The sequence below is a fragment of the Pinus tabuliformis genome, chromosome 1_2, assembly GCF_031772625.1.
Source record: "Pinus tabuliformis cultivar Carrire ecotype Pingquan chromosome 1_2, CPIR1, whole genome shotgun sequence".
In the NCBI taxonomy this organism is placed as follows: Eukaryota; Viridiplantae; Streptophyta; class Pinopsida; order Pinales; family Pinaceae; genus Pinus; species Pinus tabuliformis.
In genome coordinates this window covers 60,348,713-60,492,891 of record NC_142298.1, presented here as the reverse complement: position 1 = coordinate 60,492,891, position 144,179 = coordinate 60,348,713, and positions in this window count along the sequence as shown.

Genomic DNA, 144,179 nt, shown 5'->3' with positions numbered 1-144,179 from the left:
TTTAGGATTTTAGTTTTTTTATTTAGATTTAAAATTTTATTATATATATATATATATATATATATATATATATATATATATATATATATATATATATATATATAATTGAAAAAATTAACTAAAAATTGAAAATATTTTTGGTGTCTTTCGTGCTATCTATGTTCCACTTTTCTATAGTTAAATGTGATTAAAATTCTTATTGTCCAGAGATTAACTATTTGAAATCTAGTCCGCATTTAAATTTCGTGGTTGCTTAAAGCATTTAACCTTTTAAATTTTAATTGCTGGAACATGGTTAAAGCATTGTGCATTTATTGATTATCTCGCATTTGGAAAAATTAATATTTGCTTGGGTTATTTGATGATAAATGATTGTTTTACATGGTTTATACTTTTGCAACATTTAATAAATAATCATTTAATCATTAACTCCATAAGGCACTAGTACATTAATTTCTAAATCAATCAAGTGCTAAATTTCCTTGCTATGTCTCCCAACCCAACTGGTCCATATTTGGTCTTCTTTTATCCCATAGGGTCTACCCCCCTTAGCCTCAGGAAATGGCTTAAATGGAGGAATCAGGGATCAGGTGACAGCGCCCAATCTGAGCATTGTCGTGCTGCCCAGACAATCTGTGCGACAACATTTTTTGGCGTCATTGCTGGGGATAAAGTTTTTTTGTCCTTGGCATTTCAATGACATTTCATCTTCATTTTTCTCTCTCATCTAGAATCTAGAATCTTTTCATTTGAGCTGGCAAGGTCAACATTTTTTGGCATCATCTCATCTTTTCCGCCATTCATTAGCCTGTCAAACGGCCAACATTTTTTGGCATCATTTGGATATTTTCATCACCTTATCTTTCATCATATCAACAATTACTCTTTAGTTCATTTCTTGTTTGGGTGGCGACTCCATTTCTTTTATTTTTTCCCAGACAAGAAGCCTCCCTCGTATCTGCTTGTTGGTTGCTTTTTGGATCCTATAATTAGATTCATTGTTCAAGTGGCAACTCCACTTTTTTCATCTCTTGATATTCTTGAGCAGAGATCTCTTTCTATCATCCATTTGGTCCATCGTTATTCATCATGGATTATTTGTTTAAACCATGTCATTTTACTGATGTTCACCGTGATGTTTCGAAAGTGGCCATTTCTAAATTACTTGTGTTCTCGGGCGGTGATTCAGTCGTTGTTAAAAAGCATCTAGGCAGGTTTACTTGTATAATGACCATGTATTGTAGATCTCCTCAGTATAATCATGAAGATGTCAAAATGCATCTATTTGTCCTTTCTTTAGAGGATGATGCTTTGAACTGGTTTAATAGTTGTCTTGAATATTCTTTCACTTCTTTACAAGACATTGTCAATGTTTTAAAGATAGATATGGTGATCCAGATAGCTCGCCTTGTGCCCCTAGAATTGTGCAATAGAATGAAAGTAATCTTATAAAAGGTCCAGCTGTCGATGAAAGATTTCAAGACAATTCTTCATATCAGAATGTGCCATCCACTTGTACCATTGCAGATCAAATCCATGATAGTAGAAAAGCAGGGACAAATTATAAAATAAGTCTCGATAATGAAAAGGAAGATTAGAAGCAAATTATGCAAGAACTAATGCAACTGGTAAAAAATATGGAGATCAATCAAACTAATTACGCCAATGATGTGAGAACTTTATGCACCCACTTGGAAAAATGTAATAAGGAGATGGAGATCAATCAAAATCAGCATGCTAAGGAAATTGAGGCCATGAAAACTAATCATGACATAGAAATTAGTTTTATGAAAAGCAAGTTATTAGGTTTAGAAAAAAATATGGCGACCATGAAAGCTAATCATGATAGGGAAATTAATTTCATGCAAAATAAGTTATTAACTGTGGAAGAAGACCATGCCAGGGAAATTAGTGCTATAAAGGTTGAAAACTCTAGCCAGATAGATGCCATTAATATACAGGTTTAGAAATTTCAACAGCTATCAGAGGATGAAAGAAACCAGGGAACGTTAATAGATCAAGAGCCTTCTTATATGTTGCAACAAGCTCCATCTTATTATGAGGTCCTTTGTCCCATTGAAAAGTGGATAATTGAAGGTGACCTGGATAAAAGGGAAATTAATAATAAGGTTGATGCTCACACGGTTAATCCAACAGTCATAGAAGATCAAGTTATAACTCATGGCACCTGTGAGATTGATCCATAATCCTTGGCAGGGCAGATGCAGAATGAAGAAAGACATGTCATGCATATCTTACATACTTCATTTGAGAGCTTTGAAGCAGAAAGTTCCGCGTCATCAGTGATATACCCTGCCACGAAGAAAAAGCGCAAGAAAAAGAAAACGAGAAGAATATTTGATGCATCAGACGGCCATGAGCAACTTGATTTTCAGATATGAAAAAGTCCTACCATATTGCAGAATTGGACATGGCACATCTGACAAGCAACCGATAGATTTGCCTGAAAGCAGGAAAATGCTCAGTATACATTATATTGAACACATCTGATGCCTTGGGGCATCCTCTGTATTTCTAACCCTACTCCTTTTTTTCAGCGTTTTCATTTTTTTTTGGATTAGATTTACTTTTCATGTTGTTAGACTAGTTAATAAATGAAGAGCTTATATCTTTCCTGTGCTTAATGTTATATGATGATTTTTGAATGGACATTACTTATGTTTTGTTGTGTGTTGCATGGATGCAAATTCTGGATTCACACATTCCTATAGTGCAGCAACAAGTCCCCAAGTAGGCTAGATGTTGACCACTACGTGTCAACTACCCATAGCAGTACGCCCCCTTTTTTACAAAAAGGGACAACACTAGATCGACGTGTCCATGCCATTCGACTATCATCATCATCCCAATCATGTTATGTTGTAAACCCAGTCTGCATGTGTAAATTGTAAATAATCTTAGCAGATCCGAGTCATGTATGTAAACTGCCTAGGCAAACCTAATTTTCTAGTGATGATCTATGTTCCGGACAGTTTTTTGTCTCACTGATCTATGATCGGAAGAGTTTTCCTTCAGCCTAACCCCAAAGCCTGAATGATTTTGTCATTCGAATTTTAGGGGATTCCTAGTGTACTTAGTCGAGTCTATGTAAAAGTAATTTACTATTTGGTCAGGTTATTACAAATTGCTTGATCTGCTAGATTATAGTTATGTCACAGAACTGGGTGGTCTATGAGGGTCTATGTCAAATGGGTTTTCCCCCTTGAGATGTAAAATTGTAAAAGTCATGATGTAAAGTGTCTTGAGGGTTAGAAAATGTTTTATCCCCTCATAAGTCCTTAGTCCTAGGTCCTAGGTGATTTTTCCAAAGGCTAAGTTCGAGGATCCAAAAAATAAAATAAATAAATAAATAAATAATAAAAGATATAAATAAATAAAATAAAATAAAATAAAAAAATTATAAAAATTAAAAAATTAAAAAATTAAAAATTAAAATAAATAAATGAATTAAAAAATTGAAAAATAAAATAGAATAATAAAATAATAATAAGTCAAAGTTTTAAGAAAATAAATGCAAAGTTTTAAATTTTTAATATTTTAAAATGCACTTAAAATTTCGACGAATGAGATTAAAAGGGATTTTTATCCTCATTGATGGTCGAGATTAGTTTGATACGGATCACTCGAACTAGCCATTGGGAAATTTTCCTTTAAATAGTGTGTTAGGTGTCATTTGAGATCAGATTGGATCGACGAGTGTGGTGCTAAAGAAAGCTCTCTTGTAGTCATTTTTTGTGCAATAAAGAAAGACTTTGGGGTTAAAAATCGTGTTGGTGTTACTCTTCTCGAAGTGTTGTAAGATGATTTATTTTTCTGCACAATTTTATTTTCAGCCATTGATAATAGCTTGATGAAGATTGATTTAGGCATAGGTATCTTGTCTAATCTTTGGGGTTTGAATGATAGTTTAGATTCTGAAATATAATGGCAGGTATCTCCATTTGATTTGGATTTCACTATTGTTTTCTCCCTCTATGTTAATGGTTGATTTTATGTTGTGCAGGAAATCTCTTTTTTTAGATTATTAGGTGTTTGGGGAAATTCTTGGCTAAACTAGCCAACTCCCGGATTGTATTTTCTGAAAGATTCTAGCCAGTTTTAATCGTGGGCTTATCATTTATTTTTTTTATTTTTTTATGAATGCATGAAGGGTTTTCTCAAGCATCTCACATTAAATTTAAATTCTGAAAATATTACTGTGGATTATTGCTAAATCTGGCTACTTAAGAGTCAAAAATCTATAAATATTGTAAATTTTTAGCTGGTTTTAGGGTTTTCAGTTTTGTTTCTGGCACATTTTACTTCTGGGTTTTCAGTTTTTGCAATTTGCAGGTACAAATCTTGAAAACTTTTCAGGGTTTTCATTAGACAAACCTAAAGCAGGGTGATTTAAAATTTACTAGAGAATTTGGAGGGTTTTCTAGTCCCTCTTTCTGCTGCTACCTGGGGTTTTCATTTTCACTGAAATTTTTTGAATTTTTTTTAAGGTTCATGCTATCCAAACCTCCAGATTGGCGTCCTTCTTGCTACCATACTTCCTTGCAGCGACATTTTTTTCAATTGCTTCAAACCGCAAACATTCTTCCCCTGTTGTTGCATCCATCTCCTCATTATCCCGCGTAGTCTTCAACCTACATTTGAAATCTGAATTTTTCTTCCCCATCCATGCTTCATACATTTCCCTTGGCTATCAATTTCTGCGGCCTTCCCAACTGATCCTTCACGCAGTGTTCTGACGTCCATTTTACGCAAAAAAAAAAAATTATCCATTATCGAGTTACGCTGCCATCCTTCACGCAGCCATCACCACGCCGTGCATGTGTTGTCCTCCAGTGCGTTGCCAAATCTCATCACAGCTATCTACAGTAATCAATTCCGCAGTCTATATCTCGCCATCCTAGTTTCCCCCACCACTCCCCATGCAATTCCCTTGTACCTTCACTCATTGCTGCACCTGCATGCTGGTCTTCTTTCTTTCGCAGCTCAATCTTCTTTCTCCACGCCGCTGCCTCAGTTCAACGCATATCTGCACACAACCTTCAACAGTTATCTAAATCTGTGCAGCCATATTTTCATCCTTGCCTATCCGTCTATCTGCGTGATGCTATACTTCTACCAATTTTTAACCTGCAACAATTCTCCCTCCTTATCCCTACGCAACACCTTTTCATTCTGCTCTCTACCACCATCAAATTTCTCATGCATACCTGTAGAAAAAATACACCAGAACAGAAATTTCGGTTTTCTTTTAAGTTTTTATGTATGCGTTAGGGTAAGCTCTTGTGTTTTCATTTAATTTTTAATTAGAATTGATTTCATTTTTTTTTTTGTTTTTTTAAGTTTAGGATTTTATAAAAGTTCTGTTTCATTTCAATCAAAATTAGATTAGACTTTGTTTTTTTTTAAGTTAGATCTTAGTTTTAGATTTAGATTTTATTTTATATAGTCTAGAATAAATTTTAGCTTTATTCTGATTTTTAAATTTTAGAATTTAAAAAATATAAAAAGTCCCTTCATAGTTTTAGATTAGATTTTATTTAGATTTTAGTTTTGTTTCATTTTGAATTTAAATTTTAAAATCATAAAAAATATAAAATATAAAAAATCAAAAAATTCATAAAAGGCTTTAATAAAAAAAATTTCCTTTTTATTTATTTTTTTAGGATCTTAAGTTCTAGAATTAGATTATTTTAGTTTTTAGATTTTAAAGTTAATTAGATTCCATTTTACTTTTGCTATAGTTTAGAATTTAATTATTTTTTAATTTCAGTTCATTTGTATATATTTAGTGCATCCCTTTTAAAATTTCATTGTCAATTACCTTAGATTTAATTTTGTTAATTTTGACTTTAAAAATAATTTAAAAAATATAAAAATAATAAAAGTATAAAAAAGCATCTAAAAGTTTTTTTTTAGATTTTAGATTAGACTTTAGTTTAGATTAGATTTTATTTTTGTTTAGGATTTTAGTTTTGTTTTATTTTGATTTAAAATTTTGTATTATATATATATATATATATATATATATATATATATATATATATATATATATATATATATATATATATATATATATATAAATTTATTAAAAAAAAAATGAAAAAATTAACTAAAAGTGAAAATATTTTTGGTGTCTTTCGTGCTATCTATGTTCCACTTTTCTATAGTTAAATGTGCTTAAAATGTTTATTATCTGGAGATTAACTATTTGAAATCTGGTTAGCATTTAAATTTCTTGGTTGCTTAAAGCAATTAACCTTTTAACTTTTAATTGTTGGAACATGGTTAAAGCATTGTGCATTTATTGATTATCTCACATTTGACAAAATTAATCTTTTCTTGGGTTATTTGATGATAAATGATTTTTTTACATGGTTTATACTTTTGCAACATTTAATAAATAATCATTTAATCATTAACTCCATAAGGCACTGGTACATTAATTTCTAAATCAATCAAGTGCTAAATTGCCTTGTTGTGTCTCCCAACCCAACTGGTCCATAGTTCATCTTCTTTTATCCCATAGGGTCTACCCCCCCTAGCCTCGGGAGACGGCTTAAACGGAGGGATCGGGGATCAGATGACAACCCCCAGTCTGAGCATTGTTGCGTTGCCCATCCTCATTATGTCAATCCTGAACAACCTTTGAGTGGTGTGCATTCCTTCAACTGCATCTACAACATTTGAAACCTCCAAAATTTCAGGTAGAAATATAGGCAACATTGAAAACCTTCATATATCAAACCCGAGAGAGCATAGATCAAATTTTCTTTTGATCTTTCCTCCTCTTAGACAGAATTTTGATGATCCAATGGTCTAATTGCCGCAAAGGATGTAACGCATCAATAGAGTATGGGAGGAGGCAAGGAGTGTGAATCTGAGCAGAGAAATCAATATTTGATGATGAACCTAGGCACATTATGGTAGGGTAGGAGTTACAAATATATGAGTACTGCGTATGAGCAGTGATAAATGAAGTCAAGGGAGGCTGAGCATTGTGCGTATAGGAGAGAGCAGTGTATGGACCATTTCAAGAACTAGAACAGGCTATATATTAGTGCTGCGTATGGAGTGTTTCAAGAACTGGAATTTTAGCAATGTATGGGAGAGAGAAACATTTTATATGCAGGTGGAGCAGCTATAGGAATAGCGTAGCAGAAGGAACATGCCAGTGGAATAATAGTGAGTCGCAGGGGAATAATGATGCTTTCAAGTCAGTGGAAGCGTTAGAGCTACCATTATTTTCTATTTGGGTTAGTGTCCACAAAGAATGTAGCTAAAATATGGCTGATAGGATTTCAAAATAGAGAATTTAAGTTGCAGAGGGCCAAGACTACTCACAGCAGAGGAATGGCAGCGCTGATAGAGGTAACAACCTCTATTCTAAGAAATGCTCAGAAAAGTATAATCAGGAGGAGAGCATTGGTTTACAAAGGCCACATAAACAGGTGGCTCACATTTGAGCAGGGCAGGAGATTGCTCGCTCTGGTACCATGTTAAACACACACATGGTCAGCAACAGAATATGAAAGATAAAACATGAGAGTATTTTTTTATTAACAAAACATATACATTTATAGTACATGGTTTGACTGTTGGGTTTCACATCCCAAGGTCTCGTGCACTTCCTTAGTCTATTTAGCTTCCACACTAACCCATAGAGGATTAGGTGTCCAAGAAAAACAAAGCAGGTCAACATTGGAACGGAGGTGGAACCAAAGTACGCAACACTTGGGGACTATTGGGATGACGCCATGGTGGATAAGGTTGTTGAGTTACTCCGCGAATACCTAGATTTGTTCCCGACCAAAATCATGAACTTGAAAGGGATCATTGGTGAATTAGGAATGATGAAGATCACCCTGAAACCAGACGTGAAGCTGGTTAGGCAGCATCCTTACCGCTTGAATCCAAAATATAAGGAAATGTCTCTGAAGAATTAGACAAAATGCTTGTCGTAGGAGTTATTGAGCCAGTGGAAGAATCCGACTGGGTGAGTCCTATGGTGGTACAGGAGAGAAAGAAGAAGGGCAAAATAAGAATACGCATCAACCTTAGAAAATTGAACGACACCTGTGTACAGGATCCATTCCCGGCACCGTTCATAGATGAAGTACTACAGAATGTTGGTGGCTAGGAAGCATACTCATTCATGGACGGGTTTTCAAGGTACCATCAGATCAAGATCGCGCTAGAAGACAGGAGTAAAATGACCTTCATGACAGAAAGGGGTTGCTTTCAATACACTATTATGCTGTTTGGACTAAAGAATGTGCCAGCCATCTTTTCGCTCATCGTTGTGGCTGCGTTCAAAGAATACATCCAAAAGTTCTTGGAGGTCTATCTGGATGATTGGACTGTATTTGGATTAGTTAAGCACCATGTAGTAAGCTTACACTTAATGCTAGACACTTGATGCCGACACCTGATTGCGCTGAACCTTAAGAAGTGCACCTTCCTCGTCCCCTTTGGAAACCTGCTAGGACATGTGGTCTGCAAACAAGGATTGATTGTGGACCCTAGGAATATTTCTATTATTCTAAATTTGGAAGCATTGTGTAGTGTTAAACAGCTGCACGCTACCTTGGGGCATAGAGGGTACTATAGAAAACTCATCAAAAGTTATGCCCAAATAACAACGCCGATGGAAAAACTATTGAAAAAGGATGTTACATGTTCTTAGAATGATGATTGCATGAAGATTTTGGATGTCCTGAAGGGGAAACTAGCCTCCACTCCAATCCTAGTCTTCCCAAAATGGGATGTGGAGTCTCATGTACATGTTGATGCATCGTGTATTGCGCTGGGAGAAGTACTCACACAGGAGGGTGCGGAGGGCGTGGATCACCCAATCGTATTTTCAAGTGGGAGATTGCCCAAAGCTGAAAAGAAGTATTCCACCACTGAGCGAGAGGGGTTAGCGATGGTGTATGCGATCCAAAAATACCGACACTATTTCCTTGTAGGACATTTTAAGATGTATACTGACCATTCCATGTTAAAATACCTAGTCAATAAGCATGTGTTCATGGGGCGCACATGCTGATGGCTCTTACTATTCCAAGAATATGATTTTGAGGTCATAGTCAAGCCAGGATGCTTGAACGCAAGACAAGATCACTTGTCATGAATTGAGACGGGTGAGGAACCCACTAATTTGGAGGAGGAACTACCTGATGAGCAGCACTTTGTGATACGTGTCGCAGATGAACACTTCGAAGATATAATCCATTTTTTGACAAGGATGGCACCGAAGGAATATTCCATCAAACAAAAGAAAGAATTCGTGGTGTGCGCAGTGGATTTTTCTGTCATCGCGGGGCACCTATACAAAATGGGGAATGATGAGATATTGCAAAGATACGTACCTGAATTTGAATGAAGCCAGATCCTCACAGAAGCGCATGGGGTCATTGTAGGAGGACACTATGTTGGACACGCGGCCGCACAAAAGATTCTTCGCGTAGGGTTATGGTGGCCAACCTTGCACCAGGATTCGAAAGCACACTATAAGGCCTGCGATATATGCCAAAGGATAGGAAAATCATCATGGAGGGACAAGATGTTGTTACATCCACAAATGACACTACATCCATTTGAGAAATGGGCAATCGACTTTGTGGGACCAATCAAACCTCAAGGAAAGACGGGCACCTGCTACATCATCACTGCAACCGAGTACCTGACACGATGGGCAGAAGCACAGCCGGTCAAAGACTACATAGCTGCCACAACTGCGAAGTTTTTGTTCGAAAACGTGTTGACCCGATTTGGTTATCTAAAAATCTTAATGAGTGATTGTGGAACACATTTCTTGAATGAAACCATCAGCATGCTCACAGACGAATTCCAGGTGTATAATAAGAAAATTACATCGTACCATCCACAAGCTAATGGGACAGTAGAGGCATTTAAAAAAATACTGGAGACTGCGCTGACCAAAGTATGAAATGCATAGAAAAATGATTGGGACCTATGCATACCTATTGTGCTATGGGATTATAGAACAACATGCAAGAAACTGACAGGACAGACACCTTTCTGGTTAGTTTATGTCATGGAAGCTGTCATGCTGACAGAATACATTGTACCTAGTCTACGAATAACAGCACTTACAGGCATGACAGACCGCAAATCTCTAGAAGAAAGGATCGCATAACTAGAAGAACTCAAGGAACAATGGTTTTTGGCTAGATTTCATCAGTAGGTATAAAAGCAATGTGAAAAAGCCTGGCACGACCGCCATGTCAAGTTGGGCACCTTCAAGGTAAATGACTTAGTGTTGCTGTATGACAGTAAGTTTGAAAAAATTCTGGGAAAATTCAAAATGCACTGGCTGGGACCATACGTGGTTAAGGAGGTCACAGACGGAGGCACGGTCCAGTTAGTCAAACTAAATGGAGAACCGTTTCCAGGCAATGTAAATAACAGCCACTTCAAGCCCTACATGAGAGGGCCAGCTATTTGACTAAGTGATCGAAGTACAGCCTTCACGACCCAAGGAACCAGACACAAGCATGGGACTCTAAACATACATAATGGATGCCGGTATAGATGTAAGGACACAATTCATACATGGAGGAATGAAGGCAGTAAGTTCAGCAGAGAGCAACCCAGTGTGATGCCAACATTTAGACCATTCGGGACCAGCTGGAGGGACTCTGCACCAAGATCTCTGCGCCAACAAAGTGACTCGAGAACGAGTCACAATGTTTGTGTTGCAGGACTGTTGGGCATGGAATCCCCCCATGGCATGTTTTGGGGATCAAAGCCCAAGTTTTGAGTACTATTATTGTAAAGACTCCGCAAATTATGAGCACGGAGCGCAATTGTATAATAGAGTCATAGGGTTGTCCACCCTAAGTTTTGAAGGTAGTGTTAGCCTACCCATGGTTCACGAACCATGGGATTGTACAAATAGAGTGAGGCTCTTAGTTGTAAAATAGCAAAGAAGCAAGTAGTCAAGGAATGGAGTCTAGAAGATAGCGAGCATAGAGTAAAGTTCTAAGTGCTTTTGAGTCACAGTAGTAGGAAGAGGCAGAGCAGCTGAGTGTGAAGAAGTCTAGTAGAGTCCACAGCTGAGTGCGCGAACCCCTATAGCTGAGTGCGTAGGGCAGAGTCGAGTCTTTAACCAAGGAAGAATAATAATAAAGAGAATTTTGATTCCAAATATTGTGTATCTATTCTTGTGCTATTTACTGTTTAATTATATTGTCTTCTTTATTGCGTGCACTTATATGAATGTTGAACATTGTTAAATATAAATAGACACATACAGATAAGCTAAGTGATCAACTAATTGCGGGTTAATAGTAAGGAATTGAGTAATAACACGGATTTGGCCTCGAGTAGGGCTACGCGAAGGAAACATCGCAGGCGACAAGGTAATGATAGATGCACGTAGTGATGTGCGTGCAGGGTAAAACCGCGGACCACCAAAAATCATTAGACATCTCTAAGGTGTAGAAACCTGGTTCTAGCACCCTCCCATACTACTTCGGGTGAGACCTTAGTCCACGCTACGCAAACTTTCCGAAAGGGCCAGTAGTACTAGGATTTGTTTGGCTAAATCAGCTCTGAACCTGGGTTAGGCCCCCACAAGCCAACAAGTTGACATAAGACTTGTGTTGCAAGTAATTGCTAATATTCTAGGGAAAGAAGACTCCAAGCAGGTCGATAAAGTTGTGCTAGGATTTTTCTCCTTAATGATGAAGCTTGATATAGTACTAGACTTCCCAGCATTCTGGATAGATGCTATCAATACTCAACTTATGACTTTGCCTCTCACTGGTTCTTTTAAATTTCCTTCAGTCATTACTTATTTATTTTTGTACCAGAATGCTGAACATTTCTCTGGTTTGGTGTTAAATTTTGTTGATATCAATAAAAAGAAGAAATCAGTGGTATTCTAAATAGACCTAATAAGGGGTGATCCAGGAGATAGTGGTTTATTTGATTTTATTTCCTTATTTCTTCCAGTGGCTTATAAAATTATAAATGGAAGCCTACCCCCAACTTTATTTCCTAAATCTCAAAAGTGTCGTCAATTGAGTAAGGATGTGATATGTGGGGATTAGTTCATATTTGAAGAGCATGCAAAGATTCGGCTTTATAGAGCCTCTGTTAAGCCTTATAGGTTACCTAAGTTTGTTCGAATGAGGCTTTTTTCCTTTGAATTTATAAGGCATAGCTTAAGTGTTGATCAAATTCATTTTGTTCCTATGAAGAAAGGCTTCTTCTTCAAGCTTCCTAAAGTAGTGGGACCTTCACTGTAAACACCAAATAACTTGCCTAGGAAGTTAAAAGATTGTTGAATGATATGTGTCTTTTATAGGAGGTTGAGTGGGCTTATGACCCTCACCAAATTATTTCAAAGAGAAGATTGGAGAATGGATATTCAGCCTTTATACATGAAAGTAGACCTGAGATAGAAAAATTGGAAAATGGAGGCTTGCAAAACACTCAGGGGACAGAGATTGAAACACCTAGCATTACAGTAAAAGGGGTCAAGAGGGTTAGAGAGGAATTTATTCATCTAGATGAGGAAGAATCTGAAGCAACAAAAAGGATCAAACTTCAAGATGCAATGTCTTTGGCACAACCTAGTTTGATTATTTAGTTAGGAGAGACAGAAGGTGCCTCTGGTTTCCCATCCTCTAGAGAACCTGTTCATGATTAGGTTCCTTTAATTCAAATTATGTTTGCTTTAGGAGAGACAGAAGGTGCCTCTGGTTTCCCATCCTCTAGAGAACCTGTTCATGATTAGGTTCCTTTAATTCAAAGTATGTTTTCTCAAATAGTTGAGAGAAATCAGAAGATGAAGTTAAATATGGAAGCTCAGGTTGAGTCTTAGGTAACTCCTAAACAAACAAGATTGCTATCTACCATGGATTTGGAGAAGAGTCAACTCAAAATTGCTTTTTCTCATCCTATAGAAATATCAGTGGGATCTTCTAGCAATTTCAAGACTATGAATTTAACTGTTGACACTCACAAGCTTCCAATGCTTGACAAGGTCAATCTACATATGCAAATTGGGTAGTTGATTGTAAATGATCTATATAAGATAAATGTAATAGCTTCCAAGGCAAAGAAAATGCTAAATAAAGTGATTCAGTAGCTGAAGTTGGAGAAAGCTAACTCGAGAGCTTTGAATGCTCAGGTTGACGAGCTAAAGAAGATTATCATTAAAATAGGGATCAATCTTGACGACCAACCTGCTGTTCAAAAGTTGTTGCAATTTGCTAAATCAGAGATTAGAGCTTTGAGAAAGAAGTTGAATCTACCTATAGGTGAGCATCCCTTAGCTACAGGGATGGCTGAACTGGAAAATGAAAAGGAAAAGCTCCTACAAGATGTGTTGCAGAAGAATGAGGATGTTTCTTTAATTAAAGAAGCTTTGGACAAGCTACAAAGACAGGTAGACATTCATATTTGTATTATATTAATGCCAGCCAACACAGATGATCGAGTAGCACAGGTTCTACAATTGGGGACATAGATTAAAATGGTTGAGCATGATGTGAAGAAAGCTCAAAGAGAGTTGGAAACAACTTGTAAACTACTGAATTTAAGTGAAGAAGAAGCAATAAGGGAGAGAGATAATGCCAAGAAATACAGGGAAGATCTCCTGAGGGCTAAAGATGAAATCAAAAGGCTAAAGGAGAAAATGAAGGGCAACATGCCCTTAATTCAATCCAGAGAAAGTCTATGGGATGAATTTATTGAGGTTATCAAGGGTATTTGGGAGTTTCCGATGATTATATCTGAAGAAAAAACACTAATTCGAGATATGGAGGAGGTGGTCATTAAAAATAAGCAAAAATATCTAGATAGATCAAAGTTTGCAAAGAGGATGATAGACTTCATTAACTCTAAGTCTACTGCAGAGTTGAAGGAGCATGACATGCCAGACAAAATAACATGTGCAACTGATTTCAATAGAATGATTGTCAGAAACATCTACAAGATTACTACTGAGAAGAAGATAAAGGAGATAAAGGAAGAAATTTCAAAGTTTAACATCTTGTTTGACAAAAGGGTTAGGGCTAGACTTCCTTCTCACTGGGATCTGTTGGCATTATGATTCAAGTGTTGTCCTTGATGGAAACTCACTCAGAGGTTGGTACAGGTGCTCAGAGGTTGGTACAGGTGATGGCAACTTAATCAGAGGACAGATCTTAGTACAGCATGCCAAGAAAGTTCATACACGCAGGTTTGTTAAGCCCAAGTCGCGTATACAATCAGGTTCACTATATACCAAGTCGCGTATACGCAGGTTCGCTATATACCAAGTCGCGTGTACATGCTGGTTGGCTTCAGTAAAAGCGCGTGTATGTGGAAAACTTATCTTTGGTCCACGACGGTTATTCCTTGGAAGTTGTGCCTATGGTTTTGGACCTTGGTGTCTCGACGGACGTGTTGATCCCTAGTTTTGAAGATGATGGTATTGGATTTCTATGGTTTTGGCTCTTGGTATTGAACAAGGCCTAAGGCTATATAAGGAGAAGATCATTAGGCAAGTGAGAGCAAGCATTGTGTGTCTGATGAAGTGAGAAGATCTGGTATTACTGTTTATCTGTTCGGGACGCTTGGCAAGGGTCGGATCTGACAGCGAAGGCATAAGAAACTATTTCTAGATCTGCACGCGGGTTGCCTTTGGTGAAAGCGCGTATACACGCGGTTTTGGTACAGTGAAGTAGCGTATGCATAATAAGATTTGATATTTCAGGTTGCTACTGATTCTGGTGGTTGTTGTAGAGTTCTGGGCTCTGGTTTGGGTTCTGTGTTCTTGATGGCAGGGTTTCAGTGATTCAGTATTGGGTTGTTTAATGAATTATGATGCAAGTATAAGTTGATGATTGTATTGTGGTAATGTTTGTTTTGTACTCTTGGATCCAGTCTGAAAATTAATGAAACGTGGTCCCTGAAGGAAAGCAGGTTGTAGGGTCAGCACCTACGTACTAGTAAATGGATCGGCTAGTACAAGAGCTGAGGGGGTTGTAGCTCCCTTCCAAAAGTAGTTGGAAAACGAGAGAGGGTTGTAGCCCTCTGCAGGTTGTAGCCTGCGTACTGGTAAAGGACTGCACCAGTACATTGTAAAAGAAGTTCTTATTAAAGAAGAAAGAGACAAATTGCAGCAGGTGGTTTTCACCCACATTGGGTTTCCACCTTATATCATGGTGTTCATGTGTGTGGCTCTTGTGTGATGTTCTGTTCTGTTATTCTGCACCTGTTTACTGTTAATATGCTTAATAATGTCCTGATGCATTTACTGAAGATTAAGCTAACTGAATTATAATATCTTTGGATATACGCGAGTTTCATTAGACACAGTAGCGTGTACACGCGGGTTCACTTAATTGAAGTAGCGTATATGTTTCTGAGTATGAAATTGGAAATTTTTTACTGATCTGATAATATTGATTCACCCCCCCCCCCCCCCCTCTCAGTATTATTTCCAACAATTGGTATCAGAGCAGGTCCTTCAGAGGAAGCTTGATCGCTTGAAGGAAAAGATCCATCAGAATGGCTAATCCAGAAAGAGAGGCACACATCAGGCCACCAGTCTTTGACGGGAACAATTTTACCCATTGGAAGATAAGAACCACTGCATATCTACAATCACTTGGAGCAGAAGTTTGGGGAATCGTAGAAGGAGGATACAAATTCCCATCAGCAACTCCTACAGATCCAACAGAGAAAAAGCAATATGAGCTCAATGCCAAAGCTGTTATTGTCCTATTGAGTAGTTTGACTCAATCAGAATTTATGAAGATCATGCATTTCAAATCAGCTAAGGAAATATGGGACAAAATCGTTACAAGCTACGAAGGAGATGATCAGGTAAAAAGAGCAAAGCTTCAAACTCTCAGAATCCGGTATGAAACTCTTAAGATGCGTAGTAATGAAAGCATAGCTAATTATTTCCTGCGTATGGATGAGATTGTGAATTGTATGAGGGATCTGGGTGAAGAATTTGAGGAAGTTGTCTTAGTTGAAAAGGTTTTGAGATCTCTGTCTACTAAATTTGATTCTAAAGTATCTGCCATAGAAGAAAAGGAGAATGTGCAGAAAATCACCATGTCACAGCTTCACGGGATCTTAACTGCTTTTGAAATGTGACAAGAGGTACCACCAGAGGCTGCATTCGAAGTGTCAGAGGAAGAAGATGAGGTAAATTTTGTCAAGAATCTTGAACGGGGAACTGGACGGTTCAAAGGTAAGCTACCTTTCAAATGTTTTCTATGTGGTAGAGTTGGTCACTATGCTACTAGATGTCCTCATAACAAAGGAAAGATATCTGAAGAAGATGGTAGAAGCTATTATACCCATATTAAAAGTTCATTCAATGATAGTGAAGATATTAGAAGTCTCATGGCACATAAGAAGAAGAATGCTTCATCCAATAATAGCGAAGATATTAAAAGTCTCATGGCACATGAAGAGAAGAATGCAGAAACTGAAGAAGTTGCCAAATTAAAAGAACAATTGGAGACAGAAATCAGGGTAAGGGAGCAATTGCAGGATATAGTAAAGGATCAGAGTACAGCTATTCAGAGACTTGAATCAAAGATCCTCTCTCTAAAAGAAGATCTTAAAAAATCAAGAGAACAGAACAGAGAAGATCTTGAAGATAAAGAACATGAAGTGACCAAACTAAAGCGACAAGTGGAAGAAGGAAGAAAAGTTGAAGAAGACCTAAGGAATCAATATCTGAAAAAGGAAGAACAACATCAAGTTGAGGTAAATATCTTGAAAGGTAAAATAGAAGAAAAGGATAAGCTTTTACGATTTCAAGATAGTACTAAAGTCTTGGATGATATTCTTAATAGTCAAAGGTCTCCTGCTATCAAGACTAGTCTTGGTTTTCATGAATATGTTGAAGGTGAATCTAGTTCACAAGGTGAGGTAAGAAACTCTAATGAGAAATCTGAAATGCTCAACAAGGAACAACCAAGGAAAGAAATTCCTCAAGGAAGATCCTTTACTCCTAACTATGGACGTGATAGACGATTATTTCCTCCACTGAATAATGTTGAATGTTATGTATGTCATAATCTTGGACATGTTGCAGCCGGATGTAGAAGTAGAATGGTTCAAGAAAGATCATCGCATCCCAGGTATTTCAGAGGATATTGCTTTACCTGCAATGCATATGGACACAAAGCAATTGATTGTGATAGAAGGAACATGAAAAATGTAAGGTGTTATACATGCAACAACTATGGGCATAAAGCAAGGGAATGCAGGAGCAGATTTCAAAATTCAAGACAAGAGGACCATACATCATCACAGTTGCAGGAATTGAAGAAGACAGAGACAGAAAGGTGTGGCATAATTCAGACAGCTGACATAACAGACACAGGGGAATCTGAAAGTGATGAAATTCAGTATTCCATCCTGCATACGCTGATATAATGAAGACAAGTCGCGTATATACGCGAGTTACAGGCTGCAAAGTCACGTATATGAAGAGAGGGCAGCAGAAAAGACCCAGGTTCAGTCATGGTTGGCTCAGGCTCAGGGGGAGCAGAACAGACTCAGGAAATGGTTCAGTCATGGTTGGCTCACACTCAGGGGGAGCATATACTTCAAATAATTCATTGTTGGCATTATGGTTAGAAGTTGCTGATGAAACTAAATGATACATCTTGTTGTTTGATCAAAGGAATAGTATTGCAGGCTGATGCTATTGGTACAGATCTGAATGGCTGGTCTTAGAACCTGCATCTGCTCAGGGGGAGCATGGATGGATTGATACAACTTGGCATATACAAAGGGGGAGCCAAATCAGAAACTTCAGCATGTACTCAGCGGGAGTATGAACAGCAGTATGGACAGTAAAAGGTATACCAAAGAAGAGAATATCTTGGTCCGCCCTTTGCCCTTGATGTCAAAGGGGGAGAGTGACTTGGTGTGGTGGTTGCCATCAAGTCCAAAGGGGGAGATTGTTGGCATTATGATTCAAGTGTTGTCCTTGATGGCAACTCACTCAGAGGTTGGTACAGGTGCTCAGAGGTTGGTACAGGTGATGGCAACTTAATCAGAGGACAGATCTTAGTACAACATGCCAAGAAAGTTCATACACACAAGTTCGTTAAGCCCAAGTCGCGTATACAATCAGGTTCACTATATACCAAGTCGTGTATACGCAGGTTCGCTATATACCAAGTCGCGTGTACATGCTGGTTGGCTTCAGTAAAAGCGCGTGTATGTGGAAAACTTATCTTTGGTCCATGACGGTTATTCCTTGGAAGTTGTGCCTATGGTTTTGGACCTTGGTGTCTCGATGGACGTGTTGATCCCTAGTTTTGAAGATGATGGTATTGGATTTCTATGGTTTTGGCTCTTGGTATTGAACAAGGCCTAAGGCTATATAAGGAGAAGATCATTAGGCAAGTGAGAGCAAGCATTGTGTGTTTGACGAAGTGAGAAGATCTGGTATTACTGTTTATCTGTTCGGGACGCTTGGCAAGGGTCGGATCTGACAGCGAAGGCATAAGAAACTATTTCTAGATCTGCACGTGAGTTGCCTTTGGTGAAAGCGCGTATACACGCGGTTTTGGTACAGTGAAGTAGTGTATGCATAATAAGATTTGATATTTCAGGTTGCTGCTGATTCTGGTGGTTGTTGCAGAGTTCTGGGCTCTGGTTTGGGTTCTGTGTTCTTGATGGCAGGGTTTCAGTGATTCAGTATTGGGTTGTTTAATGAATTATGATGCAAGTATAAGTTGATGATTGTATTGTGGTAATGTTTGTTTTGTACTCTTGGATCCAGTCTGAAAATTAATGAAACGTGGTCCCTGAAGGAAAGCAGGTTGTAGGGTCGGCACCTACGTACTAGTAAATGGATCGGCTAGTACAAGAGCTGAGGGGGTTGTAGCTCCCTTCCAAAAGTAGTTGGAAAACGAGAGAGGGTTGTAGCCCTCTGCAGGTTGTAGCCTGCGTACTGGTAAAGGACTGCACCAGTACATTGTAAAAGAAGTTCTTATTAAAGAAGAAAGAGACAAATTGCAGCAGGTGGTTTTCACCCACATTGGGTTTCCACCTTATATCATGGTGTTCATGTGTGTGGCTCTTGTGTGATGTTCTGTTCTGTTATTCTGCACCTGTTTACTGTTAATATGCTTAATAATGTCTTGATGCATTTACTGAAGATTAAGCTAACTGAATTATAAGATCTCTGGATATACGCGAGTTTCATTAGACACAGTAGCGTGTACACGCGGGTTCACTTAATTGAAGTAGCGTATATGTTTCTGAGTATGAAATTGGAAAGTTTTTACTGATCTGATAATACTGATTCACCCCCCCCCCCCCCTCTCAGTATTATTTCCAACAGGATCTTCAGGGAAGCTTGCTGCCATGGAAACATATGAGGCTTTTCTGGTTGAGTCAAAAAGCAAAGTTGATAACACTCGTGAAAGGAAAAAAGTATTAAAAGGAGCCAACATTGTGAATTTCTTGAACAAAGATTTTAAACTTCTCTAGATGGTGAAGACTCTATTTTCTAACAAACCTACTTATGGTAGGACTACAACTTGCAGAATATCACTCAACAAGTTAGAGGAAGCACCAAAGTCAAATGTACCACTATGGAGAAAGTGTAAGGAATGGATGATAGATCAGAACAAAGATGCATCAGCAGGACCACATACTTAAGCCACAGATCTGAACAATGAGCAACAATCACCAATCATTCTCTAATTTCTGTCACTTCTTATTTTCTTGTTTTCTTAAGAAGAATGAGGTGTCTTTTACCCTCCATGTAATATTCTGTAATGACCCTTTACCTTAGACAGTTAGGAAGATAGTTAAACAATTTGATAGTTTTGGTGGTTACCAATTGTTCCATGATGTATAAAAAGAGGCAAAATTATAGAAAATGGGTCAAATTTTGAAGGACTTGGACAAGATACTATTGTATTTTTGATATAAATTGATGATTAATGAAAGAATCAGGAGTTTTCCACACATTGTTGGGTATGATTTTTTAATTTCTCTGCTATGTGTCATCATGTGTCTTCTTTTCTTTAAATATGGTAATGAAGCTACAGGTCTTTGTTTACTTATGTGAATGAAGTTAAAATCCCTTAAAAGAGTGCTCCTATATTTAAAGTTCCTACTTCTACATTTCCTCTAAGTTATAGATAATAGTTTCTATGAAAAGCAACATATTGTCTCTAACTTCTCAAAGCATTCTTCACTCAGCATTTATATTCAGCAATCAAATGGCATTCTGAGACTTTCATGTCACCTAAGTATTGAGGGTTAAAAATCAAGTCTTTTAGGTCCTTCATTTGAGACTATAACATACAATTAAGTGACCACTAATTTCCATAATAAATAAACATTGATGTCTTAAGCACAATTTCTACACAGCCAAGAAATTGGTTTCTTAAGGGACAACATTACTTGGAGTCGTTGTCAGGGAGAGAAGACAAGAACACTTTTCCCTGGGTTTTCAATATTTTCCTCTAGTTGTTCAGTGAGGAGGAAATATTTGGCTGTAGTGAATCAAAATTAATAACTCTGGCTCCAAAAAGGCCTCATACAAGGTCAAACACCTCACAACAGAAAGTTCAAGCCCTTTTAGACCCTGAGAGACTAGTGTCTAAGAGGGTTGGAAGGCCAAAAACTCCACTTACACCAAGTCCTACACTATCTACACCCAGTAGCAGTTCAACTCGTTTTTCATTCAAACGTTCATCTTCTATTGACCAAGAGTCACCTTTTACATTCAATTCATTTCAAGAACCCAACTATCAAGAACAGTATCTAGAGTAAGTTTCTTTTTTAGTACCTGCTATAATTATTCAACCTAAACCTATAACTACATTACCACCTTCTCATAATCCATTTACCCCTCAGCCAGGTTCCACATCTACTGGCAATCAGGGTTCAGTAAGTTCAGGAGCAAATATGGCAACACCTGCATTCTTGATCAATAGGTATGAACCTATTCGATTGCCACAACAGTTGAATCAAATGCCACAAGAATACTTGAAGATTCTTCCTCGTTTCATAGGGGAGGATGAACAAACAACAAAGAATCATTTAGTAGTCTTTTGTAATTTTGTAGAAAACCAAAATGTTGAACATTTGGATGTTGTTCTAAGACTTTTTTTGCAATCCTTGGATAGTGAAGAAAGAAAATGGTTTAAAGGACTTCCTAATAACTCTATTCCTACATGGGAAGAGATGAAGCACTTGTTCATTCAGAGATGGGGGGAGAAAAGAAACCATGGATATTCACTCACAGAGTTAAATGCTATTAAAAAGAAGCCTAATGAAAGTGTTGTAGAATTCATCAAAAGGTTTAATAAATTGTACAATAGTCTTCCAGTGGAGATTAAGCCCCCTCCTGCTGGTGGAAAAATAACTTTTGCAGGGGCTTTTGAGTCATATTTTGGATTTACATTGAGGGAGAGAAGATCCCCAACCCTTGATCAAATCCAAACTGATTCCTTAGAGATATAAACAAATATGGTGGTTTTAGGTAAAATACCAGAGACAGCCTATCCAAGATAACGGAAAGTCTAAAGTGGAATCCTCCCAAAGTCAAATATTAGAGGGTATGACTAAAGTGATTAAAACTTTGTCAAATAAATTGATTAAATTAGAGTTGGAAAGTAAGAATTCTGAGGGGCAAGCACAATAAAATAGGAAATTTAATCCTTAGTATAGAAGGCAACCTCTGCAAATCCTGCAGAAGGAGAGAAAAGATCAAGATCATATTCAAGCACCACTGTACATAGAGGCAGATCTGGATGAAGTACCACAGCATTCCATGGACCATGATGATCAGATTTCCACATTTTATGTAGTAGATGAAGATGAACTAGGTGTTTAGGGAGAAGAATATGAATATGTTGAAACAAATGTAATTTATGATGAGAATGAAATTGATGAGTATTGGAAACAATTCTCTAATTTTATGAAGACAAAATTACATAAGAAATAGGACTTGAGATCAAGGAAAATATCTAGAAGTCAAGAAGATGAAGGTGAGAAGCAAGTTCTAGCTCCCTTACCAAAGGCGACTCCACAAGAACCCCAACCTCCAAAACAAGTAAATAAAGGAAAGAAACAAGAAAATACAAATAGCAAGACTCAAATACTTCAAGTTGAGTCCTCTCAAGACAAAAGTGAAAAACATCCTTTAGAAAAACTTGTTTCCATTCCACAAGAGATTTCAGTCATAAAGAGAAGTGAAGATGAAAACAAAAAGAATACTAAACAGGGTCATGTGTTTAGTCTTACCAAGAATTCGAAAAAATCAAAATTTAAGTTCCCCTCACAGAGTTGGTCAAAGCACCAGTTTATCAAAGAGATATTGTTGAGTTTATCAATCTAAAAGAGAATGTAAATGTAAATGACACTGTGAATTTGTAGGATCCACATGTGGAGGAGGTAGATTCTTCAACACCTCATTTCCATATTTCCTTATTGATCCATGATTGCCTCTTGCATAATTGTATGTTTGATTCAGGAGCTTCACATAACCTTATGATATTGTCAGTGATGAAAAAACTAAACCTACAAGTTACTAAACCCTATAGAGACCTATACTCTTTTGATTCAAATAAAGTCAAGAGTATGGGGGTCATTAAAGATATGGTGGTTTCACTAGCCCAGATCCCAGCTAGGAGCTTGGTAATGGATGTAGTGGTAGCAGATATCCCTGCTAGGTTTGGAATGTTACTATCTAGGTCATGGGGGGATAAATTGGGTGGTGTTTTGAAGCTAGATTTTACATATGCTATCATACCATCTTCTGGTGGAGAAGAAAGGAGGTTGTACAGAGAGACTAGATTTGTAAAAACAATTACAAAAAATGAAGCAATAAATTCACTTGTATATAGCCACGAGAAAGATGACTTTTCTTGCTTCATGTTTCATGATAATGCAGAGTTGGTTGAAGATAACTAGAAGCAGCTTACTTCAGCCAGTGTAAATATAGAGCTGCAAACAGAAGGGATGTGGAAGTGCTTCTTTGATGGAGCCTATTCTAGGGAAGGAACAAGTGTTGGTTTCCTTCTAATTTCACCTAGAGGTAATGTGTTCCCTTTTTCTTTTAAATTGGAGTTCGAAGCAACACAAAATGTGGTAGAATATGAATCCTTGATCATTGCTCTGTAAACAACTAAACAAATGGGAGTCAAGTCAATTTCTATTTTTGGAGATTCAAATCTGATTATAAAACAAATAAAAAACCACTGCGAGACAGAACACCCTAGGCTTAGGGCATACAGAAATGAAGTTTGGGATTTGGTTGAAAACTTCTTTGAAGCTTTCAACATTCAGTTCATTCCAAGGGATGGAAACAGATTAGCAGACTCATTGGCTATGGCTGCTAGTACTTTTAGGCCTCCTATTAATCCAAAGCTAAGATATGAGGTTGAAATGAGGCATATGTCTTTTGTCCTTGATAATATAAAGCATTGGAAGATACTTGAAGATGATTAGCAGATTAAGGAATATTTGGCTATAATTGAAGATTTTCAGGGTACTGAGATTGATCAAGATGAAGATGAAGTAACAGAAGGTGCAAAAGTAAGTGGTTTGAAAAATTCTATTGTTAATCAAAAAGTTTTTTAATTGAAAGATAATATTCTGCCAAGGGGACTTGTCCCTCTTGAAAGACATTTTAATTCCAATGATGTAGCTTTCAGTTTAGAAAAAATTCCATACGATGAGAACATTCAATATTATAATATTGGAACTTAGGAGGAGCCCAAGTTAATCAAATTATTTAATGGAGTTCCACTTAATTATAACGAAAGATATCTTAAACTTTTCAAGGACTATATTGATGTTTTTTCTTGGTCCTATGAGGATCTCAAAACATATGATATAAGTATTATTCAACACAAGATTCCCTTGAAAGAGGGGATAAAACCATTTAAGCAGAAACTTAGATAGATAAACCCACTGCTTTTACCATCAATTGAGAAAGAGGTCAAAAAGTTGCTTGATGCCAAAATAATAGTTCCACTTAGGAACTCTAACTGGGTGGCCAATTTAGTGCATGTAAGGAAGAAAAATGGAGAGATAAAGCTATGTGTGGACTTTAGAAATCTCAATAGGGCTTACTTAAAAGATAACTACATGTTACCTAAAATGGATCATGTATTACAAAAGGTAACAGGATCATTCAGGATGTCAATGCTAGATGGGTTCTTTGGGTATAACTAGGTGGTTGTGGATAAAGAAGATCAGGAAAAAAAAAACTGCATTCACAACTATGCTCAAATGCCTTTTGGGCTGATGAATGCAGGTGCTACATTTTAGAGGGCTATGGACATTGCTTTTGTGGGTGACAAGTTTGTAGTGATATATTTCAATGACATTACTATTTTCTCTAAGCCTCATGAGGAGCATCTGAACCATCTTAAAAAGACTTTTGAGAAATGTAGAAGGTTTGGGCTTTCCTTGAATCCTAAGAGGACTATTTTTTCTCTCGAAGATGGAGAACTGTTGGGGCACATTGTTTCTAGGGATGGAGTGAAGATAGATCCAACAAGAGTGCAAGCTGTGCAAAAATGATCCAAAATGGATCTAAAACACCCTCTAAGTCTTCAAACATTCAAGACTATAGCAAAAGAAGAACCTGTTAAAAAGTCGGATTACACTATCAAGAGGCAAAAACATCAAGAAAACATTGAAAAACAGAGTATTGGCGGTTTAAAACTATTTTGCATAAGAGCCGTCGGATTTGGTCGATCAACAGTCCAGATCCGATCAACATATCGCAATCAGCGAAGGTAGGTATAGCTTATCGGAGGTGGCTATATGGGAAGCGCGATAGCAATCACCGCGACTAAACGAGAGTCGTTGATCTATGCGCACAGATCAATGGTCCAGATTTAATTGTGTTATCGCATCGGCCACATGCGATTGCAATATTGCAATATCACATCAGAGCAATGAAATGGATCAAGGCCGATAACAAATGTGACTACGATGAATCAGACCCGATAAAATTATAAACGATATTTGATATATTTTCAAGTTCGGAAAAAGGGATTTTTCAATGTAAATCGCATTTTCATTAAATAAACGAAAAATAAAAGAAAATCCGCCGATGCAATGAAACTAGACCCGAAAGGGTTTGTTAATGCAAATATATATTATTTCAAGTCCGATATGAGCGGGATTTTCATGTTTTAATGTATTTTTAAATACAAAGGGAAATCATGATACAAGTGGGATTGCGGGAGGACCGAAGGCGGTAAGTGGTTTTGGCTGGGCTTCGCCTGAGCCCATACATTGGCTACCATATGTCCAAGCCCTAGAGAGAGAAAACCACCCTTTTCGGGCGATTAACCCCTGTACAAATGAGCCATCTGAAATGAACCTCAACTATTGGATCCAGATCTCCCAGATCAAAGGTGGAGGTGTGATAAGCGACAGAAAGGCAGACTCGATAGGAGTTATAAAGTGGAATCTATAGTATTTCAAATCCGATAAATGACATTTTGGCGAATTTACTGTGTTTTTAGTGTGTTTCTCTGTGTAAATAGAGAATGCTGTTGTTGGGGATTTCGAAGGCCAGATGACCCATTCCATTATAGAACAGATGGCCACCATCCCTAAAGGCATTTAGCAATGGTTGCTAACGCTCAGAGGGGGATATGAGCAAATAGAGGCCGGGGAGCCAGAGAGCTTGAGAAGGTGAAATGAACAGATAGCGTTGATTGGATTTAAAGCCACAGATTGACAAAAAATAAAGCAAGTAGTGCCGAGACAGTGAACAAATAGAGACAGAGAGTTCAGTGAGGAGAGTTTGTGTACTTAGAAAGACTTGGGGGATCCAAGTAAAGCCTTATTGTTTTGTATCTATTGTGTGAGACTCAAATTGAGCTCACTTTTGTAAAAACTCTGCTTCTGAAGACATAATAGAGAGGTCACCATTGAAGGCTGGACCAAGAGACGTAGCCTAGGAGTGTTGGGTGAACTCCTTATTAAACTTGTTCTGTTTATGTGTGTTTGTCTATTATGTTCTTTAACTGCTTCATTGTATATGTATTTCACAATCTTATAGATCCATTGCACAAGGTAACGTAGGAAAATCCATGCACATGAGTCTGTAATACCTTAATAATTGTCTAAGATCTCATTATCTGATAAAGTTGTATCAAAGCTATAGGTTGCTAAGGTTAGACAATCTTGCGTTGGATTATTGAATGGTAACTAGGTCAAAGCTCAAATTAGGAGAAGGAGAACTGGTTGAGGCTAACCCAGAAATTGGAAGAGTCTATCCTAGGAGGGAAATGGCAGAACAAGTCTCATCTGAATCAGAGTCTCAATTCATGGATAGTTTCATGACCATGAGAGCCATGGTGGAAGAGATGTATCGAGAATTTAAGAAAGGTCAAGGTGAAAGTACTTCAACCTCCAAATAGGACAAAGGAATAGAGGAACCTCTTCTAGATGGCCATTCAGAAGGTAAAGGGAAAAGGGAAGAGCCTCCTCTATCAACACATCCTTCTAGCCCTAAAATAAAAAGAAGAAAACATCTTTGATTAAATTAGATGTAAAACTTGATTTTCCAATACATGATGGAGAATTAAATGCAGAAAAGCAAGATAACTGGATTAGACAGATTGATGTATATTGCAGGGTGTAGAACATCAATTCAAAAAGGAGAAAGATTTAGCTAGCCAGCCTTCGCCTTGGAGGAACTGCCCTAGTGTGGTGGGAAGGTAGGACACAAGCTGATTTGAAGAAGCATGGTAAAATTATTTCCACCTGGAGTGAATTTGTTTCTGCCATTAAAAAGCAATTCTATCCACTAGCTTATATGCAACAAGTAATGATGAGTTGGTAAACTCTTCACCAATTATAGGGGCAAAGTGTACAAAGCTATACCTAGGAATTTAGAAAAAGATCTTTAATTCTAGGCATTTCTTTAGACTCACCTGAAACTTTGTTGAAGTATATAGGTGGTCTGCATAGCTATTTGAGGCACACTATTCTCATGTTTACCCTACTAGCATAGATGAGGTATTAGTTCAGGCTACACATCTGTAGGCTAGAGGCAAGAATGTGAACCCAAAGATTGGGGGATCATCAAAACCCACTATAAACAAGAACAAGGAAAAGAAGAAGCCAAAATGGAAGAAGAGGAAGATAGACATTGTATAGAAAGACAAACCTTCATGCACTCACTACAAGAAGGATGGACATGATGATTCACATTGCTGGTCTTTGCATCCAGAGCTGAAACCCAAGAAGTTCGATGGCAAGAAGAAGAATATTGTTGCTACTATTCAAAAAGATTTGGGGTCAGACTCAAGTGATGAAACAACAATCACAACCACAGGTATAAAAGGTAAAAATTCTGAAGCATCTACTAGAAATTCTACACAATCTATTGATAATGAAGGAAATGAGAGGAAAAGACATGAGACTTTTCATATTAGAGTTATTTCCAAGAATCAAAAGATTGATACTTTATTTGATAGTGGTTCACAAGTAAACTTTATTTCTGAAACAATTGTAAAGAAGTTGGGCTTACTAACAACACCTCACAAGAAGCCATATCCATTAGGTTGTGTGTGGGATAAATCAAAGCTACAAGTGACTAGACAATGTAAACTTAGGTTTGCTATTAGGTCAACTTTTGTAGACGAGGTTGAGTTAGATATAGTTCCATTGGATATATGTGGTATTGTTTTAGGAAGTTCTTACTTGTATGATAGAAAAGCAATTTTCTATAGAACTGAAAATAAGTATCAACTCAAAAAAGATGGAATAGAATATGTTATAAGATCTCATCAGCTCAAAAATAACTACACTCTCATAAACTCAAGGCAGATGAAAAGAATTGTAAATTCATCCAAGCAATTTTTACTAATGGTTGTAAAGGAAAAGACCCCTGATAAAACCAATGGAAGCCTATGATGCTAAACAGAAAGCTGATTTAGAAAAAGGTGTTTCAGAATATGATATCCTATTTCAAGAACCTAAAGATCCACCACCCAAAAGGGAAATAGCACATGATATTCATTTGTAGCAAGATGCTCCATTTCCTAACATCGAAATGTACAGGTTATCCGATTTAGAGAATGAAGAGATAAATAAGCAGGTACAGGAGCTGCTCGATAAAGGGTTTATAAGACCAAGCACATCACCATGTGGATCTCTGATCATGTTGGTGAGAAATAAAGATGGTTCGTGGAGGATGTGCATTGATTACAGAGCACTAAATAAAATATCGATCAAGCGTCATTATCCTCTTCCTCGCATAGATGATCTATTAGATCAGTTGAAAGAAGTTGTTTACTTTTCCAAGTTGGACTTGCGTAGAGGCTATCATCAGGTCAGAGTAGCAGAACAAGATGCATGGAAGACTACTTTCAAAACAAAGCAAGGGTTGTATGAATGGCTAGTTATGCCTTTTGGCTTAACTAATGTTCCTGGCACTTTCATGAGAGTTATGAATGATGTACTCAGACCTTTTGTTGATGATTTTGTAATTGTATATTTAGATGACATTCTTGTTTTCAATAAAACATGGGAAGAACATTTGAATCTTATAAAGCAGACTCTAGATGTTTTGAAAAGAGAAAATATCTATGTGAAATTATCAAAATGTGAATTTGGAAAAACATCTTTGAATTATTTGGGTCATATTATAGGGGGTGGTGAATTGAAGATAGATCTCTCTAAGGTTGAAGTCATTGTGAACTAGCCTAAACCCAAATCTGCTACAGAAATTAGGAGCTTCCTAGGAGCAAAACAATATTGGAGAAAGTTTATTGCTAACTTTTCCATGATTGCAGCTCCCTTGCATGCTTTAACAGGATTGAACAAGGTGTTTCACTGGGGAGGCAAACAACAAAAAGCCTTCGACACCTTGAAAGAAAAGATTAGTACAACACCAATACTAGCATTGCTAGATCTCAAAGACCATTTTACATTGAAACAGATGCCAGTGACTATGCCATGGGAGTAGTGTTGATGCAACATGTAAACCCATATGTTATCATCCTGAGACATTTAATTCTGCAGTAGTTAATTATCCCACATATGATAAAGAATTGTTTGCATTAGTACAGAGTGTGAAAAAGTAGAAACATTACCTAATGGGCAAAGAAACAGTTATACATACTGATCATTAACCACTTCAGTATTTACACTCACAAACTAAATTGCAGCAATCAAGACACTATAGGTTGATGGGTTTTCTACAATAGTTTCATCTTGTCATCAGATATAAGAAAGGCATACACAATAAGGTTGTAGATATGTTATCTAGACCAATCATAAATGCATCTACTATACTTAAGCATAATTCAGTATTGCATGAAAGCTACATTGAACAATATGCTCAAGATGTAGATTTTAAAGATGTATATGCAACTTTAAGTCATGGAAAACAAGTAGAAGAATTGGATTATCATGGGGAAAGTTATGCATTCCTGAAACTGAAAGAGTTAACATAATCCGAGAAGCACATAATTCTCTAATATCAGGTCATTTTGGTGTAAGTAAAACAGTTGCACAGCTGCAAAGATTCAGTTATTGGCCAAGAATGCATGAAACTGTTTCTAGATATATTAAAGGGTGTACCATGTGTGCTAAAAGCAAGCCCAGCAATAGAAAACTAGGCTTGTACACTCCACTTCCAGTTCCTTCTCATCCTTGGTAAAGTGTTTCCATGGATTTTGTTGGGGATTGCCAAAATCTAGAAAGGGTCATGATTATTTATATGTTATTGTGGACAGGTTCAGTAAAATGTGTATTTTAATACCTTGTAACAAGCATATTACAGCTTAAAAAACAACAACGTTATTCTTTCAGCATATATGGGTTCATTTTGGATTACCCACTTCTATTGTATCTGATCGAGATTCCCGATTTGTTGGGAAGTTTTGGTCTAGTCTATGGGAGTTGATGGACACTAGATTGAAAAAGAGCACAACATTTCATCCACAAACATATGGCCAAACAGAGGTAGTCAACAGGACAATGATCTAGTTGCTCAGAGGCTATTGCAGCAAGTATCCCATGCTTTGGGATGAACATTTGTGTTATGTGCAACATGCTTACAACTGTGATAAACATTCTTCTACACAGAGATCTCCTTTTCAGACTTGTTTTGGTTTTACACCAAGGTCTCCCTTGGATTTTGTCTTTAGTAAAGACATAGCAGTTGATGGACATAGTGATGTGGACAAAGGAACCAAGTTCATTGAACAAATCCAATAAATTCACCAGGCAGTGTAGGAACAGCTGGAAAGAAGCCAGGCCAAGTACAAGGCAAGGCATGATAAGCATCGAATTGAGCATAGCTGCCAAGTTGGTGATCAAGTCTAGTTGTACATTAGCAAAGACAAAATGCAAGGTGAAGGTAAGAAGTTGAAACCAATAAGGTATGGGCCTTTCAAGATACTTGAGAAAATTGGTGAGAATGAATTTCTCCTTGATTTACCAGCTTACATGCACATCTATTCAGTAGTTAATGCAGAGAACTTGAGACTATTTGAACCTTCATTGATTGAAGATCCCGAAGAGCAAAGTCAGTTGCCTTCTATTGATGATCTATTGCATGAATATCTCAATGAGTTGCAGGAAGATACAGTTCTAGACAGGAAGGTGAGAACCACATGCAAAGGGGATGTTGAGTACCTCAGAATTGGAATCAAAGGTTCAAAACGAAGCAGTGCAAGATGGATAGATATTGGACAAGTGAGGAAGTTGTATCCTCACTTGATTGATGCTTGAAAACCAAATTTTAGTGATCCAAAAGCTTTTTCAGAGGGAAGGCATGATCCAAAATGAATCTAAAACATCCTCTAAGTCTTCAAACATTCAAGACTATCGCAAAAGAAGAACTTGTTAAAAAGTCATATTACACTATCGAGAGGAAAAGACATAGAGAAAACATTGAAAAACAGAGTATTGGTGGTTTAAACATGTTTTGCATGAGAGCCAACAGATCTGGTGGATCAACGGTCTAGATCCGATCGGGATATCACAATCGGCGAAGGCAGGCAAAGCTTATAGGAGGTGGCTATATGGGAAGCGCGATAGCGATCAGTGTGACTAAACAGGAGTCGTTGATCTATGCGCGCAAATCAACATTCTAGATTTAATCGAGTTATTGCATCGTTGATATATATATATATATATATATATATATATATATATATATATATATATATATATATATATATATATATATATATATATATATATATATATAGAGAGAGAGAGAGAGAGAGAGAGAGAGAGAGAGAGAGAGAGATATGGACTTAACCACGGCCTGGAGGATCGTCCACATGCGATTGTGATATCACAATATCGCATTGGAGCAATGCAAGGGAGCAGGGCCAATAACAAATGTGACTGCGATGAATCGGACCCGATAAAATTATAAACGATATTTGATATATTTTAAAGTCCAGAAAAAGGGCTTTTTCAATGTAAATCGCATTTTCGTTAAATAAACGAAAAACAAAAGTAAATGCGTTGATGCGATGAAACTAGACCTGAAAGGGTTTGTTAATGCAAATATATATTATTTCAAGTCTGATATGAGCAGGATTTTCATGTTTTAATGTACTTTTAAATACAAAGGGAAATCATGATACAAGCAGGATTTCGGGAGGGCCGAAGGTGGTAAGTGGTGTAGGCCGGGATCTGCCCCAGCCCATACATTGGCTGCCACATGTCCAGGGCCTAGAGAGAGAAAACCACCCTTTTTGGGTGGTTAACCCCCATACGAATGAGCCATCCGAAATTAAACTCAGACGTTGGATCCAAATCTCCCAGATCAATAGTGGAGAGGCGATAGGCAACATAAAGGCAAACCCGATAGGAGTTATAAGGCAGAATCTATAGTATTTCAAATCCGATAAATAGTAGTTTGGTGAATTTCCTGTGTTTTTAGTGTGTTTCTTTGTGTAAATAGAGAATGGTGTTGCTAGGGATTTCAAAGGCCTGATGACCCATTCTGTTACAGAACAGGTGGCCACCATCCCTTAAGGTGTTTAGAAATGATTGCTAATGCTCAGAGGGGGATCTGAGCAAACAAAGGCTGAGGAGCGAGAGAGCCCGAGAAGGTGAAACGAACATATAGCGCCGATTCACTTTAAAGCCACAAACAAACAGAAAACAAAGCAAGCAGTGTCGAGAAAGAGAGCAAACAGAGATAGAGAGTTCAGTGAGGAGAGTTTGTGTACTTAGAAAGACTTGGGGGATTCAAGTAAAGCCTTATTGTTTTGTATCTATTGTGTGAGACTCAAATTGAGCTCACTTTTGTAAAAACTCCACTTCTAAAGACATACTAGAGAGGTCACCACTGAAGGCTGGACCAGGAAACATAGCCCAAGATTGTTGGGTGAACTCCTTATTAAACTTGTTATGTTTATGTGTGTTTTTCATTATGTTCTTTAACTACTTCATTGTCTATGTATTTCGCAGCCTTATCGATCCATTGCATAAAGTAACATAGGCAAATCCGTGCACATGAGTCTGTAATACCTTAATAATTTTCTAAGATCTCATTATCAGATCAAGAAAATACCCCTGCCCAAGAGTAAGAAAGACATTCAAAGATTTATGGGAAAAATAAACTTTTTAAGGAGGTTCATGTCCAATTATGCAAAAATTGTAAACGAAATTACAAATATGTTGAAGAAGGAGAATGAAGTACATTGGACCAAGGGAGCTAGAGAGTCATTCTCTAGGACTAAAGAAGCATTACAAGTAGCTCCAATCCTAATTAGCCCTGATTATCAAAATCCTTTCCAATTTTTTTCATTTTCATCATCTAATTCAATAGTTTTTGTCTTGTTGTAGAAAAATGATGAAGAAAAGGGGCAAACAGTTACTTTCTTTAGTAAGATTCTTAGGGATGCTGAACTAATATTCTTGAAAAATAGGTATATGATTTGGTAAAATCCCTAAAGGCCTTCAGGACCTATGTGCTACAGTCACAGATCATTGCTTATGTGCCAAATGCTACAGTAAAGGATGTATTGGTCCGGAGTGATGTAGAAGGCAAAAGAGGAAAATGGATAGCCAAGATCCAAGAGTATGACTTGGACATAAAGCCCACAAAGCTGGTGAAAGGGCAAGGATTGGCAAATATCTTGACAGAGTCGAACTTTCAGGCATTTGGAATCAGCTTGCTGACACCTGTGAATGAAGGAACGATTGAAGAAGGTGAAGAAAAACCAGATCCAGGTATGAAGATCATGTATATATTTTTATGTTCAGAATGGTACAAGCATATAGTCCATTATTTCTGTTTTCTCTCTTGTCCTCAATCTTTGGATAGAACAAAGTATAGAGCATTAAAGATCAAAGCACAACCATATGTGATTGTTGAGGGCAGATTGTATTGGAAGGATCCTATAGGAATTTTGGTGTTATGTTTAACAGAGGATGAATTTACAGATACCATCAAAGATTATCATGAGAAGTTATGTGGAGGACATTATAGTTGGAATGCTATTGCACATAAAATCCTCCAGGCAGGGTTTTATTGGCCCACTCTATTTGGTGATACATATAAGTTTGTTAGAAGTTGTCAAAAAGTGTCATCTTTTTGCTTAGAAGAAGAGGCTAGCTCCCTTGCCTTTGATCCCAGCCTTCATAGAAGAACCATTCAGACAATGGGGATTAGATTTTGTTGGAGAGTGTTAACTCTACTATATAACAATGATTTTCTAGGGTCAGAGATGAGCTTTATCTGCTTGGTTCTGCTCCAAAGGAAGCTCATATTGGTCATTTTTCCCCTTTTCCCCTACTCTGCTTCTTCTCCTTTACATCTATTCCCTCTGTTTTTCCTCTAAACCCAATATAAACCCCTTTTACTTTAAACCCCGAGCGCAAAGGCCTAAAAACCACCATATAACCTCATCCTTACAACCGTGTGTGCTCATAAACCCTTCTCTTAATCTCAGCCTTTGATTTCCTCCCACTGATCCAACGACTCCCATCGCGCCCGATAAAGAAACTCGCACGTTCATTTCCCAACCGTTTGATCACTTCCGAAGAGATCTAATGGCCTTAGCACTTATCGTACCCATGATGTAATCAAATGTTAGCGCATGATGACAGCAATTTTTCTCTATCATCCGCCACTACGTGTCAAGTTCTGAGTGGAATCGCTCGGTCTTGTCCTTTTACCACTTTGTGCCCGAAGGCAGTGTGATCAGTACCATTTACCGCCTAACCTATCCTCGCACTCGTTAAACTCCCGCACAAATCCACCACACGATCACCATCTGATCTATCCACCTAAGATCTAATGGACCACATTCATCCCGCTCCTACCTCATCCGATACCCTCTGCCGATCATCTCTGCTGTCTATTCTCCCAATTCGACGGTCATCCTCCCCTATCATCTCGACTGTCCATTCGCCCATGCACTCCATGTCCTTTGACCACTCCATCGCCTTAAGGAGGAAGGTGACTAGCCTGTTAGTACCAGTCGCAGTAAAGCCTCAACAACCATGTTTAAAAAGATAGTATGGCCAAAGGGAAAAAGGACAAAGTGACCCTGTAGCTTCATTTATCAGTTATGGAACTCCATTGGTATGAGTACTCCAACTACCTAAGAGGACAACATAGCACCTGAGCAGATTGGATTTATCCACTGCAGCAAACAATCACAGTCAGAGACTCCATTAGGAAGTTAAATGCAGTTGGTGGTCAATTATGACCTCTCCATACCTAAATGGCTAAAAGCCCCTGTAATGTAAAATATATAAATACCCATAAGAAGGATGTAATCAAGGTTGATAGGTTGGCATTTGATGTAAGGTTCAACTTCTGGATACTTTAGATATTTTGACACTTGCAGCGTCTCATCTTCATTTTCAGCTAATACAAGCTTCTTTTGTTGTTAACTGCTCACTTTCCATTTTCCTCTATTCTAAGCTGTGCCTGATACACTGTGTTCTTGAGCTCTTGATGTTTAGAATTAGAATAATTGTCATCCTATCTCTGTGTTAAAATCTTGAATGTATCATTGAATAGGGTATTCAGGTTTCTTTATATCTAGTGACAGAGAGTTGTCATCCTGTCTGTGCATTAGTAAAATAGATTTACAGACTTCTTTACTGGTTGTAGCGTGCCATCACATGGTCTTGTGCATCTGCTGGTGTGGTTAGTATTCTCCATATTCACCTAATCTCTGAACTGTGATTAGTTGTTGGTCTAAAGCCTTATAGTCTAGGGTTGTTCATGCATGTTTGGAGTTAAACAAAGTAGAAGTGGTTATCTGGCTTGGACAAGCATCATTCCTTCCATTCATCCATTGCAACAATAGTTGAATTTATATGTTACTAGGCATCTCCGAGCTACAACCTAGGAGAGTTTCTTAGAATCCTAACATAATTGGTGCCATTGTCGCGGACCAAAGTTTGAAGCTCAGCTTCCCTAGGAGAATGACACAGATCCAGCTTTGATGATAGACAAAGCCTGGACACATTTCTGGTTGTAATCATCTATCTGGCAACTCTACTAGAGTACCAACCTTTGGCAACTCCACATAACAGTTCTCGCTCAACTTTGTGAGGCATACCCAGAGAAATCCTTAGAAATCACAAGCTGACCCAGTGCTTGACCCTAAGAAGATTGTTAAGCAGAAAAAGATCATTCAGAAAGGAGCATCAGGATCAGGTAAGCCTAAACAATCTTATGTATCTCTACAAGAGAGACTTGTAACTGAGCATGATCATTTTGAAGATATAGTGCCTAGCATTGTCAGTGAAGAAATACCCTCGGAGATTCATAAAGCTCCTTGTTCAATAAGTTCCCCTTTAGATTTTAGTCCAAAGAAAACCTCCCCTATAGTCCATCATATTCCCTTATCCTTGTTAGTTATTTCACAACTCCCTGCCTTTCAAACTGCCAGTATCCTTCCCTCTACCTCAGTCATGGCGGGCCCACAAGCTCCTACTAAGATGGAAAGAATCATAGCTGCTAGGTATGGACCCCCAGTTCTACCTATTCCTTTGAACGCAATGCCTGCAGGAGAATACCAGAAATACATGCCTAAATTCACTAGTACAGAGGGAGTAATAGTTGAAGAGCACCTTGAGTCTTTTTATAGTTATGCTGATAACCTTGATATCAGTGAAGATGATGTGTGGATGAGAGTGTTTGTCCAAAGCCTTGATGGAGAGGCTAGAAAGTGGTTCAAAGAGCTGACCCTAGGTCCATAGTGTTATGTAATCGTGAAGCATCGTTACGTGTTTCGATTCGTTATGAAAATCAGACATTGAAGCATTGGATGATGTGTTTTTAAAGCATTGGGGAGATAAGAAATACTTGATATACTACCATACGAAGTTTGGAAACCTCAAAAGAGAAAATGGGGAATCATTGCCTGATTTTAATAAGGGATTCAACCGTATGTATAGCAAGATACCAGCGGAAGTAAAGCCTACCCCCACCTCTACAAAACTCACCTATGCCAATGCATTTGACTCTGACTTTTGCCTATTGTTAAGAGAAAGAAGATGTGCCACTCTGGTAGAAATGAAAGATGCAACCTTAGAGGTGGAATCCAATATCATGGCTACAGAAAAACTCAAAAGTCATGCTGACAAAAGGAGGCAGAGAGGTGAAGCTTCCTCCTCTTCTTCATCTTCTGAGCCTAAATTAGATAAAATGACCAAGATGATAGAGTCATTGGCTGCTGAGATATCCAAGCTGAAGGTTGAGCAAAGTTCTGGGAAGGCAAGGCTGCCTAATACATTTGCTCCCAGAAATCCAAATCCATTTAGAAGAGAAAATGAACAATTGCAGATAATTCAGAGGGGAACGGAGGTCAATGAAGAGAAAAGGGTTAAGACTCCTTTCCAAAACGTAGTCATGGAGGAGGAACAGTTCGATGAAGAGGATGAGATTCACTACATGTAAGACAAGGGCAGTGCTGCCTTTTTGACATTAGCTGCCTATGAAGAATCATTACTCAAAGATCAGACTAGCCAAGAGAAGTTGTTCTATAGACTGAAGATTAACAAAGATATAATTTGAGGTAAAAAACGAGTAATGTCAAGGAAATTCCTACCCAGAGAACTGCTATCCCCATAGAGTAGTAGACCAGCAAACAGAACAAGCCAGTAGTTGATCTAGTCATCTTCAAAGCACTAGCTCAAGAGGTAAGAGGCCCTGACAAGTCCCCTTGCCCTTTAGTTTCAAATCAAAAGTCTAGAAGTTGAAAATATATGTACCTCTGATAGAACTTGCAAAGAGTGAGGTCTTTAGAAAGCCTATCCTTGAGGCCCTTGAGCTGAAAGCCACACAAGCCTCCTATGACTATGTGAATTTACAAGATGATAAACCTATAGTTGTGCTTAGCCCAATGATTGAACCCTCTGATAATAGCTCCCCATCATTCTATGTCTCCTTGACCATTCATGACAAAACCCTCCATAACTGCCTGTTGGACACAGGTGCTAGCCATAATCTGATGCCCAAAGCTATCATGGAAGAGTTAGGCCTTAATATTACTAGACCTTATCATGACCTATTCTCCTTTGATTCAAGAAAGGTGAAATGTCTGGGATTAATCAAAGACTTGGCTATCACCCTAACTCAGCTGCCCATGAAGAGCATGATGATGGATATTGTGGTAGAAGATGTTCCCCCTAAGTTTGGAATGCTACTTTCCAGAGGGTGGATTAAGAGGCTATGTGGAAAATTACAAAATGACTTAACTTATGCCACTATTCAAGTTTTTGGAGGAGAGAGCAGGAGATTGTACAGAGAATCACAGGTGGACTACATCATCAGTGATGAGAAGAATCCCACCAATCATCCCATCTATGCTGTGGAAACTGATTTTGGAGCATGTATTCTCCAAATTGAAGAATCCCAGAGGGCCTCAGTGCAACTCAAGAAACCAATAGGCCAGGCCATGGAAGAGCAAGGAAATCAGGTCTGGGATATTTTCTTTGATGGAGCATGTTCAAGGGAAACTACAAGAGAAGGAGTGGTGCTAGTATCTCCAAAACAAGAAAGCACACACCTATCTTTTAAGCTAAACTTTCAAGTCACCAACAATATAGCAGAGTATAAGGCTCTGATATTGGGCTTAAACGCTGCCAAAGATAGAGGAATCAGAGACATAAGGGTGTTTGGAGATGTTGACCTCATCATTCAGCAAGTGAACAAAATGTTCCAAGCAAGGCACCTAAGGCTGAAAGCATATTAAGATGAGGTATGGAGACTCAAAGACTCTTTTGATAGGTTTTGTATCTCATATGTTCCTAGAGCCAAAAATCAGCTTGTTGATTCCCTTGTTGTGTCTGCCAGCATATTTATCCCCCCATGCCCCTTAGACTATTTTATGAAGTCCAAATAAAATATAGACCATCCTTGCCTAATAATGTCCAGCACTGGAAGGTCTTTGAGGATGATGATGAAGTGAATAGGTTCCTACAAGTCATTGATGAATTCTCTGAAATGCAAATTGATCAAGAGAATGAAGCCTTGGAGGACTGCCCCCAGCCCCAACTAAAGAACAGAATTGCCGAGACAACGTTGTTCAGTTGCCTAGCAATTACATACCTAAAGGCCTAGTTCCCCTAGAAAATTTGTTTGACCAAAATGATGTGTCTTATAAGGCTGCCCAAAAGGAAGATCAGTTTGCAATCCATAGGCATAACATAGGGAGCCCTGATCATCCAAAATATATAAACCTATCCACTCATTTGTCTGCTGCCCAAAGTTCTAAATATTGCACCTTGATTAAGTAGTTTGTTGATGTCTTTGCCTGGGAATATAGTGACCTCAAAACTTATGACAAAAAGATAATTCAGCATAAGATCCCCTTGGAGAAAGACACCATCCCTTTCAAGCAAAAGCTGAGACCCATAAATCCTTTGCTCCTTCCCCTGATTGAAAAGGAAATCAAGAAGTTGTTGGCTACCAAAATCATAGTCCCTCTCAGATATTCAAAATGGGTAGCCAACTTGGTAGTGGTGAGGAAGAAAATGGAGAAATAAAGCTCTGTGTTGATTTCAGAAAATTAAACAAATGCTCTAAAAAAGACAACTATCCTCTACCCAAGATGGAGCATTTGTTGCAGAAAGTCTCAAGAGCCAAATTGATGTCTTTCCTGGATGGATTTTCAGTGTATAACTAGGTTGTTGTGCATCCAGATGATCAAGAGAATACTACATTCACCACTCCTTGGAGCACTTTTATGTATTCCAAGATGCCTTTTGGGTTGATGAATGTTGGGGAAACCTTTCAGAGAGATATGGATATAGCATTTGTAGGGGAGAAGGACAAGTTTGTCCTAGTCTACCTAGATGATATAACAGTATACACTAGTAGCCGTCAAGATCATTTGTGGCACCTGAAGAAAGTGTTTCTGAAGTGCAGAAGTTTTGGGATATCAATCAATCCTAAAAGGTCACAGTTTGCTTTAGAAGAGGGCAAGCTGTTAGGACACATTATTTCCACTGCAGGTGTCAAAATTGACCCTGAAAGAGTGAAAGCAATACATACCTTGTCTATCCCAAGATCAAAGAAGGACATCCAGTCCTTTCTGGGAAAAATAAATTTTGTAAGGAGGTTTATTCCTAATTTTGCAGAACTTGTGAAACACATCACCTCCATGCTGAAAAGGGGTTAGAAATCAAATGGACTGATGCAACGAGAAGATCATTTGAAGCCATAAAAAGAGCCATTATGGAAGCTCCCACTTTGATTAGCCCAAACTATAGCAAGGAATTCCATATATTTTCGTTTGCCTCCAGTGACACCCTTGCAATAGTTCTGTTGCAGAAATATGATGAAGGTTCAGAGCATCCAGTGGCATTCTTCAGCAAAACCTTAAGGGATGCTTAACTAAGGTATGACATTATAGAAAAATAGGCCTATGATCTTATCAAATATTTAAAGGCTTTCAGAATATACATTCTGCACTCCAAGGTAATTTCATATGTGCCCTTTGCTTCAGTGAAAGATGTCCTAATGCAGCCAGATGTTGATGGAAGAAGGGAAAAATGGATTGCAAAGCTTATTGAATTCAACATAGAATTGAAGCCCACCAAGCTTGTCAGAGGTCAAGGCCTTGCCAAGCTAATGGCTGAAGAAAATTGTAGGATGCTGGACATGAATTGGATAAGCACAATTTCAGAAGATGGACAGATAGAAGAAACAGCTGAACCAAGGCAGAACCAGTCATTGGTAGAAAATCTAGCTTCTTGTGAATGGTATTCTACAATAGTTCAATTTTTGCTAAAGCTAGAAGTTCCTCCAGGCCTAAGTGCAAGTCAAGCTAGAACCATTAATCCCAGAGCAGCCAAGTATTTCATCCACAAAAACCTGCTCTACTAGAGGGATCCATCTGGAATCCTTCTAAGATGTCTAGACAAAGAACAATCCATGTAGGTCATGCACCAGTTCCATTCCAGCATCTATGGGGCGCATCACTACTGGAAAATCACAACCCACAAGGTCCTTAGAGTTGGGTATTATTGTCCCACCTTGTTTTATGATGCCTTTTCATTTGTTAAATCTTGTGACAGGTGCTAGAGGTTTGAAGGAAAACAACGGTTGAAATCCCTGTCCTTAAAGCCAATACCTAGTGGTCCTTTTCAGCAGTGGGGTTTGGATTTCATAGGAGAAATTAATCCACATTCCAATGGCCAGCATAGATGGATCTTAGTAGCCACTGACTACTTCACTAAGTGGATTGAGGCCATCCCTACTAGGAAAGTTGATCATCATGTGGTCATGAAGTTCTTGACAGAAAATATTTTCACTAGGTTTGGCTACCCACACAAATTGGTTACAGACAATGCAACAACCTTCAGGGCAAAAGAGTTGGTGGACATGTGTGACTCAATGGGCATTAAGCTAGTTCATTCCACTTCATATTACCCTCAAGGCAATGGCCTAGTGGAATCTTCCAACAAGAGCCTGATAAGGATAATCAAGAAGTTGTTGGAAGATAATAAGAGGAACTGGGATTCCAAGCTAAAGTATGCATTGTGGGCTGACAGGGTCACCACCAAGAAATCCACAGGGAACTCTCCATTCAAGCTGGTATATATCACTGATGCCATATTCACAATTCAGTTAATACTCCCTGTGGCTAAGTTCTTGCAGGAAGAGCAAAATGAGGAAGAGGACATGGCAAGGAGGATTAGTGACTTGGTAGAGGTGCATAAAATTAGAGATCATTTGGTTGAAAAGTCTACAACACATCAAAAGAGAATCAAGGAAGCCTTTAACAAAAAGGCAAAGAAAGACAATTTTCAAGTTGGAGACTTGGTTCTTAAATGGGATGCTCTGAAGGAAAAGAAAGGCAATCATGGGAAGTTTGATGCTCTGTGGACCGGAACCTTTTGTCATCACTCAGATCCAGGGGAGCAATACTTTCATGCTACAAAGTGTGGAAGGAGAGACAGTTTTTGATGGCCTAGTTAATGGGCAGTTTTTTAAAAATTATGTTGTTTAAGGTCTTCAGGCCCTAATGTTGTAAATATGTTGTTTTATCAAGTTTTAGTGTAGACTTAATTAGACTCCATGCCCAATGGAACACTAGGCAATGTTTTTGATCTTATTTTGTAGAAAAGGCATTGGTCTATGGTTCTTGAGACCTCACAGGGAGGATCTCATCCCTAGAAGGAGCCAGTGTTAGCTCTGCTATATAACAATGATTTTCTAGGGTCAGAGATGAGCTTGATCTGCTTGGTTCTACTCCAAATGAAGCTCATATTGGTCATTTTCCCCTTTTTCCCCTACTCCGCTTATTCTCCTTTACCTCTGTTCCCTCTGTTTTTCCTCTAAACCCAATATAAACCCCTTTTACTTTAAGCCCTGAGCGCAAAGGCCTAAAAACCACCATAGAACCTCATCCTTACAACCCTGTGTGCTCATAAACCCTTCTCTTAATCTTAGCCTTTGATTTCCTCCTGCCGATCCAACGGCTCACATCGCACCCAATAAAGCAACCCGCACGCTCATTTCCCAACTGTTTGATCACCTCCGAAGAGATCTAACGGCCTTCGCACTTATCGTTCCCACAATGCAATCAAACGTTAGAGCGTGATGAGAGCAATTTTTCTCTCTCATCCGTCGTTACGTGTCAAGCGATGAGTGGAATCACTCGGTCTTGTTCTTTTACTACTTTGTACCTGAAGGCGGTGTGATCAATACTGTTTACCACCTAAGCTATCCTCACACCCATTAAACTCCCACACAACTCCACCACACGATCATTGTCTGATCTATCCACATAAGATCTAATGGCCCACATTCATCCCACTCCTACCTCATCCGATACCTTCCGCCGAGCCATCTCCACCCTCTATTCTCCCGATCCGATGGTCGTCCTCCCCTATCATCTCGACTGTCCATTCGCCCATGCACTCCACGTCCTTTCACCACTCCATGAGACTGAAGGAGGAAGGTGACCAGCTTGTCAGTACCAGTTGTAGTAAAGCCTCAACAACCATGTTTAAACAGACAGTACGGCCAAAGGGAAAAAGGACAGAGCAACCCTGTAGCTTCATTTATCAGTTATGGAAATCCATCGGTATGAGTACTCCAACAGCCTAAGAGGACAACATAGCACCTGAGCAGATCGGATTTATCCACTGCAGCAAACAATCACAGTGAGAGACTCCATTAGGCAGTTAAATGCAGTTGGTGGTCAATTATGACCTCTCAATACCTAAATGGCTAAAAGCCCCTGTAATGTAAAATCTATAAATACCCAGAAGAAGGATGTAAGCAAGGTTGATAGGTTGGCATTTGATGTAAGGTTCAACTTCTGGAGAATATAGATATTTTGACACTTGTAGCATCTCATCTTTATTTTCAGCTAATACAAGCTTCTTTTGCTATTAACTGCTCACTTTCCATTTTCCTATATTCTAAGTTGTGCCTGATACGCTGTGTTCTTGAGCTATTGATGTTTAGCATTAGAATAGTTGTCGTCCTATCTCTATGTTAAAATATTGAATGTATCATTGAATAGGATATTCAGGTTTATTTCTATCTAGTGACAGAGAGCTGTCATCTTGTCTATGCATTAGTAGAATAGATTTACAGACTCCTTTACTGGTTGCAGCCGGCCATCACATGGTCTTGTGCATCTGCTAGTGTGGTCAGTATTCTCCATATTCACATAATCTCTGAACCGTGAGTAGTTTTTGGTCTAAAGCCTTGTAGTCTGGGGGTGTTAACACATGTCTAGAGTGAAACAAAGTAGAAGTGGTTATCTGGCTTGGACAAGCATCATTCCTTCCATTCATCCATTGCAACAATAGCTGAATTTATATGTTACCAGGCATCTATGAGCTACAACCTAGGAGAGTTTCTTGTAATCCCAATAGAGAGATTAACCCACCTTCAGGTGGACAACACAAATGGGTTCTTACAGCTACTGATTATTTCACCAAGTGGGTAGAATCGATACCTACTAAAAGGGCAAATGACCAGGTGGTGATGAAGTTCTTAGAGGAGAATATTTTCAGTAGATTTGGATGCCCTGTCAAAATTATAACAGACAATGCTCAAGTCTTCAGTCAAGTAAGTTTAGTTCTTTTTGTCAAAAGTATAATTTTATTATATCCCATTAAATAGCTTATCATCCACAGGGAAATGGATCGGTTGAATCCATGAACAAAACATTGACAAATATCCTTAAGAAAACTATTGCAGAGTGTTATAGACATATTTGGGCATTGTAACCCCAATCATATATGTCCATAAACCAAGGACTTCTAAGTACCTAAAACTGTTGCTTCATACCCTAAAGGAGCAAGGTCAGTTGATTACATCATCTCCCAGAAGTTCTCCATGAAAAACTACTCAGAACTGATCAAAGCAGGACCATACAGACTGCCCAGTGCTAATGGTGTGATGCATCTAACCTGCCACATGAAAAAAGTGCGATGCGTACTGGAAATCCCTTCTGTAGGGTGCAATGAGTGAGAGCAAACAAATGGCACAAGAAGTTTGCTAGGTGGAGACCTTGAGAATCTTATAGAAGCTGCTCATTTGACACTTGCCTCTCTGAATTCGCCCAAGGATGAGTAAGAGATCATGAAATCTCCAAGTGGAACCAAGAACTATCAGAGAGATGACACTAATCAAAATCCCAGAAGCTAACTCACCCCCCTATAAACATCTATATATGGATCCCTCATCCTAGACATCCAAAGGCTGGAATTTTGTAATTTGCAAGGAAGTGTTGTTGGTTTCTCTTTGAAGACATTGTTGGGTGATCTTTCTTTGTATGAGGTGAAGAGGGCTTTCATGCTGGGAGGATGGAATTGGGTCAAACCAAGTCGTTGTAATCCTCTCTTCTACTACTTTTATCAATAAAGCTATTTGAGTTTTCCTCCATATTCTTGTGTATCTCTGAATACTGTGTTGATATATGCATTTGTATGGTCAATATATATATGATCATATATTGTTTATAGTGATAGATCTCTATGCTTTGATGGTATCATGTTTATTTGACTCTACAGGTACTCTTTGAAGCTGAACAAGTAAGGAAGGAGTGGCAAGATTCTATCAAAGGGTAAAGGAAACAAGCAAGGAGCCAAGTGAAAGACTGAGTTTGGTACTCTCTACTTCTTTCTCATCTATCTCTCATAAAGGAAAACACAAGTGACTTTAGCTTGTTTGTTTCTAAGATAGCTACCCATCTTAGTGGGAGTAGCAGCTCTGAATAGACACTAGTTTTCCTGATAAAAAAATGGAGACTCCACTGGGGAGTGAATAGTTTGATTGCTTGTCTCTATTTTTTTGCTTCATAAACTACAGACGGATCCTAAAGTTAAGCCAGCTAGCCTTCGAACTGTATTTTCTATGAAAGTGCAAAGTAGATCAATGTTGCTTTAGTCAATCTCTGGGATTATTTATGAACTGAACAATTGACTTGCAAACATCCTAAGTGCCCTAGAGGTAGCTCAAGTAACCTCATTAGATCAGCCCTTATGCTTTGTATTTACTGACTATCATTACCTCAGCCTAAATCCCTGAACTAAGCTGTAAAATGTGACCAAAAACCAAGTTAAAGTCTCGTCCCTGGACCATCACATTGTCTCTTCTTGGCAATCTGGATGCATCGCACCTCCCATGTGCTGTAGGTGGGATGCATCCCTGTTTCCCTTTGTTACAGGTGCGATGATTAGGTAAGACTGTTTTTCCTCCAGATTTTGGTTTTTGCTTCACTGTCTTTAGCTTTATTAAGGAGTTTTGCTGTCTGTGATCAGTAGAACACTATTGAAACCCCCTTCCTTTGCATTATTCAGCCTCTAGTATACAAAGAATTGTGAATGTTTTTATGTATTTTTTTCCATTTACAGTTCTCCTTTACAAAATAGTGACTTAATCAAATTGTTGTCTTTTGATTTGAAAGTGTCGCAAGTGTCATTTTCAGTCAAAGAAAAGAATCCTCCTCTTTTTGATAGTCGATTACACTGTTACTCTTGTATTTGATCTAAATTTATAGTATTTCAAGTGTCGAAAGTAGTTTTCAATTCAAAATTGCAAAGTGTCGTCTTGTCTTCCTTTCATTTTTTGAAAAGAAAATCACTAGTACTATCGCTTTGAAAGAAGAAATAATTCAGATTTGTATTTAGCATTCTTTTTGTCATTCACACATTAAGAAAGCGGAAAACAAATACATGCATGTGCATTTGCATTTAGATTGCTTGTTGATTTTTATTTAGGACAGTGCATCTAGTGTGTGCTCTCTACTCTATGTTGAAAGGATTTCACTGCTCTTTCCTTAGTAGCTAGGATTTTCATTGCAAAAAGAAGAGTAAACGACTGTTTATCATCTTAGATTGCATATTTAGGAGTTTTATATCTACATCACATGGTGAACCTTAAAGGAAAACTTCTTAAGAAATATCAACTGTAAAATAAATTTAATGAACATAAAAACGCTTTGGAACCTAACGCACAACATCTAGGAGTATAGGCTAGAGACTTATTCCAGTGTCATAAATCTTGGTAACTATCGCTTTCATCGTAGGTTGGGTGATTCCTCCTCTTTGAGACGACAAGTGCCAGTACGGACATGTGCTCCCACGTACCATTGAGTATATATTGGGAGACCACAATAGGCTATATCCGTTATCCTTAGGAAGCCATGTCTGCCGCCCTATCGATCGCAATGCACTGAACACAGCATTCGGGAAGATTGACTGCCGTACCGTAAAAAGTATTCTGCAGTTTTGTGATTGGTTTGGTAATCCCTCTGTCTAGATTTCCAAAGTAGTCTCTTTCATTCCTTTTCAGACTCCTTAAAGGAAAAGGTCCATCTAAGCACTTCTCACTTCAGGCTCATTAAAAATTGAAGGCAACTAGAGTCATCTTTAGCTTTTTCTCGACTCTTAAAAATTGAAAAAGAAAGTTGTGTCAAAGCGTCTAAAATTTATTTTAATCGGAATAACGTCACTATTCCCTCATTGATCTTAGGTTGAGAAAATGGAGTCCACCAATCAAGGATTTCCCCTTGGGGGAAATCCTAGTCCTTTCTCCTCTTGGGGAGATGTTGGTGCACCCCATATGGCCACATTGTCCCTTCCAGGATTGACAATTGGCCTGCCAATATGGCTTTTCTCGACCTCTTTCATTCAAAGCACTGTGATTCCTAAGAAATCAAATCAACAACTAGATGATACTAGAGTTACCCCCCAACCTTCTACTTCGTTTGTTTCTCCCTCTCTTTCTTCCTCTTCACTTGGTGAAGCTAGTAAAACTAAAAACCAAGTAACTGAGAAGAAGAAGAAAGGGAAGGAGAAGAAGAATAAGGAGCCAATGGAAAAAAGGGGCAACCGTACATCGTCTAGCGAAAATCCACACACTTGTTATAGACATATTTGGGCACTGCAACCCCAATCACATATGTCCATAAATCAAGGGCTTCTAAGTCCCTAAAAGTGTTGTTTCATACCCTTAAGGAGCAAGGTCAGTTGATTACATCATCTCCTAGAAGTTCTCCATGAAAAACCACTCAGAACTGGTCAAAACAAGACCATACAGACTACCCAGAGTAAAGGGTGCGATGCATCTCACCTGCCACATGCAAAAAGTGTGATGCATACTGGAAAGCCCTTTTGTAGGGTGCGATGCATCTCACCTGCCACATGCAAAAAGTGCGATGCATATTGGAAAGCCCTTTTGTAGGGTGCGATGAGCGAGAGCAGGCAAATGGCACAAGCAGTTTGCTAGGTGGAGACCCTGAGAATCTTCTAGAAACTATTCATTTGACACTTGCCTCCCTGAATTCACCCAAGGATGAGTAAGAGATCATGAAATCTCCAAGTGGAACCAAGAACTATTAGAGGGATGACACTAATCAAAATCCCAGAAGCTAACTCACCCCCTACAAATATCTATATATGGATCCCTCATCCCAGAGATCCAGAGGTTGGAATTTGGTAATTTGCAAAGAGGTGCTACTGGTTTCTCTTTGAAGACATTGTTGGGTGATCTTGCTTTGTATGAGGTGAAGAGGGCTTTCAAGCTGGGAGGATGACACTGGGTCAGACCAAGTGGTAGTAATCCACTTTTCTACTACTTTTATCAATAAAGCCATTTGAGTTTTCCTCCATATTCTTGTGTATCTCTGAATATTGTGTTGATATATGCATTTGTATGGTCAATATATATCTGATCCTATATTGTTTACAGTGATAGATCACTATGCTTTGATGGTATTATGCTGTTGTGACTCTACAGGTGCTCTTTGAAGCGAAACAAGTAAGGAAGCAGTGGTGAGATTCTGTCAAAGGGGAAAGGAAACAAGCAAGGAGCCAAGCGAACAACTGAGCTTGGTACTCTCTGCTTCTTTCTCATCTCTCTCTCGTAAAGGAAAAACAAGTGAATTTAGTTTGTTTGTTTCTAAGATAGCTACCTGTCTTAGTGGGACTAGCAGTTCTGAATAGACACTAGTTTTCCCGGTAACAAAATGGAAACTCCATTGGGGACCAATTAGTTTGATTGCTTGTCTCTATTTTTTTGATTCATAAACCACAGACGGAGCCTGATGTTAAGCCAGCTAGCCTTGGAACTGCACTTGCTATGTAAATGCAAAATAGATCAATGCTACTTCAGTCAATCTCCGGGTTTGTTTATGAACTGAAAAATTGACTTGCAGAAATCCTAAGTGCCTGAGAGGTAGCTCAAGTAACCTCATTAGATCAGCCCCTATACTTTGTATTTACTGACTATCATTAGCTCAGACTAAATCCCTAAACTAAACTGCAAACTGTGACCAAAAACCAATTTAAAGTCTCATCCCTGGACCATCGCACCTTCTCTTCTTGGCAATCTGGATGCATCGCACCTCCCATGTGCAGTAGGTGAGATGCATCCCCGTTTCCCTGTGTTACAAGTGCTATGATCAGATAAGACTGTTTCTATCTCCAGATTTTAGTTTTTTCTTCACTGTCTTCAGATTTACTCAGGAGTTTTGCTGTCTGTGACCAATAGATCATTGTCGAAAACCCCTTCCTTTGCATCATCCAACCTCCATTGTACAAATATTTGTGAATTTTTTTATGTATTTTTCGCCATTCACAGTTCTCATTTACAAAATAGTAACTAAATCGAACTGTTGTCTTTTGATTTGAAAGTGTCGCAAGTGTCATTTTCAGTCAAAGAAAAGAATCCTTCTCTTTTTGATAGTCGATTACACGGTTACTCTTGTATTTGATCTGAATTAATAGTATTTCAAGTGTCAAAAGCAGTTTTCAATTCAAAATCGCAAAGTGTCATCTTGTCTCCCTTTAGTTTTTTTTGAAAAGAAAATTGTTAATATTGTCACTTTGAAAGAAGATATAATTTAGATTTGTACCCAGCATTCTTTTTGTCATTCACACATTAAGAAAGCGAAAAACAAATACATGCATGTGCATTTGCATTTAGACTGCTTGTTGATTTTGATTTAGGACAGTGCATCTAGTGTGTGCTCTCTGCTTTATGTTGAAAAGATATTGTTTCTCTTTCCTTAGTAGCTAGGATTTTCATTGCAAAAAGAAGAGTAAATGACTGTTTATCATCTTAGATTGCATATTTAGGAGTTGTATATCTACATCATGCAGTGAACCTTAAAGGAAAACTTCTTAAGAAAGATCAAATGTAAAATAAATTCAATGAACATAAAAACACTTTGGAACCTAACGCAAAACATCTAGAAGTCTAGGCTAGAGATGTATTATGGTGCCATAAAGCTTGGTAACTATCGCTTTCATCATAGGTTGGGTGATTCCTCCTCTTTGAGACAACAAGTCCCAGTAAAAACTTGTGCTCCCATGTACCATCGAGTATATATTGGGAGACCACAATAGGCTATATCCTTTATCCTTAGGAAGCCATGTTTTCCGCCCTATCAATCGCAATGCACTGAACACAGCATTCGGGAAGATTGACTACCATACTGTAAAAAGTATTCTGCATTTTTTAGATTAGTTTGGTAATCCCTCTGTCTAGATTTCTAGAGTAGTCTCTTTCATTCCTTTTCAGACTCCTTAAAGGAAAAGGTCCATCTGAGCACTTGTCACTTTAGGATCATTAAAAATCAAATGCAACTAGAGTCATATTTAACTTTTTATCGACTCTTTAAAATTGAAAAAGCAATTTGTGTCAAAGTGTCTAAAATTCATTTAATTCAGAATAACATTTTCCCCTCCTACCTTGAGTTGATCAAATAATCTTCAATCATGGAAGAAAGTCAATCAAAACCCCATCGTTCGTGAATATTGACGAGTCAACCAACTTTCACTCCAGAAATTAAATCATTCCCTACCAAGCAAACTCGTTTAACTGGGTCAAAGTCTCCTAGTTTGTTTGAAACTTGTGTTTCAACATCCTCTGAGATCCTAGTTACTCCAACCATTTTTGGTATCCCTGCCTCTATAGAAGAAGTTTCGCAGTTACAAGAGCACATTAGAACTGATCCTAGTGTAATATTAAACACTTCTATTCCTGAATAAGCTCCATCTAGAGTTGATTCGGAAGGTGTTACCCCTCCAGCATCTGTCGCTGCAGAATCTACACCTTCTTCGGCACCAAAAACATTTTATGGACTTGATGGTCTACCTCTTCCACCTGGATTTATTGCTATAGAAGAGATTACAATGGATCTTCCATCCAGTACTCCATCACATTTCTGAACTAGGATCCACCTATATCCTTCTACTTCAAAAGTTAATACCCCTTCATTGCAAGTTCCTGTAGAATCGCTAGGAAGTCTTTTGGATAGACTCGATATGTTTGGGCAACCATCGACATCTAGGACCGTGTCATCTGATATAGTGGTAGCAGAACCTCCTGCCACCACTCCGACGATGTTCGCTGGCATACCATCTGTCCCAACTAGCTCTCAACCACTAGAGGGAGTCCACCTAGGGACTATTTCGACAGTATGGTCTGTTCCTGTTTGTTCGTCTGGAATAATATCTGGAATTTCTTATGTTGAGTCTCAACAAATTGATCCTTCACAACAGCATCAATTTGGGCAGTCCGGTCTCCAAAGGCCAAACTTTCCTGTCAGGACTAGATTTCCGCCGTATGGAGGGCAGTATGCCTTTTCATTTTTCCCTCTAGGAGAACAACCATATGAGAGTTCTCAATCGAATTCGGGTCAAAATGGAATCACATCCAGTGGTTGGGTGCCAATATTGCCTCAAAAACCAAGAATTGTATACTCAAAGTAACCAAATCTACCTATGTCGAATATCCCCACTACACCAGCTATTGTGACAGTGTCACAAGTACAAGCATTGCTTGTTGTATGCCAACCTCAAGTTTCTCAGGTTGTAATACAATAGCCTCTTGTCTCCACGATGCAACTGCAATCGCTGGTTAGTGGCTCCTTAACTGGAGCGACTCAGGCTCAAATGGGTACTATTACCTCTCATCTTGGTCAAACATCCAGTATTGGGCAACAACAAATGGTTTCACAACCATGGTTAGTGCAACACCATCAACCACAATTCCAGCAAGTGTACCAAGGACTTGAGCAACAAAAATTTGCAAGTAATTGGCAGCCGTATATTAAAAATGGTTATCATCAATCATCCCAAATTGGTTATGCCCAACAACCTTATCACAGTTATCAGCAACAAATGCATTATCCTGGTATGCAAAGACCTACTACTCAGGCAATCCCATCTTATCTTGGGTATGCTTCGCCAAACCTGAATCAACAGTTGCCCTTCGTGGCAACTTTAGAGTTACTAGATCTAAATCGGCTAACGAACAATCCAATCGCTTATGCCCCTTAGTGATCGGCGATTCCTCATAAACTTCCGTCAGATATTCCTAAATTCAATGGATATATGGGTGAAGATCCATCGAATCATGTGATGACCTTCCATCTGTGGTGTTCTTCCAACACTCTAAATGATGATTCGGTTAGGCTTCGCCTTTTTCAACAAATGTTAACTGGTCTAGCAGCAAAATGGTACATCGAATTTCCTAGAGCTTCATTTGATAACTTCAGCACCCTTGCCACCACCTTTTTAACCCATTTTCAGTTACCAATAAGGTATGAAACAGGAACAGAGCTTCTTACCAATTTCAAACAGATGATGGCCACTCACATATCCGGTCATATTCATGAATGGTGACGTCGTCGTAGAATGGTAAAAACATATGTCCCTAATCAGCTACTAGCTGAATGCTTTATTAAGTCTTTGTTACCTTCTATTATAAAAGATGCGGCAAAGGGAGGAGTCATCACTGAAGAGCACGTCATTGCTCATGCGCAATATCTAGACTTGATATATACTCAGTCTGGCATGCTCTATGAAAAAATCATTGATGCTCCAAGACCAGAATTTTCCATTCCTCCTCCTCCTAAATCAAACAAGGACTCTCATGCCAGCGATGGCGTGATAGGTACGACAAGCACAAAATCAACAAAGGCTGCATCCAAGAAAGCCTGTAAGGTTTCTGATCAAAATGCAAATGAAGAACTTCTTGCCTCAGAGGTTAATTCCGTGTCGACCGACAAAGGCAAAGATCTGAAGCAACTAGGGGGCAAGAAGAAAGAGAAGAGCAAAAAGAAGAAACAAGATGATTCGTCTCCTGAAAAGTATTCTACAAACCCTTTTGGGAAAAGGAAACCTACTCAACCATGCCTCATATGCGATGAGGATCATTGGACGAGAGATTTTCCATATAAAGCTGAAGTTAAGAGAATCTTTAGGAATTCAAAAACTTTAGCAGTATTGACTCACCCATTTCCTAACCTAGGAACCAATCTGGTTGCATGCGACAATGCTTCCCCATCCTATGTGCTTATGTTGTCCATTTCAAAATAGAAAAATGATGCTTTGATATCAACAAGGAATAAAGATTATGGGAATCCACAGCTGTCGAACAACAAGGCTACTGATCAACCTAGTAGTTCGACAACAACTTCAACCGAAGTTGTGCCACCCATCATTCCTGAGCTAATGATAAAGCTACCAAATGGATTAGTACAAAAATCGACATTTAATCCTCATGCCAGAGCACCACAAAATTATAATATAGTAGAGGACCTAGCCCAATCGCCATCCGCTATGTCGACACTTGAAGTACTGCAAAATTGCCCCTCCCAAAAGTAGGCTCTATTATCAGCAATAGGTGGGATAAACCCAGCAGATTCCAATCTTGTGGCCTTTAATCATAAAGGATATGAACCTCAGTTACCATCTCAACTCGCTTTCCTCATTCAAGTGAAATCCCTCAACAAAACTGTTCATCGAACAATTATTGATGAGGGAGAAACTACATGTATCATGTCAGTGAGTCACTGGAAAACTTTAGGATCACCACCCTTGTCGCGCTCGTCAACAACGTTAAAAGCATTCGATAGATGAACATACACTCCACATGGGATTTTGAGTAACTTACAAGTTGAATTGGGGGGGGAAATAGTAGAAATTGATGTTGAAGTTATCAATGGAAATCTCGATTACAACATCCTACTGGGAAGGCCTTGGATTTATGCTATGGCCGTTGTTGTGTCCACATACTTCAGGAAGATTTCATTTCCTTTTCAAGGAGGAATTGCAATTGTCGACCAACAAATATTTCTCCCAAACAGTTCACAAGTTACGAGAAGCATCCCGATGATCCACGGAAGCTCTCAGTTGCTTCAAAATATCGGAGTAAGCCTACTAAAAGACCCTACATTGATGCGTACTTTTGCCCTACCACCTCCAGACAACCTGGCAGAAGTAGCCACGGTGGGAACCTGCAATATGGTCTCTTCCATTCAGAAGATTTCCAAACACGATATTAACATGGATCATCACCAGGTATTGCCTCCAAGCCCAATAGAAGTATTGTAGCAATCAATGTTCTCGGCATGGGAGGCAAACCCAAATGAATTCTCGTCAAGCATTTGGGTAGATAGGTCTAAAGAGTATGGTACCTCTTCAGATCCTTGGTTGCATGTACATTCTACAGACGAAGGAATTGTTCAGTAAATGAACATAGAGGATGCACCATGGGAAGATTACCACCATCGTTCCCATCTTCTGAATTACAATGAAGATTACTCCAATGACCTTAATCATCCATCAATTTTTTATTTTCTATCAAATTCTGTAAATACGGTGATTTCCGAGTGAAATCTTTCCAATATTGAAGAAAATATCACCATAAATATCTTGACCAAACCAGATGTTGTAGAAAATATTCATGTCGAAAAATATTGTTCTTCTTCAGACTGGAAGTATATTACACTCTCTTTCATGAGTTTAGAGATGTCTTTGCATGGTCATATGAAGAAATGCCACGCATAGACTCGAGCATAGTTGAACACGAAATTAAGATGTATCCAGATGTCAAACCAGTAAGACAACGACTTCGGCAGGTGCACCCAAAGAAAGCCGCTGCCATCAAGGCAGAAGTTGAAAAACTTCTCCATGCTGGTTTCATTTACCCAGTTCCTCTAACTGATTGGGTGTTTAACATTGTTCCTGTGATGAAAAAGCAAGGAACAATAAGAGTGCATGTCAATTATAGGGATGTAAATAAAGCGTGTCTAATGGACAACTACCCTACACCCTTCATCGACCAGATAATTGATGAATGCACTGGATGCGAAATATTTTCATTTATGGACAGATTTTCTGTGTATAATCAACTAAATATCCGCCCACAGGACCAGTCGAAGACTGCATTTATTTGTCCATGGGTCACATTCGCATACCGTAAGCTACCTTTTGGTTTAAAGAACGTAGGGGAAACTTTTAAGAGGGCAATGAATTATGCCTTCCATGACATCAAGAACATCATTCAACCATACCTCGACAATCTTCCAGCTCACTCGCGAAAGCGGACCGATCATCCGCAACATTTGAGAGCAATATTTCTACGTTACCGACACTACAAAATAAGACTCAATCACACAAGTGTGTGTTTTGCATCGGTTCTGGTCATTTACTTGGCTTTGTAGTTTCAAAGGATGAAATTCGTCTCGACTCCGTGCAAGGTTTAGGTAATCATCAATTTGCCTCCACCTTCAAATTTGCTTCAGATTCAGAAACTCCAAGGGAAAGCAAACTTTCTTAGGAGGTTCATTCCAAATTACGCAGCACTTGCTAAAGGTTATACATGTCTCTTGAAAAAATAAGTACCCTTCAACTGGGATCAGGTCGCGCAAGATTCCTTTGATGCTCTAAAGGAATCCCTAATAAAAGCATCATTAATGTACGCTACTGATTATCAAAGAGACTATAACCTGTATCTGGTTGCAGCAGAAACGACCATCGTAATGGTTTTAGTTCAAGAAGACAATGGAATTGAACATCCTGTTTATTATTTAAGTCGAAACTTAAATGATACAAAAACTAAATACTCTTATGTTGAAAAGTTGGCTCTCGCAGCAATTCAAGCAATACAGAGATTTTGACACTATATTCTCTTTCGAAAATCTACCATTTTGTCAGATTGCAACCCCATGACTTACATCTTGTCACGACAGTTGCTTGGGGGAAAATATTCAAAGTGGATAACAATTTTGCAATAGTTTGATCTAGAATTCGTAAAATCCAAATCAAAGAAAGCTCTAATTTTCGCGGAGTTACTATGTGATTTCCCATTGTCGTCCAACGATTCAACATTCAAAGCAACAATCGCGAACGAATCTTTGTTTTTGATACCTTCAAGCGATCCATGGTATGGAGATATAATCATTTATCTCCAAACCCAAACATATAGGTCCAATACCTCTTGCTTAGAACAACGATGTACTCGATACCAAGCAAAAGACTACATGATCGTCAGTGATACGCTTTACCGTCATGGTATTGATACATTTCTGTGAAGGTGCCTCACGCATGAGGAGGCCGAAAAAGTCCTGAATGATTGTCATTCAGGCGAATGTGGGGGGCATCAATTGTGAGGGTCCCACCCTAACCCCCTTATTTATGTCATGGGATCACGTCATAGTCAAGAGTCAATAAAGCCCATATTAATATTTGTAAGTGGTTAACCCGCAATTAATGACGGGACCACAGTTAGTTGCAAATGGGCGGTAGTATTAGATAGATGGTATTAATAAAACCCACGGTATTGGCCCGTGGTATTGCATGTATGAGTCATATATAAAGGATAGAGACTCCCTGCGAGGAGTATCGTGTCTTGTTTTTGCAATCGAGCTCTTCTCTATTGGAGGTTGCCCCCTCGAAGAGGCCTGTGAACATTTCTCTCTGAATAATAAAATCATTGCTATTCTATGTTCTGGGTATCTTTTCTTTGCATATTCTGTGTTCTGGGTATTTTTCCTTCGCATATTCTGTGTTTGGGTATTACTTTGCAGGTTAAGAGCATAACAAGTGGTATCAGAGCACTTTCCAGGGCTCGATGGGATCTCCAATGTTTAGCAAAAAAAAATTTTTTGGCTAGAGACGTGTTCCGGCGTCTTTAAACCACGGGATCTGTCGTTAAGCGCATAAACCTGCGGATTTGGGGAGGCATGCACGCAGGAAATACAAGAGGTGGTCAGGTCTGTTGGACTCCCTTGTAACCCCTGTGGGTACCCCTTCGAGTAGTAGCGCATTAGACAGAACCGCGCATGGACTGTCTTCCACGTACCCTCTAGGTATATAGGAAGCCCCCTAGCTCCCTTGAAACCTCGCCATAGATAAACCTTCGGCCGTCTTGTGGCTACAGTACACCGAGAACAACACTCAGAGAGATTACTCGCCCGTACAATAGGGTAGTCGGGTTGTACGGCTAAGGGTACGATCGATCCTCCTTAGTTAGAGCCCTGAAACATTGGGCCGAGTACTACTGTCAAACCCTTATGTATATTGCGATCTGTAGCACCTGACACTCCTCAAGACCATAGTTCCCTTTCTATCGAGGGATCACACATCATCTATTCCAGATCAGCAAGTGCAGCAGCAGCAAACATCAGTCTCGCAGCTCCATCAGATCAGTAGCAGCAGTTGTTCCACCATTCAGATCTCTCAGATCCACCAGATCGGAGTAGTTGTGAAGGGTTCCTGTACCTGGATATACTTTTCGCAAGACTTTTGGCGGCATTGACATTTTGAGGATTTGGCGACCGCAGTATTGATCAAGAAGGAGTAAAACTCCGTTAGGAGTTTTCCAAAAAAAAAAAAAAAGAGTCTGAGATCTTCCGAAGCACTTATTTGTGATCTAGCCCATCAGCATCAGGACGACGAGCTGAGCACGGTGGTACCATTCAATTTATTAGAAAAAAAAATTTGGCAGTCCCAATTTTTCATCAAGTTGGTGTATGGTAGAAACTAGAGCTCAAGAAATGGCCAATGAAAGGCTAGACAAACTTGAAACAGATATGAACGAGCTCAAAAATACGATTAGCGGACTATCTAGCCTGGTACGGCAAGCACTCGATAAGGGCAAGGAGCCAGCTCTCGAGGAACCGTATAATGGCCATGAACACCATGAGGGTGAGTCTAGCCACTCTCCTCACGTCTGGCACACCCATTCACCACCTAGTCAGCGACCTCCCAAGTTGGATATGCAGAAATTTGACGGTTCTCACCCGTCCGCATGGCTAGCACAAATGGACCAGCATTTCAAATTGAATCGTCTCCAAGATGATTGGACGAAGCTTACGGTGGGGACCATGTACTTGGACAGTGAACGATGGCAATGGGCGGAATGGCATCAACGTCGCAATGGACCTTTTTCGAGTTGGGCCCAATTTTCCAAAGCTCTTCAAGATCGCTTTGAATAGGGAGACTCCTTTTTGGGTAGTCTCACTAAGCTCCGACAGACAGGTACAGTGGATGAATATATCACCGCTTTTGAAGCCTTAGCCTTCCGCACTCAGCATCTCTCAGATGAGTTCTACACGGAATGTTTTATCAGTGGTCTTAAAGAAGCCATCAAAGCTCAAGTTCTACTCCACACCCTCCCACATGGATGGAGGCTTGCCAGGTAGCCCATAAGGTGGAACGTGCCATAACAGCCCAATACAGCCGCCCCAATTTCCCCACTAAAGGTCGTCCCCCACAAGCTCACAACACGACTCAGACACTTAAGGTCCAAAAGGTGTCCCCTCAAGAAATGGCCGAAAGAAGGAAGCAAGAACTATGTTACTACTGTGATGAAAAATATTCCCCTGGTCATAAATGCAAGGAGCCCAAGTTTTTTCAAATAGATGCCACTGACTACAGCTCCACCGAGGAAGTTCCACCACTTGAGAAACTGGAGGCGATCGAAGAAGACAACCAAAAGGAGATTGTATCTGACGAACCAGTTATTTCGCTCAATGCGTTGGCAGGAATCTCTTCCCCTCAAACTCTCAAAATCAGGGGTTTTCTTAAACATCGCCCAGTAGTAGTCTTGATTGATAGTGGAAGTACCCATAATTTCATCCATCAAAAAATCACCGAAGCAGCGCATTGTTTTGTACGGGCAGTTTCTAACTTCCAAGTCCAAATTGCAGATGGGGGCACAATGAAATGTGAAGGCCGCTGTGAAAATGTCAAACTTCAAATGGGGGATTATCAGTTGAAAACCCACATGTTTGCCATACACATGGGGGGATGTGACATTGTCCTAGGCGCTGAATGGCTCCGCACCCTTGGGCCAATCACAATGGATTTCCAGGAGTTATATATGAGTTTTAAGCAGAACAACTCCACACATACCCTCCGTGGCCTCCAGGCGGGAGCCCCCTCTGTCATCAGCTCGCATCGGATGGAAAAATTGTTAAAAAAGGGTCATCATGGAGTGGTAGCTCAATTTAATGCCAGCCAGGTAGTCGAAACCAGGTCTCTGCCAATTCATCCTGAGATGCAGCAGATTTTAAATAATCATCGGACGGTCTTTGACAAGCCTCATGAGATTCCACCCTCGCGAGGGGAACATGATCATAGCATCACCTTGGTTCCAGGGGCCCAACCCCCAAATGTGCGGCCATACAGATATCTGTTCACTCAAAAGAATGAAATAGAAAAAATCATCAAGGAATTGTTGGAAGCAGGTGTCAGTCGTCCCAGCATTAGTCCTTATTCATCCCCAGTGGTCATGGTCCTCAAGAAAGATGGGGAGTGGCGGATGTGTCCTGACTTCAGGGCCCTCAACAAGTTGACAGTCAAAGATAAATTTCCCATTCCGGTGGTTGACGATTTGCTGGACGAACTCAATGGGGCTCAATTCTTCATTAAGTTGGATCTTCGCTCCGGCTACCACCAAATTCGCATGAAGGAAGTCGACATTCCCAAGACGGCTTTCAGAACTCATGAAGGCCATTATGAGTTCCTGGTCATGCCATTTGGTCTCTGCAATGCCCCTTCTACTTTTCAGAGTCTTATGAATCACATCCTCAAACCATATCTCAGAAAATTTGTCCTTGTCTTCTTCGATGACATTCTCATCTATAGTGGCACTTCGGCGACACATCTTCAGCATGTAGATCTACTCTTGCAACTGCTCCGCAAGCATAAATTATTTGTCAAGATGTCTAAGTGTTCGTTTGGCATGGAAGAAGTTGAGTATTTGGGCCACATTGTGGGGCGTGAAGGTGTCAAGGTGGACCCCAAAAAGATCCAGGCAATGCAAGAATGGCCTCAACCTAAGACCTTGAAGAGCTTGAGTGGATTTTTGGGTCTCACAGGCTATTATCGTAAATTTGTCCGCAACTATGGCCGCATAGCGAAGCCCCTCACTCAACTCCTAAAGAAAAATTCCTTCTTCTGGAACGAGGAAGCACAAAAGGCATTTACCGCTCTCAAAAACGCCATGTGTACCACTCCAGTCTTAGCACTACCTGACTTCACCAAATCCTTTGTCATTGAATGTGATGCTTCGAGTACAGGTATTGGGGCGATCTTAATGCAGGAAGGGCGACCATTGGCCTTCATAAGCCAACAACTCAGTGGGAGGAATCTGGGCCAATCTACCTACGAGAAGGAAATGATGGCCATCTTACATGCAGTCGAGACCTGGCGACCTTACTTATTGGGGCGACGTTTCCAAATCCGCACAGATCATCACAGTCTTAAATATTTTTTGGAGCAACGCCTATCCTCCCCACGACAAAATAAATGGTTAGCCAAAATGTTGGGATATGATTATGAGATCATTTACAAGAAAGGGAAATACAACAGTGTAGCCGATGCATTATCGCGCCAATTTGAGGAGGAAAGTACTCTGCTCGCAATTCCCCTTCCCATTCCAGACTGGATTGAAGAGGCTCGCAGGGAATGGTTTTCACACCCAGGGCTCTCCCAACTCATTTCTCAATTGCAGGTAGATCCTAATTCCAGCAAGGGCTACTCGTGGCAGAATGATATTCTTCGCTACAAGGACAGAGTCGTAATATCACCAACATCTACCCTCAAAAGTCGCATTTTGGCAGAATTGCACTCATCTCCCATTGCAGGGCATTCGGGCTTTCAGAAGACGTATGCTCGCACCAGAAGATCATTCTTTTGGACAAGCATGAAAAAGGACGTCCTTACTTTCGTAGCCGAATGTGATGTCTGTCAACGCCACAAAGGGGAAACCGTCAACACACCAGGCACCTTACAACCATTGCCCATTCCAGCATCAATTTGGATGGAGGTTTCTATGGATTTCATTACAGTCTTCCAAAGTCAGGGAACAAGTCAGTCATCATGGTGGTTGTGGACCGACTGTCAAAGTATGCTCATTTCTGCGCCCTACCCCACCCGTTTACACCAACTTTGGTTGCTCAATCTTTCATGGATCAGATCTTCAAATTACATGGCATGCCCACTTCTATAGTGTCCGACCGTGACCCGATCTTCACCAGTAATTTTTGGCAGGAACTCTTCAGAATACAAGGCACTCAACTCAAACTCAGTACTTCATATCATCCGCAAATAGATGGTCAAACCGAAGCCGTCAACAAATGTCTAGAAACCTACCTTAGGTGTTTCACTTCAGAAAAGCAACACCTTTGGGCATAGTGGTTACCTCTGGCTGAATGGTGGTATAACACCAACTATCATGCCACCACCAAAATGACTCCCTATGAAGCAGTCTATGGGCAACTTCCGCCTTCCCCTACTTCTTATCTCAAGGGATGCTCCAAAGTACAAGCAGTGGATCAACTCCTACAACACCGCGCAACCATGCTCGCCCATCTTCGCGAGAATCTTCATCAAGCTCAGAACCACATGAAGCAACAGGCCGACCAACATCGCTCAGAGCGCCAATTTCAAGAAGGGGATCAGGTCTTTTTGAGGCTGCAACCATATAAGCAAACATCACTCAAAGATAAGGGTTGTCAAAAGCTCTCTCCAAAATTCTACGGACCATACCAAGTACTTCAGCGCATTGGAGAAGTGGCTTACAAGTTGGCTTTGCCACCTACGGCAAAAATCCATCCAGTTTTCCATGTATCGTGCCTCAAGAAAGTGATTGGGAACAATTGCCGAGTTCAAACCAGTGTACCTGAATTAGACGAAGAAGGGTCAATCTGGCTTCAACCCGAACAGGTTCTAGACACACGAGATAAGCACATGCGCGGCCGCATGATTAAGGAAGTCATCATCAAATGGAAAGACACCTCTTTGGAAGATGCAACTTGGGAACTAGCCACTATTCTTCAGTAGTTTCCGCAGCTTCAGCCTTGAGGACAAGGCTAGTCTTAAGGGGGAGGGCATGTTAGGGTCTCACCCTAACCCCCTTATTTATGTCATGGGATCATGCCATAGTCAAGAGTCAATAAAGCCCATATTAATATTTGTAAGTGGTTAACCCGCAATTAATGACGAGACCACAGTTAGTTGCAAATGGGCGGTAGTATTAGATAGATGGTATTAATAAAACCCACGGTATTGGCCCGTGGTATTGCATGTATGAGTCATATATAAAGGATAGAGACTCCCTGCGAGGAGTATCGTGTCTTGTTTTTGTAATCGAGCTCTGCTCTATTGGAGGTTGCCCCCTCGAAGAGGCCTGTGAACATTTCTCTCTGAATAATAAAATCATTGCTATTCTGTGTTCTGGGTATCTTTTCTTCGCATATTCTGTGTTCTGGGTATTTTTCCTTCGCATATTCTGTGTTTGGGTATTACTTTGCAGGTTAAGAGCATAACATCAATCTGGTTATGCTACGGCACAAAATATTTTACGAGCAGGATACTTCTGGCCAACAATGTTCAAAGATTGCATAATCGCAGTCAGAAGTTGCCATGCTTGTCAAATCTTCGACCGCAAAACCAGAATACCACCTGCACCTCTGCAGCCAATAGTTACTGTTGGGCCATTTTCCAAATGGGGCATAGATTTCATGCAATGTAACCCCACCTCAGATGCGGGACAAGGGTATATCATAGTCACAGTTGACTATTTTACGAAATGGGCTGAGGTGATGCCTACATTAAACAATAGTGGCGAAACGGCTGCCCTTTTCTTTTTCAATCATGTAGTCTCTAGGTTTGGAATTACACAAGCTATAGGCATAGATCATGGATCGCATTTCCGAAATCACATGATGGTTGAATTGGCCACCAAATTAGGATTGTCCCACGATAGCTCTACTCCGTATTATCCACAATCTAACAGGCAAGTTGAGGCGATCAACAAAGTCCTGAAACACATGCTGCAAAGGATGATTGGAGTCCATAAATGGAGTTGGCACCTAATCCTGTACTCAGCCTTGTGGGCATACCGGACATCGGTAAGAAATGTGACCGAATTTACACCCTTTTAGCTGCTATATGGCCTGGAAGCGATCTTACCAGTTCAGTGCAAAATTTCATCTCTCAAGCTCGCAGTTGACCTCCTCCCCGGAACTTCAAAAGAAGAGGCTCATTTATTAGAGTTAATACAACTGGATAAAACCTGTCGTGACGCCATCTTGGCTAAAGAAGCACATAAGAAACGAGTCAAAGCACAATTTGACAAGAATGTCAAACCCCGTGTTTTCTCAGAAGGTGACCTGGTCTTGCTTTATGATTAGGAATCCGATAAATTGGGAGCAAGTAAGTTCCAGTCTTTGTGGATGGGTCCCTACATTGTTAAATGTGCATTAGCAAAAGGAGCCTATGAGCTAGTAGATTATGACGGGATTCCACTGTCGCAACCATGAAATGGATTATACCTTAAGCGTTACTATGCTTGACTCGGCATGGTAACCTCTTCATATGCTTTTGTTACATTTTTGTTTTCGTTAAGAGTGATAGTTTTGGTTAGGTAATCCACTTTTTCATTTTTTTGCAGATTTCAAACCCATTGGAATCATTTGTTGGATACGCCGGTGGGGCGAGCCATAGTACGCAGAACCTATCTTCTGTAGCTTGGGCCATCTTTGATCCAAGCGGCGAGTTAGTGAGTTTCAGAGGGGTGTGTATTGGTCAATCAACAAACAACATCATTGAATATAGCGCGTTGTTAGAACTCCTCTCTAATGCCATCGCACATGGTATACGCCGAATTTTCATCAGGTTAGACTCACAGCTCGTCATTCTACAGCTTACGAGCATCTATTCCATTTGGAATCCAGCTATCTATTGCATGTTCCTAAGGGTCAAGATTTTGGAAAGGTAGTTCAATTTTATTCAATATCAACATATTTCCAGAAACTTAAACGCATTAACCTATTCATTAGCAAATTATGTGTTAGATAGAAATTTGCAACATTTGTAAAAGAAAAGCATTTTATCAATAACTGCATCAGGATCATATAACTTAACCGAAATAAAGCTCCGAAAATAAAATATATATATATATAACTGTTTATAGTTTGTACATAGTGTTCTCTGTCCAGGAAAAAATCGTTCATATGACCCAAAAACTCAAAATGCAAGGGGGCACCCTAATCTAATGGTGTTGGTGATAACTAGTCACCGCCTGCGCAATCATGCGCAAGAGCCTAGTCCATCGGCTCGACACGCCAGTGGTATGGCGCTGTAATCTCAGAGGTAGCTCATTAGTCCTCACATCCAGAATACCAAGAGTGAGACCCTTGATATGATCTTGCAACACTGCAAGGGTATCGGATACATCCAGGTCGCGAAAAATGGCCCTCCCTACAGCCTTTCCTGCTGGAACGGTAACTGCTACTCTTAGGCGCACTGCTGGTCGCACTGGCCGGATATCTGCATAAGCACATGAGTTTTGATTAGTCCTGATAAATATTAAAAAAAAAACACAAGAACATTATAAAAACAATAAACAAACATATGGTCAGAGATTTTTACCTATGACACCCCACTACTCACCAGCCGACAGCACCAAATCTGGGTTACCCTAGAAATCCATCCCAACATATGGATACTCGGCATAAACCATCTGCTAACGGTTGAACCCAGCGAAAATTTTAAGAACCCCCCCTAAATTTATAAATATAATAAATGGGCGAATCTCCATGGTATATAGGAAAAATGGAAGGCGATTTTATCAATAATATAATATGTATATATAATTTTTTGGCGAATCTCTCACTAGGCATGGCGAATATTTTACTCAATTATAAAATCTTGTAAGATCTTGGCGAGTCTTTCACTAAATAATAAAACTTTGTAAAGTCCTAGTGAATCTTAGCATAGGCTACATGCTGGTTTAATTCCCCAATTTAAATAGGCTACATTCCAGGTGAATACCATGGGTCAATACCATGTGCCATTTTGGTGAATACCATGGGTCAATACCATGTGCCATTTTTATTTTTATTAATTCTAATATTAGGGTTAATAATGGTTTTTTTCATGGCATTAATAACAATCTAGTCCATGGTATTTGTCCCATAGTATTTTGGCCATAGGTTTCACCTAAATATAACCCATTTTTTGAGTGTTCGTAAATATAAGGTGACTTATGGAGTAAATATAAAAAAATGTTTTATTTATTTACCATACCTCTCGTTTATTTATAGTTTTATTAATTTACCATACCTCTTTTACAAATATGGTTTTTGGCCCATAGGATTCACTTAAATAAAACCTCTTTCTTGAGCCTTCATAAATAGAATGAGGGTTATGGATTAGATATAAAAAAGGTTTTATTTATTTACTTATTTATTTTTATTTATTTACCATACCTTTTGAGTAAGTATAAAAAGACGTTTTATTTATTTACCATACCTCCACTTTACTTTTATTTTTATTTGTTTACACCCTTACATGTATATAAGGTGACTTATGGAGTAAATATAAAAAATGTTTTATTTATTTACCATACCTCTCATTTATTTATATTTTTATTAATTTACCATACCTCTTTTATAAATATGGTATTTGGCCCATAGGATTCACTTAAATAAAACCTATTCTTGAAAATGGGCGAATGGATTCACTTAAATAAAACCTATTCTTGAAAATGGGCGAATGGAAGGTTGTAAGTCCTAATTTCAAGGGCTAAATTTACCTTTTTTACCCTCTCCCTTAAAATAAGGTGGGCTATTTGAGGTGATTTGTAAAAATGTACTATGATACAAAATATTCGCCCACTAAAAATTTAAAACCCCTTAATTTCGCCAAAGGGCGAACATTCGCCCCTAAAATTATCCTTGGTTGAACCACTCAAAGAAAGCATCATAGAATGAAACCTGCAATTGACCAGCATGTATGGCCATAAGGTTGACCCATCTCTGCATCCATGGCTCAGTCGGTAGTGGTAGGCCAAGTGAGATGTACTGGGGCTGCATCAGTGGGATCCTCTCCAAGGTGAAAGCGGTCAGAATAAAACCATAGCCAAAGTTCTTAGACCTTCTTTTCTTCACCTTGGTAAGTTGTTCTTTGATCACTAGAAGTACTGCATCACACCAGTTGAATACCTTGGGTTCGAGGCGTTCCAAGGCATACTGCATATAGGACCTGTTGGCCAAGTGAAGGGCCGTTCTACCAGCCAATCTAGCAAAGGTGAATAAAATAGTCCTCAAGGACTAGTTTGTCACATCTCGGATACTGATCTTGCCGTCCCTACTCGGCTGAGATCCTTCTCTACAGTACCGACGAATATAATCCCTCACAGATTCACCCCCACGAGAAAAACCTGATAATGAGAGAGGGGCACCACGCCTCGATAAAACGGTCAAAACGTAGATGTCCTTAATAGTCATGGGGATGGATTTACCTCTTATCTGGAACACTTGGTTGGTAGGATCCCATTCATCGAGGAAATATTACAACAAGTTGATTTGTTGCCTCATGCTAGACATGCGGAAGAACTTGAGCAAGCCACAATTCCGCAATGCAGTTACCGTACCCGAATCATGTAGGGAAACCATGTCCTCTTCTTCATGCTCACGTTCATGCCATGTAACAACCATTTTTTCTTTGATGAATCTCTGAAAGCAAACAAGAGAAGAATTAGGATCCTAATTTGGCAAAAAACAGGCAAAATTTCCATGAAAAATTAGTGCAAAAGTTTTCCTCCTTGCACCCATCCCACCCTAGTTGTGTACTAGGTGAGATACATCCTAACTGGCCAATGGCCATCCTAGGATGCATCGCACCTTTCGATGTATACTAGGTGCAATGGGGGCAGAATGAAATTTTCAAACCCCAGTGGCCCAGAAAAGCAGGAAAACATGCTCAGAATTCAGAAAGGAAAGAATGCAATTGAAGAGCTCAGGTTTAGCTCATACCTAGTCCAAACGGTGCCGAAAATCGTCCACAGAATCTCTTGGAATCAGCTAGTGAAAATCAAGGGGGAAAACACCTCTAGAGCTCCAACAGTCACAACTCCAAATGAAATGGTAAAATGAGGGGTAAAGAACTATTTTTAAGTTACTTTTCACGTAATTTAAAGTAGGGTATTAGTTTCTTAAATCATTTTTCAAAGCATATGTCCTCATTTCTAATAAGTTTGATGGAGCAATTGAACAAGTAGTACGACCATCAAAAGAACATAGTGTTAATGGTGAATCGAATATCAATGACCATTATCACAAGCAGTTTTATGCAAAGTTCAAGCTCGTTAAAAATTAAACCTAGCAATGATCATATCTTCCACCAAAATTTAAGCTCATTAAAAAATGAATCCACTTCCAGTAAATAACCATTGTGAATGCATTATCATCAGATTTTGAGCCTTGGTCGCGTTCTTACTATCACCTCCACTCTGTTTTAGCCGATCATTCGCCTCCATTTGATTGTTTACCCCTTTTTAGGAACAGCTGCGATGAGTGATTTTGTTAGCCATCTTCTTAACACTGCCATGATTGGAAAGTTCCAACACTCACCTGGAACCAGCTGCTACCCGAAATATCACTCGTTCCTAAAAAACAAGTCTTCTTTAAGCTCTTTTCATCTGACTCATAAAATATGAAAAGATTGCCGAGCAATTGGCCTCTCCAGCTCGTTAAAGTGATTGGGAGTGCCATACCTCCTCTAGATTTTAATATTTTTGGACCTGAGGGATTATTACACAAAAAGATCGAGCATTTGTCTTGTTCGCCTCGTTAAAACTATTGAAAAGTCATCCCTTTCGCATTGTTTTATACTTTTTCGGACTTAAGGGATTATACTACGAAAAAGGAATATTGGAGTTTTCCTTTCCGTGTCTTTTTAGACTCTCTAAAATTGAAAAGGACCGAGTTATCCTTCTTGTTAAACTTGTTAAAACAATAGAGACAAACTTGTCCATTCAGGTAAGAGCAAGTTTCACTGTTTCTAGGCTCGTTAAAACATAGAGGCGGGTTTGCTCAAATGGAAAATTATAGAACAAGCATATGTTATCCTCCTCAAGCTTGAAAAAAATAAAGAGGTACTGGTCAGAAATGACTGGGGAAAATTGGGAAGAAAAATTGAAGAAACGTTATTGGTAGCAGGTCGCTCTTGAACATGACACTTTCACTCCATCACCATGATTGAGTCGGGCTGGGTTATTCCGTTCACCGGTCATATCACCATTGGTCCACCGTACCATCCACTTTTGGGGTTAATGCTACCAAACCATTTTAGTGTCGCCGATATGTTCAAGAGAAGTTGCTCAGAGAATTCACCTACCCAGCTTGTGTCACATCTGCTGCAATACCTTCATGCTTCATTCTTTAATGACCGCCACACTGAACCTTGTATCATCAGTTCGTTTTCACCTCTACAAAATCATTTTCTCCATTCTATGCCATAGATGTGGGATCCATCAATGCCCTCCTACGACGGGTCACTTCTTGTCGACATCAGCTCATTATCCAAGAAGTCAACCTAGGAACAACAATTTCAGTACTTTGAAGCTTGCATGCCTCAATGGCAAGTTTCTCACTTCCGGTGATAGGTTTACATTAATGGCCTTCGACCGAAAGGTTTTCCGTGGTGTTCAACATCGACTCATGTATTCACACCGCGTGAATTGTAATGCAGTACCTTGAGGGTCATCATCATCATTGGTGATTCCTCTCACGCCTGTTAACGGCTTACATCATTGGATGGTAATCAAGCGATGTCCTGCCATGTTCGACATCAGAACATCTTGACACATGGATCGACTTGTACTTTCGGGTGAAGATTGAACGAGTTTTGAAGACCCCGCATCTATTTTCATCCATTCTGGCTGCGATATATTTAGGAAAATAAAGACATCAAATGTACATCATTGTTGCACAGATAATCGTCCAAACTAAGGGATGATGGCTCTACCAGAATCATCAATATGTACACAGACGGTTGTCTGTCCTATGTACATGAAAATGAATTTATCAAGCTAAGCATGGGAATGCCTGCCTCAGCCAGATGATGAAAATATTATGAAGATAATGTATTGTATTGTATCTTATTACAGGTCACCTTCCAGTTCAAAAAATCTTGGATCCCGATTATAAAGCATTTCACCCAACACCAAAATATTTACGACCTCATGCTTTAGGGGGCAACTGTTATAGGCATATTTGGGCATTGAAACCCCAATCACATATGTCCATAAACCAAGGGCTTCTATGTCCCTAAAAGTGTTGTTTCATACCCTTAAGGAGCAAGGTCAGCTGATTACATCATCTCCTAGAATTTCTCCATGAAAAACCACTCAGAACTGGTCAAAACAGGACCATACAAACTGCCCAGAGCAAAGGGTGTGATGCATCTCACCTACCACATGCAAAAAGTGTGATGCATACTAGAAATCCCTTTTGTAGGGAGCGATGAGTGAGAGCAGACAAATGGCAAAAGCAGTTTGCTAAGTGGAGACCCTGAGAATATTCTAGAAACTGTTCATTTGACACTTGCCTCCTTGAATTCGCCCAAAGATGAGTAAGAGATCATGAAATCTCCAAGTGGAACCAAGAACTATCAGAGGGATGACACTAATCAAAATCCCAGAAGCTGACTCACCCCCATGCAAATATCTATATATGTATCCCTCATCCTAGAGATCCAGAGTTTGGAATTTGGTAATTTGCAAAGAGGTACTGCTGGTTTCTCTTTGAAGACATTGTTGGGTGATCTTGCTTTGTATGAGGTGAAGAGGGCTTTCAAGCTGGGGGGATGGCGCTGGGTCAGACCAAGTGGTTATAATCATCTCTTCTACTACTTTTATCAATAAAGCCATTTGAGTTTTCTTCCATATTCTTGTGTATCTCTAAATATTGTGTTGATATATGCATTTGTATGGTCAATATATATCTAATCCTATATTGTTTATAGTGATAGATCTCTATGATTTGATGGTATTATGCTACTGTGACTTTATAGGTGCCCTTTGAAGCGGAACAAGTAAGGAAGCAGTGGCGAGATTTTGTCAAATGGGAAAGGAAACAAGCAAGGATCCAAGCGAAAGACTGAGGTTGGTACTCTCTTCTTCTTTCTCATCTCTCTCTCGTAAAGGAAAAACAAGTGACTTTAGTTTGTTTGTTTCTAAGATAGCTACCTGTCTTAGTGGGAGTAGCAGTTCTGAATAGACACTAGTTTTCTTGGTAACAACACTTCACCATCCAAACCTAAATCTCCACGTGTCATATGCAAAGGGGACCACTATCATTGAGATTGTCCTTGCATCCCACAAATCTTAAGGGACTGGTCTCCCCGATCGCACAATCCGATGTCCTCAACCTCTGACGATCATGTTGAGAGAACGTCGTTAACTAGTGAAAACAAAGTCACCAGACAGAAAGGAAAATCTAAATTTCCTTGCAGACTATGTGAAGGTGATCATGCCCTCCACCATTGTCCCTTCCTGGATGAAGCTAAAAGAGTCTTGGATAATCGTCCTACATCACCGCAGTGACTTCATCCTCGATACAAGAAACTCTTACCGAGTCCATTGCTAGTTGAAAATCTGACTGATACACCTTTGTTGTCGATCGAAGCAACTATCATTGAAGATAAACCCTCTGAATCCACATCAGACCAAAGTCAACAGGTTGAGATGGCAGTCGACCCCATCTTGTCTTCAGAGGATTTACTTTCATATGATACAGTCACCAAAGAGAATGAGAACAAAACCATTCAAATTCTTTTCGTAAACACAGACACCGATGAACGCGGGGGAAATCTACCCGTTCCTTTACCATAGGAAGGAAGTTCGTCAGAGATGTATCCGACCGTTTATTCGGTCCCATATCCAAGAAACCTAGTCGTATCCTTTGATTGGAATCTACTAGGCAGACCTCGTATACCATCTAATGTACCATTCTTAATCATAGTGCATACTTATAGAATGGTCATGGTGGGTACCATCATAGATGAAGGGGCTTCTGTGAGTATCCTTTCCTCAACTGCTTGGAAAGCGCTTGGTTCACCATCGCTTTTGCCTCAAATGGGAAATCTGACAGGCTTGGACAAAGGAACTAGTTGACCGTTAGGGATCCTTCCAAATTTTCCTATAACTTTGAGAAGGAAAACCGTTTATCTGAACGTAATGGTAGTCCAAGGACCTTTAGATTACAATCTACTCCTTGGGCATGACTACATTTATAGCATGGGAGCTATTGTTTCCTCACTCTTTCGAGTGATGTGTTTTCCGCATGAAGGCAAAGTGGTCCAGCTTATAGACCATCTTTCATTCCCCAGTTCACACATAGCTAATAGTCAAGCCATCCCTAACAAGTCATTTTGCGCAAGGAATGTCTCATCAATCTCCATTCCATCCACCTGATGAGCGCGAGTGAATCGGTGGCTGTGACTAAAACCCAGGGGGCATGCACCCTGGTCTGCTTTAGCAGGAAAACTTCAGGTATATGGTGGGTTTCCGTGGAGGATATATGACTAGTATGACACACCCGTCAGTTTAGGAAAATGGGATTAGACTGGAATAAGATACCTCCATCAGAAGGTATTCCTTTCCCGACAGAACAAATGTTTTGTCTGCAAATTGAAGGGTAACCTGGAAACTCTACTTCACTATACCTGGGGGCATGCAAACCTTTTTGCATGAAAGTGAAAAGCGACCATTTATTTTCTTAGTTTGTAGGTTCTTAACCCTTTAAACTCGTAGGATTGGTTGTTCTAGCTTACATAATAAAAGGAGTTGGAGAAAAATTTTGAATGGTGCAAGCTCCCAAAAAAATGAACCTATCGATGAGACATCCTTATTATATGACTAGCACGAGCAGTTTTATGCAAAGTTCAAGCTCGTTAAAAAATAAACCTAGTAATGAGCATATTTTCCGCCAGATTTTAAGCTTGTTAAAAAATGAACCCACCTTCGGTAAATAACCAGTGCGATCGCATTATTATCAACGTTTGAGCCTTGGTCGTGTTCTTACCATCACCTCCACTTTTTTTAGCCGATCATACGCCTCTGTTTGATTGTTTACCCCTTTTGAGGAAAAATTGCGACAAGTGATCCTATTAGCCACCTTATTTACACTGTCGTGATTGAAAAGTTCGAAACATTACCTGGAACCAGCTTGTATTTGAAAACATCACTCATTCCTCAAAAAACGAGTCTCCTTTAAGCTCTTTTCAGCTGACTCGTAAAATATGAAAAGATTGCTAAGCGATTGGCCTCTCTAGCTCGTTAAAGTGATTGTAAGTGCCATCCCTCCTCTATATTTTAATCTTTTTGGACCTGAGGGATTATTGCACAAAAATATCGAGCGTTTGTCTTGTTCGGCTCATTAAAATTATCGAAAAGTCATCCCTTTTGCATTGCTTTATACTTTTTCAGACTTAAGGGATTATATTACGAAAAAGGAATATTGGAGTTTCCTTTCCATCTCTTTTCAGACTCTCTAAAATTGAAAAGAACCAGGTTATCCTTGTCATTAAACTCGTTAAAACAATAGCGACAAACTTGTCCATTCAGACAAGAGCAAGTTTCACTGTCACTAGGCTCGTTAAAACATAGCGACAAGTTTGCCTAAAGGGAAAATTATAGAACAAGCATATGTTATCCTCCTCAAGATTGACAAAAATAAAGAGGTACTAGTGAGAAATGACTGGGGAAAATTGGGAAGAAAACTTGAAGAAACTTTATTGGTAGCAGGTCGCTCTTGAACATGACACTTTCACTCCATCACCATGATTGAGTCGGGTTGGGTTATTCTGTTCACCAGTCATATTGCCATTGGTCCACCATACCATCCACTTTTGGGGTTAACGCTACCAATCCATTTCAGTGTCGCCGATATGTTCAAGAGAAGTCGCTCAGGGAATTCACCTACCCAGCTTGTGTCTCATCTGCTACAATACCTTCATGGTTCATTCTTTCATGACCGCCACCCTAAACCTTGTATCATCAGATCGTTTTCACCTCCACAAAATCATTTTCTCCATTCCACATCGTAGATGTGGGATTCATTAATGCCCTCCTACGACGGGTCACTTCTTGTCAACATCAGCTCATTATCTAAGAAGTCAACCTAGGAACAACCCTTTCAGTACTTTGAAGCTTGCATGCCTCAATGGCAAGTTTCTCACTTCTGGCGACAGGTTTTCATTAATGGCCTTTGACCGAAATATTTTTCTTGGTGTTCGACATCAACTCATGTATTCACACCACGTGAATTGTACTACAATATCTTGAGGGTCATCATCATCATCGGTGATTCCTCTCACACCTGTTAACAGCTTAATCTTTGGCTAGTAATCAGGCGATGTCTTTCCATGTTCGACCTCAGAACATCTTTTCACATGGACCGACTTGTAATTTCGGGTGAATATTGAATGAGCTTTGAAGACCTCGGATCTAGTCTCATCCATCTGGGCTGTGATATATTCAGGAAAATAAAGACATCAAATGTACATCATTGCTGCACAGATAATCATCCAAACTAAGGGATGATGGCTCTACCAGAATCATCAGTCTGCCACACAGACGGTTGTCTGTCCTATGTACATGAAAATGAATTTATAAAGCTGAGCATGGGAATGACCACCTTAGCTAGATCATGAAAATATTATGAAGATAATGTATTGTATTGTATCTTATTACAGGTCACCTTCCAGTTCGAAAAACCTCGGATCCTCATTATAAAGCATTTCACCCGACATCAAAATATTTACAACCTCATGCTTTAGGGGGCAACTGTTATAGACATATTTGGGCACTGATACCCAAATCATATATGCCCATAAACCAAGGGCTTCTAAGGCCCTAAAACTATTGCTTCATACCCTAAAGGAGCAAGGTTAGCTGATTACATCATCTCCCATATGTTCTCCATGAAAAACTACTTAGAACTAATCAAAGCAGGACCATACAGACTGCCCAGTGCTAAAGGTGCGATGCATCTCACCTGCCACATGCAAAAATTGCGATGCATACTGGAAAGCTCTTCTGTAGGGTGCGATGAGCGAGAGCAGACAAATGGCACAAGAAGTTTGCTAGGTGGAGACCCTGAGAATCTTCTAGAAGCTACTCATTTGACACTTGCCTCTCTGAATTTGCCCAGGGATGTGTAAGAGATCATGAAATCTCCAAGTGGAACCAAGAACTATCAGAGAGATGACACTAATTAAAATCCTAGAAGCTGACTCACCCCCTTGTAAACATCTATATATGGATCCCTCATCCTAGAGATCAAAAGGCTGGAATTTTGTAATTTGCAAGGAAGTGTTGTTGGTTTCTCTTTGAGGACATTGTTGGGTGATCTTGCTTTGTATGAGGTGAAGAGGACTTTCATGCTGGCAGGATGGTGCTGGGTCAGACCAAGTGGTTGTAATCCTCTCTTCTACTACTTCTATCAATAAAGCTATTTGAGTTTTCCTCCATATTCTTGTGTATCTCTAAATATAGTGTTGATATATGCATTTGTATGGTCAATATATATCTGATCCTATATTGTTTACAGTGATAGATCTCTATGCTTTGATGGTATTATGCTACTTTGACACTACAGGTACTCTTTGAAGCGGAACAAGTAAGGGAGGAGTGGCGAGATTCTGTCAAAGGGGAAAGGAAACAAGAAAGGATCCAAGCGAAAGACTGAGGTTGGTACTCTCTGCTTCTTTCTCATCTATCTCTCGTAAAGGAAAGCACAAGTGACTTTAGTTTGTTTGTTTCTAAGATAGCTACCCGTGTTAGTGGGACTAGAAGCTCTGAATAGACACTAGTTTTCCCGATAACAAAATGCTGACGAAGCACCTATCATTGAAGATAAACCCTCTGAGTCCACATTAGACCAAGGTCAATAGGTCAAGATAGTAGTTGACCCCATCTTGTCTTCAGAGGATTTACCTTCAGATGATACAGTCACCAAAGAGAATGAGAACAACGTCGTTCAAATTATTTTCGTAAACATAGACTCCAATGAACATGGGGGCAATCTACCCGTTCCTTTACCACAGGAGGGAAGTTCGTCAGAGATGTATCTGACCGTTTATTCGGTCCCATCTTCAAGCAACCTAGTCGTCTCCTTCGATTGGAATCTACTAGGCAGACGCCATCTACCATCTAATGCACCATTTTGAATCATAGTACAAACTTACAGAATGGTCATGGTGGGTACCATCATAGATGAAGGGGCTTCTGTGAGTATCCTTTCCTCAACTACTTGGAAAGCGCTTGGTTCACCATCACTTTTGCCTAAGATGCGAAATCTAACAGGCTTCGACAAAGGAACCAGTCGACCATTAGGGATCCTTCCAAATTTACCTATAAATTTGAGAAGGAAAACCATTCATCTGAATGTAATGGTAGTCCAAGGACCTTAATATTACAATCCACTCCTTGGGCATGACTACATTTATAGCATGGGAGCTATTGTTTCCTCACTCTTTTGAGTGATGTGTTTTCCGCATGAAGGCAGAGTGGTCCAGCTCATAGACCAGCTTTCATTCCCCAGTTCACACATAGCTAATAGTCAAACGCCATCCCTAATAGGTCTTTTTGTGCAAGGAATGTCTCATCAATCTCCAATCCATCCACTTGATGAGCGCAAGTGATTCAGTGGTTGTGACTGAAACCCAAGGGGCATGCAACCTAGTCTTCTTCGGCAGGAAAACTTCAAGTATAGGGTGGGTTTCCGCGGAGGATATATGACTAGTCTGACACACCTATCCATTTAGGTAAATGGGATTAGACCGGAATAAGATACCTCCGTCAGAAGCTATGCATTTCCCGACAGAACAAATGTTTTGTCTGCAAATTGAAGGGTAACCTGGAAACTCTACTTCACTATACCTGGGGGTATGCAAACCCTTTTTCATGAAAGTGAAAAGTGACCATTTATTTTATTAGTTTGTAGGTTCTTAACCCTTTAAACTTGTAGGATTGGTTGTTCCTAGCTTACATAATAAAAGGAGTCGAAGCGTAATTTCGAATGGTGCAAGCTCCCTAAAAAACGAACCTATCGATGAGACATCCTTATTATACAACTGGCATGAGTAGTTTTAAGCAAAGTTCAAGCTCATTAAAAAATAAACCTAGAAATGAGCATGTGTTCCACCAGAGTTTAAGCTCGTTAAAAAATGAACCCACATTCAGTAAATAACCAGTGCGATCGCATTATTATCAGCTTTTGAGCCTTGGTCGCGTTCTTACCATCACCTCCACTTTTTTTAGCTGATCATACGCCTCCATTTGATTGTTTACCCCTTTTGAGGAAAAACAGTGACGAGTGATCTTATTAGCCACCTTCTTTACACTGTCGTGATTGAAAAGTTCCAAACATTACCTGGAACCAGCTGCTATTTGAAAACATCACTCGTTCCTTGAAAAAAAAGTCTCATTTAAGCTCTTTTTATATGACTCGTAAAATATGAAAATATTGCCGAGTGATTGGCCTCTCCAGCTCCTTAAAGTGATTAGAAGTGCCATCCCTCCTTTAGATTTTAATCTTTTTGGACCTGAGGGATTATTACACAAAAAGATCGAGCATTTGTCTTGTTCGGCTCATTAAAACTATCGAAAAGTCATCCCTTTTGCATTGTTTTATACTTTTTCGGAAATAAGGGATTATATTATGAAAAAGGAATATTGGAGTTTCCTTTCCGTCTCTTTTCAGACTCTCTAAAATTGAGAAGAACCAAGTTATCCTTGTCATTAAACTCGTTAAAACAATAGCATTAAACTTGTCCATTCAGACAAGAGCGAGTTTCACTGTTGCTAGGCTTGTTAAAACATAGCGACGGGTTTTCCCAAAGGGAAAATTATAGAACAAGCATATGTTATCCTCCTCAAGGTTGACAAAAATAAAGACGTAATGGTTAGAAATGACTGGGGAAAATTGGGAAGAAAACTTGAAGAAACTTTATGGGTAGCAGGTCGCTCTTGAACATGACACTTTCACTCCATCACCATGATTGAGTCGGGTGTGGGTTATTCCGTTCACCGGTCATATCGCCATTGGTCCACCGTCCCATTCACTTTTGGGGTTAATGCTACCAATCCATTTCAGTGTCACTGATATTTTCAAGAGAAGTCACTCTGAGAATTCACCTACCCAGCTTGTGTCTCATCCACTGCAATACCTTCACGCTTCATTCTTTCATGACCGCCACCCTGAACCTTGTATCATCAAATCATTTTCACCTCCACAAAATCATTTGCTCTACTCCACGTCATAGATGTGGGATTCATTAATGCCCTCCTATGACAAGTCACTTCTTGTCGACGTCAGATCATTATCCAAGAATTCGACCTAGGAACAACACTTTCAGTACTTTGAAGCTTGCATGCCTAAATGGCAAGTTTCTCACTTCCGGTGACAGGTTTTCATTAATGGCCTTTAACCGAAATATTTTGCGTGGTGTTCGACATCAACTCATATATTCACACCATGTGAATTGTACTACAGTACCTTGAGATTCATCATCATCATCGGTAATTCCTCTTACACCTATTAACAACTTAATCATTGGCTGGTAATCAGGCGATGTCTTTCCATGCTCAACCTCAGAAAATCTTTTCACATGGACCAACTTGTACTTTCGGGTGAAGATTGAATGAGTTTTGAAGACCCTGGATCTAGTTTCATCCATCCGGGCTGTGATATATTCAGGAAAATAAAGACATCAAATGTACATCATTGCTCCATAGACAATCATCCAAACTAAGGGATGATGGCTCTACCAGAATCATCATTCTGCCACACAAACGGTTGTCTGTCCTATGTACATGAAAATGAATTTATAAAGTTGAGCATTGGAATGCTCGCCTTAGCTAGATCATGAAAATATTATGAAGATAATGTATTGTATTGTATCTTATTACAGCTCACCTTCCATTTCGAAAAGCCTTGGATCCTCATTATAAAGCATTTCACCTGACATCAAAAGATTTACAACCTCATGCTTTAGGGGGAAACTGTTATAGACATATTTGGGAACTGATACCCCAATCATATATTTCCATAAACCAAGGGCTTATAAGTCCCTAAAACTGTTGCTTCATACCCTAAAGGAGCAAGGTCAGCTAATTACAGCATCTCCCAGATGTTCTACATGAAAAACTAATCAGAACTGATCAAAGTAGGACCACACAGACTGCCCAGTGCTAAAGGTGCGATGCATCTCACCTCCCACTTGCAAAAAGTGCAATGCATACTAGAAAGCCCTTCTGTAGGGTGCGATGAGCAAGAGAAGACAAATGGCACAGGCATTTTGCTAGGTGGAGACCCTAAGAATCTTCTAGACGCTGCTCATTTGACACTTGCCTCTCTGAATTCGCCCAGGGATGAGTAAGAGATCATGAAATCTCCAAGTGGAACCAAGAACTATCAGAGAGATGACACTAATCAAAATCCCAGAAGCTGACTCACCCCCCTGTAAACATCTATATATCGATCCCTCATCCTATAGATCCAAAGGCTAGAATTTTGTAATTTGCAAGGGAGTGTTGTTGGTTTCTCTTTGAAGACATTGTTGGGTGATCCTGCTTTGTATGAGGTGAAGAGGGTTTTCATGTTGGGAGGATGGCACTAGGTCAGGCCAAGTGGTTGTAATACTCTCTTCTACTACTTCTATCAATAAAGCTATTTGATTTTTCCTCCATATTCTTGTGTATCTATGAATATTGTGGTGATATATGCATTTGTATGGTCAATATATATATGATCCTATATTGTTTACAGTGATAGATCTCTATGCTTTGATGGTATTATGCTGCTTTGACACTATAGGTACTCTTTGAAGTGGAACAAGTAAGGAAGGAGTGGCGAGATTCTGTCAAAGGGGAAAGGAAACAAGCAAGGAGCCAAGCGAAAGACTGAGGTTGGTACTCTCTACTTCTTTCTCATCTATCTCTCGTAAAGGAAAACGCAAGTGACTTTAGTTTGTTTGTTTCTAAGATAGCTAATTGTCTTAGTGGGACTAGTAGCTCTGGATAGACACTAGTTTTCTCGATAACAAAATGGCAACAAAGCACCTATCATTGAAGATAAACCCTTTGAGTCCACATTAGACCAAAGTCAACAGGTCGAGACAGCAGTCGACCCCATCTTGTCTTTAGAGGATTTACCTTCAGATGATACAGTCACCAAAGAGAATGAGAACAACACCGTTCAAATTATTTTCGTAAACACAGACTCCGATGAACACGGGGGCAATCTACCTGTTCCTTTAACACAGGAAGGAATTTCATCAGAGATGTATCCGACCGTTTATTCGGCCCCATCTCCAAGCAACCTAGTCGTCTCCTTCGATTGGAATCTACTAGGCAGACCCCGTCTACCATCTAATCTACTATTCCGAATCATAGTGAAAACTTACAGAATGGTCATGGTTGGTACCATCATAGATGAAGGGGCTTCTATGAGTATCCTTTCCTCAACTGCTTGGAAAGCACTTGGTTCTCCATCACTTTTGCCTGAGATGCGAAATCTGACAGGCTTCGACAAAGAAACCAACCGACCGTTAGGGATCCTTCCAAATTTGCTTATAAATTTGAGAAGGAAAACCATTTATCTGAACCTAATGGTACTCGAAGGACCTTTAGATTACAATCTACTCCTTGGGAGTGACTACATCTATAGCATGGGATCTATTACTTCGTCAGTCTTTCGAGTGATGTGTTTTCAGCATGAAGGCAGAGTGGTCCAGCTCATAGACTAGCTTTCATTCCCCAGTTCACACATAGATAATAGTCAAATTCCATCCCTACGAGGTCATTTTGTGCAAGGAATGTCTCATCAATCTCCAGTCCGTCCACCTGATGAGCATGAGTGATTCGGTGGTTGTGACTGAAACCCAGGGGGCATGCACCCTGGTCTGCTTCGGCAGGAAAACTTTGGGTATAGGGTGGGTTTCTGCCGAAGATATATGACTAGTCTGACACACCTGTCCGTTTAGGAAAATGGGATTAGATCGGAATAAGATACCTCCATCAGAAGGTATGGCTTTCCTGACAGAACAAATGTTTTCTCTACAAATTGAAGGGTAACCTGGAAACTCTACTTCACTATACCTGGGATCATGAAAACCTTTTTGTATGAAAGTGAAAAGCAACCATTTACTTTCTAGGTTTGTAGGTTCTTAACCCTTTAAACTCGTAGGATTGGTCATTCCTAGCTTACATAATAAAAGGAGTCGAAGCAAAATTTTGAATGGTGCAAGCTCCCAAAAAAATGAACCTATCGATGAGACATCCTTATTATATGACTGGCACGAGTAGTTTTACGCAAATTTAGGGCTCGTTAAAAAGTAAACCTAGCAATGAGCATATGTTCCACTAGATTTTAAGCTCGTTAAAAAATGAACCCACCTTCAGTAAATAACCAGTGCGATCACATTATTATCAGCTTTTGAGCCTTGGTCGTGTTCTTACCATCACCTCCACATTTTTTAGCCGATCATATGCCTCCGTTTGATTGTTTACCCCTTTTGAGGAAAAACTAAGATGAGTGATCCTATTAGCCACCTTCTTTACACGGCCGTGATTGAAAAGTTCCAAACATTACGTGGAACTAGCTCCTATTTGAAAACATCACTTGTTCCTCAAAAATGAGTCTCCTTTAAGCTCTTTTCATCTGACTCGTAAAATATGAAAATATTTCCAAGTGATTTGCCTCTCTAGCTCGTTAAAGTGAGTTGGAAGTGCCATCCCTCCTCTATATTTTAATCTTTTTTGACCCGAGGGATTATTACACAAAAAGATCGAGTGGTTTTCTTGTTCAGCTCATTAAAACTATCGAAAAGTCATCCCTTTTGCATTGTTTTATACTTTTTCGGACTTAAGGGATTATATTACGAGAAAGGAATATTGGAGTTTCCTTTCCGTCTCTTTTCAAACTCTCTAAAACTGAGAAGAACATAGTTATCCTTATCGTTAAACTCGTTAAAACAATAGCGACAAACTTGTCCATTTAGACGAGAGCAAATTTCATTGTCGCTAGGCTTGTTAAAACATAGCGACGGGTTTGCCCGAAGGGAAAATTATAGAACAAGCATATGTTATCCTCCTCAAGCTTGACAAAAATAAAGAGGTACTAGTCAGAACTGACTGGGGAAAATTGGGAAGAAAACTTGAAGAAACTTTATTGGTAGTAGGTCACTCTTGAACATGACACTTTCACTCCATCTCCATGATTGAGTCAGGTTGGGTTATTCCGTTCACCGGTCATATCACCATTGCTCCACTATACCATCCAATTTTGGGGTTAACGCTACCAATCCAGTTCAGTATCACCGATATGTTCAAGAGAAGTCGCTGAAAGAATTCACCTACCCAGCTTGTGTCTCATCCGCTACAATACCTTCACAATTCATTCTTTCATGACTGCCACCCTAAACCTTGTATCATCAAATCAATTTCACCTCCACAAAATCATTTTCTCTGTTCCACATTGTAGATGTGGGATTCACTAATTCCCTCCTACGACAAGTCACTTCTTGTCGACATCAATTCATTATCCAAGAAGTTGACCTGGGAACAACCCTTTCCGTACTTTGAAGCTTGCATGCCTCAATGGCAAGTTTCTCACTTCCGGTGACAGGTTTTCATTAATGGCCTTCGACGGAAAGATTTTGCATGGTGTTCGACATCAACTCATGTATTCACACCACGTGAATTGTACTGCAGTACCTTGAGGGTCATCATCATCATCGATGATTCCTCTCACGCCTGTTAATAGCTTAATCATTGGCTAGTAACCAGGCGATGTCTTTCCATGTTCGACCTCATAACATATTTTCACATGGACTGACTTGTAATTTTGGGTGAAGATTGAACGAGTTTTGAAAGCCCCGGATCTAGCTTCATCCATCTGGGCTGCAATATATTCAGGAAAATAATGACATCAAATGTACATCATTGCTGCACAGATAATCATCCAAACTAAGGGATGATGACTCTACCAGAATCATTAGTTCGCCACACAGACGGTTGTCTATCCTATGTACATGAAAATGAATTTATAAAGCTGAGCATGGGAATTCCCACCTCAGCTAGATCATGAAAATATTATGAAGATAATGTATTGTATTGTATCTTATTACAGGTCACCTTCTAGTTCGAAAAACCTTGGATGCTCATTATAAATCATTTCGCCCGACATCAAAAGATTTACGACCTCATGCTTTAGGGGGCAACTATTATAGACATATTTGGGCACTACAACCCCAATCATATATGTCCATAAACCAAGGGATTCTAAGTCCCTAAAATTTTTGCTTCATACCCTAAAGGAGCAAGGTCAGTTGATTACATAATCTCCTAAAAGTTCTTAATGAAAAACTACTCAGAACTGATCAAAGCAAGACCATACAAACTGCCCAGTGCTAAAGGTGTGATGCATCTCACCTGCCACATGCAGAAAGTGTGATGCATACTGGAAAGCCCTTCTGTAGGGTGCAATGAGCGAGAGCAAACAAATGGTAGAAGCAGTTTTCTAGGTGGAGACCCTCAGAATATTCTAGAAGCTGCTCATTTGACACTTGCCTCTCTGAATTCACCCAGGAATGAGTAAGAGATCATGAATCTCCAAGTGGAACCAAGAACTATCAAAGAGATGACACTAATCAAAATCCTAGAAGCTGACTCACCCCCCTATAAACATCTATATATGGATCCCTCATCCTAGAGATCCAAAGACTGGAATTTTGTAATTTTCAAGGAAGTGTTGTTGGTTTCTCTTTGAAGACATTGTTGGGTGATCTTGCTTCGTATGAGGTGAAGAGGGCTTTCATGCTAGGAGGATGGCATTGGGTCAGACCAAGTGGTTGTAATCCTCTCTTCTACTACTTCTATCAATAAAGCTATTTGAGTTTTCCTCCATATTCTTGTGTATATTTGAATATTGTGCTGATATATGCATTTGTATGGTCAATATATATCTGATCCTATATTGTTTACAGTGATAGATCTCTATGCTTTGATGGTATTATGATGCTTTGACTCTATAGGTACTCTTTGAAGTGGAACAAGTAAGGAAGGAGTGGCGAGATTTTGTCAAAGGGGAAAGGAAACAAGTAAGGAGCCAAGCAAAAGACTGAGGTTGGTACTCTCTGCTTCTTTCTCATCTATCTCTTGTAAAGGAAAACACAAGTGACTTTAGTTTGTTTGTTTCTAAGATAGCTACCCATCTTAGTGGGACTAGTAGCTCTGAATAGACACTAGTTTTCCCGATAACAAAATGGCGATGAAGCACCTATAACTGAAGATAAACCCTCTAAGTCCACATCAGACCAAAGTCAACAGGTCGAGATGGCAGTCGACCCCATCTTGTCTTCAGAGGATTTACCTTCAGATGATACAGTCACCAAAGAGAATGAGAAAAACACCATTCAAAGTCCTTTCGTAAACACAGACTCCAATGAACACGGGGGAAATCCATCCATTCCTTTACCATAGGAAGGAAGTTTGTCAGAGATGTATTCGGCCATTTATTCGGTCCCATCTCCAAGCAACCTAGTCGTCTCCTTCAATTGGAATCTACTAGGCAGACCCCGTCTACCATCTAATTTACCATTCTGAATCATAGTTTAAACTTACATAATGGTCATGGTGGGTACCATCATAGACGAAGGGGCTTCTATGAGTATCCTTTCCTCAACTACTTGGAAAGCACTTGGTTCGCCATCGCTTTTGCCTGAGATACGAAATCTGGCAGGCTTTGACAAAGGAACCAGTCAACCGTTAGGGATCTTTCCAAATTTTCCTATAACTTTGAGAAGGAAAACCGTTTATCTGAACGTAATGGTAGTCCAAGGACCTTTAGATTACAATCTACTCCTTGGGCACGACTACATTCATAGCATGGGAGCTATTGTTTCCTCACTCTTTTGAGTGATGTGTTTTCCACATGAAGGCAGAGTGGTCCAGCTCGTAGACCAGCTTTCATTCCCCAGTTCACACATAGTTAATAGTCAAATGCCATCCCTAACAGGTCTTTTTTCACAAGGAATGTCTCATCAATCTCTAGTCCATCCACCTGATGAGCATGAGTGATTCGGTGGTTGTGACTGAAACCCAGGGGGCATGCACCCTGGTCTGCTTCGATAGGAAAACTTTAGGTATAGGATGGGTTTCTGTGGAGGATATATGACTATTCTGACACAACCTTCCATTTAGGAAAATGGGATTAGACCGGAATAAGATACCTCCATCGGAAGGTATTCCTTTCCCGATAGAACAAATGTTTTGTCTACAAATTGAAGGGTAACCTAGAAACTCTACTTCACTATACCTGGGGGCATGCAAACCTTTTTGCATGAAAGTGAAAAGCGACCATTTATTTTCTTAGTTTTTAGGTTCTTAACCCTTTCAACTCTTAGGATTGGTCATTCCTAGCTTACATAATAAAAGGAGTCGGAGCAAAATTTTGAATGGTGCAAGCTCCCCAAAAAATGAACCTATCGATGATACATCCTTATTATACGACTAGCACGAGCAGTTTTACGCAATGTTCAAGCTTGTTAAAAAATAAACCTAGCAATGAGCATATGTTCCACCAGAGTTTAAGCTCGTTAAAAAATGAACCCACCTTCGGTAAATAACCAGTGCAATCGCATTATTATTAGCTTTTGAGCCTTGGTCGTGTTCTTACCATCACCTCCACTTTTTTTAGCTGATCATAGGCCTCCATTTGATTGTTTACCCATTTTGAGGAACAACTGCGACGAGTGATCCTATTAGCCACCTTCTTTACACTGCCATGATTGAAAATTTCCAAACATTACCTGGAAATAGCTGCTATTCGAAAACATCAGTCATTCCTCGAAAAATGAGTCTCCTTTAAGCTCTTTTCATCTGACTCGTAAGATATGAAAAGATTGCTAGGCAATTGGCCTCTCCAGCTGGTTAAAGTGATTGGAAGTTCCATCCCTCCTCTATATTTTAATCTTTTTGGACTTGAGGGATTATTACACAAAAAGATCGAGTGTTTGTCTTGTTCGGCTCGCTAAAACTATCAAAAAGTCATCCCTTTTGCATTGTTTTATACTTTTTTAGAATTAAGGGATTATATTACGAAAAAGGAATATTGGAGTTTCCTTTCCGTCTCTTTTCAGACTCTCTAAAATTGAAAAGAACCAAGTTATCCTTGTCGTTAAACTCGTTAAAACAATAGCAACAAACTTGTCCATTTAGACAAGAGCGAGTTTCACTGTCGCTAGGCTCGTTAAAACATAGCGACAGGTTTGCCCGAAGGGAAAATTATAGAACAAGCATATGTTATCCTCCTCAAGCTTGAAAAAAATAAAGAGGTACTGGTCAAAAATGACTGGGGAAAATTGGGAAGAAAACTTGAAGAAACTTTATTGGTAGTAGGTCGCTCTTGAACATGACACTTTCACTCCATCACCATTATTGAGTCGGGTTGGGTTATTCCATTCACCGATCATATCTCCATTGGTCCACCGTACCATCCACTTATCTATTTCAGTGTTGCCGATATATTCAAGAGAAGTCTCTCAGAGAATTCACCTACCCAACTTGTGTCTCATCCGCTGCAATACCTTCACGCTTCATTCTTTCATGACCACCACCCTAAACCTGGTATCATCAGATCATTTTCACCTCCACAAAATCATTTGCACCGTTCTGCATCATAGATGTGGGATTCATTAATGCCCTCCTATGATGGGCCACTTATTGTCGACATCAGCTCATTATCCAAGAAGTCGACCTAGGAACTACCCTTTCTATACTTTGAATCTTGCATGCCTCAATGGCAAGTTTCTCACTTCCAGTGACAGGTTTTCATTAATGGCCTTCGATCGAAATATTTTGCGTGGTGTTTGACATCAACTCATGTATTCACACCATGTGAATTATACTACAGTACCTTGAGGGTGATCATCATCATCGGTGATTCCTCTCACACCTGTTAACAACTTAATCATCGGCAGGTAATCAGGTGATGTCTTTCCATGTTCGACCTCAGAACATCTTTTCACATGGACTGACTTGTACTTTCGGGCTAAGATTGAACGAGTTTTGAAGACCCCGGATCTAGTTTCATCCATCTGTGCTGCAATATATTTAGGAAAATAAAGACATCAAATGTACATCATTGCTGCACAGATAATCATCCAAACTAAGGGATGATGGCTCTACCAGAATCATCAGTCTGCCACACAGACAGTTGTCTGTCCTATATACATGAAAATGAATTTATAAAGCTGAGCATGGGAATGCCCGCCTTAGATAGATCATGAAAATATTATGAAGATAATGTATTGTATTGTATCTTATTACAGGTCACCTTCCAGTTCGAAAAACCTCGGATCCTTATTATAAAGCATTTCACCCGACATCAAAAGATTTACGACCTCATGCTTTAGGGGACAACTGTTATAGACATATTTGGGCACTGCAACCCCAATCATATATTTCCATAAACCAAAGGATTCTAAGTCCCTAAAAGTGTTGCTTTATACCCTAAAGGAGCAAGGTCAGTTGATTACAACATCTCCCAGAAGTTCTCCATGAAAAACTACTCAGAACTGATCAAAGTAGGACCATACAGATTGCCTAGTGCTAAAGGTGCAATGCATCTCACCTGCCACATGCAAAAAGTGTGATTCATACTGGAAAACCCTTCTATAGGGTGTGATGAGTGAGAGCAGACAAATGGCACAAGCAGTTTTCTAGAGTAACTACATGAAGGTCTACAGGCAAATCACCTTTTGAGTTAGTGTATGGAACCCTGGCTCTATTCCCATGTCATCTTGTGAAGCATGTGATTACAATGATTCAAGATGCAAAAGAAGAGCCTAATGCTCTAATAAGAAGAATGGATAAGGTAGTAGAGTTGAGTGAAAACAGGGATAAGGTAAGAGACAACTTGATTATGTATCAATCAAAGATGAAGAGTATTTTTGACAGAAAATCTAGGGAGATTGATTTTAAAGTTGGAGACCTAGTATTAAGGTTGGATACTAGAAGAGAAGATAAGGGTAAACATGGTAAGTTTGATCCTCTCTGGTATGGACCATTCTAAATTATAGAAGCCAGGGAAAATAATACATTCTTCCCAAAGAATCTTGATGGTGAATCATTACAGCTGCCTGTCAATGGGCAGTACCTCAAACATTATTTCCAGTTTTAAAGCACAAGCATCCTATCATTGTAGATACCGGAGTGAATTCATTGTACAAATTCCATAGAATTTTAATTGGATAAGTAATATGTGACTCCATGCTCGAGGTGAAGGCATTGATCTGTGGTTCTTAGTGCTTCTATGGCGAAAGCACTGTCCCCAGGTGGTGCCAGATGTTGTAGCATCTATTCTCATTTAAAATTCATTATTTAATTTTATAAAAAAATGAACAAAAATAAAAATCAGATATTATATTCTAAAAATCAAAAGAGAGTGAAAAAGTCCAAAGCAGTTATTTATTGATGACGCATTCAAATCCGATGTAAGCTGGGCCCTGACCCATATTAAAGTACGAGTGGTATCATAAGATCTAAGTGAGGATGGGATCGGGAGGCAGATAAAGTGCTTTGCGAGGGAGAAACAAGCATGAGTTTTAACTCAAGTTCAACCCTCGCAGTTGACCATGACATCAAGCTAATTGACCGAGATCTATGGCCTAAGATTACTGTGGGGTTTCAAGCCCGATGAATATCCCGTACACTCCCTACCCCCGCAGCAGGCCACCCTCATCGCTTCACTCCATCTCATCTCCTCCACGTCATCCACCACCCTCATTCATTATCAACCACCTCATCCACTATTCCTCGTCACCTCACCTGTCATTCCATTAATTAATTTCATTAATTACAGTTTTTGTTTCCCCTCGTTTGATTATTTTATATATAAGAGATCAACAAAACCCCATTGTTTTAGTCTTGTTTTAATATTAAGAAGTCTTGCAGCCAGTTCAGCAAATCCAAGTTAGCAACCATGCCAGTAACTGTCATCAATATCTAGCACCTATAGTCACTATGGCCCACCAAGTAAGTTCCTCATGAGTTATTCATACCCCCTTAATGGATGTTGAACGAGATATTTCTGATACGCTTTGTAGAATTAAACATCTTTCATCATATCAAGAGGTCATTTTGGACCATAAGAAGTCTCCTATATTCATGGCAATGGTTATGTCAGGTATTCTAGCCACTTTTGTTCCCAGAACTCATTTATTTCCTAAATTTATTCAATGGCTAGCCTCAGCAATGTACCCCAAGAAATGTTTTATAATGAATCAGTCTAGGGAAAATGTTTTTCAAGTAACCTCACAGTTAATACACCAAGCTTTGAATTACCCTGCGTCAGGAACTTACACCACCTTTACCGAAGAATCCCTGATTTATTATTATTATAGTATGTCTCCTCAGGAACTTTCTCATGTCACTTCTTTCTTAGCTCCTAAATCTAGTCAATTCTTCTTAGATGGAAATCTTTTCTCTTTAGAAATGTTTGCAGTTGACATAAGACCTGTGTTGCAAGTAATTGCAAAGATTCTAGGGAAAGAAGACTCCAAGCAGATAGATAAAGTTGTGCTGGGATTTTTCTCCTTAATGATGAAGCCTGAGATAGTACTAGACATCCCAACATTCTGGGTAGATGCTATCAATACTCAATTTATGACTTTGCCTCTCACTGGTTCTTTCAAAAAAATTTCAGTCATTACTTATTAATTTTTGTACCAGAATGTTGAACATTTCTCTGGTTTGGGGTTAAATGTTGTTGATATCAATAAAAAGAAGCAATCAGTGGTATTCTGGATAGACCTAATAAGGGGTGATCCAGGAGATGGTGGTTTATTTGAGTTTATTTCCTTATTTCTCCCAGTGGCTTATAAAATTCTGAAAGGAAGCCTACCCCCAACTTTCTTTCCTAAAGCTCAAGAGTGTCTTCAATTGAGTAAGGATGTGAGATGTGGGGATTGGTTCATCTTTGAAGAGCATGCAGAGATTAGGATTTATGGAGCCTCTATCAAGCCTTATAGGTTACCTAATTTTGTGCCAATGAGGCTTTCTACCCTTGAATTTATAAGGCAGAGCTTGAATGTTGATCAAGTTCATTTTTTTCCTATGAAGAAAGGCTTCTTCTTCAAGCTGCCTAAAGCAGTGGGACCCTTCATTGTAAACACCAGACAGGCTACCCAGGAAGTTGAAAGATTGTTGAATGATATGTGTCTTTTACAGGAGGTTGAGTGGGCTTATGACCCTCACCAAATTATTTCAAAGAGAAGATTGGAGAATGGATATTCAGCCTTTATACATGAAAGTAGACCTGAGACAGAAAAATTGGCAAATGGAGGCTTGCAAAACACTCAGGGGACAAAGATTGAAACCCCTAGCATTACAGAAAAAGGGGTCAAGAGGGTTAGAGAGGAAGTTATTGATCTGGATGAGGAAGAATCTGAAGCAAAAAAAAAGATAAAGCTTCAGGATGCAATGTCTTTGGCACAACCTGGTTTGATTATTCAGTTAGGAGAGATAGAAGGTGCCCCTGCTTCCCCATCCTCCAGAGAACCTGTTCATGATTAGGTTCCTTTAATTCAAAGTATGTTTACTTAAATATGGAAGCTCAGGCTGAGGCTTAGGTAACTCCTGAACAAACAAGATTTCTATCTACCATGGATTTGGAGAAGAGTCAACTCAAAATTGTTTTTTCTCATCCTACAAAAATATCAATGGGATCTTCTAGCAATTTCAAGACTGTGAATTTAACTATTGACACTCACAAGCTTCCAATGCTTGACAAGGTCAATCTGCATATGCAAATTGGGCAGTTGACTGTAAATTATCTATATGAGACAAATGTAGCAGCTGCCAAGGCAGAGAAAATGCTAAATAAAGTGATTCAACAGCTGAAGTTGGAGAAAGCCAATTCAAGAGATTTGAATGCTCAAGTTGATGAGCTAAAGAAGATTATCGTTAAAATAGGGGTCAATCCTAATGACCAACCTATTGTTCAAAAGTTGTTGCAATTTTCTAAATTAGAGATTAGAGCTTTGAAAAAGAAGTTGAATCTACCTATAGGTTAGCATCCCTTAGCTGCAGGAATAGCGGAAGTGGAAAATGAAAAAGAAAATCTCCTACAATATGTGTTGCAGAAGGCTGAAGAAGTTTCTTTACTTAAAGAAACGTTGAACAAGCTACAAAAACAAGTAGACACTCATATTTGTATTGTAGTAATGCCATCCAACACAGATGATCTAGCAGCACAGGTTCTACAATTGGGAACAGAGCTTAAAATGGCTGAGCATGATGTGAAGAAAGCTCAAAGAGAGTTGGAAACAACTTGCAAACTACTGAATTTAAGTGAAGAAGAAGCAATAAGGGAGAGAGATAATGCCAAGAAATACAGGGAAGATCTCCTGAGGGCTAAAGATGAAATCAAAAGGCTAAAGGATAAAATGAAGGGAAACATGTCCTTAATGCAAGCCAGATAAATCCTATGGGATGAAGTTATTGAGGTTATCAAGGGTATTTGGGAGTTTCTAGTGATTATATCTAAAGAAAAAACACTAATTCTAGATATGGAGGAGGTGGTCATTAAAAACAAGAAAAAATATCTAGATAGACTTCATTAAATCTAAGTCTACTGCAAATTTGAAGGAGCATGACATGCCAAACAGAATAACATGTGCAATTGATTTCAATAAAATGATTGTCAGAAACATCTACAAGGTTACTGCTGAGAAGAAGATAAAGGAGATCAAGGAAGCAATTTCAAAGTTTGACATCTTGTTTGACAAAAGGGTTAGGGTTGGACTTCCTTCTTGCTGGGATCTTCAGGGAAACTTGCTACCATGGAAAACAGGGCTTTGCTGGTTGAGTCAAAAATAAAAGTTGATAACACTCATGAAAGGACAACAGTATTAAAAGGAGTCGCCATTGTGAATTTCCTGAACAATGATTTTAAACTTCTCTGGATGATGAAGACTATTTTCTGACAAACCTACTTATGGTAGGATTACAGCTTGCAGAATAGCACCCGACAAGTTAGAGGAAGCACCAAAGTCAAATGTACCACTATGGAGAAAGTGCAAAGAATGGATGATAGAGCAGAATAAAGATGCATCAGCAGGACCACATACTTAGGCCACAGATCTGAATAGTGAGAAACAATCACCAATCATTCTCTGATTTTTGCCACTTCTTATTTTCTTGTTTTCTTAAGAAGAATGAGGTGTCTTTTACCCTCCATGTAATATTTTGTAATGACCCTTTACCTTAGATAGTTAGGAAGATAGTTAAACAGTTTGACAGTTTTGGTGGTTACCAATTGTTCCATGATGTATAAAAAGAGGCAAAATTATAGAAAATGGGTCGAATTTTGAAGGACCTAGAGAAGATACTATTGTATTTTTTATATAAATTGATGATTAATGAAAGAATCAAGAGTTTTCCACACATTGTTGGGTATGATTTTGTAATTTCTCTGTTATGTGTCATCATGTGTCTTCCTTTCTTTAAATATGGTAATGAAGTTGCAGGTCTTTGTTTACTTATGTGAATGAAGTTAAAATCCCTTAAAAGAGTGCTCCTATATTTAAAGTTCCTACTTCTACATTTCCTCTAAGTTACAGATAATAGTTTTGTGAAAAGCAACATATTGTCTCTAACTTCTCAAAGCATTCTTCACTCAGCATTTATATTCAGCAATCAAATGGGATTCTAAGACTTTCATGTCACCTAAGTATTGAGAGTTAAAAATCAGGTCTTTCAGGTCTTTCATTTGAGAGTATAAAATACAATTAAGTGACCACTAAGTGACATAATCAATAAACATTAATGTCTTAAGCACAATTTCTACATAGCCAGGAAATTGGTTTCTTAAGGGACAACATGTTGGAAATGTGGGAAGAAAGGACACCTGAAGAAAGACTGCAAGTATCAGAAGGGAAAAGAAGGAGACGCACAGCAAGAAAATAATCATGAAGTGAATGTAACAGGTGATGTGTTGCAAGATGCTTTGATTCTTTCATTAGAAAATGTTATTGATGCCTGGGTGGTAGATTCAGGGGCCTCATTCATGCCACACCTGATAGGAAACATTTTCATGATTATGTTCAAGGAGATTTTGGACAGGTTTGATTGGGTTATGATAAACCCTGTAAAATCATTGGAATGGGAACAGTTTTCATAAAACAACAGAATGGAAATCAATGACTATTGAAGGAGGTAAGGAATGTTCCAGATCTGAAGAAAAATCTGATTTCAACAGGGCAGTTGAGAGGTGAAGGTTGCATAACTACTTTCATAGATAAAACCTGGAAGGTCACTAAAGGAGCCCTGGTAATAGGAAAAGGTTGGTACATTATATTTATACAATGGTATTTCTACTTCTGTTAATGTTGTAACCTCTACAGGAGAAAATACGTCATTGTGGCATCATAGGCTTGGGCACATGAGTGAGAAGGAGATGCAGATTCTTCACTCAAGGAATTTGTTTCCAGGTTTGAAGCATGTTGATTTAAAATTCTGTGATAATTTTGTTTATGGAAAATAGAAGAGTCAAATTTCTCAAAGTTGGGAAAGAAAAGAAGAGCGAAAAATTAGAGCTTGTGCATACAGATGTATGGGGACCTACTCAAGTATCATCTATCAGTGGCTCTCATTATTATGTTACTTGTATTGATGATGCAACTAGAAAAACCTGGATTTATTGTATTCAAAATAAATTTGATGTATTTGATACTTTCAAGAAATGGAAAGCTTTGGTTGAAAATGAGATAGGAAAAAGGTTGAAGTGTCTGAGATCAGACAATGGAGATGAATATTGCAGCAAATATTTTGATAGGTACTCTTCAGAGAATGGAATTCGTAGAGAGAAGACAGTTCCAGTAACACCACATGAAATCAGTGTACTAGAAAGGATGAACATGACAATCATGGAAGGTGCAAGGTGCATGAGATTGCATGCAGGATTGCCTTTACAATTTTGGTCAGATGTTGTAGATACTGTTGTTTATATAATAAATAAAGGGCCTTCAAGTTCCTTGGATGGTGGTATTCTAGAGGAGGCATGGACATGTAAAAAAGTAAACTACTCATTTTTAAAAACTTTTGCTTGTGAAGCCTTTGTCCACATTAATAAAGAAAATAGAACAAAACTTGAGGCAAAATCAAAGAAATGTACTTTTGTTGGATATGGTGTTAGGTTATTGCTTTTATGATTATGAAAAACACAAAATCATGAGCAGAGATGTCATATTCAATTAAAAGGTTTTGTATAGGGATCAATTGCAGGAAAAGAAACAGGAAAAAGAAAACATAGAATACACAGTGCTTGAAGAGATCACAAAAAAAGTAATGGTGCCTTAAAATCATAATGATCAATAACCATAAGACCAACAAATACCACAATAGCAAAAACCACCTCAAACACTTGAAAGTGGTGTTAGAAGATATACCAGGATATGTAGACCCCATGAAGGATACTCTCGTTCATTATATTATGTATTGTTGATTGATTCTGGTGAACCTAAATGTTATGAAGAAGCAGTACAGGTAGAAACTAGGAAGAAGTGGAAGCAAGCCATGAAAGAAGAGATGGACTCCTTAGCACAGAACCAAAATTGGGACTTATTCAAGTTTCCTACAGGTAAAACAACATTTCACAATAAATGGGTTATAGGTTGAAGGAAGAAGATGGAGGTAGACAAAGGTATAAAGCTAGACCTGTGGTGAACGGGTTTGCATATAAAAAGAGTATAGACTCTGATGAGATATTTTCTCCTGCTACTAAAATGACTTCAATCAAAACTATTTTAAGTCTTGTAGCAACTGACGCTTTACACCTTGAGCAGTTAGATGTAAAGATAACTTTTCTCCATCAGGATTTGGAGGAAGAGATACATATGTAGCTGCCACAAGGATATGAGGTAAAAGGGAAGGAGAAACTAGTGTGCAGGTTGAAGAAGAGCTTGTATGGCTTAAAATAGGCTCCAAGGCAGTGGTATCTAAAATTTGACAGGTTTATGTCTGAACAAGGTCATACTAGATATCACTCCGATCATTGTGTTTATCTCAAAATACAAAATGATGGCAACTATATTATATTGTTATTGTATGTAGATGACATACTTGTTGCAAGTTCTAACATGCAGGAAATAAATGTGCTCAAAAGAAAATTGGCAAACTCATTTGCAATGAAGGATTTGGGTGTTGCAAAACAAATCCTTGGTATGAGAATAACTAGAGACAGGAAGAATCACAAATTAACATTGTCTCAGAGTTAGTACATACAAAAGGTGTTGAAAAGGTTTAATATGCAAAATGAAAAACTAGTTAGTATACCTTTGGCTAGCCATTTCAAACTAAGTAAGGAAATGTGTCCCAAGACTTAGGAAGAAATGAATGATATGTCTAAAGTTCCATATGCATCAATAGTTGGAAGCTTAATGTATGCAATGGTCTACACAAGGCCTTATATTGCACATGCGTAGGAGTTGTAAGCAGGTACATGAACAATCCAGGAAAATAACAATGGATGGCAATAAATTGGATTCTCGGGTATTTGGGAGGTACCACAAATAAAGCATTATGCTTTGGTGCTTCAAACATTACTCTATAGGGATATGTTGATGAAGATATGGTGGGTGATAGAGATAACAGGAGGATCACCACAGGGTATGTGTTTACTGTAGGTGGAACAACTGTCAATTTGGTCTCAAAATTGCAAAGTGTTTTTGCACTCTCAACAATAGAAGTAGAGTATGTTGCTGCTACAGAGGCTAGTAAAGAAATGATTTGGTTACAAAGGTTTCTGGATGAATTGGGTAAGAAGCAGGAGTTGGGCAGGTTATACAGTGACATCCTGAGTGCCATAAATGTTGCAAAGAACTTTGTATTTCATTCCAAGTCTAAACATATACAACTCAAGTACCATTTCATACGTTCAGCATTAGAAGATGGAAAAGATACACACTAGCTAGAATCCTATAGATATGTTAACAAAAGTTGTAACCAGGGAGAAACAGAAAGTCTGCTCAGTTTCAATTGGTCTTCAAGTATGATGAAGAAGATGAGAAACAACCACGTCCAAAGTGGAGTCATTTTCCAGCAAATGAAGTAGCGATGGAGTTGCTATAATTAGTCTCCAAGTGGGAGATTGTTGGGTATGGAGCCTACTTATCTTCTGTATTCAAAGGTATTATCGCATTGGACCCCAGTTTGTTTCCACCCGTAAAATATACACTGCAGCGGGGTTACGACCTTTGGGAGCCCCCCCCCCTAGCGGGGGGATCAGGGTAGTGCCCTCAAAGCTAAAAATACATGTAAAATTGCCTTGTAAAATGTTGTAATTTCGTAGTCAATATGGGTCGTTCATTAGGTGGAGATCTGACATTAGATGTTATGTTTAATTTAGCGTTTTTTGCCCTATAAGGCACCCCTTCTCTATATATGAGGGAATTTTATTGTGTCTATGTAGATTTGTATTCTGAGTGAGGAAGAGAGAGGATATTGAGAGCGAAGAGGGAATTACAGCGGATTTGCTATAGGTTGTATCGCTTCAGTTTGCTGCATAATATAAAAGGAAGGACTAGTTGTTTCTTCGTGGACGTAGCCCAAATTGGGTGAACCACGTATATCTATGTCTCTATTTTTTTTATGTATTTTCCGTTTTTATATTTTTGCACGCTACTCTGGGACATATGAGATATTATAGAAAGTTTATCAAAAGATATGGCCAGATCACTGTGCCGATGGAAGAATTGTTGAAGAAGGATGTCACGTTCTTCTAGAACGATGACTGTAAGAAAATTTTGGATATATTGAAAGAAAATATGGTTACTGTGCTAATTCTAGTCTTCCGAGACTGGAAGAAAGAGTTTCATGTACATGTCGACGTGTCATGTATAGTGTTGGGGGTAGTAATAACATAGGATGGTGGAGAAGGCTTGGACCATCCTATCATGTTCACCAACCACAGATTATCCAAAGAAGAGAAGAACTATTCTACCACTGAATGCGAGGGGCTAGATATGGTGTATGCGCTCTAGAAGTACCAACACTACTTGCTAGGAGGCCATTTTAATATGTATACAGATCACTCTGCACTGAAGTACCTCGTCAATAAGCCTGTGTTGGGGGGAGAATTTGCAAATGGCTCTTATTGTTCCAAGAATATGATCATGAAGTTGTTCTAAAACCTATGTAGGTTTTAGCCCTGTACAAAAATTACCTGCATACGAATTCTAAAAACACCGAAAATAAATAATGTGAGAGCATAACAGATAAAACACATATACACAAAGATTTTCCCATGGATCCCAAAACCGGGACTACCAGCTTGATTTTTCATTATGTTCCTTTCAATGTTATAATACATATTTATACATGTTGAAGCATCCAATACCATGGACTGAAAACCATCGCGTCCAAAACCATGTGCGAAAAATCATGCACAAAACTATAGATAGGTCTGCCCAACCTAATATAGGGTCCAAAAACAAAATTTTCCAGGGTGCTGCCCCAAACCCCATAGAGTGGAGTTACATGCACCCCTCAAACCACCTGTGACCCCACCACTATGCAATCAGTGCAACAAAGGGGGGGCTCTGCCCCCCCTGTAACCCCCCGATTAACTATGTGGCTAGTTGTGGAAAGAATATAACACAACCCAACAACCTGGATGATTGAACGCGGGACCAGATGATCTATCGTGCATTGAAATAGGGGAGGAACCTACTAACTTGGAAGAAGGATTGCTTGACGCACAACTATTTACAGTGCATGTCATGGATGGTCATTTCGAGGATATAATGCACTTCCTAACAACAAGAATTGCAGCAAAAGGATACTGTGTCCAGCAAAAGAAGGAATTAATGGTGCGTGTGGCAGATTTCTCTGTCATTGCTAGGCATCTATACAAGATGGGGATTGATGAGGTATTACAATGGTATGTACCTGAGTTTGAACGAAGAAACATCCTCACGGACGCTCATGGGGGCGCCGCAGGAGGACACTATGCAGGGAGAGCAACCACACAAAAAATTCTACATGCAGGGTTGTGGTGGCCAACCCTTCATTAGGATTCAAAATCATATTGTAAGGCGTGTGATGTATGTCAACGAACGGGCAGGGCATTGCGGAGGGATGAAATGCATTTGAATCCACAAATTATGTTTCAACCCTTAGAGAAGTGTGCAATAGATTTTATAGGACCCATTGAGCCACAAGGGAATACAAGAGTGAGGTACATTGTCACTGCGATGGAGTATTTAACTCATTGGGAAGAAGCGCAGCTGGTGAAGGATTTCACGGGCGTTACGGCTGTGAATTTCTTATTCGAGCATGTATTGAGGTGATTTGGATGTCTAAAGATCTTGATGAGTGATCGTGGTACGCACTTCTTGAATGAGACAATCAACACACTAATGGAGGAATTTCAGGTATATCACCAGAAGAGAACACCTTATCACCCGCAGGCTAACGGGACAGTAGAGGCATTCAAAAAAGTTCTTGAAAATGTGCTACCAAGGTTTTCAATGCTCAGCGAAGTGATTGGGACCTACATATACCTACAGTATTGTGGGCTTATCGAAGGACATGCAAGAAGTTGATAGGACAAACCCCTTTTAGGCTTGCCTATGGTGTGGAAGCCGTAATGCTTATGGAATACATCATGCCTAGTCTGCGCATAGCAGCACTCATAGGTATGTCAGATTGTGGAGCCCTGGAAGAGAGGCTCGCGTAGCTAGATGAGCTTGAAGAAGAAAGATTTTTGGCTAGATTTCACCAACAGGTCCAAAAGAAGCGTGAAAAGGCATGGCATGATCGACACATCAAGCTACACACATTTAAGGTAAATGAGTTGGTTTTGTTGTATGATAGTAAGTTTCATAAATTCCCTAGAAAATTCAATATGCACTGGTTAGGACCTTATGTTAGGAAGGAGATTACTGACGGAGGAGCAGTGCAGCTGGTCAAGTTAAATGGAGAACCCTTCAGAGGAAAGGTGAATGGCAGTCACTTGAAGCCATACACCGGTCATCTGGCCATGTGACTAAATGAAAGTAGCACACTCTTAGCACTCCAAGCAGCTGAAAGGATGTGGGGAACTATAAAATGCACTGCCCATGTTGGGGAGCTTCTCGATTAGAAGATGGTGCAAAGCAAGGATGTGTCACTGGGTCTGTGACAGTGCCGAGGGAGTTGCGCTACCTAAGGAGAAATCACACAATTCAGGTGGAAAGTGACTGTTAAGGTCATCGTTCATGAAAAGACAGCAGAAGTGAGGCCAAATGGAGCGGGTGACTGGCATTTAAGACGAAATTTATGGCTTAGATCCTTGAAAAATTTCCACCAATCTGGAATTAATGAACCAATTTCAAGGGAAATAGTCAGATTTGAATTCAAATTGCCCTATAAATTACAAGTGGTTGTCCAACAAGAAACACTTGGCATTTTTAGTATTCAGTTGTTGAGCTCTTAGATGCCTATGGACCCAAAGTTTTTCGCAGCTCTCAAATAGACCCCTGCATTTGCAAACTTTCCTGAGACGTCACGAGTACTGATAGAGAGTCTTATGTCATCACCCCCAGAAGTTATCAATACACAGAAAGTGGTAGAAGAGCTAGCACAAAATATGGAGAAACAGGTCGAACAAGTTGCACCAAAAGTAGCCGAAGTACTGGCAGAGGTCCCTAAATCTCCAAGAACATCGAGACCGAAGCCAATCCCAACCAAGGAGACCATGAAAGATAAGAAGGGAAAGCAGCCTGCCACCCTGGTGTGGGCGTCGCTAAGACAAAACCCAACAAGGCCCACTGCCCAAGAGAAAGGCAAGGCTACAAACCTAAGGCAAAAGAATAGGATATCAAAGAAATCCCTATGGATGATGAGGATGTGGGAGTGGAAATAGAGGAGGTTGAAGCCCAGAGTGCAGACCCTATTACACGATTGCCGGAGTATGTCCCTCCATGCAAGCCTAAGTCCAAGGCCCCCAAGGACATTGATGAAAGTAAGACTCCCTTGCAAACCCCATTTCTACCAGATGAGATCACTTTTGACGATCTGCATTTGGCACGGGTGTCGATTTTGAAGCACCAAGACTAGGACTTGGTGGACCATGAGAAGTTCCCACACCTGGTGAACAAACAGTTGATGCACCGCATCATCGACACAAAAATGGGGATGACTGCACTAGAGCCAAGAAAGTGGCTCAGAGGAGTAGAGAAGGGAGGATTACTCAACCTGCTCTGGGTGTCACACTATAACCGCACCACCATGACAGTTTTAGTCATCAAGCAGTTGTTGTACTTGGTGCATGATGGGTGTCTATGGATGGAGAAGCCGATACCCATCATCGATATGTTGATTCACCACATCAAATGCCTGTCATATATAGGCGAAAATCCAGCGACAACTTTTGGTGGCAATGGTGGCGAGCTAGCGCTCACAAAATTGATGAAAGAGAAATTTAAATTGGTGAAGAAGTCATGAGGGTACACAATCTCCAGCATCTGTGACCCCACTGTGAAGGTGGAAACACAAATCCTTGTAGGGAAGGTGATGAGGAAGTGTCACGCCGATGAGCTGTTGCCGTCTGTCATCATTCTCGCACAGCAGTGCACAGAAGTAGTCCAGTTTAACTGGTTGGACTACCTTTGCGACGAGTTCCTGGCCAACTGCCATGAATCACAGGAGTAAAGCAAGACATTCCACTATGCGTGGCTCTTGCTCTCGATTGTACTTGTAGCATGGGAGCTACCAGAAGAAAGCCAATTCCCCTCAGTCATGCCAGACCTTCTTGAAGCAACGAAATATGCTTCACTATGGGTGACCAAGGATGTGGAGCACATTCACAACAACAAAATCTTCTGGATCCTGATGGAAATGAATATCAAGATGGATATCAATCACAAGTCACAATTGTCACCAACTGTATATGCTAACCTACAGAGCTATGCCGAATTCAAAGCTGATTTCCATCGGATCTCAATCAGGGCGCGAAAGGACCTTGCACAGAAGTGGTACGACTTGATCTACCTAGTGATAGATGATGCCATTGATGCGGTGTTGGATAAATGGCTGGTGGAGTGGCGCACCTCCACGGACTTGGCGGTGGGTGGAAGCAAGTCTGCCATGCTAAAGGAGAAGGATGAGGCCAAGTTGAAGATGGCACAACTAATCGAGAAGAGGAAGAAGGAGGCTGTTGAGAAGGGCAAGGAAGAGCAGACAGGAAAGGAGGCAAGAAAACAAATGAGAGGCACAGAGCAGGGCTCTGACAAAGGTGTGTGGTCACCTTCATCCGCAACTAAAGAAGAGGACATAGAGCAGAATGGCGCAGACCCTTAGGAGACGTCTAGTCATATTAAGCACTCGAGAGAGCCGGAAAAGGGAGGGTCCAAAAAGAAGTCAAAGGTGACCAAGACCTTGCTGGACCCATCACACTAATGGAGGGGGATTTATACAAAATCGGTGACACAGTCAGAGAGGTCACTCGAAGGCCCTGTAGAAATTTGAAAAGAAGCAGCAGATCATCCTAGGGACCATCTAGACTAGATTGCAGGAGTTGCAGGCCTATGCGTCACAAGTTGGTTTGGCGTCTACCGGCTTGGTTATTGGCACATTAGAGGCTACTGATATGCTGTGCACAAAGGATTCCAGTGCACTAGTGCTACTAGACGGAGCACTGACAACAAAAAATGAGGTTGATAGGTCCACTGTTGATGCCTTGAAGGGAGTAGGATTGAACCCGATAGTGCTCCCACGTGAAGCACTCCACTCCTTGCAGGATGGAGTAATTGCCGAACTGAGGGCCTGTGAGCACGTGCCCTCCAAGTGATTAGTGAGCAGAGAATAAACAATGAGCAGAGGAATGCTGCCATCGCCACCGAGGTTGAGGCAACCAGCCAGAGTAAGAAGATCATACAGGTCGTAGAGGAGGCCCGCAGAATGGTCTAGAAATTGGCAATTATAGAGGAGGAGCCAGTCAAGGTCTGCATCTGTAAATTGGCCATAGGGGTGCGGGACACACTGAAAAAGATGGTGAGAGTACAGTTGGAGCTAAATGTGTATATTATAGAGCTCCAGTTGAGGGCTTAGCCTTCAACACCACCAGAGGTCAAGGAACAGTGGGTGGCCACTATCGCAGAAGTAGTTGCGGCAGTGGAGAGTGCAGTAGTAGATTGCACACAGTTGTTTGAACAATCGTTTGAAGTCCTGACCGACTTGTAGGAGGACCCAAACATCCAGAGGCTCGAGACAGAAGCACGCGAATTCCAACAGTGCTATGAAAAAGTTAAGGGCACAGCGTGAACTGTTGCGCTAACACAGAGATTAACCAAGCTGCAGGAAGACAAGCAACTGAAGGAATAGGTGGACACAGTGCTGCATAAGGAAGCCATGCTGAAGGCGTGAATCAAGCCCTGGCTGGAGGAAGCTTATGCAGTTACAGGAACATTGAAGGCAAGCTTGCAACTCTGCAAGTGACGCAACAACAGCTTTAGGCCGATAGCATAGGGGCAGTAACTGAGAAGACAGTCGAAGATGGGAAGCAGGCAACAGATCAATGCACAACCGAAGTTGTGGTCATCAGGGTCGAGGTGGATGAGCTTCACGCAAATATATCTGCACCTACCGAGTGACATGAGGGTGAGTCATGATGTTTTTGTTGGGGGCCTGTTGGGAGTGGGATCCCTCAAGGGCAGTTTTCGGGCTAAAATCGCATGTTTTAGTCAAGTTTTTGTAATATTATTATAAAGAATTTGAATTGTGTGGTCATAGAGTGTGAAGGTATTATGTGTCACAAAGGGTAGTCCACCCTCTGTTTTCTAAAGTAAATTCGGCTGTAAGAGATCTACCCATGGTCCACGGACCATGGGATTTTGTAAAAAGAGATCAACTTTAAGTAGTTAATAGGATAACAAGGAAGAGAGTCATAGCTTTAGAGCAAGAAGTCTAAGTCTTGGGTTATAGTGTAGGTAGAGGCTCTGCATTTGAGTGAACAGGGGCATAGGGTAGAAGTCTGCAACTGAGTGCATGGACCCCTACAGTTGTGTGCGCAGGGTGAAGAGAGTCTGTAATACTTGAAAGATATTAATAAAAGGAGTTATTTTGCAATTTTGGTGTATTTTTTATATTAATGGGTTGGATATATTGTGTATTAATTTCCTTTATTACGCTTATATGATGCGCAAATGAATGCAATTACATTGAATAAGTGAACGCAATCATGAATATCTTCTTACGCGGTGATAACTTTAAATATTTGACAAGATAAGCAAATCACTTAGGATAATTGAGAAACCTGCAAGAAACGCTACTATAGCAGCGTGAAAGTACCTATGCTATAGGTTAAAGCTGTGTGAAGGTCGATCGTGTACTTTCATAAAGGTATTGAAAACTAGAATAGAGGGTTTGTCTTACAAGCCCTAGAGTAAGATCACATGTGTGAAGGTAGGGATAGAATAGATCAGACGACATCACAACCATCTCAAGGGTGCAGGAACTTGGTTCCAGCATCCCCCCATACTACTTTGGGTGAGACTTCGGTCCGCGCTCTACGGGCTGATGCTGAAAGGGTCAGTAGTGTAGGTATTTGTTTGGCTAAATTACGTTGAACTTGGGTCAGGCCCCCTCAAGCCAACACTGCACACATGTGAATCTCTGTTAAAGGTCTCAAATCCTTTTGGTTGCTCAATCTACACCTCCTCCTCAATCACTCCATTGAGGAATGTTATCTTCACATCCATCTGATGGACCTTCCATCGCATCTGCACTACAAGTGCTAGAATTGATCTCATTAGAGTACCTTGCTATTGGAGCAAAGGTATCCTTATTGTCAATTCCATCCACCTGAGAGAACCCCTTGGCCATAAATTTGGCCTTATGTTTCTCGATGCTTCCATCTACTTCTTGCTTCACCTTGTAGATCCACCTAGAACTTACCACTGACTTGTCCTCTGGTCAAGGGACCACTTCTCAAAAATGGTTTTTGATAATGGAATGATATTCCTCTAGCATGGCATCAACCCATACTAGTTGTTGCACTGCTTCCTCTAATGAGGATGGCTTAGTATCTGCAAGCTCACTCATCAAAGAAATGTAGCCATTGCACTGATCTGATGACCTCCTATGCATGCACTGTGATGTGGGTTCTCCCACATTCTCTCTAGCATCATTCAATAATATGTTAGCTTCCCTGGTGTGCTTACTTCCATCTCTAGATGTCTCTACTTGATTGGGTGTCTCGACTCTATCTTCCTAAGGTGCTTCACAACTTCCTAAGGTGCTTCCTTTGGATCCAAAAGCTCCTGGTTTGAATGCAACTGAAACTCCCTCTCAAAAAAACTCTTCATTTCCTTCTCCTCATCAAACTTCACATCTCTCCTAACAACTATCATCCTGAGAGATGGAAAGTACACATGATAGTTGTGAGGTATATCAATGTACCCCATCCTTACATCCTTGGAAACATGACAGTAAATTGATTATTCAAAGATCCTGAATTGTGACACATTTGGTTCCTTCCATGAAAAAGATTCCGTTGGTGTACTCATGCTTAGAATCATGTGAGAACTCTTTTTCTACAAATAAATATTTGTGTTGCATGCTTCAGCCCATAAGTGCAACAGTAGGCTTTGGTCATGCATCTCCCACAATACTTATGTTCTTCCTCTCAACCACCCCATTTTTCTGTGGGTTATGAGGTGTTGTCAACTCCCGTCGAATGCCTTATTTTGCATAGAATTTCTTGAACTCAGTCAACACATATTCTCCACTGTTGTCACTCCTGAGAGCCTTCACTTTCCTGCCAGTCTCTTTCTCAACAAGTTCTTTACATTCAAAAAATTTGGAGAATATCTGACCTTTCTTCTGCATGAAGATGATCCAGCATTTCCATGAGAAATCATCTACAAATATCACATAATACCTGTGCTTGGTCATGGAAGTTATCGCGAAAGTTCCACACACATCTAAGTGAATCCTTTCAAGGACTGCTTTTGCTTTACTGTCCTATTCATTGAAGATGGATTTTGTGTACTTCCCCAATGTACACCCTTTGCATGTATCTTGCTACTCGAGTGCACCTTTGGGAAGAACTGTAGAAATATATTGCAGGATCTTCAAAGCTTCGTGGTGCAAATGGCCCAATATTTTATGCCATAATTCGCCAATGTCTCGGATCTACAACGTCTCTGCTTTTGTGCTTAATGTTGCACAATCTTCTACATCCAATTTGTAGACGCTCCTCACTAGAACCACAATCCATTTCACTTCTCCTATGGCAATATATCTCAGAAAATCCTTGCCTTTACTAAATATCACATCGTAGCCACAATCTTCCAACATAGCAACTAAAATGAGATTCTCCTTCAGACCCAGAACATACATGACATCTTTTAATTTGAGAGGGGAGCCAGACTCCCTTTGAAAAGTAACTGTACCAATACCGGTCGCGTTATACCTTCCATCATCTCCCATCTTGATGTGCATCTGGAGGTCCTTCTCCTCCAAGTCACTGAAGAATTCTTGGTTTCCCGTCATACAAAATGAGTGTCCACTATCCAGATACTACACACTACCCATCACTGTGCTCACCATACAAGCGGTGATGGTGAAATCAAGTCAGAACTATGAAGCCAAAGCTTCATCTGCCACTCCTCCTGAGGGCTTCTTACCCGCCTTCTTATGTGGACACTTCATGGCATAGTGTCATATCTCATGATAGTGAAAGCACTTGATTTTTGACAAGTCTTTCTTCTTGCCCACCTGGCCAAATTTTTCTTTTGATTGGGATTTCTTCCCTTCCCTTTCTTTTCCTTTTCAGGCAAGGCATAATTCTCCTCATCATCACACTTGGATGATGTTCCATCTCTGGTGTTCTACCCTATCTCTTCCTGCACCAAGTTGGACCACAATCCCTCCCAATTTGGTGACTTATCCCTCCCATTTACCGAATCCTGGTAGCAGTGCCAGCTCTTGGGAAGGCCTAGAAGTGTTAAACTTACTAGATCATCTTCAACAACCGTAATACCAACACTCCTAAGTTGATATTGACATTGGGTCAACCTGCTCAGGTTCTGTGGTATTGTGTCACCCTTTTCCATCTTGATATTTTGAAGCTTGCCCTTCAATGCCAGCTTCCTATGGTCATTGTTGTTTTGAACAAGTCTATCAAGGCCTGCCACATTGCATATGGAGTCTCCTTTCCATGGAGATTTGAGACAATATGATTGAAATCCTTCTAGTGTGATCCTCCTCGTCTTTGCAACACACTTCTGCCATTCTACTAAATCTTGAACATCAGTTATTGGAGGCTTCTAAATATCATTATCTATGAATTCCTTTAGCCTGTTATCTTCCAACTCTACCTCCATCCTGTCCTTCCATGCAATATAATTCGAACTACGCGAAAGGGCATACTCAAGTCTCAATCCATAAAACGAAATCCTACTAACTCTTAAGAATGATACTGCAAATTTGATTCACCTGCAAAGACAACTTTAAATTCTTCTCTTTTATTGTGATTCCTGCTCCGATACCATGTAGAAATTCCCTGCAGATTCAAAACTACTAATGTAATTTTCTGAAACAAAAGACTTGAATCTACTCTACTCATCAGCGGAAATAAATTAAATGATTGAGAAATCACAAAATAAACATGAGACAAGATTCAATCACATATGCTCAGAGATTTATGTAGGGGAAAGAAACTATTGAAAACCCCTTCTTATATGTATTGCATTAGTCAAAAAATAGAGAAGAAATACAATGTTTTCTCAAGCCTGAGCAACCTCTGCACTAGTATAATCTATCTCACTGCTTCATAGACTAGCTATGGTCAATACTTAACCAAATTCCTGCCTGCCCAAGTCCATATTTCCTTGCATTGTTTCTCAAGGAATTAGCCCCCTATTAATTAGGGAAATCCCCCATCCAGAACTACGCAATCCCAGTAGGCCCTTCTCTGATTGCATGCACCACCTTTACAATTTGGAATTGTCTACAATTGATAATACACTGTCCTTGAACTCCAATCTCGATTGGGTAACTCGAGTTATCATCATGCATCAATTATTCTGTGCTGATTGATGAGTTAACTGGTTGATCTCAAGCGAACACACCCCACTACAAGATCTTCCACTAGTTCTTAATTAGTTAGAACTAGTTAAACTCACAATAACTCAAATTAACTGATATAGATTGCTAGTACTTAACAATCAATCATAACTAAAATTAACTCAAGTGTCTTCAACTCGAATTAACAGATTTAACTGAGTGATAAGTATCATATCACTTCAATTAAATTCTTCCAAGTATTTTACTGAAATTAGAATTCGAATTTCTCCTAATTTAATTTAGGCAAAATTAAATTAAAAATTTCTTGTTACATTTTCAACATAAATCACTCAAAATCTTACAATGATGATAAATTTTCATCAAAATGCTAACCAGTTTTTTTTAACAATAATAAAAATAAAATAAAAATAAAGAAAATATGAAAAAATATACCTGTAAAGTAAATAGATTATTTATAATATTAAAAACTAAAGATTAAAAAACCTTATAAATGAATGAAGATTTTAATGTTTTTGTTATAGAAAGCACAAACACGAAGTATAAAGCACGAGATGTCAATTTTCTTAAGGAGAATAAATCTCAAGATGATAAAGCGCATTTCGTGACAATGAAAAGTGACTTATTTTCTCGAAATGAGAGAGATATAATGCACATTGAAAAGAAAAGGTAACTATAGTCTACACAAACACAAGACTTGCTTTTAAGTGTTCTTGAAGGGTTTATCTCAGGTGAGTTTGGCCATTGTGGTCAAACTATAAATCTCTATTTTTTGAGCACACTTAAAAGGTGTTTTCCTAAGTGAGTTTTCCCATTGTGATTAAACTATAAATCCTATTTCGAGTAGAATTTATTATAAAAAAGATAGATGGAATGTGTAAACGATTAAAAAGATATTGATAATATTAAAAAGATATTCAAAATTATAATGGTAATTAAATATATTGATAATTTTTTTTAAGCATAGTTTAATTTACAGATGAAATGGTTTTTTTAAGAGATTTTTTTGGTTAATTTTAATTAAAATCAAGGAGAAATTTAAAAACTTGAGTTGAAATTGTTTAATTTTTAGAGTTTGAGTGACTCATGAGATTTTTTAATTGTTGAATCTATTTATGCATTCAAAAATATATTTTAAACAACCAATCACATTATTTCATGAAATTATTTTGCCCATAAAAAATCTATCTCTTCTATAAGTTAGACTATGTCAGTTTTTAGAGTAATAATTTAATGATAAATTTTTTTTATTAATAGTGTTATAGACATTTTTGGGCCCTACAACCCCAAGCATGAAATGTCCATAAACCAAGGGCTCCTAAGTCCCTAAAAGTGTTGTTCTAACCCCTAAAGGAACAAGGTCAACAGATTACAGCTTCTCCCAGAAGTTCTCCATGAAAAACTACTCAGAATTGGTCAAAACAGGATCATTGCAGCTGCTCCACTCGCTAAGTGCGTTGCATCTCACCCAAATACACTGTGAGGGTGCGTTGAATTTCAAAAGTTCCTTCTGTGGGGTGCGATGGGCGAGAAATGTCAAATGGCAGTGTCATTCCGTGAGGTGGAGAGGCAATGGAAGCTTCCAGAATCTCCTCCTGTGACACTTGCCTCACTGAATTCGACCAAGGATGAGTAAGAGGCCATCAGTCTCCAAGTGGAAGCAAGAACTATCAAAGAGAAGACACTAATCAAATCACAAGCTGACTCATCCCCCTTACAGATATCTATATATGGAACCCTCATCCCAGAGATCCAGAGGTTGGAATTTTGCATATTGTAAGGAATTGTTGTTGGTTTCTTGAGACAAACATCAGATTGTTGGGTGATCTAAGCTTTGTTTGAAGTGAAGAAGGGCTTCTTTGCTGGGAGCTTGATGTTGGGTCGGAACAACTGGTTGTAACTCCTCCTGGCTCTTTTCTTGTTTATCAATAAAAGCTATTTTAGTTTTCCTCCATGCTTTTGTATCATTGATGCTTGTTACATTTGTATGGTCAATTTACATCTGATCCTAGATTGTTTATGATTATAGATCCATGTCTTTGTATAGTGCTATGCTTCCGTGATCTTACAGGTACTTTGTGAAGCTGGGCGTGCAAGGGAGCAGGTAGCTGAAGACTATCAAAGAAGAGAGGGATCGAATCGAGGGATTAGCGCAAGACAGAGGTTGGTCCTTCTGTTCCTCTCTATCTATAATTCATAAAGCAAAAACAAAAGTAGTTTTTCTCTGTTTGTTTCTAAGGCAGCTGTCACACCTTAGTGGGATAGAGCAGTTCTAAATAGACACTTTTCCCTGTAACAAAATGGCGACTCCACTGGGGAGCTAATTACTTTGCTTGTTTATCATTCTTTGTTGTTTGTTGCATAAACTTACAAGTAGCATTCGAATTGCATTTGCCATAACAATTGCAAAGTAGACAACTGCTACTTCAATCCATCTACTGGATCTGTTTATGATTTAAACAACTGATTCACAAACTATCTGATTGCCCTTGTGATAGCTCTTAGATCCTCCTCAGATCTACCCCTGATTGTTGCATTACTGATTGCTTTTTGCTCGGCCAAAACCCAAGAACTGAACTGCAAACTGTGACCCGGAACCCGAACAGAGTCTCGTTTCTGGCCCAGTGCAGGTACTGTTCAGAGATCCTGAATTTCAGCGCACTTCCCGAGTGGACAACCTGCGCTACATTTCATATTCTCTGTGTTACAGGTGCGCTGATCAGATTAGCTCTGTGCAATTGTGGCTTCTGTGGTTCATTCTTTCTAGTTCTATTCCTGAATTTTGCTGCCTGTGATCAATATATGTCTGTTTGAAACCCCTTTTCCTTACTGTTATTCCACCTCCTTTGTACAAAAGAATTGTAGATGTTTTTGTGTGTTTGTTGAGTCATTTACAATTCTCCTTTGCAAAAGTAGCGTAATCGTACTGTCGCCCTTTGATTTGAAACTGTCACAAGTGTCGATTTCAATCGTAGGAAAGAGTTTGATTGCTGTTGATGGTCAATTATCCTGTTACTATTGCTTTTGGTCTGAATTTGTAATTTTCTAGTGTCAAGAACAAGTATTCATTTCAAAATCGTAAGGTGTTGTAATCGTCTCCATTTTTTTTTATTTCGAAAAGAAACTTGTTGATATTTGTCGCTTGAAAAGAAATTCAGATTTGTGCATCAACTTTCTTTTTAGCATTCATATACTAAGAAAGTCGAAAACAAATACATGCATGTGCATTTGCATATAGACAGTCTGATTGGCTTGATTTAGGAAAGTGCATTTAGAGTGTGCTCTTTGCTCTTTGTGAAAAGATTCTGTCTTTCTTTTCCCTAGTAGCTAGGATTTTCATTGCATAAAGGAGATAAAAAGTTTGTTTATCATCTTAGATTGCATTTTAGGAATTACATCTACATCTCGTGGTGAACCCGAAAAGCAAACTTCATAAACAAGATCAACTTAAAATAAATTCAATGAATCTAACAACGCTTTGGAACTTAGCGCACAACATTTAGAAGTCTAGGCTAGAGACGTATTCCGGCGTCGTAAAGCCTGGTAACTGTTGTTCTCACTGATGGTTGGTTGATTCCTCCACTTTGAGACGATAAGTGCCAGTACGGACTTGTGCTCCCACGTACCGTCGAGTATATTTTGGGAGACTCCAATAGGCTTAATCCTTTATCCATAGGAAGCCGTGTCTGCCGCCCTATTAATCGCAATGCACTGAACATAGCATTCGGGAAGATTGACTGCCGTACCGTAAAAAGTATTCTGCAGTTTTGCGATTGGTTTGGTACTCCCTCTACCTAGATTTCCAGAGCAGTCCCTTTCATTCCTTTTCAGACTCCTTAACGGAAAAGGTCCATCTGAGCACTTGTCACTTCAGGCTCATTAAAAATCGAAGGCGACTAGAGTCATCTTTTGTTTTTTCTCGACTCTTAAAAACTGAAAAAACAAGTTGTGTCAAAGCGTCTAAAATTTATTTTAAACGGAATATTCATTACCCCTTTCCTACGTTAATCTTGGGTTGAGAAAATGGAATCCACCAACCAAGGAATTCCCCTTGGAGGAAATCCTAGTCCCTTATCCTCTTGGGGAGATGTTGGTGCACCCCATATTGCCACATTGTCGCTTCCAGGACTAACAATTGGTTTGCCTGTATGGCTCTTCTCAACCTCTGTCGTTCAAAACACCACAATTCCTTAACAATCGAATCAGCAATTGGACGAGTCTAGAGTTACCCACCAACCTTCTACTTCCTCTAATTCTTCCTCTCCTCCTTCCTCTTCGCTTGATGGGGATGGTAAAGCCAAAATTCAAGTGCCTAAGGAGAAGAAGGAAAAAAAGAAGAAAGAGAAGAAGAAGAAGTAGCCAAAAGCGAATGGGGGCAAACGAGTGTCGTCTAGCAAAAATCCACACATTGCACCGACCAGGCCTAAATCGCCATGTGTCATTTGCAAGGGAGACCACTATCACAGAGATTGTCCCTACATCCCTCGGATCTTAAGGGACTGGTCTCCTCATTTTCACAACCCGGTGTCGTCAACCTCTGATGATCATGTTGAAAACACACCGTCAACTAGTGAAAGTGAAGCCCCAGGACAAAAAGGAAAATATAGATTTCCTTGTAAACTGTGCGAAGGCGATCATGCCATCGACCGTTTTCCCTTCTTAGACGAAGCTAAAAAAGTTTTGGATGATCGTCCGGTTTCACCGTCACGACTTCCTCCTGGATATAAAAAACTCTTGACGAGTCCGTCACTAGTTGAAAATCCGGCTGGCCCGCTCAGGTGGTCAGCCGAAGCATCTATCATTGAAGATAAACCATCTGAATCCATACCAGACGAAAGTCAAAAGGTCGAGGTGGCAGTTGACCCGGTCTTGCCTTCAGAGGTTCCATCTTCAGATGATACAGTCACTGGAGAGAACAAGGATGACACCGTCCAAATTCTTTTCATAAGCACAGACTCCTATGAACATGGGGGCAATTTACCTGTTCCTTTACCGCAGGAAGGAAGTTCGTCAGAGTCGTACCCGGCCGTCTATTCGGTCCCACCTCCAAGCAACCTAGTTGTCTCCTTCGACTGGAATCAACTAAGCATACCCCGTTTACCAGCTAGTATACCATTCCGAATTATTGTTCAAATATATAGAATGGTTATGGCTGGTACCATCATAGATGAAGGGGCTTCTGTGAGTATCTTTTCCTCGACTGCTTGGAAAGCGCTTGGTTTGCCATCGCTTTTGCCTGAAATGAGAAATAAGGGAACCAATCGACCGTTAGGGATCCTTCCCGATGTGCCCATAACATTGAGAGGGAAAACCGTTCACATGAACGTGATGGTAGTTCAAGGACCCCTGGATTACAACCTACTCCTTGGACGAGACTATATTTATTGCATGAGAGCCATTGTCTCATCACTCTTTAGAGTGATGTGTTTTCCGCACGAAGGAAGAGTGGTCAAGCTCATAGACCAACTTTCATTTCCCGGATCACGCATAGCAAATAGTCATATACCATCCTTAAATGGTCTTTTCACGCAAGAAATGTCTCAATCTCCAGTTCGTCCACCCGATGAGCGCGAGTGATTCGAGGGGACATGACTGAAACCCAGGGGGCATGCACCCTGGTCTGCTTCGGCAGGAAAACTTCAGGTATAGGGTAGGTTTCCGCGAGAGAATATGACCTCCATACTCCCATCCATGATTGGAAGAGGGAGTTGGACTGCAATAAGATCCTCTTATCAAAGTTATGTGGGTTGGCGGGCATCGCCTCTCACCTTTGTTTATTTCGGTAGACATTGCCGGAGAAGTGTTTTGTTTACGCGCTAAATAGAACAATCTTTGGGTAGCCTAAAAGAGGTATACCTTTCCTGATAAAACAAATGTTTTGTCAGCTCGAATAGAAGGTGACCTTGAAACTCTGTTTTATACCTGGGGGCATGCAAGCCTTTTGGCATGCAAGCGAAGAGCGACTATTTATTTTTTTAAATTTGTAGGACCTCTAACCCTTTAAACTCATAGGATTGGTCGTTTCCTAACTTGCATAAAGAAAGGATGTGGGGCAAAACTCTAAAAGTTTCCGTTTTATATGAGACATTCTTATCACACGACTGGATTAATCGAGCAGTTTTAGCACATAGTTCAAGCTCGTTAAAAAATAAACATAAGACATGAGAAAATGTTTCCACCCGCATTTAAGCTCGTTAAAAAATGAACTATTCCCCGGTAAATAACCATCGTGAATGTAGTACTTCAGCCATTAAAGCCTTGGTCGTGTTTGCACCGTCACCTCCACTTTTTCATTGGCCGATCATTCACCCCCATTTGATTGTTTACCCATTTTGAGGAACAGCTGCGAAGAGTGATTTCACTAGCCATCCTTGTGACACTGCCGTGATTGGAAAATTCCAAACCTTACCTGGAATCAGCTGCTACCCGTTTTATCACTCGTTCCTCAAAAGACGAGTCTCCTTTAAGCTCTTTTCAACTGACTCGTAAAATATGAAAAGATTACCAAGCCATTGGCCTCTCCAACTCGTTAAAGGGACAAGAAGTGCTATCCCTCCTCTAGATTTTAATCTTTTTGGACCTGAGGGATTATTACACAAAAAGATCGAGCGCTTGTTTTGTTCGGCTCGTTAAAAGTATCGAAAATCCATCCCTTTTGTATTGTTTTATACTTTTTCGGACTTAAGGGATTAGATGACAAAAAAGGAATTTTGGAGTTACCTTTACGTTCCTTTTCAGACTCTCTAAAAATGAAAAGGACTGAGTTATCTTTGTCGTTAAACTCGTTAAAAAGATTAATAGCGACAAACTTGTCTATAGACGAGAGCGAGTTTCACTATCGCTAGGCTCGTTAAAACATAGCGATGGGTTTGCCTGAAGGGAAAATTATAGAACAAGGATATGTTATCCTCCTCAAGCTTGACAAAAATAAAGAGGTACTGGTTAGCAATGACTGGGGAAAATTGGGAAGAAAATTTGAAGAAACTTTGTTGGTAGCAAGTCGCTCTTGAACATGACACTTCCACTCCGTGTTCAAGTCGAGTTGGGTTGTTTCATTCACCGGTCACATCACCATGGTCACGCCATACCATCCACATTTGGGGTTAATGCTACCAATCCATCACATCAGTGTCGCCGATATGTTCAAGAGAAGTCATTCAAAGAATTCACCTGTGTCTCACCCACTACCATACATTATACTCCATTCTTTCATGACCGCCACCCTGAACCTTATATCACCAGATCGTTTTCACCTCCATTAAAATCATTTACTCCGTTCAGTGTCATTGATGTGGGATTCATTAAGGCCCTCTTGTGACGGATCACTTCTTGTCGACATCAGCTCATTATCCAAGAAGTTGATATAGGAACACCCCATTCAGTACTTTGAAGCTTGCATGCCTCAATGGCAAGTTTCTCACTTCCAGCGACAGGTTTACATCAGTGGCCTTCGATCGAGAGATTTTGCGTGGTGTTCGACGCCAAGTCCTTTATTCACACCACGTGAATTGTACTGCAGTACCTTGAGGGTCATTATCATTATCGGTGATTCCTCTCGCGCTTGTTAACAGTTTACATCATTAACTGGTAATCAAGCGATGTCTTTCCATGTTCGACTTCAGAACATTTCTCACATGGATCGACTTGTACTTCGAGTGAAGATCGGACGAGATTGAAGACCTCGGATCTAGTTTCATCCATCCGGGCTGCGATATATATTCAGGGAAATAAAGACATTAAATGTACATCATTGCTGCATAGATAATCATCCACTCAAAAGGATGATGGCTCTATCAGAATCATCAGTCTACACTTAGACGATTGTCTGTCCTATGTACATGAAAATGAATTTATAAAGCTGAGCATGGGAATGCCCGCCTCAGCTAGATCATGAAAATAGTATGAAGATAATGTATTGTATTGTATCTTATTACAGGTCTCCTCCCAGCATTGAAAGAACTTCGGATCCTCATAATAAAGCATTTCACCCGACACCAAAAGGTTAACGGCCTCATACTTTAGGGGGAAACTGTTATAGACATTTTTGGGCCCTACAACCCCAAGCATGAAATGTCCATAAACCAAGGGCTCCTAAGTCCCTAAAAGTGTTGTTCTAACCCCTAAAGGAACAAGGTCAACAAATTACAGCTTCTCCTAGAAGTTCTCCATGAAAAACTGCTTAGAATTGGTCAAAACAAGATCATTGCAGCTGCTCCACTGGCTAAGTGCATTGCATCTCACCCAAATACACTGTGAGGGTGTGTTTCATTTCAAAAGTCCCTTCTGTAGGGTGCGATGGGTGAGAAATGACAAATGGCAGTGTCATTCCACAAGGTGGAGAGGCAATGGAAGCTTCCAGAATCTCCTCCTGTGACACTTGCCTCACTGAATTCGACCAAGGATGAGTAAGAGGCCATCAGTCTCCAAGTGGAAGCAAGAACTATCAGAGAGAAGACACTAATCAAATCACAAGCTGACTCATCCCCCTTACAGATATCTATATATGGATCCCTCATCCCAGAGATCCAAAGGCTGGAATTTTGCATATTGTAAGGAATTGTTGTTGGTTTCTTGAGACAAACATCAGATTGTTGGGTGATCTAAGCTTTGTTTGAGGTGAAGAGGGGCTTATTTGCTGGGAGGTTGATGCTGGGTCGGAACCACTGGTTGTAACTCCTCCTGGCTCTTTTCTTGTTTATCAATAAAAGCTATTTGAGTTTTCTTCCATCCTTTTGTATCATTGATGCTTGTTACATTTGTATGGTTAATTTACATCTGATCCTAGATTGTTTATTATTATAGATCCATGTCTTTGTATAGTGCTATGCTTCTGTGATCTTACAGGTACTTTGTGAAGCTGGGCGTGCAAGGGAGCAGGTAGCTGAAGACTATCAAAGAAGAGAGAGATCGAATCGAGAGATTAGCGCAAGACAGAGGTTGGTCCTTCTGTTCCTCTCTATCTATAATTCATAAAGGAAAAACAAAAGTAGTTTTTCTCTGTTTGTTTCTAAGGCAGCTGTCACACCTTAGTGGGATAGAGCAGTTCTAAATAGACACTTTTCCCTATAACAAATAGAAAATTAATTGTAAAAATATTTCTATTATTGAAAACTTTCCAAAAATATATAAAAGTTAGCTTATCCAAGCGTTTTAAATAGACTAATATTAAATAATCCCATTAATTAAAAAAAATTAAAATTAGCTAATTAATATTTTTGTTTTATTTTATATATATAAATAAATATATACTCTTTTCATATTCTTTTCCCTACGCATATAATCTTTTCAAAATTATTATTTTATAAAAAAGATAATTAATCATTACAACTTGACAAATCCAACTTACAAAGATATAAAGCCTGATATTGTGTTTTATATATATTCGCTCAATATTTATTATTTAAATACTGCATAATAGGATAATGCATGATACCTTATCCCATGTACCACTTACAACTTCCTATTTAAATTATATATTTATTTTCGAACATTTTGATAGAAAACGAAGAAAGTAATAATAGTTTTTAGACTAACCGAGATTTGCATGTTAAAATTAATGGGAAGCATGCAATTTCTTAAGTCGTCAAATAAATCCAAAAATGTGATGACTTAAAATATTAATATTTATATAAATGGGAAGCATGCGGTTATTTAAGTTGCCAAACAAATTTAAAAAATGTGACGACTTAAAAAAGTAACATAAACCCAAAAAAGTGATGATAAAATTATTCAACTCTATTTTTCATTAAGGATTGATACAACGTCATTATCCAGCAATAAATATAATATCTTTTCATTGCCTCATTATAAAACAGAAATTCCCCAACAACTTTCACATTGTCTTCCACATTCCCACGAGTGTTGCAACTTGTCATCTATTGCCAAATTCCTGTGACATGTGAGTCACTCTTTCTACAAGTGCAACGATACCTTTATAGGATCCCAACCTTTAATCCCCACCTATATGGTAAATTGATTAGGTTAATGTTGCTTGTGAAGGCCTGTAATGTGAAAAAAAGAAAGGGAAAAAATTGGAAGAGTTGTATTATAATTTAATGTAAAATTCCAAACCAAGGAAAAGGTGGAACTTGATATAAACCATAACAAGTTATGAAAGAGGGAAGTTAGAAAGGGGTTATGGTAGTAAACCGAATTATTAAAACTAATCTTTTATAATAAATTAATCAGTCGAGGAAAATATTTTAAAAATCCAATATTATTAATTTCTTAAGAAAATAGTTGTTGGAAAGGATTTGGTAGTTAAATATTACCTGCCACAATTATTGAAGTAGTTAGGTTCGTAACCAATTAATTTTTTTCATCATATTTGTCATCCTTAAGATGGAAGAGGGACCCTACTTGAATCAACAATATTTGAAGGTTGAAAAACACCTCTCATATCCCTGGATAAACACACATTCATGCTTTTTTGCTCCAGTTCCTCAGCAAGGGAGTGGTGCATTTTTTTATCCTAATGAGGTGATGAAGGTGTCATCATCACTAGTTGTCTTCAACATAAAAGTGATGATGGGTTAATCATCTAGAATTCATGGTTTCCAAAAACATCACTTTAATGAGGGATATGATGACTTATCATATCCAATTATTGATGTCTAAGTCTAATTGATCAAAATCCTAGGTGTATAGATTCATCCTCCTAGATATATGACAGGCCTATATAATGAGAGCCTTCTAGGGGAGAGATAGAGAGACAAAATATAGTACCCTTGTGCTCATGAGATTTCCCAGAAACAACTCTTTGCATTTATATGTTGAGTTGAATCATCGTGAGTGAGTCAAGCAGGATAAGGGATAAAGGAAACTTCCTCCCCAATTGTAATGTTATATTTCATGATTGATATCAGATACAAATATTCTTGGGTATTCTACTTAGATCTATGGTTTTCCACTAATGAATCTTCAATTGGAGAAAAGGATTTGGTATTGCGTTTGTGATGTTTGTAGGTTACAAATATTGGTTATGGGAGTAAGATATATAAGAGCTAGAGAGGGCCTTTGGTAGTTGATGAGGTCAAAATTCACATCAACTAGTAAAGGGTGAACATGTGCTTGTCATCCACCATTATTTTCCCATGTGCATGAAGTGGTTTTGTAAGATATCTAGAAGAGGCATGGAGAAAAAACTCCTTTTTCCTAGGGAAAAATTTGTGCAAATAAAATCAGTGACCATACTAGAGAAGATCATTGATTTCTCCTCGTCACTTTAGAATTTTTTTGTTCTTTCTATTTTCTAAGAGTTCTCTTATCATTACTATTTTTGTTATGGTCAAATCTTTCTCCTGGTGGATATTGGTTGCCACCCACCTATTTCACTAGCTCACAACACAATTTTATATTTTAATAGTTTTTTTCTACATATTTTAGGTCCTAAACTTCTAAAGTCATTTTGAGGCCCTAAATAGTGTTTTGAGGGGAAACAAGCTTGTAGTATTCATTGATTATCGATTGTTGTTGAAAAATGCACTTCTCGGATAGATATTTTCAAATGGGATATCGTGCATGAAAAGCAAAGATCACATGCCAAATTTATGACCCTGGGAAATTGATGTTTCAACTTACCCCATTAGGGCCCATAAGCATTTGACGCTTCATCTCCGAGCGTTAGATTTTTGGACATTCAAGGTTTCTCATTGCTTCTTTATGATGAAAATGCCTTCAATCCTCACTATAAGGCAGTTCAGTGAAGGCATGTAGCTATCTCATCTCTTTTCAGAGCTACTACCATCCAAGCTAGTTTATTTTCACTATACATTTATATAGTTTCATCATTTTCCATTTACTAAAAGAAGTTAAGTTTGATTGTATATCTCTGTGTTGGTTATAAAAATGTATATCCTTTCTATCCCTTCATAAAGTGGTATTCTCTTTATTTATTTTTATGTTCATGACCCCAATGAGGCCAGGTTATATGGAGATGGGACTTGAACTAATTGAGCCCTTGCAAGACCATCATTTCTGACAATGATGACCTCCCATGGAAAAATAAAAGAAAGATGAGGGAGCAGGAGATACTTTTAAATTTTAGCTTAAAGAAGCCATTGAGTGACAAAGGAACGAGATGATGGATATTTTTTCCTAAATCCTTCAACGGATGCCAATAGATGATGCATCTTCATCAATTGGCCACTTTTGAGGCATCACCCCCTTTAGGGTACAAGTCAATTTTTATATTCCTATATTTGAAGGCCGGATAGATTCAGATGCTCTACATAAATGGTTAAATCTAATAGAAGGATGTTTTTTTGTCCAAATTTTTTTTGATAGATAAAAAATTACCTTTAGGCCCCTTAAGGCCACTCCCCGTGTCAAGGGTTGGTGGAAAACTTATCTTGAGCAAAGTTCCATGGAGGCCTCCACACTATTTTCATTCACACACTTGTGACTATTTTAGGGATGTTGTTAAGGAACAATATTTCCCTATTGGAAGTGATGAAGAATAGTAGACGAGATGGACCACACTATAGTAGGAAAAGGATCAAGCAATATTAGAGTTTAGAAATATCTTTCATGCCTTGGGCACCAAGTTAGTTATCAAAGACACTTAGCGGCATCTGGTGCTCAAGTACTATTTCTATCTACAAAGATACATCTAGACAAAGATGGAGTTCTTGGAAATCTCCTCACTTGTCATGACATACCGATATGTTGTCAAAATAGAGAAAAAATTTAAACAGAAGAAATGAGTCTTTGGATTTGTGAATCCTTCGTAGGATAAGAAGGGATAGGGCATACCGAATTGTAGAACAAAGGATAGAACCAGGGTGGATCACTCCAGGACAACTCATCTAAGCTACAAACAAATAATGGTAATGGGAAAACAAAGAAAGACATGGGAAAGTGGTGTGAGTTGCACAAGAGATCCTCTCATAACATCAATGAATGTCACACAAGGTAGTCATTGGTGGTTGAGTTGAAAGCCTTAGAGTCAGACACAAGTTCTGACACTAAATCAAACCAACACAAGGGGAAGCATATCATTAATGCAGAACCCAGTACCAATGTTTCCACCACTAAGGTCCAATAAAGCGAGCTGAAAGATCCAAAAGAAGGTGATTGCCTCTTTCACTCACAAATGTGTGTGAAGGGTGCTCCACTATGTTTCATTGTCAATATCAAGATTAAAAATAACCTCATATCGGCAAAGGTTTTTAAGCAGTTGGGCCTATTAGCAACACCACACCCTCAACGATACACCATTGGGTAGATCCAGCAAGGGCAAGATATTCATGTCAACCAACAGTGTCACCTACCCTACATCATCAAGCCTTTCAAGGACAGGGTATTGTGTGATGTTTCTCCCCTTGTAGTTTGTGATGTTCTATTAGGCCAACCATACTTGTGGAAGTGTCATGTTGTACATAATTCTAAACCTCATAGTGTTATTATTACTTTGGGAAGACAACTATACAAGATACTAGACGTAGTCTTGCCTACTGGCATTTATTTTATTTTTTCTAAGAAATGTAGTAAGAATATCTCCCAGACTAGGAAATTTGTCTTTTTCTTTATTCACTTTCAAATTAAGGAGAAGATTGTGGCCACATTCATGGCCTCTACATAGGGCTCCTCCACATAATAGAGAGAATTGGGTAAGGTCACGAAAGAATATAGAGACATCATTTCCTCACCCACTTCTGTACCTCTACACTATCTAGTCAAGAATTCAATTGATCTAACCCCCAACACACCTCTACCTAATGAGCCAATTTATTGTTGTTCTCTTCTAAAAATTGAGGAAATAAAGCAACATATGAGAGTTTCTATGAAAATTTCACATCGAATCGAGTTCCTCACCCTTTGGAAGCCTAATGTACCCATGTAAAAGAAAGATGCAAAATCGTGTTTATGATTTTGTTGTCAAGCCCTGAACAAAGTCACTGTTAGGAACTAATACCTAATTACCCAGATTGTCGACCTTCTTGACTAGCTAAAGGGAGATAAGTACTTAAAGTTTGACTACCACCAAGTCCTAATAGAACCAACTAATGTGTGGAAGACTATCTTCAAGTCCAAGGAGGGTACTTTTGAATTGTTGGTCATGCCCTTTTGTTTGGCGAATTCACCAACAAATTTCATGAGGTTGATGGATGATATCTTGCATCCTTTCACCAACTATCTTTTTGTTGTATATCTATATGATATCCTCATCTTCAGTAAGAGTTTGGAAGAAGACTTGCAACATATTTATTAGGTCCTTCACATTTTCCGGTAGCATAAGCTATGTTTTAACTTAGAAAAATGCTCCTTCAGCATGAACAAGGTCTAATACCTAGGCTACAATATTGATGAACAAGATGTGCATGTGCATCTTGCCAAGATCCAAGTCATTTGGGATTTCCCATCACTAATGACTCTAATAGATCATCATAGCTTCTTGGGCCTTACTAACTTCTACTAAAGATTCATGTTGTGGTTCTCTTATTCGCTTGGCCCTTAAGTTAAGTGACCAAGGGTAGAGAAAAATACTTTTTTTTTTTCTTTGAGTCATAATAGAAAAAATTCAATGAAATAAAAATTGTCTTTCCTCTATACCAGTCCTGACCCTGCCAAAACTATAATAGCCATTTAAGATTGAGACAAATGCCTCCAACTATCCTATTGGTGCAGTCCTCATTTTGCAAGGAAATACTATGGCCTATCATAGTGAAAAACTCTCTGATACTAGGAAGAGATACCCCACCTATGATAAGGAGATGTATTCCATTATTTAATCCTACTAGAGATGGAAACATTATACTGTGGGAAAGGAGACAATCATCCACATGAATCACATGCCTCTTCAATTTATGCAGACACATTGGAAGCTATAGAATGACTACCATAAACAATGGTTAACATATTTGCAACAATTCCATTTGAACATAAATAACAATAAGGGTAGCACAAATCATGTCAGATACTACCTCCATTGGGCCCTAGTTGTGGCATTAACCATAGTTGTCAACTCTTATGGTAACAAGACCTTTGGATGGACATATATATATATATATATATATATATATATATATATATATATATATATATATATATATATATATATATATATATATATATATATATATATATATACAATAGTGACTCAAAATTCACTGCCACATACTAGATGTTGATGACAGGCAAGCAAGTTTGAAGCTTCCACCTTTAGGATGCATTGTTGTGCTACTTGGGACACCTTTGTGTTCCTTCAAGTGAGCATGACAAGCCAATATAGGCATCACATTAAAGTTGGCTAGCATGACGCTTTGGAGTGGAGAAGATAGTCTAGTAATGTAATAGTAATTTTATTAGTTGAAACTCTGACAAGATGTTTGCAATTTTATCAAGTCTTGCATTTTCAGTGTCATTTCCAAACCAACCATTAAGAAGCAAGGAATGTACGCCTCTCTTCCTACTCCTAACCAACCTTGGGAATCCATATTTATTGATTATATGTATGGCCTTCCTTCTATCAAGCATGGTAATGATTGTGTGTTTGTGATCATAGATATATTTTCTAAGATGTTAATTCTAGTTGCCTGCAAGAAGAGAATCATAGCAGAATCCACTACCAAGCTCTTCTTTAAATCAGTGTGGGTACAATTTTGGATCTTGTAGACGATCATATCAAATCACGATAAAAGGTTCCTAATCACATTTTGGTTCCTAAGCATATTTTCATTTTTGGGATTGGTAAGGATCCTTTTTAAAACAACGATAGAGTTTAACTCCATACCTTTTGAGTAATAATAGCTATTAAAATATGAGTGTTGATCAAATTCATCTAAAAAAATTTGTGTTTTTAACAAACCAATATAGAATAATGTGTAGGGCCTTGAAATAGGATTGGAGAGTCAACTCTTCAAGGCCACAAAACTGAAACTAGAGGTGTTAAAATCCATTGTTGCATAGCTCACTTGTTGGGAAGCTCCTCTAACATAGGATTCAAGCATGATGTCACATTGAGGGAATTTGGAGAGATGTCTCCTCTTCCAATTTTCGTTCCATTGTTCATTGGGTTATACGCATATAGGTATCTCTTGGGGGAACTCGATTCAATTTAAATAATCCATCATAGAGGTTTTGGGCTTAGTTTCCTTACCCACTCATATGGTCTCAAATCATAACTTCCCCCTACTCATTCGATTTCCAAGTGGTACCTTAGTTTCCATTGTTTTCGGAACCTACCTAGGTGAGTGTGGGTGAGAAGTGCTTGTGATACCTAAGACAAGTGTTACATCACCATATCAATGCTCCTAGGGTGTGAATATCTTTGACACCCAAGAGGCCACTTGTGCTAATAGACGCTAGTATAAAGAGGATAGCACAACTATTTTTATACCTTCATTGGTTGGACCTAGGCCCTGACAATCCTAGGATGACCTTCAAAAGGCCCTTGTATCCTTTTAATTTTTCTATTAGTATCTTTAAAATTTTACTAGTGGTGTGTTCTTTGATTTGAATATAGTTGGACATAAGGGTGTCTTGTGTCAATTAATTAAACATATATATTCACCATTGCTAGTCAATCTTGAAGACTCCATAACCTTACTCTAGAAGGAGAAGTACCACCACCACAAAGATAAGCATAACTCTAAAAAGGAAGGACTTATATCGAAAAGAGCTAGAAGGGTTTTGTTTGGTTTAGAGGGGGAAGACAAGGTTACCCTCAATGTGGTAGATGAGAATCTACTGACACAAATATGCCTTCAACTAATCCTCTTGACCCTATGCCAATTCAGTTGAGCGATAACATTTGGAACCCTTTTTTTATTCTCTCATCTAGTGGATGGTAAGAGTGGAGCCCTAACAATGGTATATGTTATCTTTTCATTACCATACATATAGATGATGTTTACTTTGATGTCATAATTTCCTTCAATTATTGTGATAAGCCCAACTCCTTCCACATCCTTTACATGCCCATTCTCTCTTTAGGGCATACCATCCATTCCTTCTACAACTCCAATTGATCTCCCTAGCCTTTTATTGTCCCTTTCCCCCACTGAGTTTTTCTTTAGCGTGGGGGAAAGTTGGAGCTCTCAAATTTGAAATGGGTGGTTCCCACCTAGCTCTTTTATATGTTCATTCAATATACATTTCTTGATTTTGGGACAACCATTAACTAAGAATCTTCTTTAGGGATTTGCTCTTGTTAGAAATCATTCTAGGGTTAGTGGTGTTTTCAGGGATTATATAATCCTTGGGGTGTTTGGTCCTTGATTTTTTTATAGTTTTGGTTGGAATATGGTTAAGGAGAAAAGGTAGTGCAAACCAGAAAAGAGTGTGCTTAATTTTGTTAGAATATAATAGTGGAAAAGAAGGAAGTGACAAGCAAAGGACCAAGTGGTTATGTTGGAATTCGTCAAGTCTGCAAAGGAAGGATCAATTCATTACAATTAAAATGATAAAGCTTCTCCTACCACAATTCTTGAATAATACTCTTGATGACCCTAGTCACTATTATATAAAACCCAAAATAGTTTTTAGGTCTAGACAATGGGACCATTTATTGGTGAACTTTTTTATTATAGAGACCTAGGGTTCTACCAAAGGGTGCCATAAAATGATTTATTTTATTCTAGCATAATGTCAACATATTTGATCTTCCATAAGGGAATAAAGTCTCACCCGAGGCACTGTTAAGAGTTTTGTGTGATGATTGGGGATTAGATGGTTATACATTATGTTTTATGAATTAAAACATACATTATAGCCATTAACCATTATAGGAAAATAAGAGAAAACTTTGCACAAAAAATATTAAATCACATTACACGTGAATGTAACACATCAACTTAAAAAATTTAAAGTAGGTACAAAAATACAAACGTATCCACACATAAAAAATAATAAAGTTCTATGGAATAATATCCTTTTATCATTATCAATCCTGATCATTGTTACATCTCCACATCTACGCTATCTTACCTACATCTAGAAAGAGGCACTCCCAAAACCCTCATTACAATCACAAGATTACAATAGTAGACTATGAAAAGGAATTTCAGCAACATGATGGCCCTCTTTTCTCTTTCTAGTTTTTTTCATAGCTCACCTTGCACGTATATATATATATATATCTATATCTATATCTATATATATATATATATATATATATCTATTGGAATAGTGATCTTGTCTAGTTTAACCCACACTTGTTTGATGAAGTCAACTCTAACCATATTGGTGAGATCCACACTTGCTTGGTCCACATTTTCTTAATTCTTTCGACTCTAAAAACTCAATCCGCACAGTCGCCCTGTCCGTTGAAGATTCTTGCATATCTGCTTTGAACTTAGCTAAAAGAGGTCTCATCGGTCAATTTATAGGTCTATGGCCTTCCCCCAAGGTTGTCGAGGCATGGGTACAGAGGAACTAGAAACCACTAGTAAAGGAAGGCATCAAAAGCTTCCTCTTTGGTAAGGGATTTTTTTGTCTTTGTTTTTGATTCAGTAGAAGGAAAAAAATCCCATCTTTAGGAATGGACCATATTTCATGGGACCTCAGGGTCTGTATCTAAACTCATGGTCACTAGATTTCAATCTGACACAAGATGTGCCATCAGCAGTTCTAGTGTGGGTGCGCCTCCCTCAGCTTCCACTGCACTGATGGAACTCGAAGTCACTAGAAATGATTGGTAACACCCTAGGAAAATACATAGATAGAGCAGAGAGAAGGGATCAATATTCATGTGCAAGAATATACGTCGAAGTTGACTTGGAAATAAGGTTACCTGAAGCCATAAAATTAACAATAGCAGACTAGTCTTATATCCAAGAGTTGGACTACGAGCAACTACCATTCAAATGCAGAAATTGCCATGAATATGGGCATTTCACAAGATACTGCAAAATAAAAAAGGAGGAGGAAGATCTAGAGAAGTAAAAGGAGAAAAATGGATCCAAGTACAAAAAGCAGTCGAGGCCAAGGTGAGTATCAGGAATAAAGGGAAAGAGGTACCGATGGAGTCTGGAACTCCCTTAACATGAATGGTTCAAATGGAAGGAAGATGAGAATAGCAAAAGACAACAGCCTCAATAAACCCATTTGAAACCCTTAGCACTTCAATTGAAATTCTAGAAACAGAGATAGATGAGATTGAACGACAAGTTCGCTCACTTGAAGTAGAAAAGAAGAACATAGAAGTAACCCAACTTGACTCCCCAGCAGGAACCTCCTCCTCACCCACATATGCAGAAATGACAAGGAAAAGACCCCAGGAAACCTCTAGGTCATCAGAAGATGAGACATTCGAGAGACCCTCTAAAAGATTTAGAAGGAAATCTCATAAGGAAGCGAGGGAAGAAGAGGTGGAGAAGAAAAAAATGCAAGGCAACCAATCCGCCATTGAAATGTCTATTGAGAGAAACACTAGGACAAGGCCCTCTAAGGGGGGATCAACTCACTCCAATTATGTTAAATAATGAAACTAGTCTCTTGGAATTCCTGAGGCTTGGGGAACCCTTTGAAAGATGAAGTAGTCAAAGATATTCTGAAAATAGAAACTACCGATATCCTCATGCTCCAAGACTAAGATTGAAGGCGAAACCCTTCCTGAGATCAACAAATTAAAATGGGGAAAAAATGCAGGAAAGACCATTAGTGTAAGAGGTACCATTGGTGGCCTAGCAACATTGTGGTTGGAGGACAAGTATCAACTAGAAAGCTCCTTTGAGACCCAACATTGGATATTCACCAAACTTTGGCACCTCTCTAGTAGGCTCTCCATCTCTCTCTTCAACCTTATGTTCCAGTCCACCTTACAGAGAAGAAAGAATGCTGGCAGAACTTGTCTGATTTCTTAGACATTTACTCCCCTCAAAATATAATATTGGTTGGAGATCTCAACCTCATCATTGATCCATAAGAAAAAAGAGGTGGAAATAGTGGCAGGGACCAAATGCTTCCATTAGTAGAGGAGTTGATACTTCATTGGGATCTTCTTGACTTCAAACCGAAGAAAGGTCTTTACGCCTGGACAAACAATAGAGCTAGGGTAGAACACATCTCTACCCACCTAGATCGCTTCCTAGCGCAAAGCTCTTTGTTGCTAGGAAAAAGACTGATCTCCTTGAAAATTATCCTAAAGCTAGCCTTAGATCACAAACCTATTCTCTTACGACCGGAAGAGGAAGAAAATTTGGGCCCTATCCCCTTTAGATTCAACCCGCTTTGGTTAGGGAAAGAAGGGTTCATGGAAATTGTTCTGGAGGCATGGTCCATACCTGTGAGAGGATCTCCTAGCTTCATGTGGGAGAAGAAACTAAAAATAACCAAGAGAGCTCTGGAAAAATGGATTAAATAACCCTTAAATTCTCCTACCAAGAACAAAAAGGAGAGAGTTTAGTTTTCATCAGATCTGCAAATGGATTTGGAAAGTAGCGAGATCTCTTCCTCAGATTTAGAAAAAGAACAAGTTGCCCAAATCAAATCATTTTGCACTTTCTGCCATGAAGAAGAGACTTGGAGGCTTAAGTCTTGCAGCCTATGGCTTAAAGCTGGAGATCGAAATACCTCTTTCTTCCATAGGCAATATAGATCCCGCCCATCTCGAAATCATATCTCTGAAATCACTTGATTAGATGGGACTGTGCACCAAGGTCAAGAATAGCTAAAAAAGGTAGCAGAAGATCATTTCTAGAATCTGTACAAAGATGAATGGAATGGGAGTGAAGAACTCACCTCTGAATTTCTCTCCCACATTCTATATTTGCTAAGCAAGGAGGCCAACACTAGTCTTATGAAACCTTTCTCCCAGGAAGAAACTTGTAAAGTAATATGGTCCATGGAACCAGACAAGGCACCAGGACCTGATGGCTTCTCAATTCATTTTTATAGAATCTGTTGGGAAATAATAAAAACTAATCTTCTAAGGATGATTAAATATTTTCATCAAAAAGCTAAAGTGGGAGGTAGTACTAACTCTACCTTCCTTGCATTAATACCAAAAGAAGTGAATCTAGGCACTTTTGATAGGTTTAGGCCAATCTCACTCTGTAATGCATCATACAAAATCCTAAAAAAACTGCTGGCAAACAGAATCAAGCCACTGCTTGGGAAACTCATTTCTCACACCCAAGGTGGCTTTTTCAAAGGGAGACATATATTGGACAATGCAATATAGGTGCAAGAAGTCATACATTCCAGTTATCTTCGGCAGGGGAAAGGTATGCTCATAAAGTTAGACATGGAAAATGCATTCAACCGGGTAAATCATTCTTTCTTGTACAAATTCCTCCTTTCCTTTGGTTTCATCTCTAACTTTGTCAATTTGATTAAAGCTTTTACTAAAAATCCATAGATAGCTCCATTAGTTAATGGAAAGCTAGCAAATCATTTCCAAGCCTCGAGGGGAATAAGGCCAGGCTGCCCCCTCTCCCCTTTCTTGTTCATTCTGATGGCAAAATTGCTAAGTAGAAAACTGATAGCTAAAAACAAGGCAAGGACAGCTCCAGGAGTCAGGTTGATGAAACGGCTAGAGCCTCTCAATCACGCACTATTTTCGGATGTTACTCTTCTTTTGGGTGGAGCCTACATCAAGATAGATAAAGTTTACAGTGGAATTCTTCAAAAATTCTATAGCATATCAGGAGCTCTTATAAATAAAAGGAAAAGTGAAATATACAGGTGGAATTTGGATCAACAAGAAATTCAGAGAATAGCCCTCTCCTTAGGCTTTTTGGGATTCACTTCTTGGGATACAATCAAATATCTCGGGTTACCAATAACCCTGGGTCCTAACAAATTATCATTGTGGAAAAAGCTAATAAGAAAAATTAAGTCCAAGATTACAATTTGGGGAGGTCAATGGCTCACCAATATTGGAAAACTCATCCTTATAAAATATGTATTGTCCTCCCTTCCTATTTATTAGGCTTCCTTTCTTCTGGCTCCAAAGAAGATCACGAAACAGATCTCCAAACTTATCAGGGATTTTTTGTGGAGAGGAGGAAGAGGAAACCAAAGAAAATTCTATCTAGTGAATTGGGATATAGTTAAATGCACCATCTTTGAAGGAGGCCCACAAATAAGAGACCTAGGCCTTGCTAATCTGGCTCTTGGAGGTAAAATACTTTGGACCCTCTTCTCAAACAGAAAACACCCTATCAGTCAGGTCATAAAGAAAAAATATCTAAAAGGCTCATCGCTAAGGAACATACAGATAGATAACAACATCAAAGGGACATCGATATGGAATCTCTACCATTGTGGGATAGAGTTCTTCCAAAAGCACTTGTATCACATTCTTGGCAATGGATAAAACATGATGCTCTATCAAGACAACATAATGGGACAGTCGCCTTTGAGCAAAAATGAAGCAATCAAAGAAATCATGAGCTGCCTCATTCAGCAAGGAGTCCTCACTCTCGTAGATATCTCAACATGGGATGACTCCAGGAAATGGTGAACTTGGGAAATCCCTCGAGTTCCAGATCGAATGCGCAATCAAAAAACCTCCTCGAAGAAGCGTTAACGGGATTGGCACCAGTTCACATGCATTTTATGGACAGATGGGGATGTGAAATATTGGAATCTATAATGAAAGGCATGGATTTGCCTCTCTTCAACCACAATTAGCTTCGAGCCATACTGCATCTATGTCAAAAAAATTCTGGGACCCTCTCACTCTCCCCAAAATAATTTTCTTCGCCTGGGTATTAATGCATGGGAAAGTGCTAACTGGCAACAATTTGACTAAAATAGGTATTCACGGGCCACATCGATGTTCTCTCTGCTACAAAGCCCAAGAAACCATGGAGCATGTGTTTGTGGATTGCTCTTTTTCTTAAGAAGTCTGGGACTGCATCCTTCAAGGTCTCAATGTCTCTGCCCCATCGCAAGTCTAAGTAGCTAAGATTTTTAGCACCTAGAGAATGCGTTATCCCCACATGACCCAAAGAAAGATAACATGGAACAGAATCTGGAAAGCAGTACCTAAATATGTCTGCTGGAAAATATGTCTCGCCAGAAACAACCAGATCTTCAACAACATTCTGAACTCCCCTTTGAAGGTGGCAACAAAAGCAAAAGAATTACTCCTTGAGACTGTGGCCAATCATCCCGTTAAAAATGATAACATGCTTCTCCTGGAAGAAAAAAATATGGATGGGAACTTATAGATTTCAAGACAAGATAAACAACACCACTTGCCTTAGTAAATCTCTTGTATGGAGACTACAAGAAGCGGACGTAGATTTTCAAGCTTGGTGGAGGAAATAGGGTAAAACAACAATATTTTTTTATGGTGCCTCCAAAGCCAATCTAGGGACAGTAGGAGCAGGCAGAGTGATCTACTCCCTAGAGGGTATTCGTGAATATAACTTCAGCTATGGACTTGGACAGAGAACCAACAACCAGGCAGAAATCCTTGGCTTGCTAAAAGCCTGTCAGATAGCATGTGAAAAAGGCATTAAGGAAATACAAGTCTTCGGGGACCTAGAAATTTTGATAAAGATATTAAATTTCGAGGACCACTTCAACAATCTGACAGTCAACAATAAACTTCAAAGGCTGAGATATGTGCTCCAAGACTTCTCTTCCTATCTCCTTTTCCATATTCTACATGGCTCAAATAAGGAAGCAGATGCAAAAGCAAACTTGGCATGCCCCCTGCCACAGGGAACCTTAAGCAAGAATGATGAAGAACCTACATGGAACTCGATCCCGTAATCTAGAGTAAATCTACATCTATGTAAGGAAAAGGAGAGTTGCAACTAAAAGGAATTCTAAATATTGTAATGATGGTTGTTTTGGTTTCGGCCCAACCAGTTTTAAATAATTAACATAACCATTCTAGTTAAAAAAAAACTCAATCCTTGTTTTTCAGACTTGACGTATTCCAACATAACCACCTGGTCATTTTCTTAATTATTCCTTCTTTTCCATTGTTGTCTTTTGTCCAAATTAACAATATTCTTTTCTTGCTTTCGCTACCTATTCTCTACAATGATATTCTGACCAAAACTGTAAAAAATATGAAGGACCCAACATGGGGTAGTATGTAATTAGGAGGAATTCCATTCTCTAGAGGTCCAAGTTAATTTTGGGGCACATAATTTCCATAGGGACAATGTCACGAATAATACCACTTTCCCCATAAATAGTTCTATGCATTGGGGTGCTTGCACTCTAGAAGGATATCCTTCTAGAACTAAACATAGTCCTATCAATAATCCTACTTTTGGGAGGTCCTTTGTCCTTGGGGGAAACCCTCCTAAGGGAAAGAATCCTTTTTCCAACTCTTTTGTTTTGGGGCCTCAATGTCCTAAGGCTACTATTCCCCTTGTTGCTATACCTTCCTATGGAAACCATGTTATGGGGGAACCAAAAGGTTAGTCTTTGGTACCATATTTACCTCTAGACCCATTTGATAAAAAATCAGCTTCCATTTATTTCTTCCCTTAATTTTATAGACATGGAAAAAAATTACAAATGACCCCATTTTCCATGCCATATGGTGGACACCCATGTCTATTAAATTTTCATTAGACATTCCAAAATTTGTTGGAAACATAAGAGAGATCTCGATGATGCATATTAATACTTACTACTTGTGGTTTTGATGCAATTATTCGGTTATGACATTATATGGTTGTGTCTCTTCTAGCGTACCCTAAACAATGAAATCATTAAATGGTATATTGAACTTAACTAGGTTTCCTATCATGACTATGCCACCTTGGTGTGAATGTTTCTAAACCATTTCCAATTGCCTTGACGACAAGAGATCAATACTAATTAACTATATACATTTATGTAGGATACTTCCACACACATTTCTAATCATATTCATGAGTGGAGACAACATAATAGGTAGACACAATACTTTGAATTGATTAATGAAAGGTCAATTCACATTATCCTTGCTACTTCAATTCACCAAGGATGTTGTGAGGTTGGGACTTCTACGGAGGAGTAAGCTATTTTACCTTCCCAACATCTCAACTTGATTTATTCATAGTCAAAAACTTTGTATCATATTATTCTTAAAGCTCCTCAACCATCATTGATCCACCTCATTCAAAATCAAGGCCACATGTTGATGGTGTGGTTCTTCCATAAACAAAAACATTGTGAGCTAGTTAACTACTAACTTGGGTCAAATGATTATTACATCACAAGCCCCAAATATTGCACCAAGTTCTGAAAAAATTGTAGTTTCTAATCATACCACCAAGATGTGATTAGTGCAGTCCATGTAACTAGAGAATCCTCCGTAACTTGGTGGGAAAAAGAAGAAAAAAAAATATAAAAATGCTTAAGAGACTCAACAAGGCCAAAACAACATCGGTGGAGGCGTGAATAAAAATAAACAGAAGGTTAAATTCCCTTGGAAAATTTTTGAAGGGTACCATATTACTCATGAATTCCCATATATTGATAAGATTCATCAATTTTTTTCATAACAACCCAATAATCAATTCCCCACCCAAAAACAACAACAAATGGCTATGAACTACCCTCCTCCTATGACTAGGGGTATTGTAGGGAAAAATCTAGTAGGAGTCCCATCATATGTTCTCATGTGCAATGAGAAAGTGAATTTGACAATGAGAGTGAAAAATTATGACTCACAGAGGGTGGAGCTCAGCAGTGACAGGAAGAACCAGCGACGGTGCAGAGAACAGCAGAGACAGTCTCCAATGGAGGGCGGTAAAGGAGGGAGCTCAACTCCCTCCTACAAGGACGCGATTTCTAACAAAAAAAAGCAACGGTGATAAACAGTAAAGACGTGGTTGGGGAAAAGATAGTGATAATGATAAGGGGATAGAGGGAACTAAGACCAAGGTTAACAGTAGCACAAAGGACAAGGAGGAAGAAGACAAAAATCATGGATCATGAGACCATAGACAAAAGGGACCTTGCAAGCCTAAAGCTGAAATCACTCCCAGAGTAATATTAAATGACCCCGCTTTGCAAGCGCACAGAGAACACATGGGGAACTATGCCATTATCTGTAAATTCATGGGATTATGGCCCACTGAAAAAGCTTTACAAACGTGGATCAAGTATCACTGGAAACCCAAAGGAAGCATTGACCTACATCTTGGGTCAAAGGGATTCTTCACTGTAGTGTTCCCAAACATCAAAGACAAAGACAAATCGAAGGAAGACCCTACTTTTATGCAGCAGCTAGTCTCTATATGAGGCCTTGGATGATGAACTTCGTCCTAGAGCGGGAGACCTTCACCTCAGTTCTAGTATGGGTAACATTGTATTCTCTTCCTCTTGATTATTGGCAAAATGAATTGCTAGCAGCTATTGGTAATAAACTAGGGCATTTTGTCAAAGTTTTTGAAGCCACAAGAAGAGGGAAATATACTTCATTTGCAAGGATATGTGTGGAAATGGATCTTTTAGAAGCTTTTCCGAATGAAGTTATTTTGGAAGTTTTTGATGAAGAGTGGGTGAAAACAGTGGACTATGAGCACATCCCATTCAGATGTCGTAGATGCCATGAGCATGGACATCTGTTCAGAGATTTCCCTCTCAGTAAAGCAGACAACAAAGGGCACCTTAATACTTCGAAGGAGACAGAGAGCTTTCAGAAAGTGGTAAGTAAAGGTAAAGGGGGAAAAAAGGGAATAAAGCAACAACAGAACGAAAGGAAGAAGGCCAGTCAGAACAAGTTTCAGGTGCTGGAAGAGAATGAAGAAAACACAAAGGAAGACAACTCTCAAGGGAAAGATCCTAATGAAAGAGAAAAGGAAGAAAACATTAAACAATCTCAAGATATGGGTCATCAAAATGAAACTATTATGAGTGAGATAGAAATGGAGATGGACCAGGAAATGACCCAAAGCGAAATAGATCTGGAAGATCATGAATTATAGGAAATTCTAGACAAGGAAAACCTGGATCTGGAAGGATTCCTGAGGCAGGGAACCAAGGGAGGAATAGAATCAATACCTCCTGAAGAATGATCTAGAATACAATAGTTATTTTTGTGGAAAACCCAGGAAAGAGGGTCGGATAAAGGTAAAAGTATCCACAAGTAGGAGCACAAAGGCATGAAAACTATGAAATCCACTCCAGGATTAGCAACTAAAAATCCAGGAAAGAAAAGGGGTAGGAAAAAGAAAAATGAGATCTTGATGGAATGTGGAAAGCTAATGATAGATTTAGGTAAGATGAAAGACCTAACCAGTTACTCTTTCACAAATCTTTAATTATGAAGTTCATATCTTGGAATATCAGAGGTCTAGGTAATAAAAGAAAACAAAGAATGTTAAGTAACAGAATGAAAATAGCAACACCGGATATAATCTTTATTCAGGAAACTAAATGTTCAATTCAAAAATTAAAGAAAATCCATAGCAAATGGATGGACAGATTTGAGTTTCTCGAAGTGAAAGCAGAAAACATAGTAGGAGGCATCCTCACTCTATGGAACCCCCAAAAAATCAGCATATTAGATGCGGAGGCTTCAAGAAATTATTTATCTGTAATTCTTCAACCAGTGGGAGTTGTGGATACCTTCCTCGTTACAAATGTTTATGGGCCACAAAGAATAGATGAGAAACTAAGACTCTTAAACTCCTTGGCAGAGCTCAGAAGCAGACATGAAGAAATACCTTGGGTCCTAGGAGGAGATTTTAATATGATCAAATCACTTTCGGAAAAAAAGGAGGCACTAGATTGCTTAATAAAGACTCAGAATTGTTCCAAACCTTTATAGATGATATGAATCTAGTTGACTTGGCAACATATAATGGTATTTTTACTTGGAACAAAAAAAGAGGAGGTGAGGCTCAGGTCACCTCCAAGTTAGACAAATTTTTGATCTCAGAGGAGCTTATGCTAGAAAATAGAGAAATAATAGCTAAAGTTCTCCCCTTTGGTGGTTCTGACCACTGGCCGATCCAATTAGAACTCAAGGGGTTTGATTCTCCCAGGAATAGACCCTTTAGGTTTGAGAATATCTGGCTCTCCCACCCAGAATTCATCAGCAACATTGAAAAATGGTGGGTAGAATATCTACAAATCTAGGGCACTAATATGTTCACCCTACACAAAAGACTTCAACGCATTAAATTCAGACTCAAAGAATGGAACAAAAACGTTTTTGGAAACATTTTTGTGGATAAAAAGGGAGTGGAAGCCAAACTATAGGAACTCAATCAAGCATTGATCACAGAGGGTTTTGATAAAGTTACAAGTCAGCAAGCTGATAAATACCATCAAGAATGGGAAAAATTATGCATACAAGAGGAAATCTTTTGGAGACAAAAGTCTTGAATTCAATGGCTCAAAGAATGTGAACGTAATAATAAAATTTTTCATATATCAACCATAACCAATAGAGTTCGCAATAGAATCTCTTCGATTTTGAATGATAACGGGCAGCTTTAGACCTCTCACAAGAACATCGAAGATGTGTTGGTTCAACATTTTAGAAGTATCACTAAGGAAAACAATCTAGACAGAGAGAAATGCATCAAAGAAATTACCAAAAATATCCCTAAGCTGGTGTTAAGAGAGGACAATTTTAACTTGAACAAACCAGTTACTGAAGTATCAAGGACATGCAGAATGGCAAAGCTCCAGGTCTAGATGGTTTTAATGTGGATTTTTTTAAGGCCTGCTGGAACATTGTCAAGCAGGACATCCTGAATGTAGTGGAGGATTCCAGAAGAAGCAGGACTATTCTGAAAGCCCTCAACACCTCCTTCATCTCTCTGATCCCCAAACAGGATTCAGCCCTGACTGCTGACAAGTTTAGACCCATTGCTTTATGTAATGTGGTTTACAAGATCATATCCAAGGTATTGGCTAGCAGACTCAAACCTCTTCTTCCTTCTTTAATTTCAGGTGAACAATCTGGTTATGTGGAAGGCAGACAAATCCTTAACAATATCATTCTAGCCCACGAGACAGTTCACTCGCTAACCAGCAAAAAACAGGCCGGTATGATCATGCAGTTAGACATTGCCAAAGCCTATGACAAGGTAAACTGGATCTATATCAAGAGGATCCTTGTTTCTTTTGGGTTTGATCACAACTGGGTTAGATGGGTTATGGCTCTGGTTACATCTTCTAGCTTTTCTATTCTGGTGAATGGATCTCCCTCAGATATCTTCACTCCTTCCGGAAGTCTCAGGCAGCGTGACCCTCTCTCTCCCTTTCTCTTTATCCTCATGATGGAAGGTTTGGCTAGAGCCATCAAGCAGGCTAAAGCCTTGGGAAAGATTAAGGGCCTTCAATTAATGGAGAATGGTCAGAAAATGACTCACCAACAATTTGTGGATGATACAATGTTGCATGGAGTTCCTACAGTCAAAGAAGCTTCAATGTATAAACAAATCCTGAATAACTCTGCCTTAGCCATAGGTATGGAAGTTAATCTCTCCAAATCATTTTTTTTTCTTAAATACTAACATTGCAATTCAAAGAAATGTCGTAAGAATTATGGGCTTTCAGAGGGATTCCCTCCCTTCAAAGTATTTGGGAATTCCCCTTACAGCCAGGCCCCTGCACAAAACTATTTGGGAACCGGTGCTCAACAAGATGAAAGACAAAGTTAAAAAATGGACTATCAGATCATTGAACTTGGCGGGTAGGTTGATACTGACAAAAGCCATTCTGTAGTCAATCCTGGTTTTCTTTTTATCAGCTCTCCCAGCTCCCAAAGGGGTCTTACAACAATTTAGGAATATCCAGAGAGACTTCCTCTAGGGCAAGGAAGAAACAAGGAAGAAATGGGCCCTTGTTTCTTGGGACAAAATCTACAAACCTAAGAGTCACAGAGGCCTAGGATTAGATGATCAGGAAATTTTAAGTAATGTACTAGGTGCCAAACTCTGGTGGAGATGGGTTAAAGAACCAGAAGCTCAATGGTCCAAAACCTAGAAGGAAAAATATGCAAATTCATGGCAAACCAATGATCTTATTAGAATGACTAGCAACATAAAGGGCTCTTACATCTGGAATAAAGCCTGGGAAAATAGAAGCCTAGTACAAGACCACAGTTTCTGGGAAATCAGAGCAGGAGATCTTGCTCTCTTTTGGGAGGATAGATGGCAGCAAGAACCAATGCTATTAAAAGAGGATTATATAAATCTCAAGTAGGAAACAGATTCCCAGGGACTAAACAAAGTTAAAGATTTCTAGAATCTTCCTCACAACTCTAGAAAATGGAGAAATTGGAGGAGCATAGAATGTAGAGATGACAAAACCATAAAAATAAAAGTTGAGCAAATTATGAGCATGCTAAGACAAAGGAAAATCTTGGTAACAGAGGGGCAGGATCAGTTAGGATGGGGCCTGAGTAAAGAAGGATCCTTTAATCTTAAGGAAGCTAAGAGGATTATCCTAAACCTAGATTCCAACAATGTAATGAATTCTTGGCAACAACTTTGGAGCCACCAAGGGTGGATGAAGATCAAGATATTCATGTGGTTAGTCCACCACAAAAATTTTTTAACTTGGAGAACATTAGGGAAAGAGGAGTTATTGGGCCTTCTAGATGTCAGCTATGTGAAGCTCAAGAGGAAACAATGGAGCATATTCTTAACAGTTGCACCTTTACCACCTAGTTGTGGGATTCTTTTGCCACCTTTTTTCAATAGACAGACAGAGATAGAGGAAGCATCACTAACACCCTGAGCAAGTGGAGAAGGAACTTTTTGGAAAATGTGATTCTCAATTTGGCCTGGGCCTTTACACCAAGCTTCATTATCTGGAATTTTTGGAAAGAACAGACTAAAATAATTTTCAAGGATGAAAAAACTAGTCCTCTTCGCTTGATGGATCTGATCTTGAAACAGATTAGGGAGACAATTAGCACCACTGTTTGCAATTTTCCTAAAAATGTTACCACAAAAAATGAGATGAGAATTCTCAGGCAATTGAAAATGCAAGAGATCAGTATCAATGGACTCAGTAGAAGAGAAGGAAATTTGGGAAAGGACAAGGATTTCTAGCAGCCTCCTCTGGAAGGATACCTGAAATGCAATATTGATGGTGCTTCAAAAGGCAACCCGGGGATAGTCGAATACGGAGGGGTGTTAAGAGATGAAAATGGAAGTACTTCCACTGCCACTTAGGTAAAGCCACAAATAACATGGACGAATTAATGGCCTTAGAACAATGCCTAGAACTATTGAATCTAAATCAAAGCTCAAACGTCATCATAGAGGCAGACTCAGAGATCTCTATAAATGTTGTCAAAAGAATAAGTTGTGGAGCAGTGCCAGAGAAAGTCTCAAATCACTGGAGACTAATACAAGTGTATCAAAGAATACAAAGGCATCTCCTGAGTCTTAGAACTGTTAGTTTCAGACATGTTAAACGTGAAGCCAACAAACTTGCAGACATTCTAGCCAACCAAGGAGTGATGAATTTAGAGAGCAGATTTGAAATGAAGTGGTAGGAGATGACTCAGGGCCGAGTTAAAGCTCTTTGTGAAGAACAAGTGGCAGAAGATAGAGAAATTTTTAAACATTGGGTCAGAATGAAAGATATGGTTTAATGATGTCTAAACAGGTTAATTCTCAGTTCTCGGGGTGGCTCCTGGTAGATGGACATGCTCAAAGTAGTCCTTTAACACCCTGGTGGAAAGAAACCAGGTCCCTGTCCCTTCAGATCGCTCTACAGGGTTCTATCCACAGTCAACGGCGGTCCCTGTGGCATATACAGGGTTATTGTTTCCCGGCGCAGGCGGTTCCCCTTCTTTCCTCTAACTGGTCGGAAAACCAGACTCAAGTGGTTTTCGGGTGTTCGCACAGCTTTGGTATGGTAAGTGGTTTAACTTTTGGGAGCGATTCCATTAGGCTCTCGACACGTGGATAGGGAGGGGCGATTAAACCACCCTCCATCGCGTGTTAAGTATCACACATCTTATGTGGTGCGATATTCCATCGTGCCGTCCGATCTTGTGGGTTGATCTAACGGTCAGTTTTGCAAGTACTTTTTGTGGGGCCACGGGTCTTTTTGGGCTTGTCGGGATAAAGACATGGGTGGTTAGTGTAGCCGCGGATTAGGCTTTTGCTTTTTTTTGTTCCACATAAAGTTTGATTTGAGAGATTAATAGTGTTTGTTGTAGAAGGGTGGTGCTACACTATGGCAGCACACCTTTGGTTTTCCTCAGTCCATTTGGAAGTCTTAGTTTTTTTACACTCTGTAAATTTATTTGTGGTTTAAGGAAATAGAAGGAACTACTCTTGCCTAAGCAAAAAAAGAAAAATTATGACTCACAATACTAATTCTTCTTCTAAGGACTGAAACATCCCCACTCCAACTAATGGACCTATCTTGATAAATAATCCTTTGGAGACATTGATACACCCATATAAGGGTATTATTGATCTAGGTGGATATTGGTGGCCACCCAACTATTCCAATAGTTCATAGTACAATTTTCTCATTTTGGCAGTTTTACATTTTTAGCAGTTTTCAAGTCCTAAACTTTTGGAGCCATTTTGAGGACCTAAATGGTGTTTTTTGGGAAATAGGTTGATGAAACCGAGAAAATTTGCTAGTTTGAAGTTTTTCTCCTTTGATATATTTTTCCAATGGGCTACCATGCATGCCAAATGAATATCACATGCTAAATTTACGACCCTGAAAAGCTAACATTCCAAATTAACCCATTGGGGGCCCATAAGCCTTTGGTGCTTCATCTCCTAGAGTTTTGGTTTTGGATGTCTAGGGTTTCTCATTGTTTCTTCTTGATAAAATGGCCTCTAAGCCTCATTGTAATATGGTTAGGAAGATGCGTAGCCATCACATGTCTTCTCATAGATAAGCTACCATCGTTTGAGCTAGTTTGCTTTCTCTCTACTTTTATACAATTTTCAACATTTTCCATTATTTAATTGAGGTAAGGTTTTATTGTATCTTTGGGTTTTTGGTATCTTTATGTTTTTTATTAGTAATATATATTTCATTTCATTCCATTCATAAACATGGATCAATTGTATCAATGTGATCTGTTCTTATCTATTTTTGGTGCATGTCCCTAACAAGGTTTAGGTATAAGGAGTTGGGACTCAAACTACTTGAGCCCTTGTAAGACTTTCTCCGTTGAAACTGACAACCTCCAAAGGTATAAGAAAATAAAGATAAGGGAATAAGAGATCCTATTAAATTTTTGTTCAAATAATCACATAAGAAACAAAGGAATAATATGGTGGATAATTTTTCTTAGATCCTTCGACGAATGCCAATCGGCGATGCATTTTAATTAAGTGGCCACTTTGGAGGTGTCATCTCCTTTAAGGAACAAGTTAATTTTTATATTACTGTATTTTAAGGTTAGATAAATGCAGATTCTCTAGACAAATAGTTAAGTCTACTAGAAGGGTACTTTTCGGTCCAAAATACTTGCAATATATAAAATATTACATTTGCATTCTTTATGGTTGTTCCTTAAGTCAAGGATTGGTGGCACACTTACTTCGAACAAAGGGCCATGGAGGAATCCTCCTTATTTGTATTTGCACCCATTTCGAACTCTTTTAGAGATGTTGTTAAGGAACAATATTACCTTATTGGAAGTTATGAATACCAAAACATGAGATTGATCACACTACAACAAGAAAGGTACCAATTTGTGCTAGAGTTCACAAATATATTTCATACCATGCACACCAAGCTAGGTATCAAAGACACTGAGTGACATCTGGTACTCAAGTACCATGGTTGTCTACATAGGTACATCCAGACCTAAATGGATTTCCAAGACATTTCCTCACTTAGTGCAACATATTGATATGCTGTCAAAATTGAGATAAAATTTAAATAGAATAAGCGAGACTTTGTATCTACAAACCCTTCACAACATGAGTAGGGAAATGATAGCTCCAAGTCATAGAATAAAGGATAAATCTAAGGTCTACCACCCCAAGACAACCCATCATAGCCACAAACGAGAAATGGCACTGGAAAGATGAAGAAAGATAGGGAAATGTGGTGTGAGTTCCATAAGAGCCCCACCCATAACACTCATGAATGTCACACAAAGTAGTAGTTGGTAGCTAAGCTAAAAGCTTCAGAACTATATACAAGTTATGAATCTAAACTAAAAATACATAATGGAAAACAAATCATTGATGCAAAACCTAGTGCCACCATTTGCACTGCTAGGGTCTAAAAAAGTGAGCCTAAAGATATCGAGGAAGGTGAATGCCTTTTCTGCTCATAAATATGGGTGAAGGGTGCTCAACTACATTTCATTGTTGATTACATGAGTCAAAATAACCTTATTTCAATAATGGTTGTTAAGTGGTTAGGCATATTGAAAATTCCACACCTATATCCCTACACCATGGGTTGGCTCTACTAAAGGCAAGATCTCCACATCAACCAACAATGTTGCTCTCCCTACAACATCGAGTCTTTCACAGATGAGGTATTGTGTGATGTTTCTCCCCTTGAAGTTTGTGATGTTTTTTTAAGTAAACCATATTTGTGGAAGCAACATGTTCTGTATGAGTCTATAAATTGTAGCGTTATTATTACTTTGGGTAACAAATATACAAAATAATAGAGGTAGCCCTTCCTACTACCACTTCTTTGATATTTTCTAAGCAATGCAGTAAGATCATCTCCTAGACTAGGAAATTTGTCTTCCTCTTTATTCAATCTAAAAGTAACAAGAATATTGTGGCCACATCCATGGCCTCCAAAAAGGGCTCCTCCAAGCAACAATGGAAAATGAATAAGATCATGGAAGAATATAGATATATATTCTCCTCCCTGAAGGGGGTACCTCCTCATTGTCGGGTCAAGCATTCAATCGACTTTACCCCCAGTGCAACCCTACCCAATGTTGAATTTTCATAGGGTATTCTAAGTCATAATTACTTCTTATGATTTCTTACATTAATATTTTCTTGTATTCAAATTCATCATAAAGAAATTACACAAAATATCTCAAACATAGAAACAAAACACCAATAGGATCATATAGGGACAACCAAACAAGTGACACAAGAGTTTACTTTGGGAAAACCCACATGGGGGAAAACTGAACAACCTTTTCTTTAGAGAGATTATTCAATTCAATAAAGATACACCTAATTCTTCTAGCCAAGAACAATGTCAAACTGACCAGCACTATCACTATGACCAAACCTAGTCAAAATTCCCTTAGGTCAAGTAAAACATCTTCCCAATAAACTTATTCTAGTCTAATTTACTAGGGCCAAATTTAGGCCTATTTCTGCACTAAATAAGCTCGGACCTGCTACTTAAAGATTCCAATAAATTCACCCTTTTTTTCACATGTATGAAATTAACTATAGTGAGGAATGCTACATATGCGAGGTCCGAGGGAGAGAGAGAGAGTTGAATCTTCTTCTTCTTCTTCTAGAAAAAATCATCTTTTTACTCCTTATCTCCATCACAGAAGATACTTTGTTATATGTGTGATGCAAATTTCCCAAGAGGAGGAGGTTAAATGACATATATATAGTGATTCTAGTTGGCTAAATGGGTGTATCTCTACTTGGGGATGACTTGACTTGAAGGAGGGTTGACTTGACCTTATTTGGAGCCAAAAATTCAAATATGAAAATTCAAAATTTCCCTTTTAAAGCTGACATGAAGAACAAGTCTTATATTAATTATATTTTAAGGGCTAAATTAAAAATTACATAAATTACACGTCTTACATAATTCAAGGTCTAAAATATTAATTATGAAGACCAACCATAGCTACAAAATTCAACACTCCCTCTTAGCTAGGGAGGTAATCACAATGACTGTCTAGATGTTATCTTATTGACAAATTTCTCTAAGAAAAGGTCATAGCAATTCATCATCAACAACATCATTCAATTACCATAGTCTTGGTTAGCAACTCTGACCCATGGTAAATAAATAACATCAGCTAGATACCATAATTCAAGTTTTTTCCTCTAACCTATGGTGCACCATAATCATTTTTGGTACTCTTGACACATGGTACATCATTAACATCAAATAGTCACCATAATTTCAGTCCCATTGACACACGATATACAAACTAGTCTTGGTTCACCATCATCCTTATCAATATATTTGACTCATGGTGAATTCCCAAAGGCCTCACTCTTCATGGGTAATTCCAAGTCTAATGTTAAATGTGCTCACTCAAACTATCTAGAGAGTCTGAGCCTGATGTTGAAAGACATCCACTCAACTAAGTGATTGTGGGCCTCTACGACTATTCTTCCTATTTTTTCTCAACATAGTTGACATAGGAAGAATGATTGTCCACTAGTGGACCATTTTCTCTAATTTCAGTCAACATACTTGATACAGGGAGAATTCATGTTCATGATGCTATCACATCAACATTCTAGACCATTTTTCCTAATCTTGGTGAACCTAACCTAGGGAGAATGATTGTCCTTGATGCTACAATTTCATCACTGCTTCTTACTGACAGAGACATGCTCAATTACTACAATCTTGTCCTCTAATTATATAGACTTCATCCTAGGAGAAAGGCTTTATCAACAATCTTCTTGACATAGAATAGTACTAGATCCATATTGCTTCCTTTTGTACCATGTCTCGATACTAGATCACACTGTGCTTTAACCTATAATTATGGTCATCAACTACACTTGATCAAACAATCTTGCAAGTAGTTTTTGAATCCATAATACTTATCAACTTTCCAACCAAGCTACAATATACTCTTCCTCTATAGTACTGAGTGCAAAAAATATATTCTTCCTGCTCATCCAAGAAATCATAATGGAACACAAACTAAAGAAATATCCTAATGAACCCTTTTTATATTTTTCACAATCTGCCCAATCTAAATTTATGTATCTCTATAACTATAATTCATTGTTTGATTCATATCCCAAAGGATAACTAGTTGTTCCATAACCAACTATGCCATGCTAGTATTTCAACATATGTTGAACCACATGTCTTGGTTCAACCATAAGCTAATCAACTACTTTCTAGTTACGATGAATGGGTGCTCCTTCTAAAAAAAATCATGTTATGGAAATCCTAGCTACTCCCTCTACCATTGCATCTTTCTAGTCACTGTAGCATGTTGACTATCTATCTTGATAATCTATTTGGGCTCATCATCCTAAAACTCTCTAAGGGATCTTAATAGTATTATTTTTATTATAATGAATCAAATATTGCGATTTCATCTCGAACTCAGAGATCAACTCCCTCTGAAGCTAAAACAAGGCTCCCTCACTACTCCCTTTATTACAGAAGAAAATATTTTTTCCATAGCTGCTCCTTCTAACACATGGGTCCTTCTATTATAAATCATATAGAATCAATCTTGATCCATCAATCCAATTCTAAGTTATGACCTTTTGCAAGCGAGAGACTTCTTCATGTACCTCAAACTGTTGAAGTGGTTCATCATAAAGAAATTACACAAAATATCTTAAGCAAAGAAACAAATTTCCAACAGGATCATATAGAGACAACCAAACAAGTGACCTAAGTGTCTACCCTGGGAAAACCCACACTTGGGAAAAAACGAGCAACCTTTTCTTTAGAGAAATTATTCAATTAAACGAAGATACAACTAATTATTCTAGCCAAGAAAAAGGTCAAACTGACCAACAATATCACTATGATCAAAGCTTGTTAAAATTCCCAAAGTGGAAGGCAGTACTAACTCTAGCTTCCTTGAATTAACACCAAAAGAAGCGAATATGGGCACTTTTGACAGGATTAGGCCAATCTCGCTCTGCAATGCATCATACAAAATCTTGACAAAACTACTGGACAATAGAATCAAGCCACTACTTGGGAAACTCATTTCTCCCGCCCAAGGTGGTTTTGTCAAAGGGGGACATATATTGGACAATGTAATACAAGTGCAAGAAGTCATACATTCCAGTTATCTTCGGTAGGAGCAAGGTATGCTCATAAAGTTAGACATGGAAAATGCATTCGACCAGGTAAATCTTTCTTTCCTGTACAAAGTCCTCCTTTCCTTTAGTTTTAGGTCTAACTTTGTCAATTTGATTAAAGCTTGTATTGAAAAGCCATGGATAGCTCCTTTAGTTAATGGTAGGCCAGCAAACTATTTCCAAGCCTCGAGGGGAATAACACAAGGTTGCCCCCTCTCCCATTTCTTGTTCATTCTGATGGTAGACTTTCTAAGTAGAAAAATGGTAGCTGAAAAGAAAGAAGGGACAGCTCCAGGAGTTAGGTTGACAAAAGGGCTAGAGCCTCTCAATCATGCACTATTTGCAGATGACAATCTCCTTTTGGGTAGAGCCTCCATCAAGATAGCCAAAGTTTATAGTGGAATTCTTCAAAAATTCTGCAACATATCAGGAGCTCTTATAAATAAAAGGAAAAGTGTAATATACGGGTGGAATGTGGAACAACAAGCAATTCAGAGAATTACCCTCTCCTTAGGCTTTTTGGGATAAAATCAAATATCTCAGGTTACCAATAACCCTCGGCCCTAACAAATTATCACTGTGGAAAGAGGTAATAAGAAAAATTAAGTCCAAGGTTACAACTTAGGGAGGTCAATGGCTCACCAATGCTGGCAAACTCATCCTTATAAAATATGTATTGTTCTCCTTGCCTATTTATCAGGCTTCCTTTCTTCTGGCTCCAAAGAAGATCATGGAAAAACTATCCAAACTTATCGGGGATTTTTTGTGGAGAGGAGGAAGAGGAAACCAAAGAAAATTCCATCTAGTGAATTGGGATACAATTAAATGCCCCATCTATGAAGGCGGCCTACAAATAAGAGACTCGGGCCTTGCCAATCTGGCTCTTGGAGGTAAAATACTTTGGAACCTCTTCTCAAATAGCAAACACCCTATTAGTCAAGTCATAAAGAAAAAATATCTGAAAGGCTCATTGCTAAGGAACATACGAATATATAGCAGCATCAAAGGAGTGTCGATATGGAATCTCTGTTGCCATGGGATAGAGTTCTTCCAAAAGCACTTGTATCGCATTCCTGGCAATGGAAAAGACATGATGCTCTGTCAAGACAACATAATGGGACAATCACCTTTGAGAAAAAATGAAGCAATCAAAGAAATCAGGAACTAGCTCATTTAGCAAGGAGTCCTCACCC